This window comes from Microcaecilia unicolor, chromosome 7 (genome assembly GCF_901765095.1).
Source record: "Microcaecilia unicolor chromosome 7, aMicUni1.1, whole genome shotgun sequence".
NCBI lineage: Eukaryota > Metazoa > Chordata > Amphibia > Gymnophiona > Siphonopidae > Microcaecilia > Microcaecilia unicolor.
In genome coordinates, this window is record NC_044037.1 from 71,312,470 (window position 1) to 71,456,648 (window position 144,179).

The following is a 144,179-nucleotide window of genomic DNA, read 5'->3' on the forward strand; positions in this document are numbered from 1 at the left end:
GTAAACATATATGGTAATCGATACAAGTGACCTGTATGAATTCATTGCTGATGCCATGTTAATTTCAAAGTTTGAAGTCTGTCCCAACTTTCCATTTCATCTGGAAGAAGTAAATAAAGGTTATACATGTGGCAATCCCCAAGTGAACAAAGCAGAAGGCTAAACCTTGAATTATTCTAGTCCTGTTTTGCCTATTCTACTGACCCTGAAAGTACTAGTTTAAAAAAAAATTAACATGGAACAATCACCCACCTCCCACAATCTTCAGCTGTGTTAACTGTAGTGAGCAAAGCACTAAATCAAAAAGAGAGATTGCAAAGATGTACAAGACTTCCCTGTTCTTGGAATGCTGCAAACTGCATATACATTTAACAAAGGCAGTTTGGTTGTGTCTTGTACAAGAGGCTGGGCCCCTTTTAAGGAGTGAACTATTGACAGCTTTTTTCAGATTGCTCCTTTACATCAGCAGAAGCAAGTTCTTCCCTCTTGCAGCTTTTCCTCTGACTGTAAAAAAAAAACAAAAACAGGACCTGTGTTTCTTTCATAATTGAAAACCTGCTGACAGCCCAAACCAAGGAAAAGCATGATCCTGTTTCTGCTGGGGCAAATAGGAGCTAGAGCTGAATGTTGGAGGCTAGAGCTGGGGTCTGGAGTAGGGTTACCGTGTTTGTAAGCAAAAAGTAAAAATGGTGACTTTTTTATATTTAAATCTGTTTATTTGAAACAAGACATAACTTACATCAGCTAGAAACATCCACCAATTCAAGCGCACATTATTGCGATAGTTCCAGCACTTTCAGCTGTCTGTACAATAATCATCCTGTTCCATACATTTTTCTGTTTCTCCCCTCCCTCTATCACCCCTTTCCCCCCCAGTCCCTCCCTAACCCTCCCTCCCGCCCTTCCATGCTCTCCGAGACTACTTTACACAATATTTCTCTATCCTCCTTCCTTGACATTGTTATAAATTTAACAGATGTCCCCGTGCTGCTGGCGTTAACGTTTGCCAGAATGGTGCCCATCTCCGTTCAAATTGCTGTCCTCTTTTATTGTCCAACTGCACTATATCAAATCTCTCCATTCTCATTAAAGTTATCATCTGGGTCCTCCATTGTTGTAAAGTTGGAGCTTTCGATTCCATCCATTCCAGCAGAATCACCTTCTTGGCCGCAATGACCGCCCTGTTTGTGAATTCTTTAAGTCCTTTAGGTTTTGGGGCCACAATTTTAACGTGACCGAACAATAATTTGTAATCCAAAATCCAGCGAGTATCCCACATCTGTGATATATTTGTTAACAGTTGTCTCCAAAATTTTGTAATATGTGGGCATGTCCAAAACAGATGTCCCAACGTGGCCCCAACATGATTGCATTTGGGGCATTCCCCAGCCGGGGACAAGCCCATGTGGAATGCTCGTCTGGGGGCTATATGCATTCGGACTGCAAACTTATATTGTAGTTCCCAGCACCAAACAAAGCTTGTCGATTTCTTCAAGTTCAAAACATGGATTTTGAAGATGTCTTGTGATAGGGTCACCCCTAGTTCATCTGACCAGGCCTGAGCTAGCCTTTCATAAGGCAGTTCTGCTGCAGTGTCTCGGATGTGTCTATGGTATAGCGACAAGGAAACTTTTTGTTGAGCAGATAAAGAATATGCTGCGGCCAGTTCTTCCTGTACATCTTCAGCCAAGTTTTGCCATTTCAGGCTATCAATGTAATGCTTCAACTGACTATAATGAAAAAGATCTGTATTTGGAAGAGAATATTTATCTTGTAGTTCCTTGAAGGGCAGCAGGCGTCCCTGTTCATTTATAATCTGGTACACATATTTAATTCCTCGCTGTTGCCATTTCTTGAAGATCTGATACATATCTCCTGCTGGGAAGGCTGGGTTTCTGCTTATAGATAAAAATGGAGTTGCTTCTGCATTGAATCTATGGAGTTTGCAGACCCATCGCCAAACTTTCTTTGCTGTAGGCATTATCATTGATCGTCCAAGTTCATAAGGCAGGGTTCTCCCTGTTTCATGCAGTATACAACTAAAATGTACATTATCAGTCAGAGCTAACTCCAGCGAGGTGGCCGAAAAATCCTGCGTGTTCCTATACCAGTCTGCTATGTGTCTCATCCCACTTGCAATTGTCATTTGCCTAATGCTTAGAAGGCCCAAGCCTCCATACTCAACAGGCACCTGCAATGTCCTCAAGGGGAGTCTAGCCCTTTTCCCATTCCACAGAAACTTTTGCAACTGCCTGTTGAGTTGCCTCTCATCCTTATATTTCAAATACAACGGCAGAACCTGAAAAACATATAACCAGCGAGGTACTATTGCCATATTGTATAAGGCTATTCTGCCCAACAATGACAATGGGTATCCCTGCCATGTAGTCAGTCTATCTTTTGTGTCCCGTAACAGCTTTTGAACGTTACTGTCATAAAGATAAGTTAAGTTCTGAGGGATATATACTCCTAAGTATTTCAAGGGCGTCCCCTCTGGTAGCACTGGTATCTCCCCTCCTCCCCTTTCAGGTGGTATCCCATAAACTGGAAGTGCCTGTGACTTCTGTTTGTTCAGCACAAACCCAGAGAGCCTCCCGTAGGATTCTATCTCCTGTAGTAGTGCCGGTACTGAGGATCTAGCGTTCTTAAGAAGGACTAGTAAATCATCTGCGAATGCTAGTGTTTTAATTGTAGTACCTCCCACGTCCACTCCCATAATATCTGTCCTGAGGCATAGCCTCCTTAACAACGGTTCTAGGGACAATATAAATAAGAGTGGTGAGAGCGGACAGCCTTGGCGTGTCCCCCTACCTATGTGAAATGATGGTGTTTTAATCCCATTAACCAACACTGCAGCTGTTGGATCTGTGTATAATACTTGAAGTGCTCGAACAAACCAGCCCTGGAATCCCATAGTCTGTAGGGTGGCAAACAAATAATCCCAGTGCAGCTTGTCAAAAGCTTTTTCTGCATCTAGGCTGATTGCCAAGGATTGTTGTTCAGATCCCTGGCATTAGGCCATTCCTATTAGAAGTCTTTGGACATTTCCTATGGTTTGCCGCCCTTTAACAAAGCCCACCTGTTCTGTACTTATTACCCTGGGTAGTATCCTAGAAAGGTGGTTTGCCATTATCTTTGATAATATTTTTAAATCTACATTTATTAGGGATATCGGCCTATATGAGTCCGGGAGTTCCTCTGCTCTGCCTGGTTTCTTTATAAGAACTATTAGGGCTTCGTTGGCATAATCCGCCATCTGTCCCCGCTTTACTACCTGCTCGTAATTTAGTATCAATGGCTTAACTAACTTGGCACTTAGCAATTTGTAAAACTCTCCCGACAATCCATCCGGGCCGGGCGCTGAATTTAGTTTTAAGAACTTTATGCATTCCTGTACTTCTCTGCCAGTAATTGGACCATTCAAAGACTCCAGCTCCTGTTGAGTTAGTTCTGGCAAATGAGCCTGTCTCAAGTATTGATTTATTGCTCCTACATCACTCTTACTTGGGGTTGAATATATCCCCGAGAAATGATGTCTAAGAATTTCTGCAATCTTTTCACTCGTGTGATGTAATTTCCCTTGGTCATCCTTCAATGCTGTGATTACCTGGTGGTTCCCCCATGTCTTAACCATCCCCGCTAACATTGGGCCCGTCCTATTCCCGAATCTCTGGAGTCTGTATTTGTTATATAAGAGTCCCCGTGTAGCTCTCTCGTGTAAGAGGGAATTTAGTGCTACTTGCACCGACTGCATGTTGTCTCTATTTGCCCCTGTTGGTGATCTTATAACTTTCCTTTTAGCTATTCGTAACTTTATTTCTAGATCTATAATAGCTTTAGAGATTTTCTTATTTCTACCATTTACATATGCGATCACCTCACCCCTCATCACTGCTTTTGCCGTAGCCCAAAACAATGCGGGGTTATCTCTATGTTGTCCATTGAATTTCTCATATTCATCCCACTTTGCCTGTATGTATTTTACAAATTCCTGATTTTTATATAGGTAGGCCGGGAACTTCCATCCCCTTCCATGCTGTTGGTAGTGTTTTGGCACCTCTAAGTCCAACCAAACCATGGCGTGATCTGATATGTCCACAGCCCCTATTTCCACTGAGGTCACATTCGGAAACAATGAGCGAGCCACTAGGACATAGTCTAACCTGGAATACGTCCCGTGAGCTCTCGACAAATGAGTGAAATCTTTCTGCCCCGGATGCAGAGTTCTCCAAGAATCAACCAGGCTCAAGGCTCGCATGAATGATGATAATGTCCTAGCCCTTGGGCCTCCCCTATGAGCCCTATTTGGATCTGAACAGTCTTCCATAGGTCGCGCTACCAAATTAAAATCTCCCATGACCATAAGCTTCAGAGATCTGTACGGCCTGCATAACTGTATCAAATGATTATAAAAGTTTTTGTCGTATGTATTAGGCCCATAAAGGGCTAGCAGTAGTAGTTCTCTGCCCTGCAGCCATATATGCAATAGTACATATCTACCCTTCGAGTCTACCGTTATTAGTTCTGATTTTGATACTAATCCTTTTCGTATGAGAACAGTTCCCCCCCCCCCCCCCCCTTTTCGACCTTCTGCTGGAGAGGCATATACTTCACCCACCCAGTTCCTTTTTAATTTCTGGTTTTCTACTTGAGACAGGCGGGTTTCTTGGATGCATGCTATATCTGTTTGCTTCCTACGTAGCGCTGTCAACACTTTAGCGCGTTTGATAGGAGAGATAATTCCTCCTACATTCCAGGTATTGAATCTAACTGTTTTAGCCATTAACATCCTTTATTAGGTTCCTGTATGCAAAAGTTCTGTAATGGGGGATCGGGCGCCCAGCCTCGCCCTGATCCTTTCTATTTTGTTTTGCCTGATCTGAGGACATCGGTTTGTATTGTGTACCTAAGGTGTTGTCTGAAGGACAGAGCCTCCCTTGCTCACTTGAGTTCTTTTCCTGGTCTCTTAAATGTAGTCCCTGTCCTCCCTTATCCCTCCCCCTCCATTCTTTTCCCATCCCTTCCCCATCCTTCTCTCTAAGTTCCTTCCCCTCCCTCCCAGAAGTACCCCGAATCTTCCTTTACGCCCCTCTTTACCCTTCTCGTCTCCCCTTAGATCTTGGGTGATCATAGGTCGTTGTGATAACCCCCCCGGTCCTCCCCCAAATCCTTATGCTCCCATCATATGATCTTTGACATTTATAGACATTTGCAATTTCTCATTTTTAAACATGCTAACTTAACAAACAAACACTTTCATGTAACTCAAACTTGAACCTTTAGCTTGTTCCGTTTACAGTCTCGATCCTTTACTCAGAATGGTATTATGTTCCATCACCTCCCAAATCTGGTTTATGGTGGGGATGGCTGTGAACATGTCTGAGTCTAGCTGCCTACCACCATCCACACTCCTGGTCACTGCCTCTTAGACTCCATTTACTGTAATCCACATGGTCTCCTTTCCCAAGGTGTTAGCTCGTGAATCCTATTTTAGTCTTAGTGAGATTCTGCTTTTTGAAAAACTGCTGCTTCTTTAGGTGTTGTGAAAGCATGCCATTTCCCATTATGATGGATCTTTAATGTCGCTGGGTATACCAACATGAATTTATCTTTTTTGGTGTGTAGCACACTGCAAATAGGATTAAATTCTCGGCGACGCTGTTGTAATGCCCAAGAGTAATCCTGAAATATCTTCACAGTATGGCCCTCATATTTAAGATCGTCCTTTCTCTGCCTTGCGCCCCGGAGGATTTCCACTTTATGTAAAAAATTGTGGATCTTCACTATTATCACTCTGGGGCGCTGCGCACCTTCTTGTTTGCGGCCGAGTCTATGGGCCCGTTCCAGGCATAATTTTCCTATGCTGTCCGTCAACGCTAGTTCAGCATTTATCCAGCGCTCCAGAACCGCTGACAAATTTTGGTCCGGAACGGATTCCGGAAAGCCCACAAGTCTGATATTCGATCTACGCGAGCGGTTTTCCAGTTCGTCTATCAGTTGGCCCTGCTCCCTTACCAACTTTTGTAGGGCCTGCACTGATGATGCCATTGTTGTCTCTCGGTCTTCCGTCTCAGCCACTCTGCATTCTAGTTCTCCTGTGCGCCGTACTGTTTCTTCCAGCGTTTTGTCTATTACTGACATTTGTTGTGTCAAAAGCGCAAATTGCGGTTCCGTCGCGCTCTTAACTGCGGCTATTATTTGCTGCAGTTGAGGCTCGCTGAACAATGACGGTTCGGCCCCGGGACTCCGCGCCATCTTGGCTTCGGGAGGCCCGCGCGGCTTCGCTGCTTCTTTTTTTCCTGTTTTGCTTGGCATGCCCGCCTCTGCGCGAATTAAGAAAGGATCCATATACTAGCGAAACGTTAAGCTTGCTGTTTCTTCCTTTCCCGTCTCTCTTCGCATTGTTTAAGTTGGCGAACCGGGAAGGGGCTCAGGAGGAAAGACAACTTGCTGCTGCTCTCCTCTACGCCATCACGTCGACTCTCCCAAAATGGTGACTTTTAGTTAATGAACACACATCAAATGGTGAATGGCTCTGCTTCGCCTCACCCCATGCTTGGAATAAACTTCCTGAACCCATACGCCAAGCCCCCTCCCTACCCATCTTCAAATCCTTACTCAAAGCCCACCTCTTCAATGTTGCTTTCGGCACCTAACCTTTTACCTTTCAGGAAATCTAGACTGCCCCAATTTGACGACCCCTACTTGTCTGACTGTACATTTGTCCTTTAGATTGTAAGCTCTTTGAGCAGGGACTGTCTTTCTATGTTAAATTGTACAGTGCTGCGTAACCCTAGTAGCGCTTTAGAAATGTTAAATAGTAGTAGTAGTAATGGCTTACAGTATAGCAGTAGACAATAATGTACTTTTCAAAAACTTCTGGATTGAGTTTGACCGAGTCTGAACCCAAGCATACTTATCAGAAGAACGGATTATCTCTCAATAACTTTGGCTGGCCTCTGAGATACAGGTGAAAGTCTTTTGCATGAGATATGCTTTAAAGTTGTGCTGCACGAACAAAATTCCTTTGACAGATTCAACCAACAGGGAAACAGAGAGATCAGCAATGCCTTTCTCTCTCTTTAACACCCCCATGTGTCCAAACTGACTAATAATCCAGAAATGGTTTCCCTTATTATGTAGGTAGGTGTGTTGGTCATAGACACATAAAAGAAAAAGAGGATATTTTCCTAAAAAAAAAAAAAAAAAAACCAACCTGGAGGACATGTCCTTTTAAAAGAGGGTGTATGGTAACCGTAGGCTGGAGACTGAGGGCTGATGCTAGAGCAGAGTGCTAGAGGCTGGAGACTGATGCTGGGGTTGGAGCCTGAGCATTGGGGGAAAAGAACTACTACTACTATTACTTATCATAGGAGGCTGGGGACTCTGAGAAGGGAGCTGAAACTGGGGATTGGGAGGAAAGTGCTGGAGGCTGATGCTGGGGACTGAGAGAAGTTTGGGAGCTGATGCTGGATCTGGGAGCCAAAGCTGGGGCTGGTGACTTGCAGGAAGAGGGGGCTGGGAGCCAATGCTGGGGCTAGGGACTGGGAGAAAAAGAGGGAGAAGCAAGGGCATAAGCAGGGGAAGATGTTAGGAAAGAGAGAAATAGGTATGGTGGAAAAAGTAACAATTGCCTAAGAAAGGAATAAAGAGAGCAGGAGGCCAGATCTGAGGACATAGGCATATAGGAGAGCAGGCACTGTGACTTAGGCAGAAATTCTCAAATTGGATGGGAGACGAGAAGATGACAAACTCTAAGATCAGTTGAGTATTGTATGAGTAAGTAGAGACTCATAGCTTGGGTGGGATTGTGAATGAGGACTCGGGGAGTGGGTAGCTTTGAAGAATGATGGCTTGGGGTTAAGGTGAAGGACTAAGAAAGTGAGCAAGGGAAAGAAAGAACAGTGGGGACAATGATTGGGTGAGGGGTATGAATACAGCTGTGAGACTGAATGCAAAAATGAGGAAGGGAGACAGATTGAATGACTTGCAGGGTTGGAAGGCATTTAAAGGGACAGAGGGTTATGAAAAGGGTGAGAGACAAAGAAAGGAGACTGGTCTTTGAAGGAAGTGAGAAGGTAATTGGAGGAAGTAAAAGGGGGATGGCAGTGTGGATAAGGAGGTAAGACATAAGAAAGAGACTGGGGGTGAAAAGCGGTTGAGAGGGAAACAGCTGAAGCTGGTAGGGGAAGAGAAACAGAAGAAGGTAATTGAGGCTGGGGAAAAATAAGGACATAAGAACAGAAGTGTTGCCATACTGGGACAAACCGAAGGTCTATCAAGCCCAGTATCTTGTTTCTAACAATGGCATCCAGGTTACAAGTAAATGGCAAGATCTCAAAACAATAAAATAGATTTTGTGCTGCTTATCCTAGAAATAAGCAGTGGATTTTCCCCTAGTCCATCTTAATAATGACTTATGGACTTTTCTTTTAGAAAGTTATTCAAGCCTTTTTAAAACCCTGCTAAGCTAACTGCTTTTACCATATTCTCTGACAATGAATTCCAGAGTTTAATTACACATTGCATGAAGAAATATTTTCTCCAATTTGTTTTAAACTTACTACTTTATTGCTTTATTACATACCCCCTAGTCCTTGTATTTTTGGAAAGAGTAAACAGGCGATTCACGCCCACCCATTCCATTCATTATTTTTAGACCTCTATCAAATCTGCCCTCAGCCATCTGTTCTCTAAGCTGAAGAGTCCTAGCCATTTTAGCCTTTCCTCATAGGGAAATCGTCCCATCTCCTTTATAATTTTCGAAGCCCTTCTCTGTACCTTTTTTAAATTCCACTGTATCTTTTTTGAGATGTGGTGACCAGAATTGTACACAGTATTTGAAGTGCAGTCGCACCATGGATCAATACAAAGGAATTATAACATGCTCATTTCTGCATTCCATGTCTTTCCAAATAATACCTTATATTCACAGAACAGAGGGTTTCAAAGTATCATCAACGATGACACCTAGATCCTTTTCCTGGTCGGTGACTCCTAATGTGGAAACTCGCATCACATAGCTATAGTTTGGGTTCCTCTATCCCACATGCATCACTTTGCACTTGCTCACATTAAATATCATCTATCATTTGGATGCCCAGTCTCATAGGGTCCGCTTGCAATTTTTCACAATCCTCTTGCGATTAACAACTTTGAATAATTTTGTGTCATCAACAAATTTAATTACCTCACTAGTTATTCCCATCTCTAGATCATTTATAAATATATTAAAAAGCAGTGGTCCCAGCACAGACCCCTGCGGAACCCCTACCCTTCTCCATTGAGAATACTGACCATTTAACCCTACTCTCTGTTTCCAGTTTTCAATCCACACTAAGACATTATCTCCTATCCTATGACTCTCTAATTTCCTCAGGAGTCTTCTATGAGATACTTTGTCAAATGCCTTTTGAAAATCCAGATATACAATATCAACCGGCTCACTTTATCCACAAAGAACTGTAGGTCTATAATTTCCTGGATCACCATGCATACCTCCCACCCACCCTGTTAGACTGTCAATGAAAGGCTTGGATGCTTCACTTATATAAACTGTCAGCTAGCACATTTGCTTATTTCCGATCTGACAAAGAAGGGCAACCTTCGAAAGCTAATCAAGAAATGTATTAAGTTATGTCCAATAAAAAAGGTATCATCTTATTTTATTTTCCATGTTTTATTTTGTTTGATTTCTATTGATTACCTTTAAGAGTGGACTAACACGGCTACCACACCTCTCTACTTAAGCTGGATCACCTCTGGAACCCTTTTAAAAAATTGGTGTTACATTGGTCACCCTCTAATCTTCCGGTATCATGCTTGATTTTAAAGATAAATACATATGGTGAACATGGGGGAATAGGAAGTAGGTGAAAGATGAAAAGGGATAGAAAGCTAGGGAAGGAATGAGAGACTTAAGTGGTGAATGGGAAATATGAACAAGAAAGGGAAAGCTGGTAATTAGGTGAAATGTGAAAATCAGAGAGACTGAAGACTGGAGGAGGGACAAAGAGAAATGAAGTCTAGCTCTATGTAGATATCACATAGTAACAAAGTAGATGATGGCAGATAAAGACCTGCATGGTCCATCTAGTCTGCCCAACAAGATAAACTCATTACATATGGTATGTGATACTTCATATGAATACCTAACCTTGATTTGTCTTTGTCATTTTCAGGGCATAGATCGTAGAAGTCTGCCTGGCACTGTCCTTGTTCTAAAATTTCTGAAGTTGTTGTCAAAGACCTTAAAGGCTCCACTTCAGCCCATCAAGTCTATTCAGCCATGATCATGGCACAGATTGCAGACGTCTGGCCAGCACTGGCCTTGTTCTCCAACTTCTGAAGCTGAATCTGTCCATCCATGATCAGGGCACTATCCCCTGTGCTTTTTAATATTTTTCTGAGTCTCTTAGTTTCTTTGATTCAGTCATTACTATTAATTTATATATATATGCACATGACATTCTCTTAGTCTCCCACCGAGACCCTGATAATTCTGATCTCTTGGCTTTCAGGTGGATTTGATAAGGGGGCGTGGCAATAGGAGGGGCATGGATGGGTCAGGGTGTTTCTGGAATTAGCTTTCAGTATAAGGCTGATGATCCCTGCCTAATTTAGGCGTGAGGATTTATACCAGGTTTCACTTGGTGTAAATCATCATGCCTAAAATTCACAACGGATCCTGGTGCCAAATGTAATTCTATAAATGACATCCAACATGGAGAGCCCTTTATAGAACAGCACTTAGCACTCATTGTTTCGGAGCCATACACAGAATCTAGTCCTGATTAGTACAGCATTAGCACGTGAGCCCTTACCACCTACAACATGGCAGTAAGAGCTCATGTGCTAATTTTTGTTAATATCAGTGCACTAACAGCAACATTAGCTCATAGCCATTAAAATCGGCCGTTTTCCAGGGGCGGGAAAAATGGCCTTTGCATGCAGGAAAAACCCGCATAAGGGTGTGGTAAGGCCAACGTTTCCCACAGCTTAGTAAAAGAACTCTTTAGTTTGTACCTGAGGCAATGGAAGGTTAAGTGACTTGCCCAAGATCACAAGGAGCAGCAGTGGGATGTGAGCCAAGCTTCTGATATGCAGAGGTTCTTAACCAGTGGTGCCCGCAGCCTTTGACAGAGGTCAAATGGGGTGTGGAGGAGGGTCTTGAAATTTATTTATTGAAACTTTCTAGAAAGAGTTATCAGGACAGCTATTTTTAGTATAACTGTACTAGTGTAATTTTAATGACATGTTAGCAGTTAGCACTGTTAGCGGTTAACAGTTAATGACATATGTAGTGGACACATAGTTTAGAAAGGTGGTGTGAGAGTTTCATTCAACAGTTAAAGTAGTGCAGGAATCAAAAAAGATTTAGAACCCCTGTTCTAACCACTAGGCCACTTCTCCACTATTAATCCTTCAAAATTAGAAGCCATGTCGGTGTCAAGAAAGCACCTATTACAGTCAGTGGGTCCTTCAATTTCAGTTTCCTATTCTTTTAAAGGAAGGAAGAAGGGTAGATTTTGGAGATTTGGGAATGAAAAGTTAATTTTGTGTCAAATACTAAGAGGTCCTTTTACTAAGCCACAGTAGCATTTTTAGCTCATGGTAGAAATCAACTGGTGGTAAACGCTGAATGACCATAGGAATATAATGGGCGTTTTGGCATTTACCACCAGCTGATTTATACCGTGAGCTAAAAATTGTACCACAGTTTAGTAAAACACCCCTAAATTAGCTACAATTTTGTTCCTTTTTCTTTGCAAAATTCTGCTTTTGTCCATGTCTTAAAAAAAAAAAAAAAAAAAAGAATATCTATCTCTTGTTTAAATTCTGGGAATAGTATTACTTCACTGGAATTAAAACAAATGTGGCTTATTCAGAATACTGCCACTACACTGTTTTGCTGTGCATGAAAATTGGATCACATCTTGCCGTTATAGGTGGAGCATCATTGGCTTACAGTGAGTTTTAGAATTATGATTTAAAATTTTAACTATGGTGGTGAAAATTTTAGGAACACACCATTATTTCATATTTCCTAGCTCCTTCAGGTCATCTAATTGCAGTAGACTGAGAATTCCATCTCCAAATTAAATCCATTTGGGATTTATATGCTGTATGACGTTCTGTTCTTACATCCTAATGCTTTTGAACTCACTTCCTTAAGATATAAAAAACAATATTACATGCTTTCAATTTATAGCTAAGTTTAAAAAAGCCTGGTCATTTACACAGGTTTGCGGATTTTAATGATAGCTCTTTGTGTTGTATTCCTGTATACCTGCTAACTTAAGTTTTTGGAATTGTAACTTTTTTGTCTTTTATGTGATGTGACCCTTTTGCACATTTCCCCCCCTTTGGTCTGTTTTGTTTGACTTTACCAGTTTCAATCCAAACCTCTTTGTTTGTAAATTATTTGATATACCACTTTGAAACTCAATATCTTAGAGGCTCAACACAGATTTCTAACTTTGCAGTTACTTAAAACCTCAGCCCTATTGCAGCACAGGCTGGATTTGCAAACATCACCTCAGTACTTATCTGGGATGATAGAGGGCACATCTTAAAAGTTTCCAGAACTAAAGCTGGTAAGCTGCTGTGTGTCTGAGGGGAAGAGAATAGCTTACTCTTCCTAAGTCTTGTTGAGTACCCTCACACACTGACTCCACTGTATACAATCTATACCAAACGTCAGAAAGACAATCCTTATAATTCAAGTAGGACAAGAAGAAAAAATATTCATACTGGTCACATATCACGCAGGATAGAAAGGTTCCCATCCCTTATCTTAAGCACTAGGCTACTGTTGGTAGTTGCAACAGTACAGACACTGCAGATGAAGACATAAAATCCCTGCTGTAGATATAGATCATGATGAACTTGTTCATGTACCCACTGCAGCACAAAATAAATCACAGACGTTAATGAAAAAGTTAAGGAGATAAAGTACTGCTATATTTATACTACAAATTCTACATTTAAATCAAGAGGATATACAAAGAGTCTGCCCAAAACTGGAAGAATGAGGAATATTGCCAGAGAAAAAAATCTGCAGAAAAGCAAATGATGTACATTTTAAGATCCTTTATTTTAGAGAAGAGAGAAAAAGTACATAAGCAAAGAGGAGCCTCAGGAAGAACATCAGAAAAAAAGGCTGCTGTCGAGAAAGAAGACACCTGGAAAGGAATACTGGAAAGAACACGGATGCAGAGGTGATCTGGAAACATAAAAGGACAAGATTAAGGGCCTCTTTTACCAAACTGCGGTAAAACGGGGCCCTACAGTGGCGTCAGCCTCTGGGTCTACTGCATGCTCAGGCCTCTTTTTATCGCAGCAGGTAAATGGCTTTTTTTTTTTTTAAAGGGAATGGCTGTGCAGTAAGTTAAACACATGCCACATGGCCATTTCCTGGGGTAGCCTTTACTGCCACCTATTTATGAGGTGTAAGGGCTCCTGCACTAACATGTCCGATTACTGCTGGGTAAGCCCCCGTTGCTAAAAATATTTTTCAAGCACCAGAAATGGCATGTGGTGGGGGCAGGAACTACCGCCAGGCTCCTGCAGTAGCCCGGTGGTAGTGCCGAATTGGTGTGCAGCAAGCCCAAGGTAGGTTTGCCGTGCCTTTGCAAAAGGACCCCTAAGGTAGGATAGGCCAAAAAATAAAGAGGAAGAGGCAAAGCATGAGAAAGAATCAAAGATGGAAAGAGTTTACAGTTGAGCTCCTAGTCTATGTTGAAATGAATGCATATGCTAGGTTCCTGGAGAGGGAAAGACAACCCAAATTGAACTTGACACCTAAGGCAAAAAAGCATAAGAAAGATGAATAAGGCCATAACCTACACAAAGAGACCTATTGATATCATGGAAATAAATAAAATACAGCATTTTGCAGCATAAATTATTACAGAGGGTCCTTTTACCAAGCTGCGGTAAGCACTAGCATGGGTTTACCATGTGGTGCGCTCAGGAGTTCTGTGGTAAGTTCTGGGTTATTGCAAAGGGGGCATGACTGGGAGGGGAGAGTGGGCATTTCTATGATAATGGGTTAGTCAACTACATTGCTGCATGCTGATTAGCACGATTACCGCATGAGCCCTTACTGCCCATAAAATAGGTGTTGGTAAGGGTTCAAGCACTAATCTTGTTTTAATGGTCACGTGTTAATTGTAACATAAGTGCATGGCCATTAATACAAAAATCAGAAAGTTGGCCATTTTACTGCTGCGCTAGAAATGGCCTTAGCCTGTGAGAAAAGTAACATAGTAAGTAACTGCAGATAAAGACCTGAATGGTCCATCCAGTCTACCGAACAGTCACGCTCATTATCAATTCATGATTAAATCAACAATGAACATGATATTATATACTTGATCGTGGTCTTTCTTTGGTGTTTGTGGACATAGACCTAGAAGTCTGCCCAGCTCTGTCCTTATGTTTCAACTACTGGAGATGCCATCAAAGCCCACTTCAGCCTATCCACATCCGTCTTGGCATTTGCGGGACCCAGACAGTAAAAGTCTGCCCAGCACTGTCCTCAGTTCCAGCTATTGAAGTTGCCATTGTAGTCCTGTCCAGCCCACCCTAAACTGGATAGCCATATACAGAGCACAGACCTACAAAATCTGCTCAGTACCAGACTTAGTTCTTTACAGCCAGAGTCGCCATCCAAGTGTCGCTCACACATCTACACACATGAAGACATTTAAGGTTTTTTTGATTTTTTTTTTTTTTAATATGACCCATGTAAGGGCGGCTAAGGCCACTTTTTAGCACAGATCTGTAAAAGGGCCCCAGAGTGTCCAGAGAGGATGAAATGCTGGAAGAAAAGGGAAAGTTCCTTGAAAAAAAAATGTATTGAAGAAAAAAAATCAAATCATTGCATGCAGAGCTTTTACTGTGGGAAACAGACATCTCAAATGATAAGAAAGATTCAAAATCTTAAACTGAAACATTCTACAGTAACAGAAGATGAACTCATATCCTCCAATAACAACTTGAAAGCAATACCTAAAGCACAAAAGCTGCTGAGATAGAAAGAAAACAGAAAAGACAACTATATGAATTATTTAAGCAGAACATAAGACAATTCTACAGGGAACTGGGGAAGAATATTAGTACACCAATTAAAGCTGAACTAGAAAAATACTGGAGAAGTTTATATGAAGATCTTGTAAATCTTCTCTAGCACAGAGAATGCAATAGAAAAGGCAAACATTAAAATTTATGGAATCGCCCGAAGTTACAGCTACAAAATTGGAAACTAGATTGAGAAGGGCTCTAAATTGCAAGGCACTGGCCCTTATACAGTACCCAACTTCTGGCTCAAATTGGACAATGGGATAAGATCAGCCACACTCATTGATGCCATCATCCCTGTTGGTGCCATTGCCTTCTCGGATTCCAGAAGAGTTCCAAGACCCTTCTGGGCAAGTTCTAATGCTCCTTCCCATTTACCTCTTGCTCTCTTTCCCCCCACCCCCAGTTTATTTCAAATCTTAGGTAATTTCAACCTTTAGGGCAGGTTGTTTGACTGATTTAATCCTGCTGTCCAAGAAGAACCTACATTAACAGGTAAGTAATCTCACTTTTCCCTTGGACAAGCAGGTCAGAATCAGTAACATACATTGGTTACTCCCCAAGTTTTAGGTAGAAGGATGGGAGAGATGCTTTAATGGAGATAAATTTGGTAGGTTGGAGCAACTTAAATATTCAAAAATAAATATTCCCAGAGAGCAGTAGCTCTGTAGAATCAAGCCGAGATATCATGAAGCCTCACAGTGGGTGATAATGCACAGCTGGAAATTGCAGAATAAAAGGTAAGGGTTTTGCTTGCAGTATGCTGATTGGACATATTCAAGCATTTCTTTTAATTTCCTTTTTTTTTTTTAATATTCTTTATCAATACAAACTGACTTATTCTATGTTAATGCAGTAAAGCCCTCAAGCTGACATATTCAAGTATGAAATCAATATCTTCTGAATGTGCCCTTAGTCCCAGAGGGTTTTGTTGTAGTATCTTGCACTGAAGGAAATATGCCACCTGAGTAGATATAAATGGTTTATACATTAATAGAGAAACTATTTTGTGGTAATGAAGAATGACTATTTCCATGGGTCCAGCTGCACTGATAGTAATGATAAACAGCTACTACAGTGGAGCACATCCCATATGCATGCTTATTTTAATTTACCCTTCAGATTGAAAGATAATGCTGAGGCTTTTGCACGGATCTTCCTTTGTGCATATATGGTGTTTAGCCCTGCCCAGTGCATCCCAGAATGCACTGGGCAGGGCCTGGGCACTGCCGTTTTGTTCTGGGCAGGCCCTAGGCAGGAGCCATTGCTCCTGCCCTCCACCTTGTTGTAAGATACAGGGAAGGGTGGGGGTGTGTCTGTGCAGGGGAAGGGATTTGGTCCACTGGACCACCAGAGAAAAGTTTTTAAAAGGTTCTTGGGTCACCGGGGGGGGCGGGGGGGGGGGGAGGGTCATGGTCCACCAGGGAAAATTTTAAAAAAGGTTCTGAGGCCACCATAGGGGGGGGGTGTTGTGGTCCATTGTACCACCAGGGAAAATTAAAAGAAAAAAAATCAGGGGGGGCACCAGGAGATGAGAGGTAGGAAGCATAAGCAGGCAGCCTTTATAGCTTCCTTCTTGTGCTTCTCTCCTCTTCGACAGCTCCAGAGCAGTCGTAAAATTTCCTCATTAAATTAGGGCTGCTCTGGAGCTGTGCATCCCGTGGAATACACATTTGATTATGAATGAGCTCATTGTAATACATTACATTAGAGCCATGGAAAACCCCTTTGTGTGTGCATTCCTAGCTACCTAAACATTTGCTTTAGACTGGCTAGAACCAGGCTAAACAAACGTTAATAGCAAGGTAAGCTTTATGCATCTGATCCTAGAATTGTAAGCCTCCCAGATATTATACATGATGTGCGGGATATTAAGTGCTGAATAAACTTGGAAACATGTAGAGGGTACAGACTGGGGTGCCGTTCAGGCTGCCAATTTCTTGCCATGCCTCCACAGCTCTTGTGGGATCTCCTTCTTTTGCCTCCTGGTCTCCAGCTGGGAGATACGCATTTACTGACACAAATACTTCAATGCTCCCAGCATAGCACTTGCTGGTGACATATTTCTGTTACCTGCTTCTGAAGGTATGTTAATGGAACCAATGGCAACCTTTCCACATTGGGCACTTGGCTTTCTACATCACCAGCATCAGGGCTACCGGGGCCCAGCCAAGCAAATGTGAGTCACGGGCTGGCTCTCATCACTCCCTGGGGTGTGCTTTTCCACTGGTCCTTTTGCCTAGTCAGTTGCAGGCAAGCCCTATACTGCTGGCCTGGATGTAGTACGCTGCTGCAGATAATCTTTCCAATAATAATAAAAAAAAAAAGACTTAAATGTTGCCCCCCCCTTCACATTACTATAATTACAAGCTAGCAAGCTACTTGAAAGATTTATGCATCTGTTTCTGCATTTATGGACTCCTTGGCTATGTCCATACATTGTGACATGATGCCAATTGTTTCAGGCTGTACCATTGCTATAACCAGCTGCTCCAGAGGCATCAGCTTTAGTGAACATGTTGGCTCTTCCCGTCTGCTGACAGGAGTGTTCCATTTGACTTTCAAGTGCATTCACTCTGCAGTTCCTCAGACCTCTCCATTCTCATCTCTCCCTACACTGCTCCCCAGGAACTCTATTCACTGGGTAAATCTCTCTCATCTGTACCCTTCTTCTCCACTGTGAACTCCCGACTCTGTTCCTTTTATCTTGCTGCACCATATGCCTGAAATAGACTTCTTGAATCAGCATGTCAAGCTCCATCTCTGGCCATCATCAAATCTAGGCTAAAACCCCACCTTTTTGAGGCTGCTTTTAACTCCTAACCCCTATTCACTTGTTCAGTACCCGTCTGTTTATCTTTCCCACCTTAGTAATTCCCTTACTCCTTATTTGTCCTGTTTGTCTGTCCTGATTAGATTACTAGCTCTTGTCGAGCAGGGACTGTCTTCATGCTCAAGTGTACAGCGCTGTGAATGTCTAGTAGCGCTATAGAAATGATAAGTAGTAGTATTTGTAATGCCACCTTTCTCATGACTATACCACACATATCAGCCAGTGATGACTCATCTGCCTGGCAATGTGCTTCTTCACCCTCAGTTTGCTAATCTCAGTAGCAATCTTCTCCTAGATCTTTTTCATGTCCAGCTGGTGTCCACACCAAAATTACAGCTGTGGTATTCAGCAAAGCACACTAAATCAGCGGGTACTTCTCCTTTGTGAAGTGTGCAGCACAAACATGCTTCTGTTGAGTGCAGGTCCTCATCTGCTTGCTATCACCATCCTCTTCCAAATTTGCATCACAGTGTTCTTGCTGAGCCCTATGCTCTGAAGGCCCTTTTCTGTTTGTCTTACATGCCACCCCATGCACCATTTATGCCTCCCAACAACCCTGGAATATATCTACCACTCTGCTCATTTGCAATCCACTCTCTCCCACATACACACTGTTATTCTTTCTCCCCATGTTTACCAACAACCAGAACAGATACAGAAAACTAATGAAGAAAACAACACAAACCACACTAACACAGAGGACTAATGGCAAAACAAAATTTTAATGTATAAACCCCAAAATGACCAAAAAGTCACCCAAAACTAAACATCATGTCACGGCATTTAGAAGCTCATGGAAAACAATTTTTTTAAATGGCTGCTAAATGCTGTATGCACCAATTTGAACCATACAGTTCCTATGATACAGGCACTGATTTGTCAAAATGTTAGCATCTGACCCTTTTCTGGAGTTTTCACAAACTCAGATATGTGTACATTTTAAAACCTAGTGGTAAATACTTGTATCTACCAACTGGTGTTTTGACATTGGGGGGAAATGGGATTTGATATACTGCCTTTCTGAGGTTTTTGCAAACCACATTCAAAGTTTTTTTTACATATATTCAGGTACTTATTTTGTAGCAGGGGCAATGGAGGGTTAAGTGACTTGCCCAGAGTCATAAGGAGCTGCAGTGGGAATTGAACTCAGTTCCCCAGGATCAAAGTCCACTGCACTAACCACTAGGCTACTCCTCCACTCCATCAGCAATCACCAGTTGGACACATGTATGATACCCCTTCATTTAATGACTGTTTGTCAATATTTGGGCTGTGATCATTTCACTGATTTGTAATTAGTTTATTCCTCACAATTTTTTGATTAGAACATTAAACCAATAGAGGGGAAACAAAGCAAAACACACATGACCAAAAGTTCTCTAAAGAATGCCTATGTGCACTGTGACCCACCACAAAGACAAAATGGTCCCCTTCACAGCTTGCTTGCCTCATATACCCCCTAGGATTCACAGCATTTTCTCAACACTTCCTTGCTTTCTGGCATCCATTGGTAGGCGTATTTTACTGTGATAAGCATTTGTGCCCCTTTGTTTATTTTTTTACATTGTTTTACTTAAATTCAAGCATTTTCAGGGTGCTTTTCCATCATATTGTACCTTGAAGCAGTGGCGTAGCTACGGGGGGGGGGGGGGGGGGGCACAGGGGCCTGGGCCCCTCAAATTGGTTTTGGGGCCCCTGGTTTGGCTGGTGGGGATTTTCCAACCCCCGCCAGCTAAAGCGTTTGTCCTGCTCTGGTCTCACATTGCCTGGTGCCCTGTCATGTTTTCAATCGCTTTGCACGCTCGTTTTAATGAAACTGAGCATGCCCTTAATCTCACAAAAACTTAATCACAGGTTCAACATGGCTGTCACAACTTAAAACCATCTAAAAAGAATTAAAAAAAAAACACACCATAGTTTAAGCAAAATAAAGATATAAACATGAAGGGCAGAAGCTGCTTTTGTGGCTCTTATAAATAAAACTGTTTTAAACATTTTTAAAATGGTGATAAAACATTGGCAAAAACAAGATGGTTGCCACTATCCACACTTCAGACCGACCTACACCCACCTCCTCCGCCCACCCCTTAAAAACGATCACAACTGCTGAACACACCCACCTCCAGCTCCCACCCATGTGCGGCACACATCACACATCGCTGCCCCGCCCCTGCCCCGCCGAGGTCACTAAAGCTCCCCCCTGAGGTCGCCGCCGGCCCCCCCCTCCATCCGGGCCCTCTCCGTTGAACTTACAGCGCTTCACCTCCGAAAGGGCAGTAGACAGCGGCAGATCGCCTCCATTTGGCCTTCCTTCCCTCCCTGCGTCCCGCCCTCGCCGAAGTTATGTCACACGAGGGCGGCACACAGGGAGGGAAGGAAGCCCGAAGGGAGGTGATCTGCCGCTTTTGGAGGTGAGGCGCTGTGAGTTCAATGGAGAGGGCTGGCGGTGACCTCGGGGGGGGGGGGGGGGGAGAAGCGGCAGCGGCGACCTCAGGGGGAGGAGCGGTGGCGAACTCAGAGGGAGGGAGACGCTCTGGAACTGGGAAGGAGGGAAGGGGCCTGAAACTGGGTGGGTTGTAGGAAGGGAGGGAGGGGCCTGGAACTCGGAGGGAGGCCTGGAAATCGGAGGGAGGGGGCCTGGAACAAGGACGGAGGGAGGGGGGGCCTAGAACTCAGAGAGAGGGGGCCTGGAACTAGGAGGGAGGGGGCCTGGAAATCGGAGGGAGGGGGCCTGGAACTCAGAGGGAGGGAGGCCTGGAACTCGGAGGCTCTCTCTCTTTCTCTCACAATTCACTCTCACTCTCTCTCTCTTTCACACAGACACACACACACACACTTTGTCTCTATCTCTCTTTGAACTCACTTTCACACTCACTCTCTCTCTTTCACACAGACACACACACACTCTCTCACACACACACAGAGCGGCACAACGACGCCGGGAATGGATCCCAGGCACGTCGCTCACACACACCACACATACAGTGAACTCATTGAAGTCCAACAATACCGCACCATACCCCATATAGGTTACAGGAAGATGTATGGGGGAGGGGGGGCAGGCTACTCAAAAACGAGCCCTGCTTTGCTGCCTCACACAACTGGCTAAGCAGCAAATGACCCTCCACTGTCACAGGGACTCCTAGCAGCTCTCTCTCTCTCTCTCTCTCACACACACATATACACACTGTCACTCTCTCTGTACCCCCAACTTTTCCCTGCACCCTTTCAAGCACTACACATTATGTTCATCAAATTTTACATTATATGTCAGAAATAAAAAATATTGCCCGTTTTAATGGGCTTAACAGTTTGTTAAAAACATAAATAACTCTATTAAAAATGCTCATTTTGGAAAATAAATTACATATACATGAATGGCATGAGATAAGCTTTCAGATGATGCCTAAATAGCCTACGTTTGAAGAATTTTTAACACAGCATATAAAAATGTAACATTGAACTCTCATTAAAAAAATAATAAAAGAATAATAAAATAGCGTTTAGCATTTTTTAACTTAATCCATGTTTTTATTAACTCCAAAGTCATTTTGGTAACTTTAGTTTTTTTTTTAATTATTTTAAAGGATGCCGATACTGATCTAGTTGTTTATATATGTATGTTATGGTTCAATATGATTATATGTGATTTTGTGAGACTTATTTATGGTTCTATTTGTTTTTAACAGTAATGTTTTGCCCCTGAAGCAACCCTTAGTGGGCAAATCACGGCTGTGTCAGGGTTGGTTTTATATTTCATTCTCCAATAAAATATATTTTATCCTCTATTAACTGTGTCTGCTTCTACGACTACCGTCCTTTTGGGAACACTGGACCGCTTGCTTACTTGTTTCCAGGTTAATGCTACTACATATAGATCTGTTAAAATTCTATTTGCTTACTGACCTCTCCTCAATGTTTCATCTCTGTATATGACTATTTCCATGAGCACTAAAAACCAAATGAAAGCACACATTTTCTAGGCATAGTATGTATGCCCAGGTGGAATGTTTTAGTTCTGAACCTTTGGAATTCTATGCCCAAAGTGGGACAGCGCAGTCCACATTTGTGATCATGTGGTGCTTTTGTGAATGACCATTGAAAAGTGCAGCAATATATTTATTATTTGATTCTTGATACTGCCTTTCTGTCCTAAAGACCAAAGCATTTTACATGTTATTTGCAGGCACCCGGGCTGCTGAGAGGGAGGGGGGCGGGAGTGAGGCAAAATTCCCCAGGGCCTGGCGCCAACATGGCTGGTCTCCTGCTCCTGTGTGCCACAGTGCTGGGTTATCGCGTTAACTATGCTCTGCCGGCCACAGGTCCTTCTTCCAGCCTCATCCCGCATGAAGTACTTCCTGTTTCCGCAAACACATAGGGGAAGAAGGACCTGTGAAGCAGAGATAACGTGGTCCCGGCTCACAGGAGCAGAAGACAAATATTAAGCAAGTAAGCAGGCCCAGGGGGTGGGGGCCTGTTCAGGGCCGGTCTTGGCAAGAACTTTCTCTGTCATTATCACAATTAAGTTTTGTACCTGGGGCAAGTTTTGCCAAGGGTCACAAGCTGCTGCAGCGGAATTGAACTTGGTTCCCCAGGTTCTCAGTCCACTCCACTCCACAAATTTGACTGTACAATGACAGTCATTGTTGTACGAGATTGTAAACTTTGCATTAGCTCATGTCAGTGTATAACTACAGGGAGCGACAATCTTTTTGACATTAGGATCTCAGTTTTGTATTTATCTATAGAAGACAGTTGGCAAGTTCCATATTTCAGCTTTGCACACTTGTAGACCCCTCTGTACCCATAGTGCTTAACGTAGAGGAGCAGGGCTGATGGACAGATGACTCAGCTTTGTTCTTTCCAAACTCAATCACCACAGGTTTTCCTCGGAGAATGTATCCATTAACCAGCAGTAGGGCCTTCTGTGCCACCTCTGCACCTGATATTAAGAAAACATAGCACACCATATGTTAGTAAGAGAATGTCTATTATGTATCTTCTTCTTATATGACAGTACTTACATTTTATATTTTAATGTCAATGTTCTAAAAGCAAAGTTAGGGCATCTTGTGTAAGTGCATGAATACCCTGTGCCCCTAGGTTATATGACTGCAGTTTCATAAGTACCATCAGTATAAACAGTTTTATGAAGTAGTTAGACACCTACAACCTAAAATTAAAAAGGAAACATTTTAAGACACTCATACGTATGTTAAAAGGGTGTAGTCATGATTTTCCGAGTCACTGTTCTAAACTCTCGGTTCTGTAGGTTGATCAACTTGGGGCAGCTTAAGGCCTTTCCCTCCCGTTCAAATACCTCTGTGGGATTAATGTACAGGTGGTAAGCCTCTTTCAAAAGAAAGAAAACTCTGGAATGAGAGGGCATAGGATGAACTTAAGCGGTTATAGACCCAGGAGTAATCTAAGGAAATACTTTTTCACGGAAAGGTGGTGGACATGTGGAATCGACTCCCGGTGGAGGTGGTGGAGACGAGGACTGTGTCTGAATTTAAGAAAGTGTGGGACAGGCACATGGGATCTCTTAGGGAAAGGAGGAGATAGTGATTGCCCTCCCCTCTTTCCAACCAAACACTGTCACCCTAGGCAGATACCTTGTCTGCTTAAATCTGGGTGGTGTACATAACATTATAATAATACAAAGGACAATGGGAAATAGTTAGGAGAGAACTTATCAAGTGATCATGACCAATCAGAATGAAACTATTACACTGGGAACTGGATTAGAAGTAAAAACTCATTTCATATATGCCACTGAATAGTTTAAAAGGCGGTAATCATTTTCACCAATATCCAACAGAGCAAGATTTGAACCAGTGATCTACAGCCAACAGGAATCTGGCCACTGAATTTCATACAACTATTTATGCAAAGCTGGCTTGGACTTAATTGGAAATATCAGAGCAGAGGTTACTCCTGAAGGAGTTCTGTGCAAAATATTTCACACACATTTAAAAATTTAGCAATAGATCTGAAAGTTCTATTTCTCACAATCCACAATATAATTAGTATTTCTGAGATGAATTTAATATACAGAAAAAAAATTATTTCTCAAAGATAAAATATATAAATTTTGGTGCAGATTTCCCTTAGTAATACTGGAAAGTCTATCATAACTAGGGATCCCAGTTTTCAGTGATTTTAGTTTAATAGTCCATAGTATATGTAGAGCTCCCAGCCACAAGCAGGGTTGACATCTTGTAGATTGTAAACAAGGCTCCTACTGGCTAAGTCCGTGAAGCCTCCTCACCACCAGCACCGAGCTCTCTGTTTTCCTCTTTATGTGTTTCTTCTTCTTTCTTGGGCCTGTTTTTGGGATTTGCAACCCAGCCCCCTTTTCTTCAACAGCTCCTCGGCTGTTTTAAACCCAGTCCAATTTCAGCCAGGGTTCTCTCCGCACAGCTCAATCAAGTCGGGCTGTTTCTAACACAGTCCACTTACAGCCAGGCTTCTCTCAGCACAGTTCAATGGAGCTAGGCTGTTTCAAACACAGTCCAAGTACAGCCAGGCTTCTCTCAGCACAGCTCAATAAAGTCAGGCTGTTTCTAACACAGTCCAATTACAGCCTGGCTTCTCTCAGCACAGTTCAATGGAGCTAGGCTGTTTCAAACACAGTCCAAGTACAGCCAGGCTTCTCTCAGCACAGTTCAATAAAGTCAGGCTGTTTCTAACACAGTCCAATTACAGCCTGGCTTCTCTCAGCACAGTTCAATAGAGCCAGGCTTTGCGCGGGCTCAAAGCCTTGGGTCCCACCCTCTGGGTCAGTCTCTATTCTCCTGACCTCCTCCCGCTTTGACCCAGGCCTCTCCCCTATACCTCCAGTGCTGGCTGAGCCATAGCCAAGAGCTCCATGGGTTCGTCTAAGACCAGCTCAGCCTCCTCTTGCTCCATCTCCTCCGGTTCCTTCTCCCCCTCTCCTTCAGTAGCCCAGTCCATTTTCTCCTCCTCCCCCCACCCCTTTTCCAGCTGATTACCCTTTTCTTCATTAACTCTGCTAGGCTGCTTTTCCTTCTCCTGCCACCGGTTCCACCACCTCCTCCACCAGGTGGGAGAATCAGCTTTTCCTTTTCCCTGGCGGCCCTCTTCTGGAGCTCCTTGGTTCTGCACCCTACTTCTCCTCCCCCGGAGCTCTCCTGTGGCCTTCTGGGAGTTGTAGTTTCCCATCTTTATGTCCCTTTTGGGCAAAACCTGAGCATCCCTAGGGTCTTCCCTCCTACCCTCCGGCTCTCTTTTCTCCGGTGGGTAGCTGGGGTCCCTCTTCCTTTCGGCATATTCCTTACATACCCCCTCCCTTAAGCTTTTACTCCCCAATTCTTCCCCCTTTTCTTCCTTATCCTCGCCTACCCGGGATAGGGCATCCACATTTCCCAAACATCTCCCCGGACGATGCTCCACTGTGTATTGGAAGGGTTGTAGTGCTAAATACCACCGCATTAGCCTCCCATTGTTATTTTTCATTAAATTTAGCCACTTCAGTGGGGCATGGTCCGTTACTAGCTTAAATTGCCTCCCTTCGAGATAGACCGTACACTCTTGTATTGCCCACCTAATAGCTAAACACTCCTTCTCTATGGTGGAGTAATGGTTCTCATGAGGGAGGAGTTTACGGCTTAGATATAGCACGGGATGTTCTGCCCCTTCATGTTCCTGAGACAGCACGGCCCCTAGCCCCCTCCCCGACGCATCCGTTTGTAGGATAAAGGGTTTTTCGAGATCTACGGCCTTCAACACCGGTTCATGGCACAGGGCCTGCTGCATCTGCTCTAACGCTCGCAACTCCGCCTCCCCCCACCTCAGCTGGTCCGGGCTCTTACCCCTCAACATGTCCGTTAAGGGAGTAGCCATTACAGAAAAGTGCGGGATGAATCTCCTGTAATACCCCACCATACCCAGGAACCTACGCAATTGTTTTTTTCGATTGGGTCGGGGAAAGTCTTGGATGCTTTTAACTTTATTCAGTAAGGGTCGCACCTCCCCCCGGCCTACATTATACCCCAAATACTTCACCCTATACTGGGCAAAGTAACATTTCTTCGGGTTAAGGGTAAGTCCAGCCTCCCTAAACGATTGCAACACTGCCCCTACCTGTTTCAAATGATTGTTCCAGTCCTCACTGTGTACTACCACATCATCCATATAGGCCGCGGCATATGTCTGATGTGGTCTGAGGACTTGGTCCAGCAATCGTTGGCAGCTCGCCGCCGCCGAATTTAGGCCAAAGGGCAGCCTTTTGAATTGGTACAAGCCTATAGGGGTACTAAAAGTTGTCTTTGCTTGGGCTCCGGGGGAAAGGGGAATCTGCCAGTACCCTTTTGTTAAATCTAAAGTGGTAAGATACTGGGCTGACCCCAACCTGTCTACCAACTCTTCAATATAAGGCATAGGATAGGCGTCAGCTTGAGAGATAGCATTAAACTGACGGAAATCAATACAAAATCTCCACTCCCCTTCAGGTTTTGGCACCAACACCACCGGGCTGGACCAGGGACTATGGGATTCCTCAATTACCCCAAAGTCCAACATTTCCTGCACTTGTTTAATGACTTCCCTCCTTTTCATTGGTGAGAGTCTATAGGGCCTTTGCCTTACTATCTTACCCTGTTCAGTTACAATGTCATGCTCTACTAGGTGGGTACTCCCCGGGCATGCTGTCAAAACATCTTTAAAGCGCTCTAAGAGCCTTCCTATCTCTTTTTGCTGCCCCTGGGGTAACCAGGGGTTAACTCCGGGCTCGCAGGGTTTGAAAATCTCTCTTATTTGAGGCCCTAACTCCTCTCCTTCCTTTTCGTCCCCCCGCGTTTGAAACCCTACCCTCGCTACCCAAGGTTTCATAAGATTAACGTGAAACGTCTGGACCCGACCCCTCTCATTCGCCACCTCATACGTGAGGGGACCGAGTCTCCTCTTCACCACCCAGGGTCCTTTCCATCTAGAGGCGAACCTATGGGGATCTTCCGAGATTAAGATGAGGACCCTATCCCCGGCGGCAAACTCCCTGTTCCGAGTCCCTCTATCGTAATATCCCTTTTGTTGTTCTTGGCTCTGTTCTAGCCGGTCCTGGGCATACTCCTGCATCCTACCCAATCGGCCCCTTAGATCCTGCAAATATTCGCCCACGGAGTGCTCGCTGGTTTCCGGAGGTACCCAGTGTTCCTGTACGATATCTAATATACCCCTGGGTCTTCTGCCAAACATTAACTCATACGGTGAAACTCCTAAGGAGTCTTGCACCTTCTCCCGGTATGCATAGAGCACAAAGGGTAAAAGTTGGTCCCACCCGGTCCTATCCTCCCCCAAGGCTTTTTTTAGCATCCCCTTTAAGGTCCTGTTAAAGCGTTCCACCATCCCATTGGTTTGGGGATGGTAAGCCGCCGTACGTACATGTTTTATCCCAAAGGCCTCCCATACCTTAAGACAAGTATGGGACATAAAGTTGGAACCCCGATCTGTCAAAACTTCTTGGGGAAAACCTACCTCACAAAAAATTTTTATGAGTTCCCAGGCAATACCCTTGGCCGAAATGTTCCTTAAGGGTAGGGCCCATGGATACCTGATGGCCATGTCCATAACTACTAACACATAGAGATACCCTCTCTGTGACCTTGTTACTGGCCCCACAATATCCATGGCTATTCTCCTCACCGGTTGCTCTACCCGTGGCAGCGGCTTTAATGGGGCTTTAGGAGGGAATCTGTCGGATACCTTCTGACATCTGGGGCAGGACTTGCAGTATTTTTCCACCTCCCCATATATGCCCGGCCAATAAAACCTCGCCAATATTTGGGTCAGGGTGGCCTGGGAGCCCTTATGTCCGCTCAGAGGATGGTCGTGGGCCAGCCTTACCACCAGCGGACGAAAAGCTCGGGGTACCACCAGCTGTTTCCCTCCGCCCGAGTGCTCCCAATTTGGCACCCTTCTATATAGGATGTTCCCTTCTATCAGGAACCCCGGAGCTACCTGGCCTTCTCCCTGGCGCGCCCTTTCCCAGGCATACTCTAAGGTAGGGTCCGTGGCCTGCTCCCTATGAAATTGGGGAAACTGCTCCCTCAATTCTTCCGGGGCCACTGGCAGGTAACTCTCCCTCTGTGCCCGCTGAAGAGCCTCCCTTCTACCCTTCTGCTCCTTTTTTTTCACGGGTTTCCTTTTTTTTTCCCGGCCCGGTTCGCCCAATACCTCCCCCTGAAAAGGAAACCCCCCCCCTATTCCCTCTGTTTCTTCGTCAACCTCGCGGTGAGCCTGGGCCCTGGTAGTGACTAACACTTTTCTCTCCCCCATACACTCTATAAATGGAGGCCAATCCCTCCCTAAAATCATCTCATGCGGCAATCTGGGTAGAACGGCCATGGCCAGCTCTAGCTCTCCGGTGGGCCCCTGTAAGTTGACCCGCTGGAGTGCATAACGGGTCCTGGCCCCATGAATACATTGGATAGACACCCCTCCATCATAGGTCTCCCTGCCCGGGGCCCTCCTCTTTCTTATCTGTTGCCACAGCCTCCGGGAGATCATGGATTGGTCGGCCCCAGAGTCTAACATGGCGGTGATGGGTACTCCCTCCACCTTAACTTGAGTTAGGTACCTGGGCCTGACTCCTTTTTCTACCTGAGAGATCCACCCCTCCCGCCACTGGCAATCCTTTTTGAAATGGCCTACCTTACCACACTTAAAACACCCCTTGCTCCCAAAAGGAATAGCCTTTCTACTTGGGCCGGCGTCTAACTCGGTCTTTTTACTCCCTGCGGGGGTCTCCGGCTTAATTAGGGAAACTTTCGGGCCCCCTTTTTCTAACGCCCTAGTCCTGCCTCCCTCCCGCTCTGGCCCCCCCCCCCACTGCTGGGCTTCCAGGTAACATTCCAAACCCGATGTCACCCCCTCTACCGTCTTACATCCCCTCTTTATTAATTCGGCCCTAATTTCGTCGGGCAGACCCTGGAGGAATTGCTCCACTACTAATTCTTGCAGTACCTCGTGCAGGTTGTGTCGCTCGGGCTCCAACCATTTTTTCACTAAATCCATTAGCTTATTTGCTACCGCTTTAGGGGGGGTCCCCTTTTCCCATTTGGTGGCTCTAAACTTACGTCTGTAAGCTTGTGTACTGAGTCCATATCTGTCCTTGATAGCTTCTTTCAACCTTCCATAGTTGGCAGCCTCTTCCGGAGACAAATCCCTAAAGGCTGCCAAAGCCTCCCCGGATAGAGAAGGCACCAATCTCATGGCCCACTGCTCTTGTGGCCACCCAGCCGCCCCAGCCACCCTCTCAAATGCTGTCAAAAAATCGTCCACATTATCCTGCTCGGACAACTTCCCCCAGTTAAGTGCATTCATGGAGACATGTCCTACCGCACCGCCTCCTCCGGGCCCGTGTCCATTTGCTCCGGTTTCCCCCTCACGGGGAACATTAGCCCCTCTCTGGAAAAAGTCTTGTAGCATGTTGAGTACTGGTTGCTGCTGATCCCGGGCCGCCATCAGAGAGTCCTCGACTATCTTAGCCGTCAGCTCCTGCTGTTTTTGGAACTGGAGAGTCATCCACCCGAAGATCTCCTTGGGGTCCATCACGGCACTGGCACTGCCACCTGGGGGAGGGACAAAACAACAGAGAACCACCTCCAAGTGCGATTACCTCATTTAAGTTGGACTCTTTCTCTGATCCCTCTAACAGCTCCCCCCCCCCCCCACCCAGTTAGGCCCGCTTACCGGAACCCAAGATGGGTCTGCGCCTTTCTCAGCGTTGGCCCTCTCGTGGGGCTTCTCGTCCAGTCGGGTCACGGCCTCCTCTAGCGACAGGTCCCGCAGCAAGATCCCACCACTGCCACCACTTGTAAACAAGGCTCCTACTGGCTAAGTCCGTGAAGCCTCCTCACCACCAGCACCGAGCTCTCTGTTTTCCTCTTTATGTGTTTCTTCTTCTTTCTTGGGCCTGTTTTTGGGATTTGCAACCCAGCCCCCTTTTCTTCAACAGCTCCTCGGCTGTTTTAAGCCCAGTCCAATTTCAGCCAGGGTTCTCTCCGCACAGCTCAATCAAGTCGGGCTGTTTCTAACACAGTCCACTTACAGCCAGGCTTCTCTCAGCACAGCTCAATAAAGTCAGGCTGTTTCTAACACAGTCCAATTACAGCCTGGCTTCTCTCAGCACAGTTCAATGGAGCTAGGCTGTTTCAAACACAGTCCAAGTACAGCCAGACTTCTCTCAGCACAGCTCAATAAAGTCAGGCTGTTTCTAACACAGTCCAATTACAGCCTGGCTTCTCTCAGCACAGTTCAATGGAGCTAGGCTGTTTCAAACACAGTCCAAGTACAGCCAGGCTTCTCTCAGCACAGTTCAATGGAGCTAGGCTGTTTCAAACACAGTCCAAGTACAGCCAGGCTTCTCTCAGCACAGCTCAATAAAGTCAGGCTGTTTCTAACACAGTCCAATTACAGCCTGGCTTCTCTCAGCACAGTTCAATAGAGTCAGGCTGTTTCTAACACAGTCCAATTACAGCCTGGCTTCTCTCAGCACAGTTCAATGGAGCTAGGCTGTTTCAAACACAGTCCAAGTACAGCTAGGCTTCTCTCAGCACAGCTCAATAAAGTCAGGCTGTTTCTAACACAGTCCAATTACAGCCTGGCTTCTCTCAGCACAGTTCAATGGAGCTAGGCTGTTTCAAACACAGTCCAAGTACAGCCAGGCTTCTCTCAGCACAGTTCAATAAAGTCAGGCTGTTTCTAACACAGTCCAATTACAGCCTGGCTTCTCTCAGCACAGTTCAATAGAGCCAGGCTTTGCGCGGGCTCAAAGCCTTGGGTCCCACCCTCTGGGTCAGTCTCTATTCTCCTGACCTCCTCCCGCTTTGACCCAGGCCTCTCCCCTATACCTCCAGTGCTGGCTGAGCCATAGCCAAGAGCTCCATGGGTTCGTCTAAGACCAGCTCAGCCTCCTCTTGCTCCATCTCCTCCGGTTCCTTCTCCCCCTCTCCTTCAGTAGCCCAGTCCATTTTCTCCTCCCCCCCCCCACCCCTTTTCCAGCTGATTACCCTTTTCTTCATTAACTCTGCTAGGCTGCTTTTCCTTCTCCTGCCACCGGTTCCACCACCTCCTCCACCAGGTGGGAGAATCAGCTTTTCCTTTTCCCTGGCGGCCCTCTTCTGGAGCTCCTTGGTTCTGCACCCTACTTCTCCTCCCCCGGAGCTCTCCTGTGGCCTTCTGGGAGTTGTAGTTTCCCATCTTTATGTCCCTTTTGGGCAAAACCTGAGCATCCCTAGGGTCTCCCCTCCTACCCTCCGGCTCTCTTTTCTCCGGTGGGTAGCTGGGGTCCCTCTTCCTTTCGGCATATTCCTTACAAGATGCAAAACTCTGCAATAAGCGGTTTGTCCATGTTTGTTGCCACATGCCAGCGCTTTCAAGAAGTCTATGCAGCTGGCATGTGAATTACCAACTTAAAATACACAAAACCCTAAAGCCATAACCATAATAAGAGACTACTTATCTCGCTACGGCATGTGCTTTTGAGTTTTGGTATATGGAAAAAATCCCCCATCCTCCAATACATGATTCCTTCTCTCTGCATCCCCAGCTTGTTCATGCCAGTCTTGCCCCCCCCCCCAAGCTAGCCAGTCACTCCCAACCAGTCCCCTTCCATATAAGAAGATAAGAGTAGCCATACTGGGTCAGACCAATGGTCCATCTAGTCCAGTATTCCGTTTCCAACAGTGGTCAAGCCAGGTTACAAGTACCTGACAGAAACTCAAATCATGGCAACATTCCATGCTACATATCCCAGGGTAAAGCATTCCAGAGCTTAACTACTCGTTGAGTGAAAAAATACTTCATCCTATTTGTTTTAGAAGTATTTCCATGTAACTTCCTTGAGTGTCCCCTAGTCTTTTTACTTTTGGAATGAGTAAAAAATCACTTTACTTCTACTCATTCTACACCACTCAAGATTTTGTAGACCTCAATCATATCTCTCCCTCATCCATCTCTTTTCCAAGCTGAAAAATCCTAACCTCTTTAGCCTTTCCTCATACGAGAGGAGTTCCATCCTATCATTTTGGTCGCTTTTCTTTGAACCTTTTTTAATTCAGCTATATTTTTTTTGAGATATGGCAACCAGAACTGAACACAATACTCAAGGTGCAGTCACACCATGGAGTGATACAGAGGCATTATAGTATTTTTGGTCTTATTCACCATCTCTTTCCTAATAATTCCTAGCATCCCGTTTGATTTTTGGCCACCGCCACCACAAACTGAGTAGAAGATTTCAGCATATTATCTACAACACCTAGATCTTTTTCTTGAGTGCTGACTCCTCAAATGGACCCTAGCATCACATAACTATGATTTGGATTATTCTTTCGAATGTGCACCACCTTGCATTTGTCCACATTAAATTTCATGTGCCATCTGGATGCCCAGTCTTCTAATTTCCTAAAGCCTTCCTGCAATATTTCACAGTCCGTACATGTTTTAACAACCTTGAATAGTTTTGTGTCATCTGCAAATTTAATCACCTCACTTGTCGTTCCGATTTCCATATAATTTATAAATATGTTAATATAGCAGTACTGATCCCTGTGGCACTCCACTGTTCACCTTCCTCCATTGAAAGACATGACCATTCAACCCTACCCTGTTTTCTGCCCATTTACCAGTTCCTAATCCACACCAGAACTTTGCCTCCTATCCCATGACTCTTTATGTTTCAATAGTTTTTATTGATGGCATCAGAAAAATACACAAACAACAAACTGAAACAGCAACAGCAGCACCCAAACACTGCACGTAGCATGAATTCACACTGGCATTATGCTACACAATCCATTACAATTTTTGATTAAGCCCACCCCACTCCCTCCCTCTTTCCATCTATAAAGAGAGCCCATCAAAATCCCTCTCCCCCAACCCCCCCCTTCCTCCCTCATATCTCAATATCTCACCCAAGGCTATACTTCTTATAGCCCCCAGACCTACAATAACTTGTCTATCTCCCCCCCCTCCCCAGAAGCTGGATGAATCCAATACTGCCAACCTAGGCCAGAAGTATGTGCATCACGAGCTGATAAACTCCTATCTCCCCTACAATGTGTTCACTAGAAGACTGTGTCCCCTAGGCCCCAAATTTTGTATATATGGATTTCAAACCTGCAAAAAAAAAAAAAAAAACTTCCTCCACCTAGGAGACCCCTTTACTTCTCTAGCCTCCCAAGAGGCCAAAAGATGCACCTGATTCCTCCAGTGCCAGTACTCCGGGGATTCCGGTGAAGTCCAATATTGTAGTACGACTTCATTAGCCACTAAACTCAATTTACAGCACAACAGGCTAGCCCATCTGGACAACAGGAGATATGCTCCCTGTATATCCAGCAAAAATTGTTTCACTGATCCACTAATTTCATGATCTAAGTGAGATAAAAACCCTCTCACTTTCTCCTAAAGGCATTGAACCCTAGGACAAGCCCAAAAGGCATGGAACAGAGTATGACGAGAATGGCCACATTTAAGACATCTGGAGTACCCCGTACCCCCTACGTGAGCTAATTGGGATCTTGTCATATATGCTCTTAATACCACCCTATAACCACGCTCTTTTAGTCTTGCATCCGTAGCCAACTGGGGTAAGCTTTGGAGCATTGCAGCGACATCCCAGGTCCCCAAAGGCACCCCCGAATCCTCCTCCCATTTATTCCTCACTAAGGAAAAGTCCTGGTCAGAGTCTCCCCCTTCCAAAGCCCTATAAAATTGTGACACTGACAGTCCTCAATTTGCCACCTCCTGAAAGAAATCTCTAATCCTAGCTCCCAACTGATTCCCTAGAGCCAACCCGTTCAGAGTAGAGACATAATATTTAATTTGTATGTACGCAAAACGATTGTTCCAAGAGGGCTTTATCTGAGGTTGTAACTCCTCAAAAGAGATGAGCTCCCCCTCTAATGTTATCAGATGTTCTAACCTACTGATACCCCGCTGTTCCCAGTGTCTGAATGTGGGGTTATCAAATCCCAGGCTAAAGTCACTATTTCCCCTGATGGGAATCTGATCCGAATTGCGTGCATCTCCCCTCAATACTCTCCACGCATCTCGTAAAGGTCCCAACAACACATTTTCCTTCAGGTGACCTGGTAGTTTCGGGTAATCATGAAAAAAAAGGGTCCAGAAAAAGTGACCCAAATTCTTGCTTCTGGCGCCCTTCTTTTTTCCATTATCGGCCGAGCGCGCCCATCTCTCCTCGGCCAATAAACACACCCCAGTCCCGCCTTCACCATGCCTCCGACAAGCCCCCGTTAACTTTGTTCATTCCAGCGACAGATTGCAGTTGGAGGCGCCCAAAATCAGCTTTCAAATATACCGATTTGGGTGCCCACAGGAGAAAGGCGCCCATCTCCAGATTTGGGTCGAAATATGGGCGTCTTTCTCTTTCGAAAATAAGCTGGATAGTAGCGGTTCTACAGATAAAACAAAAAGGGGGAGAGGGGGCACACCACTTGTGTACCACTACAAATTGGAAGAGATGGAGTCTGGATCCCAATGATTAATAGATCTGCTCGGGGCCCCATGTATAGCATATGTATGGACCTGTGATACCACCTCTGCATACAGACATAGGAAAGAATTTGAGAAAGAAAAGGCCATCTTGCTTTTATCAAAAGCCTTCTCCTCATCCAGGCATGACCACAAGCAAACACATAACATTAAGCACAGATTGTCTGCCTTTAATAAATTTATTAATTTTATATACTACTTAATACAACTAGGTTTTAAAGTGGTTTGAAATAAAAAAGAAAAGGTTTCTGATTCAATAACCAAATCTAAAGAAATAAAATCAAATCAATATGAAGAATCTTAAGGCTAACCCCCCTGTTTACTAAGCCGTGCTAGCTGCTGCCGCGCGGCAATGCCGACACAGCCCGTTCAAAGTGAATAGGCTGTGTTGGCATTAGTAAGCAGCTTAGTAAACAGGGAGGTAAAATAGGAAATACAAAACACAACTGAAAGTAATTAACAAACACTTAACAAACACTTAGCCCAACACTTTTCTCAAGAGCCAGGCATTTAATGCCTTGTGAAAGGCAGAATAGCCAGAAATAATACCCAGCTTAGCTAGCATTAAATTCCAAAGTACAGAACCCACATAACTGAAGAACCTATTTCTGGTCGTAGTTAATAATCAATCAGCCTGCTCTTGCCTTCCATTGTCTGCAGTCCTATTTCATTCTTTCTTTATTTATTAGGATTTATTTACTGCCTTTTTGAAGGAATTCACTCAAGGCAGTGTACAGTATATAACTTTCCATTTCTATTTGTACTCTATTTCAGTCCCACCTCACTAAATCCAAAGAACATGCCCAGATTATTAAAATACTATTAATACTTAATACAATTCATGTAACAAATCAAAATTCCTAATAATATAAAATACAATTCAGAAAAAAAGCATGAGAATAAGTGTATTGTTTGGTTCTAAGTTACACCCTGCCAGAAGGCATCTTGTTTTGAATACAGATTATTAGATTTATTAGTTGTTTTTTTCCCCAAAATCTGAGCCTAAGGTGAGTTACAGTCAGGTACACAAATTATTTTCCTGCTCAAATAAGCTTACGATCTAAATTCTATGTAAGACAATAGAGAGTGAAGTGACTTGCTCAAAAACACAAGGAGAATCAGCGGGAACAGCTGCATTTGAATCTTGGCTTCCCTGATTTTCAACCTATTGCTCCAACCATTAGGCCTGCCCCTCACTGAGCTTCTGAGGTAATTTAATTATTTATTTGTTTGTTACATTTGTATCCCACATTTTCCCACCTATTTGTAGGCTCAATGTGGCTTACATAGTACCGGAGAGGCCTTTGCAGATTCCGGTGTGAACAAATACAGGGTGATGTTATGGTAAGATCAAGTTCATGTGGCACAGCCACATTAGGGAATTGGAGAACGGAAGAGTTGTGTTATGTCCATTACGTGCTTTAGTTTGGTTGTGTTGCAGAGATTAGGCATTTAAGTTGGATCGGTAGGGTATGCCTTTTTAAACAGGTTGGTTTTTAGTGATTTCCGGAAGTTTAGGTGGTCGTACGTCGTTTTCAAGGCTTTTGGTAATGTGTTGCACAGTTGTGTGCTTATGTAGGAAAAACTAGATGCATAAATTGTTTTGTATTTAAGTCCTTTGCAGCTTGGGTAGTGCAGATTTAGATAAGATTGTGTTGATTCGGATGTATTTCTAATTGGTAAGTTGATCAAGTCTGTCATGTAACTCGGGGCTTCTCCATAGATGATTTTGTGAACCAGGATGCAGATTTTGAAGGCGATGTGTTCTTTGATTGGGAGCCAGTGTAGTTTTTCGCAGAGGGGTTTTGCGCTTTCAAATCGCGTTTTACCAAATATAAGCCTAGCTGCCGTGTTTTGAGCGGTCTGAAGTTTCTTTAAGGTTTGTTCTTTACATCCCGCATAAATTCCATTGCAGTAATCTAAGTGGCTTAGTACCATTGATTGTATCAGGTTGTATCAGGTAATGTGAGAAGACTTCAGCAGCACAGCAATGTGAGAGTGGTGGCAAGCTGTTTGGACTAGGCTTTAGGAAGGCAATGCAGAAAAGAGAAATACAAAGACCTCAGCATTTGTTCCTCTCACCGATTCAAGCAGGCATCCAAAATCCACAGGCCATAGCTTCTGCAAGGGAGTAGGGGTAGGGTGGAAATCTGTGCAAATTCTGCATTGTACGTAATTTCCTTAGAAATAAAGGAGCACAGCTCCTGCTGAGGGTCACAAAATGACTGCTGTTCAGGGAAATCAAGCCATGTAAATTAACTTGGTTCTAAGATTAAATATTTGCAAATATATCTAAACAAACATTTATTGAGGATATTCCTAAACTAGATTAGTTTGTGGCCTTCATAACTATAGCTTTATCCTTTGCAATTCCTTTTCAATTGCAGACCCACAAAGTGTTTGCCTTGTGCATTGTACCTCTGGACCCTGTCCCTCAGACACTCACTGGGAAAGGTGATAAAAGCCTGGCCTCTCATGCGACCAGTCAGCAGGCGGAACTGGATCTGGGGCTCATCTGCCTGCTGGAACCGGGCAAACAAAGAAATCAGTTCTCTTACTGTTGTACGTGGGTGAAGGTTTTTCAAATACAACACCTAAAAATGAAAACAAAGCTATGTTAAGTCTGCAATGCACCAACATCAAAGTCATGAATTAAACATGCTACAGCTCCCAAGTGGAGGTTTAAGAAAAGTCCAGTCTGCTGTGAAAATCATAGCTAGAGCTCAGTGACTATTTGTAATTGAGGTAAGCTACTTTCCTTCTGCTAATCTGCAAGTTCTCTCATCAATTAAAACAGATTGGCTCCGTGCTGTAATTTTACACTGCTGTGCCATTTAAAAATGCAGGCTGACAGTCCTACATCCTGGCACTGTTTCAAATTTCTTACATCTTAAACTGGAAGAAAATGTTGTAATGAGTGAGCTGCTGGATTTGTGAACAACTGTTTTAGGTGTAGACTAGTCAGTGTGGATTCATCTCTCAGTCTAAAGACCAAACAGTACCTTGGTCTTTACCTTGTCCTCGAGGCAACAATACGTCGGGTTTCCAAGATACTTCTAATGAATATGCATGAGAAACATTTGCATATATTGGAGGTAGCAGGCATTCAAATTTCTCCGTTATAAAACTGTATGGGTATATACACACAAGTATGCATACCAACAAGAAAACATGTACATTTATGCGTGCAGACATTCCCAGGGGAGTAGCTTGGGCAGAGCTTTAATACATATGCAAATTTTATAAAACACAAGTGAACGCAGGGACTTCACAAGAGAAAGTTTGGAGCCCAGTGTTCCAGAAGCTTGGGTCTGCAGCTTTTTCTGAAGTTAGCCCTACATATGGGAAGGGGGAGGAAAGACTACGTAAAACAGGGGAGTTCAATAAATGGCTTGAAGTTTGGCGTAAAGAAAGTGGTTTTCGACACATAGGAAGATGGGGCAGTACGTGGAAAAATAACAGGCTGCTCCAATTATAAAAGCATATTGTATTACTGGAGGAAAAACAGTTGCTGTGGAAGCTCCAGAATTGAATTTAACTCAATTCCTTGAAACATCTTTGGAACCTATAACGGAGCGCACGACTCTTCTTGTATCCTTTGCATTCGAATCCGATAAGAATCATATATTTAGACTTTACTTCAGATTTATTTCATCTCAATTTTTCGGATCAAAGATACAAGTGTTCCCGGATATCAGCAAATCTACTCAGAGAAAGAGGAGAGAGTTTCTGGGGCTGCGGCCTCGGATACTATCATTAGGAGGAACATTCAGACTTAAATTTGCATGTAGATGCCTTATTTCCTTGCAGACGGCTTACTATGTCTTTTTTGAATCAGAAAAATTGAAGCAGTTTATAATTGCAAAAGAAAGGGGTGGTGAAGTAGTTTTGGGAACTCCCGCAGGACGCTGAAACCGCTGGTGGGGAAGTTGAATTCTACCCTCTCATTGTTTTGTAGAGCATTAAGATCTCTTACATTTCTTTATTTCATTTGCTTTGTATCTTGATCAATTATATGTGGACTAAGTAAATAATGTATATTTCCTATGTCTCCTTATATGTAAAGGATGAGAGACAATTTCTTTACTATATAATTCATTTTTTTTTGTTTTGTTACATTTGTATCCCGCGCTTTCCCACTCATGGCAGGCTCAATGCGGCTTACATGGGGCAATGGAGGGTTAAGTGACTTGCCCAGAGTCACAAGGAGCTGCCTGTGCCTGAAGTGGGAATCGAACTCAGTTCCTCAGTTCCCCAGGACCAAACTCCACCACCCTAACCACTAGGCCACTCCGCCAGCATTTGCTTTGTTGTGAATGTTATATTTGAAATTTATAAACAAATAAAAGAAAAATAACAGGCTGTACTATAATGATGACAGGAAAAAGGAGCCTTGGGGAGATATTCAGACAGTATGTTTCTTGACATTTGAATTAGAGGGTGGGGGTGGTAATAGGAAGCAAGGAAATTCAGAAAGTCACCTCCAGCAAAAACATTACAGCAGTGGGGAAGGTATTGTTAATATAGAAAACAATCAGCACAAATGCTCGTAGTCTAAGTTAAAAAAAAAAGTTCAAGATTTGCAAGCCATGATGTTTGAGGAAGACTTGGATATTGTTGGTATTACAGAGACATGGTTCAATGATTCTCATGAATGGGATGTGACCATACCAGGCTATAATCTTTTTAGGAAGGATAGGGAGGGCCGAAGAGGAGGAGGAGTGGCTTTGTATGTGAAAAATAATATCAGAGCGGTTGAAATACAGGGAACCTGGAGAAAGGAAGAAGCGATATGGATCGTTCTGGAAAGAGAAGATGGAACCTGTATCCACATGGGTGTTACCTACAGATCTCCAGCACAAATGGAGAAGTCGGACAAAGATCTGATTGAACATATCCGTAAGCTTGGAATGAAAGGGGAATTTCAACTCGCTTGATGTGGATTGGAAAGTCCCGTTGGCAGAATCAGAAAGAAACAGAGAGATCATGGATGCCTGTCAAAGTGCTTTGTTGCTCAGACAAATAGTGACCGAACCCAAGAGGGAAGGGTCGACACTTGATCAGGTGCTCACAAATGAATGCGGTGTTTCCAACGTCTGGATGGGTGCCCACCTAGGCAATAGTGAGCATCACACAATATTGTTTGATATAAGAGCGAAAGCCAAGTGCAGACGCAAAAAACTCAAAGTACTGGATTTCACACATGTTGATTTTGGTAAAATGGGGGAACACGTGAAGAAGGAGCTGACAGCAGGGGTAGACACTGAAGAAGTGGAAGTGCAGTGGTCCAAGTTGAAATCTGCTGTAAATATGGCAATAGATCTTTACACAAGGAAAGTAAACAAAACCAAGAAAAACAGGGAGCCTATATGGTTCTCCAAACAAGTGGCTGAAAAAATAAGGGCAAAAGAGGCTGCGTTCAAGAAATACAAAAGAACGCAACAAGAGGATCATTGAAAAGATTACTGGAATAAACTCGAAGAAGTGAAGAGGGAAATACAGCTAGTGAAAGCGCAGGTGGAAAAAAAATGTCTAAAGATGTAAAGAGAGGTGACAAGACTTTTTCAGATATATTGGGGAAACAAGTTTAAAGGCTTCAATTTTAGCCTTTTCTCTTACAGCCACTACCTCATTATACCTTCTTAGCAGTTATTCAAGTGCTTTACTACAAGTTGTTGATCTTTTGCTACTTCTACCAGCAGCTGTATATTATCTACAGAAAAAAATGCTAATCAATATTACACACTTGAATTACATCTTTCAGTAGTCTAATACTCTAAAGGGCATGGGTGATACTGAACCCTGTGGCCCTCCACATTTTAGTATCCTTGAAGAAGAGAATCTGCTTGCTGTCCCATTTTATACATACTGGTTAATAGACTGCATCAAGAATACACAGAGAATCTGATAGTGTGAAATACTTATTGAAGATACATAAGGTGCTTCCTCATGAAAAGAATTCCTTCTAATACTTAAGAATGTCAACTATTTAAGAGATTTTACAGCAATATAAAATAAAAATGTGCTTTACATTATGATAATCAACTAAAAAATGAATACTTATACTCCATTCTGAACGAACTTTTGGGCAATCCACTTTTTTTTTTGTTTGTTAATGCCCTCAACATACTTCAAGTTATTAAAACAGCCACTCCTGCTCAAAACTGGAACTAAATCAGCTAAAAAGAAGTGGTTTAGACAGATTGTAAAATAATATGATCAGCATCTTTCAAATGATCGCAACTTGCTTTAAGGTCACAGCTCTTGAGAGGATGATTTGGTGCATTCATTTCCAAACATGAGACAAAAAAGGAATACCTGCGGGAGGTGACAACTTGGCTAATGTCATAAAAAGAAAGAAGCAAAACTGGCCTAAGAACTCAGGAGTCCACCTTCCTCCTAGTCCAATGATATAACCACTTCACCTTTAGCCCTTGTTAAAGAGAATAGCTGTACCATATTAGCCATAGATGCAGTGGCATAGCCAGACACGCAGTTTTGGGTGGGTCTGAGACCAAAATGAGTGATCACAACATTTTTCCTCCACACCTTCTCCCTGTCCCCCACCCAGCAACCCCCAACTCAAGGATCCCCTAGCCCGTAATCTGAAGAAGTCCTCCAGTGGCCAGGACCCTCCCCTATGCTCTGCAGTCGACAGCTCTTTCCATGGACGGCCGCTGCTAATGCTGCTCCTCCCCCCCCCCACGCTCTGTTTTTGTGCACGCATGGAGGGAGGGGCAGTGAGTCTGCAATCTATGAACAGTGCTGCTGACTGTAATGAGTAAGAGAGTGTTCTGCCCATTGAAGGAGGTCTTCTTCAGCTGGGGGAGCTTAAGGATCCCTGCCAGCCACAGCAACGATGCTGCAATTTTGAGAGGGCCTCAGCTCCACATGTGGTAGGCCTAGGCCCACTCGTGGCTATGTCACAGATGTTTTAGTAGATTTACCTTAGTGGTTTTCATGTCTCCTTTGTTTGCATTTGTGGTTGAAATAATTCACAACAGGCTCCTTTTACAAAGCCGCAATAGTAATTCAGGCATGGCAAATGCGACAAAGCTCATAGGAAATGAATGTGCTTCGTCACATTTGCTGCGCCGGAATCACTAGCGCAGCTTTGTAAAAGGAGCCCAAAGTAAATACAAGACCTTGAAAAATACTTATTTTTGTTTTCACTGTTGTGTTTGACCACATTGTTTAGCAGTACATAAATGTTGTGCTTATCCAGGGCCGTGCTAACCCGGTAAGCGAGGTAAGCATGGCAGGGGGGCGCTTCCCTCTGGGGGGCGCCGCCGCACCATGCTCACCTCGCTCGCCCTCCCCCAACATCCCTTTTCTTTTTTTTTCTTTTTAAATTTACCTCCGTGGTGGCGGTTCCGGCAGCGCAGTGTCAGGGAAGGAGGCGGCGCTCCCGACGTCTCTAGCCTTCCCTTCGCTGTGTTCCGCCTTCTTCTGACATGACGTCAGAAGAAGGCGGAACACAGCGAAGGGAAGGCTAGACGTCGGGAGCGCCGCCTCTTTCCCTGACGCTGCGCTGCCGGAACCACCGCCACGGAGGTAAATTTAAAAAGAAAAAAAAAGAAAAGGGATGTTGGGGGGAGAGAAGAGGGTGGGCAGTTGAACAATGGGAGCGGGAGGGCAGGGGAGAAACGACAGCAAGGATGCGAAGGGGGGGGCATGGATGCGAAGGGGGGGGGGAGAAGAGGGCGGGCCAGGCTGGGACATGGGAGAGAGAGGAGCATGGATGCGAGGGGGGGTCATGGAAGGGAGAGAGGGGAATTGCTGGAAAAGGATGAATGGAGGGGGCAGGGGACAGAGGAGCATGGATGGGCATGGATTGGGAGGGCAGGGCTCAGGGAGAGAGGGGAATTGCTGGAAAGGGATGAATAGAGGGGCAGGGGACAGAGGAGCATGGATGGGCATGGATTGGGAGGGCAGGGCTCAGGGAGAGAGGGGAATTGCTGGAAAGGGATGAATGGAGGGGGCAGGGGACAGAGGAGCATGGATGGGCATGGATTGGGAGGGCAGGGCTCAGGGAGAGAGGGGAATTGCTGGAAAGGGATGAATGGAGGGGGCAGGGGACAGAGGAGCATGGATGGGCATGGATTGGGAGGGCAGGGCTCAGGGAGAGAGGGGAATTGCTGGATAGGGATGAATGGAGGGGGCAGGTGACAGAGGAGCATGGATGGGCATGGATTGGGAGGGCAGGGCTCAGGGAGAGAGGGGAATTGCTGGAAAGGGATGAATGGAGGGGGCAGGGGACAGAGGAGCATGGATGGGCATGGATTGGGAGGGCAAGGCTCAGGGAGAGAGGGGAATTGCTGGAAAAGGATGAATGGAGGGGGCAGGGGACAGAGGAGCATGGATGGGCATGGATTGGGAGGCCAGGGCTCAGGGAGAGAGGGGAATTGCTGGAAAGGGATGAATGGAGGGGGCAGGGGACAGAGGAGCATGGATGGGCATGGATTGGGAGGGCAGGGCTCAGGGAGAGAGGGGAATTGCTGGATAGGGATGAATGGAGGGGACAGATGGGCATGGATGGATATGGATTGCAGGGCAGGGCTCAGGGAGAGAGGGGAATTGCTGGATAGGGATGAATGGAGGGGGCAGGTGACAGAGGAGCATGGATGGGCATGGATTGGGAGGGCAGGGCTCAGGGAGAGAGGGGAATTGCTGGAAAGGGATGAATGGAGGGGGCAGGGGACAGAGGAGCATGGATGAGCATGGATTGGGAGGGCAGGGAGAGGGGAATTGCTGGATAGGGATGAATGGAGGGGACAGATGGGCATGGATGGATATGGATTGCAGGGCAGGGCTCAGGGAGAGAGGGGAATTGCTGGATAGGGATGAATGGAGGGGGCAGGTGACAGAGGAGCATGGATGGGCATGGATTGGGAGGGCAGGGCTCAGGGAGAGAGGGGAATTGCTGGAAAAGGATGAATGGAGGGGGCAGGGGACAGTGAGAGAGGAGAAATTGCTGGACATAGTGGGGAGGGAAGAGAGGTGAAGGAGATGAAATGAGGGAAAAGGAAGAGAGGAGAAAAACTGTACATGGATGAAGAAAATAGGCAGAAGCTGAGGACCAGAAATGAAGAAGGAGGAAAGGAAAGAAATAAATGGAAAGGAAGCCCTGGAAACGGAGTTAAGAGGACAGATAGCAGCAGAATCAGATACTGGGCCAGCATGATCAGAAAAAGAAAGTCACCAGACAACAAAGGTAGAAAAAAAATCATTTTATTTTCATTTTAGTGTTTGGAATATGTCCACTTTGAGAATTTACATCTGCTATCTTATTTTGCAATGTATAGCAATTTGTTTCTAAGAATATTGCTGACAATTCCTGTCAGTGTGGCAAGTGGTGAGCGATCATTTTCACGGGGGGAGAGGGGGGGGGGGGGCGCCGCCGCCGCCGCCAACTGATAGTCTGCAGGGGGGGCGCCAACTGATAGGCTGCAGGGGGGCGCCAGAGACCCTAGGCACGGCCCTGTGCTTATCACATCATTTAGAAGTAACATCAGGTTCAGTTGTTCATGTTTTATGCTAGCCATGGGCAGAGGAATGGTATGGGAAGATGTTTCATCTCTAGTACATAACCAGTTTGTTGACTTGGCTAAGCCCTTCATTATATCTAAACCATCAAAAGAAAAGTTTTGTCTAGTGAGTTATCCTCTATCACAGCAAAATATCCGAGGGAAATTTTGGTTCTTTAACTATATTAAATAAATATAACTGAATTATCTTACTGTTGACAGGAAAGTTGTACCTTGCTTGGATCTCTGCAGCTGTAAGACGAAAACTTGGGGATTTTTCGTATCTCATCTTCAGAAAGCCGATTATTTTGTATTTCAGCTTCTGTAATAAACTCCACAGTTTCTGTTACTGTCACAGGTCCAACAATGCTGCCATGGGGCACAGACTCAGTCTTCCTCTCAGGTAGGCTGATACCATCAGGAACCGTCTGCTCTTCCTGACCATGTGGTGGGTTTAGCGTGGCAGTATCACTTACTGTTCCACAGCATGCTACTGAAGAGTCTGGGACAGTGGGACCAGATTTAGCGACATTAGATTCTAAAGACCCTGGTTCCTCATTCGGCGGCTTTTCAAAAATCTCTTTATATGTAGTGTCCAGAAGGTTTCTAGGATCGTCATCTTTCTCTGCTGCTTTCTGAACTTCATCTGCATTACGAGGCAATAAATTATAACTTTTAAAAACACGCATGATTTTATTTGTTCAACATTTATAATGCACCAACGGGAAGGAGAAAACACCAATTTTGTCAGAGTACAACAGTAAAGTTCAAGCAGAGGTCAGTGGTCACCTTAAAACAAATCATAACAGCTGGAAAATAATTTTTAACTATGCAAACTGTAACGATGCAGGTATACAATACTGTCACAAAAAATAGCATTACATATCTTTTGAGAAATGGAAATTGAAAAACTCAAAAAAGTCTAACTGGAGGAAAACTGAATTGCTTGAAAATTTTTTCTAGGAGTAATAATCTCCGCTTTCTTCATTTTCCTAAACAATTTGCAGTTTCCCCTCGGGATATGTTAAGGAAATATTGGGGGTTGCTGAAGAAAGTATTCCACCTTTTTTGCAAGTGTATTATTTGCCTACTAAACTTGTAGATAACCAGCAACCCCAAGATAAGCAAATGTTGGATGTATCCACGTTGTTAGAATCCTCAGATACTTATTTAGTTACTGCATCAACTTTGGTAGCTACTGTGATGTTGGCACCAGATAAAATGTGGTTAATGAGAATGTTCTTGAAAAATAAGGAAAAGACTTTTATGGGACTGAGAATTCAAATTTTCCCGGACGTTTCTAGAGATACCCAGAAAAGACGTCAGCAATTTCTTCTAATGAAACCAGATGTTCTTCAGTTGGGGGCTACTTTTTTCTTACATTATGCTTGTAAATGTGTGATCAGATACCGATCGGTCAAATATGTTTTCTATGAACCCTCCCATCTTACAGCTTTTTTATCATCTAAACGGATCACTAGGGGGGGGGGGGGGGATCTACCTAGTGATTGGCTCTTGTCTTGTAATAGGAATTCTGAGGCATGCTACGTTACATTTGCCTTTATAAATTTCCTCAATTATTCTCCATTGTTTGGAATCTCGGATCTCATTTGTGGACAAGTATCAATAACAGATGAAAAAAATTGTTTTATTTAAATATTGGCATATGTTTATTGTTATCATACTTTCTGTACAAGTATCATTTTTGCATGATTAATTATTATAATATTGATAAATAAAAAAAGAAAAGTCTAACTATGCACCATAATTCGTAATTCTACATTATTGGGAGATCTGTTTTAGCTTTTATTTTGTGAGCAGAAGATCCTTGGTGAACATAACCTTATGAGGTACTACAGGCAGCTGCCTAGGTGGAAAGTTGATCCATTTTACCTTTTAAAATTTGCCCCTGAAGAAGGTAGTAGCCAAAACATGTTGGGCTAATGGACTAATGAAAAGTTATTTGGATTCCTTCAGTGGCAACGCCATTATTTTTCCTACCACCACTATGAGAGTTACTGGCCTGTAGTTTCCCACTTCTTCCCTGTCCCCATTTTAATGAAGAGGGACCACATCCACTTGTCTTCGATCCCGCGGAACCTCTCCCATCCCTAAAGATCTAGTAAACAAATCCTTGGTCCTTTCCAGGATTTCTTTGAGTTCCCTCAGTATACTGGGATGAATCCCATCTGGCCCCATAGCTTTGTCCACTTTCAGATTTTCAAGTTGTTTATAAACAATTTCTTCTGTGAACAGTGCAATATCCCTCTACAGCCGACTGCAGTACTTCTCAGGATGCTAGGAATTATTAGGAAAGGGATGGTGAATAAAACCGAAAATATTATAATGCCTTTGTATCACTCCATGATGCGTCCACACCCTGAGTATTTCGTTCAGTTCTGGTCACCGTATCTCAAAAAAAGATATAGTGGAATTAGAAAAGATTCAAAGAAGAGCGACTAAAATGATAAAGGGGATGGAACTGCTCTCGTATGTGAAAAGGCTAAAGAGGTTCGGGCTCTTCAGCTTGGAAAAGAGACGGATGAGGAGAGATATGATTGAGGTCTACAAAATCCTGAGTGGAGTAGAACAAGTAGAAGTAGATCGATTTTTTACTTGTTCCAAAAGACTAGGGGACACTCGAAGAAGTTACATGGAAATACTTTTAGAACAAATAGGAGGAAATATTTTTTCACTCAACGAACAGTTAAGCTCTGGAACTCTTTGCTAGAGGAGCTGGTAACAGCGGTTAGTGTACCTGGGTTTAAAAAAGGTTTGGACAAATTCATGGAGGAAAAGTCCATAGTCTGCTATGGAGACAGACATGGGAAGCAACTGCTTGCCCTGGGATTTGTACTATGGAATGTTGCCACAATTTGGGTTTCTGCCAGGAACTTGTGACCTGGCTTGGCCACTGTTTGGAAAGCAGGATACTGGGCTAGATGGACCATTAGTCTGACCCCAGTATGGCTACTCTTATGTTCTCCAGGATTTTCTTTCATGAACACCAAAGAGAAGTATTAGTTTAAAACGTTCGCTTTATCCTCATCACTCTCCACAGAGCTATTCTAAGCAGTGCCGTAGCGAGGGCGGCTGACACCCGGGGCGGGGCAGCGCTGCGCACCCCCCCCAGGTGCAGCACAGCGCACCCCCCCAGAGAAAAATTCTTACCTAGCATAGGAAATGAGACAGGCGGGAGGGCCAGTCCGCCCTAAGCGCACGTCGCTGGGAGCTGCATCGGCTCCGCTGGTTCCCTGCTCTCTCTGCCCCGGAACAGGAAGTAACCTGTTCCGGGGCAGAGGGAGCAGGGAACCAGCGGAGCCGACACCCCCCAGCGGCGTGCACCCGGGGCGAACCGCCCCACCGCCCCCTTCCTACGCCATTGATTCTAAGCATCTTTCAATCTTTCAATTCCATTCCTAACTTTTCTCCTTTCCCCAATATATCTGGTATTTCACACCCGACTTAAGGCGATGTATGGGAGGGGGAGTGCTTTATGCTGGTGGGGATGTGGTGCACAGGGGACTTTCATGCACATCTGGTGGGAATGTCCTAGAGCTCAAATGCTTTGGGATCAAGTCATGCAGGTAACCTCAGATATTATGGGCATATCCCTTGCTAAATCCCTGAAGGGTTGTCTACTTAAGATTGGACCATATAATGTACCCTTACATAAGAGGAAATTGATCCGTCTGTTTGTAACTGCTGGCCGATTGCTCGTGGCCTGCTCTTTGAAAGTGTCCACCCTCCCGGGTAGGGCCATCCTACTATCCAAAGTGCAACCTGTCTACTTGAGGTCTAAACTGACAGCACTTAAAAGAAACACTCTTAAATCTTTCCACCAAATCTGGGATAGATATATCACCTGGCAGGCAACAACAGTGTAGACCCCGACCTCGGGCAACCAACCTCAGTAACATTATATTGTTTACGTGTTTCTATGTGCCAATCAACCTCTAATGGGGAGGGAACTAGGGAGGGAGGGGGATGGTCTATAAAAATTTTTCAGTTTTGCTACTGCTATTGTATTAGACACATGAGGAAGAATCACGGTATGCTATTTGCTGTTGTACTGAAATTTTTCTACGGTTTTAATATGCTGGGTTTGGTACATGATAAATACTTCAATAAAAAGATTATATATATATATATATATATATATATATATATATATATATATATATATAAAAAGGCACCTACTTGGTTTCCCAACCCATTATAAAATTACTCTCTGTCTGCAATGTTGTTACAACCATGAACATTTTTTCTTTAGTATTGTTTTTGTACCCCTGGGGGGAGACTAAATAAATATCTACTGCAACAATCTCAGAACAGGCAATTCCAAACTGAATGCTGGAAGACAGAGTTTTATGAAATACAAAAATGAATACACATGAAAATATATACATATCAGGATTTAATTTGCACAACAGCATAATTACTTGGTGTATGCATCAATTAAACCAAACTTCTAATAGCTGCCTGGCACTCAAAGACTGAAATTTCCTGTCCTTGATTCTGGTCCATACTATTCAAACATATGTTGACAGTCCTAGCTCCCATATGATGTGTAGGTCTTGTACCTTGGTAATACAGAGACCTAAGGAAGGAGTGACGGTCTGTTCCCTGGAAGAGTGCATTTTCTATTTCCATCTCCCGTCGGTTCAGCTGTTTGCTCCCTGCAAATCTCTGTGGAAGTGCCAAGATACGCTGGCGCTCCAAGATCTTCTCCTCAATGGCTTTCAACCTCTCCTGCACTGCCTCAGGGGCTGCCCCAAATCCAGACCCCTAAAACCACAGCCAGGAAAGTAATTAAACATGCTTGTAAAGTATCAGTGCATATCCTAAATTACCTACTAATGCCCTGCCCACCCTCTTGTCCCGATAGCTTAATCTTAAATGCTTGCATATTTTTCACAAAATAACCTTAAGGGAGATAGAGGCACAAAAAGTTGCTCCCTGTCCACTCTTTCCCCCATGCAGTGGTTGCAGCGCAGTGAGCAGAGCAAGGGCACTAAGGGTATGTGGCACAGGGTGAAATTCCACCTCGGTACATTTCTGCACAGTGACAGTGTATACACCCAAGCCTGACTTAGCCCTCCCATCCTCCACTCCAGCACAGTTCTTTCTCATTATCTCTTCCTTCTCTCCACTGGAGCATTTTCTCTTCCCTTCTGCCCTAATGCCACCTCCCAGCATCTCCATCAAAGCTCATGTTCTTATTTTCAGTCCTAAGTTCCTCCGGTCAAGGGCATTTATCCACAGAAATGCCCTTGACCGGAGGAACTTAGGACTGAAAATAAGAACATGAGCAAATAACACACACTGCTTAGCAACACACACAGTGATGACAGGGTAAGTGAACCTTGGTCTACCACTTCTGCCAACCCCAGAACAAAAAAAAATCCCTACCTTGGTAACTGAGCCCTGCTGTTTCCAGAGCAGGATCTCTGAATCTGTCAACCCAAGCTCTCTGAAAGATGCAGTTTCTTTATCATTCTGCTGCAGAATCTGGAACTGAGATAAAGTCAAGGTGCCTGCTGCCTCAGCTCCAAAGGGCTTGTACACCGTGGCTGGGGCAAAGCATCGTCTCTTAGAAACGCATCTGCAACCAAAGCAATGCTCAACGATTTTTTTTGTACTAAGGTTCTAACAGGAAAACAAAAAAAAAGGAGGAAACTCTTACGTACAACAAAAGCAATGGCCAAAAAAGTGAGGACAGCTCAAGGAGGATGTCAGACTTCCTGGCATTCTCCTTGAGCTGCCCTCACATTTTTGGCCATTGCTGTACTAAGGTTCTAAACATATCATTAGGGAAGGGATGCCCGATTCTTTTTAGTTTCCACATTGTTTTAAAGGTTTTTGTGATGACTGCTTGGAATTAGACGTCGAATAACATGTAGGAATCTATATACCAAGTATCTTTGGTTGGGACTCCAGTGGATAAGTTATATTATCAGTTGTGAAATTTTGACAGTTGATGACATGATGAGGGTTAGATAATAACAGAAATTTTGTTTTCTCTCTATTCAATTTTAGTTTAAAAGGTGGAGGCCCAATTCTCCATCAGGTCTAAACCAGATTTGATGATAGACAGCATTTCTTCAATAGAATCTTTGAAAGGGATGTAGATTGTTACATCATCCGCATAACTAAAATTATTATAACCATGGCCATCCAGCACCTTTGCTAAGAGGGACATCATAATATTGAATAACTACTACTACTACTACTACTGCTTATCATTTCTATAGCGCTACTAGACGCACGCAGCGCTGTACACTTGAACATGAAGAGACAGTCGCTGCTCGACAGAGCTTACAATCTAATTAGGACAGAAACAGGACAAACAAGAGATAAGGGACTATTAAGATGAGCGAAAGGGGGGATCCCTGTGGGACTCCATTGGGGGAAGAAGGAATTAGGAGATCTGACTTGATAAAATCTAGATTTTAAAACTCCTCAGAACCAATTTAGGACAGACCCTCCTATACCTACATTACCCAAGTAATAAATTATGGTCCATCACATCAAATGCACTTGACATATTAAATTGCATAAGGATGATTTTCCTGCCTAGGATAATTTCTTTGAAGTTAGCAATTAATGTGGATATGACTGTTTTCATGCTGAAATTGGGTCTGAAGCCAGACTGTGCATGGTGAAGGGAAAAGGAGGACAGATAAACCATAAATTGGTGAGCGACTACACCCTCAATCACCTTTAACGGCTAGAGGCCACTGGCCTGTAATTTGTTACATCGTTTATTTTTGTCAAGGGATTTTTAGGGATGGGGGTTAACGTTATAGACCCTTTTTCTGTGGGGAAATGACCTATGGCTACCAAAAGAGAGATATGTGATTTTATTCTATTTTAAGTTTTTGTGTATTGTCTTTTTGGTAAACAGCTGTTTTTTTTATTCAAAACTATGAGAATACAACACTCTTCCCTGCCCCCCCCCCCCCCTCCTTCCCACTACCCTATGGTCCATTCTCCTGGCAAGGTAATGTGGCACTTTCTCACAAAGCCTCATCATGGGATGTTTTCAGTCCGGTATCTGGTGCCACTACCACAGGGTTCAAATTTCCCTGTGCCCACTGCTTGAATGGTTACCATATCCTCTCATGTTTAGTCAACCCCGTCTCTGTAATGTGTTTCATTTATTCTTAATATACACATGCCAAATTTTTAAGTAGTAAACATCCATACCTGGCAGTTTAGGTTGCTTCCACAGCCTCACAATCTCACATCTTACAGTCACTGCACATCCACAGAACCTCCAATTCCCCCCCAAACCCCTGTCAATTCACCTTGAAGCAGAGAGTGAATAGGATTCGCACCCCAAATGTTTTCTCAAAGAACTATGCAAACTCATTCCAGGAACCCTTAATATAAAGCTGCTAACTAGATCTAGATTCCCAGGACAGGGTTGATCCAGTCCTGAGTTTACCCCAGTGCATGCTGGGACTTGTAGTCTTGCTTTTCTTAGGGAATGCAATGGGGAAACCAGAACTACAAGTCCCAGCATTCAATGGGATAAACCCAGGACTGGATCAACCCTGTCCTGCGAATTTGGATCCAGCTGGCAGCCTTACCTTAAAAACCACATACTTTCACAAAATACGTTTATAAGTTCTGCTGTTTCCCCTTAACTGCTTTGTTTTTGTATGAAGGGCAGTAAGCAAGTCGTGGAATAAACAAGCATGCACAAAGCACTGTAAAACGGGGATATTCAAAAACAATATACCCCTGTCCCAAAGACCTTACAATTTAAGCAGGTACCTGAGGCAATGTGATATAAACTGACTTCCAAGGTCACAAGAAGCATAAGTGGCAGGAGTGGGATTTGAACCCTGTCCTCCAAAGGTCTCAACCCACTGTGCCAACTATTAGTGTTCTTCCTCTCCTGCTCCTTTATGCTTCCAGCTGAACTGCAGCCAAGGCCTGGAGTCTGGTACCATGAACCTTCATCCACAACTATGTGAAAAATTTCCCCTATTTTATATTCAACTCCCACCCCCCAAACACCTAGGTTTGGTTACTGAAAACCAGTCCTCAGCTGGGTCCATAAAGCAGAGCTCCTTTCAGAACCATGCAATCAGAGGATCTGACGTCAATGAGATTATCAAGACTGTCTTCTCCACACACCCCACCCCCAAAGCATCCCCATTCCCATCTTACCAAGGGATTAGAAGACCCAATACTTTGAAATGGTAGGGCACCACATCTACTAAAGCTGTTAGGCTACCCATTTCCTCATTATTTGGGAGCAATGTGCCACTGAAAATACTATAACTCATGAGTAACTACTGAAATTTAGGACAATTCATCTTAAAAAAAAAAAAAAGACATCTATAAACCAATGGTTCACAACCCAGTTGTTGAGACACCCATAGCCAGTCGGGTTTTTTTAGGACACCCACAATGAATATGTATGTGAGAGATTTTCATATAATAGAGACAAATGTATCTCGTGCACAGTCATTGTGGACATCCTGAAAACCTGACTTTTGGAATGTTTCCCCAAGGACTGGGTTGAGAAGCTCTACTGTAAACCAATGGTAGACAAGGTACTAGGTACAAATGAGCAAAGAAAGATGCATTATAGAATTTAGTCACAATGGACCAGATTCTATACATCATGCCTAAAATATTGGCACCAAAATGAAATACTCCTAGGCACATTTTATAAGTATGTCTAACTTTAGGTGTACTTTACATAATAAAGTTAAATTTCCGTGCAGTTTATAGAATAAGCCGAGTACCCTTCTGCACGACTAAATTTAGTTGCAGGCAGTTACAACAAGTAAAACTTGGTTCCTTTAGCCTAAAGTGCTAGTACTTACTGTTCAAAAGAGACCGTGGTATCTAGTTGATTGTGAAGGAGGGTCTTCAGCTGTCGCTCCCCTTCCGTTTCTAAGTCCTCCAAGATAAGGTCATCACTGGATAGGCTACTAACCCTGTAGTTTCACAGCACAACCCACAAAGAAAATGGGTATATTTAATTAAACTTTCACACTATTTTGTCATAACAGTATAACTCCTTTAATCAATTCAGGTCTAGTACAGCTGTATGGCTGCACCATGCCCAAACCGGGCACATGGACCTCAATTCTGAAAAATTGAGACATATTAATAGCCATATAGATGATGTTATTTGACCAACAGCACTTGCTAGGCCAGCTCAAAGGAAACAGATGCCTGTCTTATGCAAGTATAATTTTTTGCATCCTTCCAAATTTCACAGAAGAGATGACCATAAACACAGCCCTACAAGCATATAATCAGCAAATGATAACAGATAGCAGACAATTATCCAGCCTTTCCTCTCCCCTTATTTATCTAATTACACAAAATGGGGGAAAATGTATGGGGAAAATGTATATTTTCAGCAGCTCTGTTGTCAGCTAAGCCAAAAAAGCAATATAGGAGGATATTGATCCAAGATGGCACCTGAAGCGGAAATGCGTTTAGAGGCTCTTGAATTTTTGTCCGGAGGAGTTTGTCGCTAAGAGTTTTTCCCCTTGTCTGAGGATGGGGAAAAGAAAGGGGAAAGCTAAGACATTTACCTCCTCGAGTCTGGCTGGGGTTCCCCCTTCGCACCAAACAACAATGGAGAATTTCGGGCTGAAAACGCTGGGAAAGCAGACGCTTGCCTCGATGGGTTCCGTGTCTTTTGATGTGGACCGCAGCGTAGAGGGAGTGTCTTTGAGCCCTCCCTCAATCACAGCTCCTCAGCGACCTGGAAGCAGTACTGGGGCGGCTGGCTCACAACAAACGGGGACGCCCGGAATAGGTCAGCTCTCGTTTGTAGAGAGAGGGGGTCCCACTTGCCCTTCATTCCCGGGGAGAATATCAGCAGAGGAAATGCAGAAGGTTCAGCTTTCCTCTACTCCCGTTCAGGGCTCTGCAACCACGCCCGAAGGTTTGAACTTAACTCTTTCTACATTATCTTGCTCCCTTTAGGGAGAAATTACAGATCTTAAGAAATTGAATCAGAATCTGTCTGATAATGCTCATGATCAAAGAAAAAAAAACTGAGGAATTAGAAAGAGAAGTGGTACAACTGAAAAGTGTTACCTCTACGCTTTGTGATAAACACAGTGTCTGCCCTTACTTGAGGAGGCCGCCAGAGGGCGCTCTCCCACTGAAAACCGGGAAAATGCCCATTCTGGTCACTAGAGGGAGCTCCAGGGATTTAGCTGAGTATTGACTTGCATGGGCCAGTAGAGGGAGCTCCAGGGAGATAGCTGGGGGAGGGAGAAGAGACTTCTAGACCCAGATCTTTCTGGAACCAGAGGGGCGAGGTCCCAAGAGGTGGGGAGGGTTATTGGACACCTCATAAATAGCTTCCTCTCAGTAGAGGAGGGAGTTTTGCCTGAAGGAGAAGATAGGGGGACCTGCAACGCCCGGAAGCCTGAGGAGATGTCCTAGAGGGAGAGAAGTAGGCTGAAAACCCTGGGGTAAGAAGTCCCCAAAGTACGGATGGTGGAACTGTGCGTGAGAAGCTAAGGCAGGCTGAAAATCCTGGGGTAAGAAGTCCCCAAAGTACTGATGTTGGAACTGTGTGTGAGAAGCGGAGGCAGGCTGAAAGTCCTGGGGTGAGGGAAGACCCCAAAGTATTGATGTTGGAACTGTGAATGGTTTAAAATGAACAAACAGCCGTGGGGTGGAGGATAGGACCATAAGGTTAATGAGTAAAGAAGGTCCTATCCAGGGGTGGTGGCTGTTATACCCTGAGACCCAGGTGTCCCACAGTAAAGGGGCTCAGGAGTGAATTTGTAGTAAACGAATAACAGTTGGAAAGAAAGGTTCCCACAAGACTGAAGCATGGTTCTAATAAATTGAATTTACATTTACTCAGCTAATTTGCATATTTCTGAAAGCAGAGGAATCCGTGCTATCTTCCAGAGAAGGGTGACCAGGGGGCCCCACCAGAAGAACTGGTAAGGGGGTCGGTTACCAGGAGATGCAGTGGAGAGGCAGGTCCAGGACTGGAGGTTAATGAAGATGTCACCCTGAGGGAAAGGGGAGCCCCAAACATAGAGGCCAGAGTCACAGAGGAGTCTTGTTTCAAGGTTGTTCCCTGAAGCAAAGGGCTGGTCAGGCTAGGCAGGAGCCACTAGAGGGCCTCTGTAGAACTGAAAGCACCCCTGCGGGCTTACAGTTTATAAAAGAGAGATACTCAGACTCGTAAAATGGAATATCTGGAAAATCAAGGACGGATAAATAATCTGAGATTTTTGAATTTTCCAAAATCACCTTTAATACCTGCATTAGATAAGCTTAAGAAGTACTTTGGGGAAATATTGCGGATTCCAGCTGAGGGATATCTGTCCATAGTTAGGCCCGAATATATAACAGGGATTTCAAGACCTTCTAATGAACAACCACAGGGTGATATGAACTGACTTTCTGGAAAGTTCCTTAGATGTTGTAACGGAAAAGAACTACTCTTAGTGACTTTTGCCTTAGAGCCAGACAGAAATAGCATTTTGCGTTCTTATTTTTGTCACATTAATGAGCTATTTTTGGCGGCTAAAATTCAAATTTTTCCTGATTTAGCAAGAGATACACAAAAAAGGAGAGAATTCTTGGAATATAAACCAAGAGTTCTCAACTTAGGTTTGTTTGAGTTAAAATTTCCTTGCAGGTGTCTTGTGTCTCTTGAAAAGATTAATTATGTTTTCTTTAATCCCCCCAAATTGCTAGAATTTATTACCTCTAAAGAAAGGGCAAAGGTTTCCTTGGAAGCATCAACTGGATAATTACGCTGTATTCGGTTGCGAGTTTTAGTCAGCTCCCTACCGCTTCTATGATAATATACTGTAAGATTTTTTCTTTTTTTCCTAGTACTTGGATCAATATATAGCGGACTAAATTAAGGGGAATTTTCTAGAATAATTTTGAATTTTCATGTAAAAGTTTTCATATATTTCTAACATTTATGTTATGATATAAATGTAAAAAATTAATAAAAGAGATTAAACATAAAAAAGCAATATAACCTGCTGCTTGTATGCATGCTTGGAAAAGCAGTCCTTTATTTATATGTATAAGTAAATTTTTAAGGGACTTGACAAGTGTAAAGGCCTTTTCACACATGTAACAGGGCTTTTAAAAAGCACATGTGGTTACACCACCCCTATGTAGACATATTCTGGGGCGAGGCATGGGTCATGATTTACATGCATACTTCATATAATATATAGACTAACATTGACATCTGATATCAAGCTGGCATAATCAAGCTACTAATCTAGCAAGGATTTCTGCCAGTTTACTCCTAGCATTTTATAAAGATACATAGGCCTGTGTATCTTTATAAAACAGGCTAGAAATAGGTGTCTACAAAGACTTCACATGTAGCCAACCAGTTAAAAAATGTATCCTCCATAGAAGTAAAAATATGCCCAAACCAGGTATCTAGTTAGCTGCGTTAGGTGCTAACACACGCCTAATACAGCTTAAAATGGGGTACCGTGAGACACGCTCAGACATCCTATGGTAAATGTTAAATGTGTGCATGCTAAAAAAAAATTTTTTTTTGAGGGTGTGTCATGGGACACAGTGGAGGGGCATAATCAAACGCGAACGCCTATCTCCATGGGTGTTTATCTCCGAGAATGGGTCCATGAAGGGGCGGGCCGAACCGTATTTTCAAAAAAATGGACGTTTTTGAGCTGGGCGTTTGTTTTTTTTTTTTTTTAGCGATAATGGAAACTAAAAACGCCCAGCTCAAAAACATCCTAATCCGAGCCATTTGGTTGTGGGAGGGGCCAGGATTGGTAGTACACTGGCCCCCCTGATGAACCCAAAGGACCCAAAGCAAAGTAAGTATGGGGCTTTCATAATCCAATCCTGGAAACTTGACTGGCACTGGGATCACCAGGAAAGGTTTTGAACAGCAACACACTGCTTTCAAGAGACAGCTTAAATTCTACTGCTATATAGCATATATACATGGCCCCCATTAACTATTGTGTATATAGATTTTGTTCTGGGTCAAAATGTCAGACAGTAACCGCTTATCTCTCTCTTTTATATATATATATATATATTTATGTATGCTAATCGTGCAATTGTAACAAACTGCAGAAGTGCTGCACTATGATTGGGTCTAATGTATTTATTCCTCCATCTAGAAGCAGTGAAAGATAGCATATACATTCCTGAAAAGCAGGGGCTCGTTCGAAATCCTTATTCAGGCAGAACCCTTCTTTCTTTTACCCAGCAGTCCAATCATTTCATGTGGCCTAAACAAGTTAACCAGTCTCTGGTAATGAGATCAGTTCCACTCTGCTCTATCTGACAAGCAGGAAATGGCTGAAGATTTCATCCCAACAAGGATCTCAAACAACCTATTACATACTCTTCGGACAGGGATTCTCACCTCCGCATTGCTCTGGTTCTCTATGACAAACACACCAGTACTGTCAGATCTGAAATAGAAAAATCATCATATAGGAACCTTAAAATCATATTTTACAAACAAACTTACCATACCCTGTAAGAATATAGAAACGTACATTGTAATTACACGACAGAAAATGGTTTAGTACATTGGAGCCGACTCTGTGTGTGCTTGAGCACCCCCAATATTGAGAAAATTCCTTGTATGTGACCAGGGAGGGGTTATTTTCATTGGGCTTAGCACCCCCAATAATGGCTCCTCTGGTTTAGTATGTTAAGAACTGTATGGCAACTTAAGAGTATAGTTTATGAAAAAATAGTTATTTGGATTGACACTATTCCTTGGAACAGATGACAGATAAGAGAAACAAAAGACGTTGAGATGTAAGAGAAATGATACCTAACAATAAAATGAACCTTTTTACCCTCAGGCTGTTTCACCTTTTTCTTTGAGCCTTCCCAATAGCTTAAGGTCTGCAAGCTGCTGACCCCCTTTCAGCCTACATCCCACCCCCAGGGCAGCAGCAATTTCCTTTCAGCATACCCCCCCCCCCCCATCTTCTTCCCTCCCACCTCCCCACCCCATGTTCTTTGCCTGCTGTAGTCTCTTATCAGCAGTGGAACAGCAGCTCTTGGTACACACTGAAACTTACAAGCCAGCCACTGCAGCAGTAGATCCCATTGGCCCAAACCCAGCTGCAATAATAGTTCTTCTGCCTTCTTCCTGAGTCCAAGAAGAAAAAAAACTATACTGCTTCCCCTCAGCACAGTACACACAGCAGCAGCTGCTGACACAATGCAAACCACCAAACACACTTCCCTCTGTCCCCCAGCTCCAGCTGGTAGGGCACAACATGGTTCTGGGTAAGAGGGAGATTGTTAGGGGGCGCTCGGTGTTACAGCTAGACATCATTTGTGACAGAGTAGGCCAACACATAAACCTATAACAAGAGAGCTGGCTTAAAGGATGAACTAATAAGGCACTGGTCCAGGATGTTGAAGCGTAAGCTAAAAGCCTGCCTCACCACACATCTGTCATATTGGCAGGACCTTGTTCCTTCACTCCTGCCATAATGTTCTATGACAACATTGCCGCCAGTACTATGGAAAAGTTTAACCTCGAGAAGAGACACTTTCTGTATCCCTGTAAGCAACAGTAAATGCCTGTCCTAATTTTTAAAATGTGCCACGGTGTAGAATGGCACAGAGGTGAAAGCGAAGGAACAAACTCCCATTGCTATACCCAGGATTAATTTGTGGGAGGGAGGGGGGCTAAGTGATTATGCTGGAAGATGTTGGGGGAGTGAGAAAGGAGAGGACAGGGAAGGGTGAACCAAGGGCATATGCAGGTATGCATAGAAAGGTGGACACAGGGTTGAATGCTGGTGTAAAGAGGAGACGCAGCATCAACGAACACTGGAGAAGGAAACAAGCAGGCAGATACTAGGGGGAAAATGAGAAAGACGCATGCAGAAGAAGGTAGGGACAATAGATGTCGTGGAAGGGGGAAATATGGGGATGCAAAACAGCAAGGCCAGACTTAGGCAGAGACTTTGTGACTTGGCTAGAGACAAAAAGAAATACAAAAAAAAAAAAAGAGGAAAAGTCTCTGCAGAAAGTCAAGACAAAGGAGTGGTAATGAGCCAGAGAGGGACACATACCACAGAATTCCAGTGTACTTTATTCAAATTTCAAACACATAATCAGGCTTGACAGTATTGAAGTTGTAATGACCCAATGGGGCCATATTTTGGCTAAATGCCTACCTCAAGGGTTCAAAATTGGTAACACACAGCCAGTAAGATGAAATGATATCAGCACTGGTTAATCACATCAAACATTGCTTGTGTTATGGAAGAACTGGGCCACTCTTGTAGAGCTGCTGGTCCTACTCTTTGTCTTTTCTTTGGGGAGGGGTTGTGTTTCCTCTTCAGTGATCACTGGTGCCTCCTCAGTCTAGTCCTCCTACCGAGGAAACAGCTTGCCTTGGGGTGGGGGGGGGGGGGGGGGGGGAGGGAGGCAACTGCTTACAAGCACTCATTCCACACATTCACAAATTATTGAATAAAGTACTTTCTGTGGAACTTCGGTGTCTCTCTCTGGGCCTTCACCGCTTGTGGAAACCAGAATATGATTGGCTGGATACTGGGCAAATGGAGACTAAGAAATTGAACAGGGTTTAGGAGGAAAGAAACTAGGTGACTGAACAAATGGTATAAGTAGGGCTGTGATACTAAGTGCAACGATGGGGAGAGAAGATGTTTTGAAGAACCTGGAGGGTTTGGGGAAAGTTTTAAGGGACTATAAAGGGCTATAAAGAGAATGAGAGAGAAAGGAAAGGGACAAGTCTTTCAAGGAGGTGAGAGGGTGGGAATTAGGTAGGTAAAGGGGACATTGGAGCTCAGATAAAAAGTAATACATAAGAAAGGGACTAGAGGCGGAGAAGGGATAAGCAACAGGGAAGGAACTGAGGCTGGCAACAGCATGAGAGGCAAAGGAAGGTAGATAAGGCCAGAGAAAGGATGAGTAGAGAGGGTGGAAATGGAATATTAGAAAGTGGAGGCCAAGGAGGAAATCAGACACCTGGGAAATGGAAGGAATAAGGAACATAGCAGTACAGCTTGTTCTTTTTCCAAATAGGGGTTCCTTCTGATGTAGGGCCCTGAGATCTGTGTAGCTCATAATGCAAGACTGGCCCTAAGATGGCAGTCACAAAATTAAAGTTGGCTCAGGATGTATAAAATCTACTAAAAATACATATAAAAATCATATACAGTGTAAACAAATTTCTGAAACTAGGAAGTGTATTTTCAAAGCACTTAGGAGTGGCCTAGTGGTTAGGGTGGTGGACTTTGGTCCTGGGGAACTGAGGAAGTGAGTTCAATTCCCACTTCAGGCACAGGCAGCTCCCTTGTGACTCTGGGCAAGTCACTTAACCCTCCATTGCCCCATGTAAGCCGCATTGAGCCTGCCATGAGTGGGAAAGCGATTTGGATGTTTTGAGAAGAAATCCATCCAAATAGTGTTTTATGACACTTTTTGGAGGTTTTTCTCTTTCGAAAATGAGCCTCATAGTAACCTATGGCACTTTCTAAGTTTAAGTGCTTTGAAAATGACCCCCTAGGTCTCCCTAGAAGGGGCAGAGACAAATATATGATATTAGCATACCCATCACCATCAGACAAAAAGAAGTGAGATAAGTCAAGGAGCAAACTCCATTCCCCCCACACCAGATCAGGAAGGAACTAGACTAGAGACAGCTTTTATACGGGACAGGCCAAGAAAAAGAAGCTCCACTCCTCTAGGTAGACCACGAGGGAGGATTCAGCTGCTTGGGAACAGACAGAAGCCACCCTACAAGATGGCAATCAATGAGAACAATCTCAGTCACCGCTCTTCTCCCACCACGCCTCACTCAGAAACAGCTGATTGGCAGCAGACAACCAGGAAGTAGAACCCATAAGATGTTTATTTTCAAATTCAAAATTAAGACCATCTGCCCCCTGCTGTCCCACCACATTATGAGTAAAACAGCAAGAATAAAACTTGTTTGCTGATTCCCAGAGGCACACCTCTCCTGGCTAGTTCCCAATCATTACTAATGGTATCTTGGCACTGTGTACATTCTGCTTGAGGCATCCGGGTGTTGTACTGTTTCTAGTAACATCACATCACAGTTGATCATAAGAGTTTTAAGACTTTTTTTACTGCTGCTTTTGTAAATCCTGCTGATAGCCTTGGACAAATGAAGTATTAGAACAAATAAAAAAAAGTGTGCAGGGACATTTTTGAGATGACTTTTCTTGATGTATGTAGTGTGGTGGCCCAGAAAATGATCATATTGATTTAAATTTATTAACACATCATGGTGCCATGAGAACCATGTAAATCAGAGCAATAGACTAAGCTGCTGGCATCTCCACAGGAACTGTCTCAGCGAGATGCATCCATCTTGTTTCAATTTGCCTATGGTCACTGCTGCATCAGGGTTGTGAAAAACATCTAGCTAAGATTTAAAGCTCCATTTCACCAACCCATCCTGACCATATCCTTTTTAATTTATCGTGAAATAAAACAAGATTTATGGCCATGTACATTAAAACCCATGTTAGATGAGGCCATCCTTCAGCCATAAATATTTTTATGCACTAGTGATATTTTTTCCAAAACTTATTAGAAGTAGAAAATAACTTATCACATTTTATATATGGAAGAAGTAGCTTCAGTCATATTGATTGGGAAGGAACTGCATTGTTCCTTAGGAAGGGAAACTTATCTATCAATTGTGTCCTGCATATAATATGCTGTCAGGTCTGCATCAAAAGACATAAGGTGTATTTAGAAACTCACCTCTCATTTCATATGTACTAGAGAATGACAAAGGGGACAATGTTTATCCCCATCCCGAGTGCAAAAAACAGAAGAAACCAGTCTTCGCAAAAAATAGCAAAAACAAAACAGCGAAGAGGACCAACAAAAAAACAAAAAAGAAATAAAAAAATATAATAAAAAAACAAAAAAAGACGAGACGCTACTCTGATTCCCGCTTGATTTTGGTTTGAATACTGTTTAACGCTATCACATTAGAAAGAGATATACACATTCCCTCCCTATTTGGATAGTATATAAGATCAGCATACAGTGAGAAGACTCCTGATGCAGGCCTGTATGGCCGAAACACAGCTGTGTCGAGTCTCCTTGCTATCCATTGATAAATAAAGTTTATTTTTGAATTTCCACAACCAAGTGTTGACGCCTTACATTTTTTATATATTTTTTTTTATTTTTTTGTCGTTTTTTTATTATATTTTTTTATTTCTTTTTTGTTGGTCCTCTTCGCTGTTTTGTTTGTTGTTATCCCCATCCCGACCCTGTCCCCGTGGGTTCTGTCTCAGTCCCCACAGGATGTCTCCATCTCCAACCTGTCCCCAAAGGCCCTGCTTCCATCCCTGCCCATCTCAATGGGCTCTGTCCTTATCTGCAGAAGCCTCGAACATTTATGATTTTATATTTAAATTTTTTTATTGAAGTATAAAAAGGAACAATAAGCGGTGCAACTGTTTATAAATCACAAATAGAAAACAATAACAACAAGCAATAATAATAACCCCCATCACCACCACCCTCTACCCTTCTAACCCCAACAATAGCTGACTTCTACTTCCCCAAGGAATCCTAATCCACCCTGTTAAAACATCCAGAGGTACAAAATACAACCCGCAACCTGTTCTGTATGCCCCAGTGGGGGATAAATATGCCCTATCAAGCACTATTATGATTTTTTAAACTGTGGATGAATAAGAAGTCATCAACAATCTCAGGATTCAGTCTAGCTCTCCTGTCTTCCACAGTCCTTTCTGCAATAGAAGATGTCTTCCCTGAAGATGTGCTGGTAATAGGAATGCACAGGATCCCCCATGCAAATTTTGTCAATTTTGGCCAGCATGTCTGCTTGTTTTTCCAAAAAAATCAAAATATCATTGTCTGCATCATTCAAACATAAAGAACGGCCCAGTTCATTAACAGGCTTCAAAAGTAGAGAATGACACAGGGACAAAGTTTGTCCCCATCCTCATGGGCTCTGTCCCCATCCTCGTAGTTACCGCAGGTCCCCGTGTCATTCTCTAATATGTACACCTAAGAAGAGAAAAGGGACCAAGGTACAATACAGACATTTAAATACTATTAATGTGCACAAAAAAAGTCTTTCAGAATAAAGGAACCTATAAAACTACAGGACATGATACGAATCTATGAAGCTGCAGACTCAGGAAAAACACTGGGAAATATTTTTGTCATTGAAAGGGTAGTGGATGCATGGAATGCCCTCCCAGAGGAAGTGGTGGAAATAAACTACAACAGAATTCAAAAAGACAGGATAAAAACAAAAAGAATCCCTTAATTGCAAGAGGATGGACTAATGCACTGGGATAACTTGCATGGAGTGGCACTTCAGCCCCAGATTTCAGTGGGTTGACAGTAGTATATTCCAAGAAGGCATGGGATAACCTGCATAAAGAGGCATTTACAACCCTAATAGGCCATTTGAGCTTTACCCATTGTCATCTACTAGTTAAGTATGGCTACCTCAAGGCACTGTAGCCCTTAAACAAACCTATGCTTTTGTCTTAAGGCCAGTTTTGATGCTGGGGCTCATACAATGAAAATGTCCCCAGACCACAGTGTCTGTAAGTGGGTTTGTTCTGCACACACCACGACAGCAATGAACCTTGTGAAATGTGGAGTATGATCTGTCTCTCAGATTCCACTCATAGTTGTATTTGCATTGTGTCAAAGAAAGCTTCCTTCTAGAGTTCCATAATATGTAACTTGTATAAGCGACTTATTAAGTTGTGCACCCAATACAATGGGGAATATTTCTGTATCCTTCTGTCACATTTTCATGGTCTCTGCCTGCAAATATTTAGGTACTTGAGGATCTTTTCTCTCTATCCACACAATTCAAAGAATAATTGCTTAGCAATGACCTCTTATTATCACCACCGTATCTATCTTTTTTTTTTTCCGGATGAATGGGAATGCCTTAAGTGATCAAACCCCCCTTTCATGCTCCTCAATTTTCTTTGGACTGTAATCCCAATGCTTTTCATGGACCTACAATGTTGTAATGTTTACAAAGTTTGGAATGATTGAGACAGGGCCACCTTATTTTGCCTTTCTGTACAGAAATATTCTGCCATCACAACTTCAGTCAACTACAAGAGGAATAACCACCTCTCTCTTACAGAATCTACAGATGTCTGGAATGAAGCTGGTGTTGTAGCTGAAATGCCACTGTTTGGACTTACAGTATTCAATCCATTTAGATCCAAAAGCTCCACTTTCTCCATAAATAAACACGTTCTTAGTTTCCAGTGCTATTGTCCTGAGCTCCTGTTACTTCCCTAGATAATCTGGCAGCAGCTTCAGTCTAGTGCCAGCCGCAGCCCACAGGAAGAGAGAACAAGCAACTTGCCAATTCCGACTATATTCCAGCCATCCACTAAAACTATCATTACAATTTAAGGGATCCTTTTACTAAGGTGCGCTGAAAAATGTCCTGTGGTAGTGTAGACGCATGTTTTGGGCGCGTGCAGAATTATTTTTAAGCGCACCTACAAAAAATGTCTTTTTTTTGTGCCGAAAACGGACGTGCGTCAAAATGAAAATTGCCGCGCGTCCATTCTGGGTCTGAGACCTTACCGCAAACCATTGACCTAGCGGTAAGGTCTCACATATTAAACGGGCGGTAACCTCCATTTTAGCACCAAAATTTGTGTCAAATTGGCACCTACCTTTTGGCACACTATACAGAATGAGAGTGGGTTTAAGTCTTAACCCTAGCCAGGCTCTTACTCTCCCTTTTACCTCCATTTCCACCTTCTCTTACCTCCTTCAAAGATATGTCCCCTTAGTTTGTCTCTTACCCTCTTCGTATCCTTCTATCCTTTTCAACTGCCTGTCAATTTCTTCCCCTTGCACCTTCTTTCTGTACTCAGTCTCACAGCTCTACTAATAGCCCTCAAACAAACACCTAATCCCTGTTGTTCTCCCAATATCTGGTCATTTTCTTAAGACTTCACTATTTCCCCAAGCTTAACATCTTTTGGACTCCCACTCAAATGTTGAAGTCTCCAAAATAGTCCATTCTTTATTTGTAACTAGGAAAAAAGGCCCGTTTCTGACAGAAATGAAACGGGTGCTAGCAAGGTTTTCCTCAGAGTGTGTATGTTTTACAGAGTGTGTGTGAGAGTGAGTGTGTGATACAGAAAGAGTGAATGTGTGAGTGTGTGTGAGAGAGCGAGAGTGAATGTGTGAGTGTGTGTGACAGAGTGAGACTGTGTGCGAGAGTGTGTGTGTGTGTGTGTGTGTGTGTGTGAGAGAGAATGAGAGTGTGTGCCAGGGGTCCCCTCCCTCCCAGTTTCAGGGTCCGCCCCCCCTGCAAGTTCCAGTGTCCGCTCTCCCTCCCTCCTACCCACCCAGTTCCAGGGTCGTTTCCCCCCCCTCCCTCCCAGTTTCAGGGTCCCCCCTCCCTCCATCCCAGTTTCTGGGTCCGTCTGGCCCCCCTCCAAGTTCCAGGGTCGGGCCCCCTCCAAGTTCCAGGGGTCGCCCCCCCCACCCATCCAGTTCCAGGGTCGTTGCCCCCCCTCCCTCCCTGTTCCAGGGTAGTTGCCCCCTCTCTTTCCCTCCCCTCCAGCCACCCACCTGCAACGTGGTGAAGCTGCCTCCGTGGCTGAAGTGAAGGGTTTTTTTTTTCTTCATGTTCATTGCTCTGTACCCATCTCTGTCGGCCCCGCCCTTGTGCCTCTGATCGGTCCGCCGCCCTCGACGTCAAAACGTGATGATGTCGTGGGCAGCGGACCTATCAGAGGCGCGAGGGCGGGGCCAAGAGAGATGGTGACAGAGCAACGAACCTAACGATCCCTTCACTTGACGCCACGGAGTCAGCTTCACCATGTTGAAGGTGCCTTTTCTTATAGTAGAGATTTTTTTTTGTGTAGAATTCCCATCAACAAAATCACCTTCTGTGCTCTAGAACTGACACCGCCGAAGCTGTCTACCCCTCCCCCAGCAGCAGTCTCACTCCCTACCTTGAATTGATCCCTAAGTTTGATGTACTCCCTCCCTTTCTCCCTAGAAGGTTTCATCTCCAGTTTTCTCTGCTCCCCCCCCCCCCCCACCAAGCATTCTCTCTCTCCCTATATCCAGCAAGCCACCCACCCAGGTCTTTCTCCATCCCTCCTACTGCACACACATTCCATCCCTCTCTGTCAATGCTCTTCCCCAATAAGACATCAAGAACGGTTTCTCACACCTCCTCCTAACACACACATGCACTAACTCTGTTTTTGAATATCTTACTCCCATAGCTTTCTCAGAATGCCTCCACACATCCTCATAGATCTCTCATGCCCTCCCCCCAGCATGCACCCACCATGGCTCTCTGTCAATTTCTTCCCCCCCCCCCCCCCCGCCATTAGGCACACATCCCATCATGGTTCTCTCAACCTTCCCAGCACTTATAGCATCACAACTTGCACATATCCACCTCCACTCCACTCCACTCCACACACACTGTCCCAACAGATCTTTGTGAATTCTAATACACCTACCCAGTCCTCTCAGAACATAGTACACTCACATCCACCTCTTTCTCTACCCCTATATTTCACCTGCGACACTGCCAACCTGCCCCTTACTCTCCTCCCCCTATACCTTCAGAATGCATACCCTCTGTTGGGAACCCCCTCCTCAGGTTGCCCCTTTCATCTCCTATTGCGCCTCACTCCCCCCTCCATAGCATGCATCCTCCACCCGTGGCATACCTGACTTGTTTCATTCATTTCCTAATGGCCACCTTCCCTCCCTAATGCTCAACACAAGTGGAAGAGCAGGAGAGCTGCTACATGTTGGGCAGTGTCCCAATCTTCCACTTTGCTGGACCTTGTTGCTGAATTTGAACCTTGCAGGATATCATAGAGAATTATGAACTGACGGTCAGTTTGCAAGAGGCGCGGGACATGGGATGACCCAACATGCAGCTGTTCTATTCCTACTTCTCTGATCTTGTTGAGCCCTGAGGAAGACAGGCGCCAAGAGGTAATGAACAGGACAACCCAGGGATTGTCAAGGAAGGAAGGAGGGAGGGAGGGAGGGGGTGGTTGGTTGAGTTTTTGAAAGGTTTAACCATGCGCAGAATTCTGCATTTTTCACTTGCACAGAATTCCTCCAGGAGTAACCTATGTCTGAATCCCAGCTGTTCTGCATCCCCCCCCCCCAATCTGTAATATCTGCCCACCTACCTCCTTCTCCGATATTAATTGCTCTCTCTCCGCTCCTTATCCCAGCATTGGTCCTTCTGCTCCCCCCCCCCCCCCCCCCCCTTACGGGATGTTTGCCCTTTCCTGGTTTCTCACACCTTCAACCTCTGCTCCTTCGTAGCACCCCTACCCCCATAACCTTCTAGTCCCAGCATCTACCTTACTATAGATGCAGAGATCGCAGGGTTGATCCAGTCCTTGACTGGGTTGTACTCACACTCCGAGCACCCCTCCTCACACGAATTCAGAGATCGGGGGACTGGTCTCTCCTCCCCTCTATCTTCCACTTTCCTCCTTAAGTTGTCCGCGATACGGCACCTCTTCATCAACACTTCCCTCCCCCGTCAAACTCATATCTGAGATCGCCCGCTAATAATCTCACAGCTTTCCTTCTCCGGTGCCCCCCGTCCCGTACCTCCTTGATATACACAACAATTTTTCTCTCTCTCTCCATCCTGCGGCGGGCCTTACTGGAAACTGGAAGTTGCGTCAGAGGAGAGCGTAGCATGTTCGAAACTGGAGTCAGTTCGGTTGCCGAAGCAAACAGCATTGATGATGTAGTAGTGCTTCGTAAAAAAAAAAAAAAAGTATGCAACGATACTCATATAGCTACTTTACAAATATCTATGGGAGAAGTTTTATGAAGATGTGTTTTGTACTGGCCATAATCCGAAGACAATGAACCGTGTCATGAGGAATCTGCATTTTTTTTTTAAAGCAGAAAAAGATACAAACCGTTATCCATTACGACAAAGTACGTTTTATGACTGGTTGAAGCAGGTAGCGCTCCCGTAGAGAAAGAAATGAGATGGGCGGCCTGGGCATGTTGTGCGAGTTAAATGTAAGTGTTCGCACACATCAATCTAAAGTACGCAATCGACATTGGTTAGCAATAGCATCAATATGAGCAGCAGGTGGAGTGGACCAAGGAGGTTTGAGAACCGGAGACGGCATGACGTAAAAAAGTTGAAAACGCCACTTAGGTTAATCTGTTTTTCCTCTTCCACGCGCTGCACGTTCTGCGTACACTAAACAAACAAATCTATGAGCTGTTGCATCCACATTGTCATTCTAAACATGATCGCCTGTGCAGCATACGGATGTGCACAGAGGAAGTATAAGAGTAATCAATGTGTTATTTGGAGGGGCTGGTTATAGGGACAACCTAGCATGTATTACATTCGTGCAGAGATTTTTTCCTCCTGGTAAAGAGCCACTAAAGCAGACATCATGTTCTCCATGGACAAGCAGGATGAGTCAGCCACACACTGGTGACGTCATCCGAGGAGCCGGAAACGGATTTGCTCTCCCAGAGCTCAAAGGAACCTTTTGAGCAGGTCCCTCTGAGCATGTGCAGTGTGCACTATATATGTCCCTGCTTGAGCATCTTGCCTCAGTTTAACTTATCCGCCCTGCAAAGGGTCAGATTTTATTGCTCTCTCTCTACAACATGGCAGACCCTGCACAAAAGAAATCAGTTTTTTTTTTAAAATGCCCAGGCTGCAAGAAGAAAATGAGCACAGCAGACAAACATGAGGTATGTGTCCCTTGTTTGGGCACAGCCCACCTCATGGCTGCCTGCCCCCTCTGTCCCCAACGACTTGCCAGTCTACATGCTCTCACAGACTTCCTGGTTGAGCAAACAAAGCAGCTTCCACAAAAACAAAGGAAGAAAGGTAAAAGGGCTCCTCTCCTCAGACCAGGAGCACCCTTCCACTTCGCTAGAAGCATCCATGCTTCCCGCCCCCACTCCTAGCGGGACTGCCATGCAGCCCTCCCCAACTCCCACTTGGACAGAGCCCAGCACATCCACAGCAGAGAAAAAACAAACACCTTCCTCCTTGCTTTCTGAGGCTGCCCTGCAGACTACAGCAAGATCTCTGCCTTCCCAGCACCTCAGCCTGCCTCCGATGTCTGAACCAGCCCCAGCATCAGAGCTCCTTACCTCTGTCTGGGCTGCCATTCCTCCCCCCATGTCAGGCACAGCTGAAAACAGCCTTCTGCTCAGGCTGCAAAAGGGCACAGCTTCAGACTCCCAGTCTCTGGCTTCTTCTTTCCCTGCACAGGCTGTAACTCAAGATGCCGCCCCCTTAAAGGGCCAGCACACCAAAAACAGAGACACCACCAAGCATAGGAGCCAACTTTTCAAAATGATTGGGGGTGCTGAATTTTTTTTAACAGGTGGTGCATTCCCCCGCCCAGTGGCATAGCTAGGGTAGTTGACACCCGGGCCAGTCATTTTTTAACAACCCCCTCCAAAATCTAGTACTAGGCATACCGAGAATACAAAACACTCAGGACCTATAGAGCAATTCTACCATACCATAAGCAGTAATTTCTACCAGTCACACAAAGAAAAGGAAAGCATCTTAAACACTACAGTGAGTACTAGAACATCAATTCACCTACTGTAAAATGAAACCAGGCAGAATAATACAGATAGTCGATCCTGCACAGTCAATGCCAACTGAAAGCCATGTCTTTTTCACAAACACAGATACACCCTAATCCACTATAGAATAAGTAATAATAAACTTTCTATTTAGACAAAAATTAAACTGAACCCCCAAGATGCCAGATTCTGCATACAATGCAACACCACAGAAACAGAAAATGTCCCCTAGTACTGTGCAAAATATAAAGACAGCAGATGTAAATTTGAAAAAAACTAACAAGTACCAATCACCACTTTACAAATTAACAAATAGAAATAAAACAAATATAGAAAATAAAATAATACCATTTTATTGGACTAATACATTTAGCTTTCAGAGGCCAAAACATCCTTCCTCAGGTCAATACAGTATAGTGCTGTTACAGTATCCTATCCTGACCTGAGGAAGGGGGTTTTGTTCTCCGAAAGTTAGCCAAAATGTATTAAAATTAGGCTAGTAAAAAGATTACCTTGTTTACATGTTCTATTATAAACCTTTATTAACACAGCTACAATACTACTTTATCTTAAAGTAAAAAAATAAAAATATATATTTTATTTACAGTTTGTTGTCTCTGGTTTCTGCTTTCCTCATCTTCTTTTCACTGTCTTCCTTCCATCCAGCATCTGTCTTTGTTCTCTCTCTGCCATCCAGTGTCTGCCCTCTCTCCATGCCCCTTCCATCTACATCTGCCCTCTATCTCTGCCCCTTTCATCCACCATCTGCCTGTCTTCCCTCTCTCTCTCCCCCCCCTTCCATTCACTGTCTGCCCTTTCTATCCCTTCCATCCACTGTCTGCCCTTTCTCTCTGTCCCTTCAATCCACCATTTGCCCTCCCTCTCCCATCCATCCAGGGTCTGCCCTCCCTCTCACCCCCCCCTTCCATCCAGGATCTGTCCCCTCTCTCTGGCCCTTTTTTTCAGCCCCCAGTTCCAGCCCCACTATCCCACCAGTCCCCAGTTTCAACCCCAGCCCTTTTCTCTCACCAGTCCCGAGCTTCAGCCCCAGCCACTTCTCCCTGTCTCCTTTTCCGCCCCCAGTCCCCACAGTTTCAGCCCCTGCCCCTTTTCAGCCCCCAGTCCCAGTACTAGCCCCCTTATCCCACCTACCCTCCTTTTCAGCCCCCAGTTCCAGCCCCCTTCATCCACATGCCTTGCATTAGGGCCCCCCTTTTCAGCCCGACACATTCTCCCACCTGACCCAGGCATGCCCCATTTTCCCTCATGATCCCTTCTCAGACCCCAGTTCCAGCCCCCTTCTCCCATCTGAGAACCCCCACAACACCCCTCCCCACCCAGTCCCATTCTCCCATCTGAGAGCCCCCTCCCCACTCCAGTCCTTCTCCCATCTGAGAACCCCCTCCCCACCCCAGTCCCCTTCTCCCATCTGAAAACCCCTTCCCCTCTCCATCTGAGAACCCCCTCCCCATCTGAGAACCCCCACAACACCCCTCCCCACCCCAGTCTCCCATCTGAGAACCCCCTCCCCACTCCAGTCCTTCCCATCTGAGAAGCCCCACAACACCCCTCTCTCATCTGAGAACCCCCTCCCCACCCCGACCTGACTCTCCTGCCACCACCCTACCTTAAAAAAAACAATTTGTGAAGCGTTGTTGCAAGCAGCGCCTCGCATCTGCCCTGCTTTTAAAAGAAGTAAATCTCTTCTCCTCGTTGGGCCTCTACTATCTCTGAACTGTGCTTTTCATCCTGATTGTTGGTAACATCTTATTTCAGCAGTGCTATTATCTTACCATCTTTCACTATGCATGGCAGAATCACCAGCGGCGCAGCTTGGACCAACCCACTTTGTCATCACTTCCTACCTGTTCAAGCTCAAAAGTGCGGCAAGAATGAAGCACACTACCTCAGGCATGCTGGTCGAAGGGGCATGGCCTGCCCCTTTGGGGGCAAATTTGTCAGATGGTGGCACTATCAGAAACTGGCAGTGATGTAGTTCAGAGGTAGGCTAGTCAGGATCAAAAGTATATATATATATTCTGAGGGTTGCCAGAAGTGAATTAATGGTATATATGCATTTGTGTGAAAGTATAGATACGTCCCTATTTATGTCCTTTATGTATTCCAAACTAAGTTTTTAGGGGGAGGGACAGTCTTTTTTAGGGGGAATGTTTTTTTTTGTCAAATAGATCCCAAATATCTGCTTTGATGACTACTGCTACTCCAGTTATATCCATTGATTTATCTCATAGAGGCAAAAAAAAAGGTTTGAATGAACTGATCTGCAGGCGGTTTAATGTGACAAGCAGATCTGAAACAGGGGTATTTTGTAATTTTGAAATACAGCACATGAAATGTCGGATGTGTTTTTCTTGTTATCTGATCAGTAACTCCTGATACCCTGGCTGCCAACATCCTTCTAAAAGGAGCTGAAACAGACAGCTGCAAGTTGATTACGAGTACAAACACTTTCCAAAAGAGCTAATCGCCAGACAAGCGAGCAGTAGACTGTGTTTGTTCTGGGATTATTTTTTTTCTAATCATAATTTTAAGAAGAAAAGCAGAAGATGGATACTCCTAAAGGTTTGTGCCAGTGCTTGTGGGGACTTGATGCCACTGTCTTATGATCTTAGATAAACAATTAACTTAAAGTTCATAATACTTAATGCAGAATGGGCAGGGTATGATTTGAAATATCTAATGTAGATAGTTCAGTTTTATAGATATATACAGCACCACTGAATATACAGGTATTGTATTGGTCACTATTCAGCCTGTGATGGTCAGCTGACTGCTGTGTGCTGAATTAGTCCCAGATAGTAAATGCTAGGTCAGGTCCAGGCACCGGCATTGAAAATCTGGTGCTAATTATAGCTGTGCTGGCCACTGGATCTTGTGTGGTCCCAGCCGATTACTGGCTGGGATCTACATAAAGGATGCAGTTGCCTCTGCCCCACTAATTTTCCCCCCTGCCACCTCTGATGTGAAGAAGGGCCAACCAGCTAGAGGTCTTGGCAAACATTTTTTATGAGATCAGGGATTGTGTGGGCATCGCTTCTGCCCTTTGGACTCTACTAGACCACCAGTACTCTACTAGGAAGGTTGGGAGGGGGTGGGTTAGTTGGCCCAATTCATTATATACAGGTATACATAAGTACCTGTATATAATATGTAAACTGCTTTGAATGTAGTTGCAAAAACCACAGAAAGGCGGTATATCAAGTCTCTTTCCCTTTCCTTCTTTGTGGCAGGAGTGCGAGCGAGGGGGGATCTGGATTACGGGGGGGAGGTAGGGGGCATCTGTAAATGTGATGCTGCAACCTGGAAGTTAATCAGGTACCAGCCAATATTCAGACCAGTGCCCAGTTAACTTGAAGGCTAAAGACAGGACAGCCTTTTTGCTGTCCTAACTTTAGCTGCTTGCTTATTCTGTTAGCGGTCTGAATATGGTCAGTAACCGGTGAAGTCCCAGCTTCTCCGAGGCCCCACTCAAGCTTCACCCACAGACCACTCCAGAACTAACTGGATGGTGATATTCAGTGGCTGAATATCAGCACTTAGGTAGTCACTAAAGCCTTTCCTGCTCAGTTAAATCACATTGAATAGCTGGAGGGGAGTGTCCGTAAGTAGATGTTCCATATATGCCAGTTTTGTGGGTGGCATAGACTATCATGTGTATAATTTGTGTATATAGTGAGTGGATACCACTGCTTTCAGCTTACATCTATAGATTATACATATAGGCAACATTGGCCTTTTGTTCATCATATTGCTCTGGTTGTGTAATAGATTGCATGTCCAGAACTATATGTACAATAGGAGCAGTTATCTAAAAAAAAAAAAAAAAAGATGAAGAAGAAGCAGTTATACATGTGGCACTGGTGCCAAACTTACAAGTGCTTTTAAATATCAGGCCTAAAAAAACATTTAAATGTTACAGCTTAAACCTTTCACTGCTAAAAATGATTTGTCAGTGGAAAATACAGTAAAATAGAAACATAGCAAAAGGGTTACGGTCACGGCACCCCTAGGCTATACATTTCCTCTCTGGTCTCCCCCTGCCCTGCCCCCACCTCCAACAGCATTGAGTCCTACCTTTGCTGGTGGGAATACCCAAACCCCCCCTAGCTGAAGAGGTCCACTGCCCAAGGTTCAAGCTCCATGCTGCTTGCGGAAGCAAATCGGTAGCATGCTTCAGCCACCAACAGCTGCATTCTCAAACATGCCCTCCTTCTCTTCCCCCCTTCCAACCAGTGTCTGCCCTCTTTCCCACTTTCATCCAGCCTCTGTCCCAGTGGCGTAGCCAAGGATGGGCCCAGGCCCACCCACTTTGGGGTTAGGCCCACCCAGTAGCAGCACACCTATGATGCGGCTGGCATGGATCCCCAAGCCCCACCAGCCAAAAACTCCCAACTACTCTCCCTCCTGCATACCTTGTAAATAGAAGATCTTCGCCTGCAGTGAGCAGCGACTGATACATACTGTTTGCACTGGCCCCACAGCCTTCCCTCTGATGTACTCCCGCCTATGCGGAAACAGGAAGTTGCATCAGTGGGAAGGTTGTGGGGCCAACATAAGCAGTGTGTATTAGTTGCTGCTCGCTGCCAGTGAAAATCTGCTATTTAAAAGGTATGTGGGGGAGGGAGGATGTTTGAGAGACCATATGGCATGCAGGTGAGAGGGGGACAGACCAAATCGCTTGTGGGACAAGATGGTGTTCTTGTGCCCACCCATCTTGGGCCCAGGCCCACCCAAAATTGGGCATCTGGCTACGCCTCTGCTCTGTCCTCCCTCTCCCACTTTTATCCAGCTTCTGCCCTCCTCTCCCCCTTTCATCCAGCATCTGCCTCTCTCTGTCCCTCCTCCCCCCCCCCCCCCCCCACTCATCCATCCTTGCCACTGCTGCTGCTTTTCTAGATGAGCAGCAGCAGTAACGTGAGGCCAGTCTCTCCATACACGTGGCTGCCGGCCGTGCCCTGGAACAGAAAGTGATGTTCGAGGGGAGCAGGATCATCAGCCATGTATATGAAGAATTCACTGCTGTGTGGCTGCAGCTTGTTTTGCCACTGCTGCTGCTCATCTAGAGAAGCGGCAGCAGGGATGGGTGGGGGTGTGGGAACAGAGAGAAGGCAGCTGCTGTATTGGGGGGGAGCATTAGCGGTTTGGATGGTGGTGGGAGAGAGGTTGGGATTTGCCATGGTACCTTTGTGAATTTGCTGTGTCGCACCATGGTGCCATGGCACACAGTTTGGGAACCACTGGGTTAAGGCACAGTTGCTATTCATCAAGGTACCCACCAGAGAGCACTGGTGGACAACGTCATGTTCCTACAGGTGCAAAGAAACCCAGAAACTGGCTCAATCACTCTCTACTATTAATAGCAGTCAATGGAAATAGAATAAAATTATTAATAGAAAAGTGTTGATTGATCTTGTACCCAGCATACCCAGGAACAAAAGTGAGGTTCATTCCTGTCATGATATTTTACCCCATGAGATACTACTGTATATATTCCTTTAATAAGCAACTCTGTTGATTTATTTTCTTTATAACACAAATAAATTAGACATGTAATATGTTATAAGCCCATCCTAATGCTGAGTTCCTTAAAATTACCTTTACACATTGCTTATTGAGAGAAAAGACAGAGAAAAAGTAGTAAGGGGAGAGGGCATGCCTTCTTGCATGTTCTGGATTTGGGTGAGTCTGCGGATTTTATTTATTTAGGGGGGTCTTTTACTAAAGATTAGCTCGAGTTATCTGCAGCAGGGCCCATAAGAATAAAATGGGCCCTGCTGCAGATAACTCGAGCTAATCTTTTTTTATTTTATTTTCAATTAGTTTTATTGGTTTTTATAACAAAATGACAATATATAAATAACCAATTGTGACAAAATTAACAAGTTATAAACATGTACTCAGGTTGACAAAATACAATGGAGAATTTAGCTCAAAAGTAATCAAATATGATACAACTAGTAAAAAAGGCCCGTTTCTGACACAAATGAACCTGTCCCTTGCTTCACCAGCAGAGGACAGGACTTCCATGAGCAGAACTATGTGAAACCTGTAACAGATACTGTACCAGTTATTGTTTCTGTTTTCAGTAATGTTATCTTATTTAGCAGACAACCTGTGTGAATGGTTGCCTCTAGCCATTTGCCTCCTGCTGGATCCTGTGGGATTATCCAGCACTTCTAACCAATCTGATTATGCTGAGGCTTCAAGTCATTTTGACAAATTATTACTCAAACCTTTATTTACATGTTGGTTTTTTTCAAACTGTGTGGACAGTCATAAAAGTAGCCACAGGCCAGTAGATTATCATTCTTTGTACTTCCCACCCCTAGTGCACCGTCCTTTCCGGCACTTCAAAAACTTATTTATCTTTGTAGCGTGGGAGCGTACCTGCGGTAATCAGGCAGTGCAGTATGCGGCACTGCCTGGTTACCGCCGGGTTAATGCGGGAGCCCTGAAATGGTCGCACGGTTGGCGAGGCTTTGACATCCTTGCCTGCCATTTAATGGGTGCAGTGCATGTTTGAAGGGTCCCCCCCCCCGGGTCCATGGCTATGCCACTGCTGCTGGATACTCTTATGGACAAGTAATATCTTTATGTGCACCTAAAATGAATTTCTGCATCATATGTGACACTACATATTTTAAACTCAATTATTTCAAGCACTTAACCAACATTAAACCACATACACAAATATGGAAGCAATTCAACTGTATTTAAAGATCCCTCAAGAGGCAGAAGTTTATATCTGATCAGGCAGAAGTCTGCTATAAAGACAACCACATCAACACATCGGATCCTGCAAAATGTTCTAAAACCCCATCTAATGATATGACCAACAAATTATTTTAAGGTTTTGATGTCACCTCAGTAAGACCAACATACACAATCCTTCCACTGTAAAACACTATGCACAAACTTGTGCAAAAACACACTCGGAATCTTATTATACTTGTAGAAATTCCTCCTGACACAAGCTATAACAATATTAACTGCCAGGACTTGAAGAACAGCAACCTTATCTGTGAAAAGGCAGCACTGTAAATGTTATACCAGACCAACATCAATGTACCAACTAGTCAGAACACAGAACTACTACAGATCTCTACATAGAAACTACACACTAGCAGAATACTACACCTTGGTCACAAATGCAAATTGCAGACAGACCCTCAATAAATATGAAAAATGGTACTAAAGATCAATAACAGAGATATGAAGGCAAAAAACAACTGGAAACCTCGGTAAGTCAGACTGCATTTCAGCAATACTAAAGACATACAGTAGATATCAGAGATGCACATTTCCCAAAGCTAACATGTTCCAATTAATAAATTCAGAATAATATACTTTTGTTGTCTGAGCATTTTTTTCCCCATTTGCTGTGGCCCAATGTTCTATTTACTGGTTTTTCTCTATATTTTCCTAACTCTGTTTCCCGGATCTCCTGACCACTTGACATTTCTTCTCCCTCATCCATCTTCCCTCTGCATCTCTATCCATCCTGTCCAGCACATTCACTTTGTGACTCTGTTCCTGTCCTCCCCATATGTTCAGCTTCTGCTCTCTCAGTGACCCTATCCTCCCATATTCAGCATCTCTCCTCTATATCCCTATCTTGCCCTCTTTAGCATCCCCCTCAGTGTCCCTATCCCGCCAACTGGGTCCAGCATCTCCCATCTGTGTTCCTACTCCTCTGCTCCCTCCATCTTTTCTCGGTGTCCCTGTTCATCCTCTTATCCAGCTTTTCTCCTCTCTTCCCTTCCTCCCATACCCCTGAGCCAACATCTCTCCCTCTTTCCCCTGCACTCTTGGCATCTCTCCTATTTGTCTAGCATCTCTCCCCTTCCTCCTGGTCTGGTCTCTCTTTTTCCTTCCCTCCTCTCTCCACCCCACAATCCAGCATCCCTTCCTCCCTTCAGGTCCAGCATCTCTCCCCTTCTCCCTCCAAATTCAGCATTACTTCCCCTCTCTTCCCCAAGAATCTCCACCTCTCTCCCCCCACACTGGGTTCAGTATCCACCCCCCTCTTTTCTCTCCCAAATCCAGCATCTCTTTTCTTCTTTCCCTCTCAGGTCCAATATCTCTCCCCCTCTCTTCTCCCTTCCCTAGTTCAGCATCTCCCCCTACTACTACTACTACTACTATTTAGCATTTCTATAGCGCTACAAGGCATACGCAGCACTGCACAAACATAGAAGAAAGACAGTCCCTGCTCAAAGAGCTTACAATCAAATAGACAAAAAATAAATAAAGTAAGCAAATCAAATCAATTAATGTGAACGGGAAGGAAGAGAGGAGGGTAGGTGGAGACGAGTGGTTACAAGTGGTTATGAGTCAAAAGCAATGTTAAAGAGGTGGGCTTTCAGTCTAGATTTAAAGGTGACCAAGGATGGGGCAAGACGTAGGGGCTCAGGAAGTTTATTCCAGGCGTAGGGTGCAGCGAGACAGAAGGCGCGAAGTCTGGAGTTGGCAGTAGTGGAGAAGGGAACAGATAAGAAGGATTTATCTATGGAGCGGAGTGCACGGGAAGGGGTGTAGGGAAGGACGAGTGTGGAGAGATATTGGGGAGCAGCAGAGTGAGTACATTTATAGGTTAGTAGAAGAAGTTTGAACAGGATGCGAAAACGGATAGGGAGCCAGTGAAGAGTCTTGAGGAGAGGGGTAGTATGAGTAAAGCGACCCTGGCGGAAGATGAGACGGGCAGCAGAGTTTTGAACCGACTGGAGAGGGGAGAGGTGACTAAGTGGGAGGCCAGCACATCCCACATCCCAGCTCAGTCTCTCTCCACACTGCTCCCTCAGCACTCCCCATGATCCTCCAAACTTGTAGTGGGTCATTGGCAGCACAGCAAGAAGACAGATTCCTTCTTGCTGGTCCTGGCTATCGAATGAAAGCTTTTAAAGAATTATCATTATTAGTTCAGGGAGTGTAGCAGTATGGATTTAGGTATGCTACTAAACTATTTAGATCTGAACGGCCAATTCAGGTGACTAGCATTGAAATTCAGCATTAGCTTCCTAAATATCTACTGTATCTGAATGTACACCACTTCGAAAGCTTCCAGGTTTGTAGGTGGTATATAAATAATAATAACTTTTTCTTTGTGACTTAGCCCCACCCTAGATTTGTCCAGAAATTGATTTGCTAAATTTTGCCACCTAATAGAATTTAGGGCACTAAAATTAGCTGGTTAGTAGGGGTATAGCTACAATTGAGTGAGGCTGGCAAAAGCCACCACTAGTGGGAGCCACTCCTCTCCTGGCTCCCTGCTCTCCATCCGTATGGTCTGGCATCTTGCTCTTTCACACCCCTTCTCTCCTACCCCTACACAGATCAGGTATCTCTCCCTTCCCTTCAGGGATCATAGTAACATAGTAGATGACGGCAGAAAAAGACCTGCATGGTCCATCCAGTCTGCCCAACAAGATATACTCATATGAGTATACCTTACCATGATTTGTACCTGCCTTTTTCAGGGCACAGACCGTACAAATCTGCCCAGCAGTATTTCCCGCCTCTCAACCACCAGTCCCGCCTCCCATCACCGGCTCTGGCACAGACCTTATAAGTCTGCCCTCCACTATCCTCGCCTCCCAACCACCAACCCCTCTTCCCCCACCTGCTCCGCCAACCGATTTCGGCTAAGCTTCTGAATATCCATTCCTACTGCACAGGATTCCTTTATGCATATCCCACGCATGTTTGAATTCCGTTACCGTTTTCATCTCCACCACCTCCCGCGGGAGGGCATTCCAAGCATCCACCACCCTCTCTGTGAAAAAATACTTCCTGACATCTTTCCTGAGTCTGCCCCCCTTCAATCTCATTTCATGTCCTCGCGTTCTTCCGCCTTCCCATCTCTGGAAAGATGTCAGGAGATGTTTGTTTGCGGATTAATACCTTTCAAGTATTTGAACGTCTGTATCATATCACCCCTGTTCCTCCTTTCCTCCAGGGTATACATGTTCAGGTCAGCAAGTCTCTGCTCATACATCTTGGAACGCAAATCCCATACCATTCTCGTAGCTTTTCTTTGCACCGCTTCCATTTTTTTAACATCCTTCGCAAGGTACGGCCTCCAAAACTGAACACAATACTCCAGGTGGGGCCTCACTAACGACTTGTACAGGGGCATCAACACTTCCTTTCTTCTGCTGATCACACCTCTCTCTATACAGCCTAGCAACCTTCTCACTACGGCCACCGCCTAGTCACACTGTTTCGTCGCCTTCAGATCCTCGGATACTATCACACCAAGATCCCTCTCCCCCTCAGTACCTATCAGACTCTCCCCGCCTAACACATAAGTCTCTCGTGGGTTTCTACTCCCTAAATGCATCACTTTGCATTTCTTCGCATTGAATTTTAATTGCCAAACCTTAGACCATTCTTCTAGCTTCCTCAGATCCTTTTTCATGCTTTCCACTCCCTCCCAGGTGTCCACTCTGTTGCAAATCTTAGTATCATCCGGAAATAGGCAAACTTTACCTTCTAATCCTTCGGCAATGTCACTCACAAATATATTGAACAGAATCGGCCCCAGTACCGATCCCTCTTGCAATTATCCCTCAGGTATTTTTAATAAATACCTAGCTGAGATATTTAAAGTTCTCAATAAGATTTATTTCTTTAAAGAAGCAGGTGGAGAAAGAGGGTATTGGAACTGAAGCATTTGCTGAACTGTCACAGGTTTTGACTGACACTTTGGATGTTACAGCTATCTTGTACAGTTCTGGATCTTGGTATTTGTCCCGGGATGCCCTTTTGATTTCTTTCATCTTTGAATCTAAAAGAATTCTATAATGAGACTTTTCTTTCGGGAATGGAATTCACTGTTTCAGAGTCAAAAGATGTGCTTATTTCTTGACCTTCGTAGGCAGACTCAGAGCAGATGTTTCCTGACTTTGAAGATGCACTTAGAGGTTATGGCTTTAGAAAGAGAGTTTTTCCTGTGATATCCAACTAAATGTCTGATAAAAGAAATGAGGTTAGGTATATTTATTTATTTAGTTAAAACATTTCTTAAACCATACTATCCAATTGTGCTAGGTGGTGTACATCTGGAACATACACAGGGAAAGACACAAAAACATCAGGATACACACTAATACAACAAAGAATCATTAAGGGCCTCTTTTACCAAACTGCACTAGTGATTCCTGGCGTGGCAGTGCCGACAAAGCCCATTCACTTGAATGGGCTTCATCAGCATTGCTGCATGGGAATCGCTGGCACAGTTTGGTTTAAAAAAAAAAAAAAAAGCCCTAAATGAATTCCTCATCACCTTCAAGATTTTCTGGGTACGACGTTTACTTTATAAGGAGAGGTGTGTTTGTCAGGGGTGTGGAGGTTTAGTAGGATTGTGGGGTAGGATTTTGTACCTGAAGCAAGGTTACAAGGAGCATGAGGGGGATTTGAATCTTGCCTTTCCTATTCTCAGCTCAGTGTTCTAACCACTAGGCTACTCCTCCTCTGTGTGGGCTTGTTTTGCTGTACAAGAATGTGTTGTGTATTTAGATTTATATGCAGTAATCAAAAGAAAGTTAATATGGGTGTTGTCAGCAGGCACCTCTCCGTGCTGTCCGCTCTTGACCCAACCAACACCTCTCAGTGCTGTCTGCTCTCCTCTCGACACCTCTCCGTGCTGTCCTTTTCACCCACACAATTGGGGCTAATCCACCACCTTAGGAGAACTGCTTCTGCCCACTTGAAACAAGTGATTATCCACAGTACTATTTTTATCCTGCAGAGTACTTTATTCCCCAACGGTATCAGCGAAAAAACAGTCTGCCCGCTGTACTCCAGCTGCTAGTCTCTGTGCACCTTGTTTCACTTCTCACACACACAAAAATCCATAACAGTTCAGTTTTAGAATTAGCTAATGACTTGGGATAAACCTGTGGTTCAGTCGATTCCTCTTCTCCTTTCTCTTACTGCCTAGGAGGTAGAGGCATTTTCACCACCCTCGCTTGCCAGACACCAGCACTCTGACAACCTCCCACAAAATGTTCAGACTGACCTCCTTCAGGTACTTAATCCCCACAGTTCCATGAAGTCAGACCGCCACTAGACACTGTCACTCAGCGGCCCCCAAAGCTCTGGCTTCCCTCTCTGTGATTTCTTTCTTTTCACACCTTCCTTTGTCCTGAGCAAAAGAACTCCATTTGCTCTTCACCACCTCCTTTCCTTTCACTTTCTTCCCTCAGTTCAATTCCCTCCCACTCCATGGAGTCTTCCCCCACCCTCTCTCCCAGGTGCTGCTCCTCCACCTGATTATCCTCCATCTCCCAATCACCTCCTGACTCTACTACCTGCTGGGAGTTGTGGTGCTGTTTCTCTTGTTCCCTCCTCCCTTGCAAGTGCTGCTGGGCTCTGTAGTTCTCTTCCCTTCTCACAAGTCCCCTACCCCCTTTTCCCATCAGAGGGTGCTTCTCCTTTCCTCGCTTACTGCCCCTGTCAGCTCTTCTCTGCCTTCCCTCTACCTCCTCCTTACAGTGTACACCAGTGATTCCCAAAGCCTGTGCTGGAGGAACCCCAACCAGTCAGGTTTTCCAGATATCCACAATGAATATGCATGAGATGTGTTTGCATACCATGCAGGCAGTGTATGCAACTCAATCTCATGCTTATTTGTTCTGGATGTCCTCAAAACCTGACTGGCTGGGGTTCCTGCAGGACAGATTCGGAAGTCACTGGTGTACACAGATAGAGAACATTTACACCGTCTTCAGAGCAGATATAAATTTGTGTTAATGTGCATTTTCTGGGTGCATATTTTATGAAGGCATCGATATGCCTTTGTTGCCTTTGACTTTTCACACAGGAGTCAAATTACCCCTAAGGAGGTAATTCTATAAGGAGCCACAGAGATTTAGGTGGCAAATACATGCCTAAATGCTTAATTACAGCTTGAGTGTTCCTGATTGTAGCTGTCATCAACATTGTCAAAACGGTCTTGTTTTTTTATGTGTACATTTTAGATTTATTATTTATAACCTGCCCTTATCCAAGGCGAGGTGCAATATACACACATAAAAATATATATATATAAACATGAAAAGCAAAACATAACTAAAAAAATTCAGATTCTAACCTACTACATCTTTCATAAGCAGGCATATCCAAAATTCAGCCTTATACTTTACCAGCAAGAGCAGAAGAAGCCAGACACATCAAGAGTGCCTTCCGTTGATGCTTAAATGCCAACAAATGAGTCTCGTGTTTCAATCCAGCTGGCAATCAGTTCCATTCAAAAGGCCCGGCAATCAAAAAGGATCCTCTTCTTGTCACATCTAAATGGAATTGATTCATAGCGAGCACTACTATATATGACATATGATTATTTATGTTTTATTATTATATACTTAGGCCCCGATATTAGCTGGGCTGTCTCCCGCGGTCAGCGCTGAACCTGGATATTCAATGCCGGGATGTTTCTGGTGACCGACATTGAATATTTGGCCAGTTCCAACTTAACCAGCCAACCTGATTTTCAGCAGTAGCCGGTGAAATGGAGCCGGCCAAAGTTATTCCACCTATTGTAGCAGCCAAATGTGTCCGCCAAACTTAGCCGGCTCCGCGTTGAAAATTGCTAGATAGCCAGTTATATTGTGCGATATAACCGGCTATCTTTAAGCCGCTATCCAGCACTGAATATCACCGTATAGCCGGTTACGTATCATTTTGGCAGTCAAATCGTTTTAAAGATTGGGTGGTTAGAATTTTTCATAATGCAGAATATAATTTTATAAGTAAATAAATAGTGTTGAATGTACTGGTTTATCTGACACACTGCATCTTTTGTACGCTATCACTGGAGGATCCAAAAAACATCATGCAAAGGTACTATGTCCCAATAATAGTAAACAGCTTGTGCTACCAGTGATGACGTGGAGGGGCATTTTCGAACGGGGCTGGCCATCTCTAAGGGCGCCCATCTCCGAGGACGGCGCCGCGAAGGGGTGGGGCCGACCCTATTTTTGAAATGAGATGGGCGTCCATCTTTCGTTTTGATAATACTGTTGGGTGCGCCCAAATCTCGACCTAAATGCTGAGATCGTCGGCTGCAGAGATGGGCGCCCTCGGTTTTCGGCCACAATGGAAACCGAGGGCGCCCATCTCAAAAACGAACAACTCCAAGGCATTTGGTCATGGGAGGGGCCAGGATTCATACTGCACTGGTCCCCCTGACATGCCAGGACACCAACCGGGCACCCTAGGGGGCACTGCAGTGGACTTCACAAATTGCTCCCAGGTACATAGCTCCCTTACCTTTGGTGCTGAGCCCCCCCAAAACCCCCTCCCCACAACTATACAGCACTACCATAGCCCTAAGGGGTGAAGGGGGGCACCCACATGTGGGTACAGTGGGTTTCTGGTGGGTTTTGAAGGGCTCCCATTTTCCACCACAAGTGTAACAGGTAGGGGGGGATGGGCCTGGGTCCGCCTGCCTGAGGTGTACTGCACTCACTAAAACTGCTCCAGGGACCTGCATACTGCTGCAATGGACCGGAGTATGACATTTGAGGTGGCATAGAGGCTGGCAAAAAAGTTTTTAAAGTTCTTTTTTTTAGGGTGGGAGGGGGTTAGTGACCACTGAGGAAGTCAGGGGAGGTCATCTCCGATTCCCTCCGGTGGTCATATGGGCAGTTCGGGCACTTTTTTGGGACTTGGACCTAAAAAAAAGGGACCAAATAAAGCAGACCAAATTCTCACCAGGGACACCCTTCTTTTTTCCATTATCAGCCGAGGACGCCCATCTCTCCTTGGCCGATAAACACGCCCCAGTCCCGCCTTCGCTACGCCTCCAACACCCCCCCGTGAACTTTGTTCGTCCCCGCGACGGACTGCAGTTGGGGGCGCCCAAAATCGGCTTTTGATTATACCGATTTGGGCGCCCGCGGGAGAAGGACGCTCATCTCCTTTCGAAAATAAGCTGGTTAGTGGTGTGAACTAAGGTACATTCTGGCTGAGTCTCTTGTAGAAGATGTCTACATGCCAGAAACGATTGGAACAAAAGGCACAAAAAATGAGCTGCTATCATTGACTAACTACATACCTTCTTGACAAAAATTGCTTAGGGGCACTTTTACTAAACCATGGTAGGCTTGTTGTGGACCTATCGCGAGCTAAAAGAGCACGATCGTGGGATGCACTGAAGTGTCCTGCAGTAGTGTTCTGCTTAGCATATGCTAATCCCACAATGGTAATAATTTTTTTTTCTAGTGTGGGAGGCGTGCCTGTGCTAATCAGGTATCAGGGTCACATTACTGTGCACTACCTGATTAGCGCAGGTGTAGCATGGGAGCCCTTACAACCACCTACATAGGTGGTGGTATGGCCTCCCATTAGTAATTGCCACACGCTAATGGGAAAGCTAGTGCATGGCCATTAAAAAAAAGGCTGCATATCCATTTTTCAGCCATGCTAGAAAGTGGCTGGAGTGCGTGGCAAACCTTCACACTACTCGCAGCGTCGGCCATTTTCTAGCGTGCCTTAGTAAAAGGACCCTTTAGTTTGCAATTTCCATTTCAATGTAAATGGATGGCAACTATCAAACTTTAAATAAGTGTTATGATCAGTAGATTTCTTGCACAGAGTGGTTGAAAGTTGATCTCCTTCTATATAAATTAACGCACCCAAAAAGGATAGTCATTATGAATCAAATGTATGTGTAAATTGCAAATGATCTTTTAGAGAATTCAACCAATAAGCAACGTGGAGGGGCATAATCGAATGTCGCCAGCCAAATAGATCGCCGGCGATCTATGTTGGCGGCGGCGCTACAGCTGGCCGGAACAGTATTATCAAAAAAGATGGCCGGCCATCTTTTTTTCGGTAATACGGTTTAGCCCGGCCAAATGCCTTGGAGTTCGCCGGATTTGAGATGACCAGGTTTGTTTTTCAGTGATAATGGAAAGTTATGTCGGCCATCTCAAACCCCGGCCAAATTCAAGGCATTTGGCCTTGGGAGGAGCCAGCATTTTTAGTGCACTGGCCCCCCTGACATGCCAGGACACCAACCAGCCACCCTAGAGGTCACTGCGGTGGACTTCAGAAAAGCTCCCACGTTCATAGCTCCCTTACTTGTGGAGCTGAGCCCCCCAAACCCACTACCCACAAATGTACTGCACCCACTAAAATTGCTCCAGGGACCTGCATAAAGCCTCTAGGACTTATTGCTGCTGTATAGCTTTGGCACACCAGTTCATACCTGAAGACTAATCTCTCTGAAAAAGTCCTTTCTTGAAATAACCACTTTTACTCACAGTTAACTGCAGATCAGAGGTTGTGCCCCACTGGCAAAGAGTCCCCTGGTACTAAGATTAGCAGTAGGTCAGAGCTGGCACAATGGTGTACAATGCCCTCTTTCAGCACCATTCAAGGTAAGAACTACGTTCTCTAATGTGGGTAACACAGGAAAGGGAACTAAACTGGCTTACAAAAATGGCCACTACCGCATGGACTACAACAGGAAACAAAACAGGGCACACTCTGACCCAGTTAGCAAGGGGGAAAAGCACCATGGGAGTAGAGCCCAGTACCCTACACCCACCACAATGCATTGCTAATGTAACTCTGCAGGGCACCTAACAGAAAAGGTGTCACACTCACCCGAGAGCCACATCGCAACCAGGGAAAGGCTGTCGGAGGATAGAACACATTCTGCTGTCATGGAGGTGGGTACGGCATTTGAGGCTGGCATACAGGCTGTCAAAAAAGGTTTTTAGTTTTTTTTAGTATGGAAAGGGGTTGGTGACCACTGGGGGAGTATGGGGAGGTCATCCCCCATTCCCTCCAGTGGTCATCTGGTCAGTTGGGGCACCTTTTTGAGGCTTGGTCGTAAAAATAAAAGGACCAGGTAAACCCGGCGAAATACTGCTTAACGCCGCTTTTTTTTTCATTATCGGCGAAAGCTGGCCATCTGGTAGTCACACCCATGCCTGCCCATGCCTTCACTAATCTACCAACACGCCCCCTTGAACATTGGCCGGCGAAGCGACGGGAAAGCGGCGATGCTGTCTAAAATGCCGCTTTCGATTATACCAATTTCGCCACTTTTAAGAAATCGCTGGCCATCTCCCAATTTGTGTTGGAAGATAGCCGGTGATCTCTTTCGATTATAAGCTGGATAGGTACCTATATGCCTTTATCAAATAGGCTCCGACAGCAATCCCTTGTAGACCACAAATTTACACCTGCTAAATGTATGGATTTATATGATACATGCACACAGATGTTTTATAAAATATGTGCATACACTGCAGTTGTGCCCTGTCTGCTCAAACCCCGCCCTCAGGAATGCTTATGTGCAAATTGCGTGAAAGTAGGTGTAGCCTTTTGGTGCAACTATGTTTTACACATGCATAACCTTGCACAGTTTTAGAAGAGTTATGTTCTGCACATAAAACATGGCTTTACACACAGAAAACATTTTCTAAAATTACCCCCTTTTAGGCAAATGTCAAAGCTTCCTTTTTCTATTTACACATTAAGGAAGAGCCAATGAAAACTGCCATCCTTCCAAGAAGGTAAAAATACTCATGCTGGTTGACAGTGCAGGTACTTCTACCTGTTGTGAAAAGAGGGAGAGGGAGAGTGAAGCTGGTCAACAACATACAGAGATTTAATTTTGGAATTACATAAATATAATTAAAAAGAGTAAGACCGTTCTTCCCTAGAAATGTCTTCCGTAATTTGGTACAATCAATGGTACTCAGCCACTTAGACTACTGCAACGCAATCTATGCTGGCTGCAAAGAACAAATTGTCAAGAAACTTCAGATAGCCCAGAACACGGCAGCCAGACTCATATTCGGAAAATCAGAATATGAAAATGCTATACCCCTACGAGAAAAGCTACATTGGCTCCCTCTCAAAGAACGTATCACATTCAAAATATGCACCCTAGTTCACAAAATCATTCACGGAGACGCTCCAGCATACATGTCAGACCTGATAGACTTACCATCCTGCACATTCCTTGATCTTCATTTTCCCAACTGCAAAGGTATAAAATACAAACTAATGCACGCATCAACCTTTTCCTACTTGAGTACACAATTCTGGAATGCATTACCACACTACTTAAGAACAATCTATGAACTAACCAACTTCCGCAAACTACTGAAGACCCATCTCTTCAATAAGGCATACTACACAGATCAACAAATGGGAATCCTTCAATAAGGCATACCGCACAGACCAACAATTGTGAATCCTCTATATAGATCCAGAATTACCGTATATTATTTGCTTGTTATTCTAATATCATGCTTTTTCATAATCATGTTACCAAGATCCTTCTGTAATTACTAAAAGCTATTTCTTATATACCTCCACTACTCATGATAATTGTAAGCCTCATTGAGCCTGCAAAGAGGTGGGAAAATGTGGGATACAAATGCAATAAATAAATAAATAATGCAAATAGCTTGGCAAAAACAATTTGTACTTACTACAACTACTACTACTACTACTACAAATCATTTCTATAGCGCTACCAGTCGTACGCAGCGCTTCACAATTGAACATGAAGAAAAGACAGTCCCTACTCAAAAGAGCTTACAATCTAAATCCCACTACCTCACAGTACTAGTGTAATTATTATTGATTTTGTACCATTTTAATTCACCAAGTTTTGCAGTGAAGCAGGAGGAAAAGACCTCAGAAACCCTGCTATCTAATGCATTCAACACTTAAAGCTGGGGTTGTGTTCAAAAATCATTGGTCTAAAAAAACCTATTGTATTGTGACATGCAAACATATGCAAAAAATACAATGAATAGCGACAAACACACTTATAGTTAAAACATTGGAAAAACCAGCAGGGCCACCATTTCACCACAGCTTCATCAGGGTATTGATCAATCTAACTGCTGTAACCTCAATTTTCAATACAGCCTCAGCGTTCAGCACAAGACACTGTCCTGCTTATAATCGAACGAGAAAAACACCCAAGTTCCGACCTAAATCGGGAGATGGACGTTTATCTCACAAAAATGAATAACGCGGTATAATCGAAAGCCGAACTTGGACGTTTTCAACTGCACTCCATCGCGGAAGCGTAGAAAGTTGACGGGGGCGTGTCGGAGGCGTGGTGAAGGCGGGACTGGGGCATGGTTATCACCCGAACAGAGATGGGCACCTTTCGCCGATAATGGAAAAAAAGTATGCGTTTGTAGCTAGAATTTAGGGCACTTTTCCTGGACCCTGTTTTTTCACGAATAAGGCCCCAAAAAGTGCCCTAAATGACCAGATTACCCCCAAAGGGAATCGGGGATGACCTCCCCTGACTTCCCCAGTGGTCACTAACCCCCTCCCACCACAAAAAATGATGTTTCACAACTTTTTATTTTCACCCTCAAATGTCATACCCATCTCCCTGGCAGCAGTATGCAGGTCCCTGGAGCAGTTGTTAGGGGGTGCAGATGAATCCAGGCCCATCCCCCCCTACCTGTTACAATTGTGCTGCTTAATGCTTAGTCGTCCAACCCCCCCCCCCCAAACCCACTGTACCCACATGTAGGTGCCCCCCTTCACCCCTTAGGGCTATAGTAATGGTGTAGACTTGTGGGCAGTGGGTTTTGAGGGGGATTTGGGGGGGCTCAACACACAAGGGAAGGGTGCTATGCACCTGGGAGCTCTTTTACCTTTTTTTTTTTTTTTTGTAAAAGTGCCCCCTAGGGTGCCCGGTTGGTGTCCTGGCATGTGAGGGGGACCAGTGCACTATGAATCCTGGCCCCTCCCACGAACAAATGCCTTGGATTTATTCGTTTTTGAGCTGGGCGCTTTCATTTTCTATTATCGCTGAAAAACAAAAACGCCCAGCTCACAAATTGTCGAATAAAACATGGACGTCTATTTTTTTTTGAAAATACGGTTCACTCCGCCCCTTCACGGACCCGTTCTTGGAGATAAACGCCCATGGAGATAGACGTTTTCGTTCGATTATGCCCCTCTGTGTCTCTTATATCACACAGTTGCCTTCACTACCATGCCTTCCATCTCTTGCTCCTTCTGCAATTCAGTAATCAATTTAAAGACAACAACATGAGTACCACAAACCAGTACTTTCAGTTTTTGATGCCAAGTGGAATGGAGGAGTAGCCTAGTGGTTAGTGCAGTGGCCTGGGTACTTGGGTTCGATTCCCACTACAGCTCCTTATGATTCTGGGTAAACCACTTAATCCTCCATTTCCCCAGTTACAAAATAAGTACCTGAATATTATATGTAAACTGCTTTGATTGTACCCACAGAAAGGTGGTATATCAAGTCCCCCCACCCCCAATCCTGGGTTCATGGTACACTCAGTTCAACAAGAGCATTAACTGACCAAAGAGGGAACAATGGAGGTGACCAAATCTGCTGGTCATGAAGAATTGTACATATCCATCCGTGAATATAATTTTCATCAAATCATTGGATGAGGTCATTTGCTTCTGCAGGAAATTCTTGTATCAGCTGAAATTCTGTTCAATTGCATATTTATCTGCAAGTCTGCATTACTGTTTCTGTAGATGCTTTGTCCCAGCTGAAAACAATAGCCATTATGAGTTTTTTTTTTCTGGGAATTCTTCCCCCAGAAGCATTTATGGCCACCTGCTTGAAATTGGAAATAATAGTAGAAAGTTTCAGTGTGAGACCACAAGCAGCAGAAGGATTTGGCTTATGTCATCAGGGCCAAATAAAGCATGAATAGAATACAATTGGGTAAAGCTGGTGGGAACTGTTTTGAAATATATAGGTAATGGGGAAGCCACTGCTTGCCCCAGGATAGGTAGCATGGAATGTTGCTATTATTTGGGGTTTTGCCAGATACTTGTGACCTGGATTGGCTACTGTTGGAAGAAGGATACTGGGCTAGATGGACCATTTGCCTGACCCAGTATGACTGTTCTTATCCAGTATGAAGCCTCACTTAGCTTTCAAACATTGGTAACCATTATAAAGAATAGGACTTTATTGGATCCAACACCTGATTCTTAACCAGAAAAAGGTTTCCGTATCAAGAGCCAGTGCAAACTCTGGAGGAATAGTCAAACCTGCTAACGTAGATAGTTCCATATGGTCTTTGCAGACTCACTTTTTTATGTACACTGTTTTTTGATTGGTTTTTCAATGAGGAACAGTATATCAAGTCCTAGTAAATGATAAATGATTCTTGGCAGGCTCACTTGACTTTTCTTGAGAGACTCATGTCATTGGAAGTTAAGGCCATACTGTAGGATCCATAGTTACAACTATTGCTTGGATGATTTGTGCTGGTTTCTCATTGCTGTTTGCAGCATTTCGCTTCATGGCCACCTTCACTCTGGCAACTTCTGATTGGTTTGCAGTGGCAGCATGCATTGGATGATCTGCAAACTTTCATGTCTGTTGTCTGCCATTGATGACAATTGTTGCTGCTGAACAGTTGTAACTCTATCCTTGTATCTCCAGTATTAAGCCTTTTCTTTCATTGTCTTCCAAATTTTCTTGCTTCACAGAGATAGCAGTAGCTTCTAGCAACCAACATCTCTTTCCTCTTTTCGAATTCTACCAAATTGCAAAACTACATTTCTTCATTTTACAATAATCTGCAGAAAATGACACATTCTAACAATGGTCATAAGCTTATGCTTGCACCTTTTATACTTTAGTCACAGCTTACCATGTCATATGATTTAAACACATATCTTTTGTTATTATCATTCATGTTTGCTCAACCACTTTAAATACCAAAGAACTGCTAATGTTCTTTGATGTAGGCCTACTGAATACTATTCTCTTCAGATGAAAGACTTCATAGTATGTCTTTTCTTTTATCTTAATACTATACCCTTTATGTTTATGTTGTCTGTGCTATGCCACACAAAAGGCAGGAGACTTCATAGGATGTTTATTCCTTTATCTCTAGCATTAGACCACTTATCCTATAGATGAATTAGCAATTAGATTGATGCCTTGGACTGATTGTCCGCTAGCTGAAATGTAGAATTGGACTAATTGCCATTAGATCAATTGTCTACTGGATGAACTCTGATTAAACAAATTGTACCAAACCTGGTGTTTAAATATTCATGGCATGGCCAACCCCTTCATTTCAAAGGCAAAGTGATCTGGCATGTAGAGTAAATATTCATGTGTAAAGCAGCCTACACGTTTCTATTACCATATTCCATGAGGTGCTCCTTTCTCACACTGCATTACCTATCTATCTCTCTAGGCCCAGAACACTTTCATGTCACAGAAAACCATTCCGCACAAGCCTTCTTACTTTTGTAGCTGCTCCAATCATTGTTCAAATCTATCAACTGAGTGGGAGAAAATGAATTTCTTGTTTTTTTAATATAAGCCCATGAGGTAAAGCATAAATAAATAATAAAAAATACAAAGGATGTTGAAATGGCTGCGCTATGAGTCATGCAATTTTACAATCTTTAGTGATTAGCACAAAATTGTTTTTCATGCTCTGTTTCAGTTATTTCCATACTTGTTTTTCTATTTTATTACCAAGCATGCAGTATTTGTAGCATTAATGTGTGAAAAAGACCTTGGTGATTACTGCATTGTGTAATGAGCAGATACCAGTTTATTCATACTGGTACAGGGGTATATTCAGTAATGGACCCCTAAATGAAGTTTAAAATAAATTGGATAGCTATTTGGTATTTATTTACATGTTAATTAAAAGCATATGTTCATAAACTCAATGCATTGCACAATAAAATCACAAAACAATATAATATAGAATGCAAAATAACTTCACTCCCAAATATCAAAGCAGCCCAATTTATATCAACTGAAAGCTGCAGCAAAAAGTCTCCTATACCACGAACACCAATTTTCACTTTGCCCACTGAGCTCAATCACTGGCAAAAAGACCCCCCAAAACTGTCTTTATCAGTCTGCCACCAATATTTACTTAGATTTTAAAAACTCTAAGTACAAAACTAATCTTGAGCTTTGTAAATCTTGTTTCTTATTAACATTAAAAAATATAAATTCAACATCTGGCTCATTGCATATCTCTCGTTGTCATTGGTAATTCAAATCTCCCATTATGATTATGTTACTAAGGTCCCTGTTTACTAAGGCATGCTAGCGTTTTTTAGCAGGTGCTAAATGCTAGAGACACCCATAAGAATATATGGATGTCTTTAGCATTTAGCGCTCACTAAAAATGCTAGCGTGCCCATAGCATAGCTTAGTAAACAGGGCCCTCAATTTGTTAGCCTTTTAAATCTCTGTTAACATTTCATTGTCTCTTTATCCTCTCCAGGTAAATGGTAATATATCCCTTCACTATACTCTTATCCATCATTCTTGAAATTTCTCTATGTAAAGATTCTACATTGCTTTCTGTTTCCCGTAGGACTTTTATTCTATTTGACTCTTTGACATCCTTAACATTCAATACTACCCCTCCACCAATTTGATCCCCCCCCCCCCCCATTATTTGTTCTCTGATATCACAGTGTCCTACTGGTTGTCTTTCCACCAGGTTTCTGAGATGTCTTTTATGTCTACATCTTCATGTAGGGGTCAATTCTGTATAGATCACCAAAATGTGAGTGACATGGTAAGCGCTAACCCCAGAATTCTATAAAAGTCGCTAAAAATTGTATGTGCAAATTTGGGCATGTGCCCAATTTGCGCACACAATTTAATTGAATAACCTAATTAGCACTGATAATTGGCTTATGAACAAGCAATTATTGGCACTAATTAGATTTAATTGGAATGTACATGCAAGTTCAAAAATGGGGCATGGCAATGGGAGGTTTATGGGCGGAATGTGTAGTTATAGAATAAGGGGGTAATGTGACTAATTTAGGTGCAAAGAAGTGCACCATGTTTCAGTTGGGGCAAATGGCCACACCTAAAAGTTAGGTGTGATTCCCAGGCATAAGCACTGTTCTATAAACAGCGTCTAACTTTAAGTGTGGCTTATAGAATAGTGCTTTTTTTCAGCGCCATATATAGAATTCACTCCTAAGCGCTACTCTGTAATGGCATGTGTGTGGCCTGATTCCATTATAAGAATTCTAGCGTAAGTCCACCTTCATGCACCAATATTTCATGTATAGCAGGCAATGTTGCACCTAAATGATGTCTTTTACGCATGTAACTTAACAGTACTCTATAAGCTTCACACGTAGCTGTGTGACCCACCCATAGCCCACCCACCCAAGCACTCCCCCTTGCAGTTATGCAGTATTGCACTTAAGTGCTACCTTAGGGAGTCTTTTACTAAGCTGCAGTAAGTCCAACGCGAGCTTACTGCTCGCTAATGTGGAACTACCACTGGGCTACTTTAGCAGCCCAGCAGTAGTTCCCACCCCCAGCGTGCTCCATTTATGGCACTACAATATTTTTTAGTTTTGTAGCGCCGGTGTTTACCCAGAAGTAATCAGGCAGTGCTGTATGCTGTCTGGTTACCGCCAGATTAACGTGGGAGCCCTTACCGCCATCTCAATGAGTGGCGGTATGTGCTCCCCCCGAAAAGACCGTGCAGCAAGTGGTTCACTTACCCGCTGCAGTAAAAGGGAGCCTCAGTGCACATCAAAAACAGGTTCTGATGCCAGCACAGGCTCCCTTTTACCACAGCTTATTAGAAGGGGCCCTTAGAGAAGAGTGCCTGGGTGCAGTTAAGCACATGACTGCAAATATAGGTACAATGTGACATGTAACAACATCCATCACGCATAAACTGGGCATGCAAATTTGTGCAACAGATAATGAGGCTCATTTTCAACATCTGCGATGTTTTTGTCTGAAGTGCGTGAAAACCACAAGGGGTTGGGGGTGGGTTTTATGTGTTCCCAAAATTTGGACATTTTTCCGGAAAAATGTCCAAGGCTAAAAGACAGTTTGGACTAGACCTTTTTCAATCATGCCTAACTCACAAAAAGGCCCTAAATGACCAGATGACCACTGGGGGGATTAAGGCATGATCCCCTTGCTCCCCCTGTAGTCACTGACCCTCTCCTATCTCCCAAAGCTGTGAAACAACAGTACATACCAGTCTCTATGACTGCTTCAGATGTTATGGCCAGGTCTATTACAGCAGCAAACAGGTCTCTGGAGTAGCCTAGTGGCCAGTGCAATGGACTGTAGAGACGGGAACCCAGGCCCAAATCCCATTCTAATTGGTACACTTGTGGTGGAAAGTGTGAGCCCTCCAAAACCCAGCATGCAATATAAGGAGGTAATGGTGAGATGTGAACTTGGGACCTTTTATGTGAATTCCACTACAGTGCCACTAGGGTGCCCCACTGCTCTGCTGGGATGTCTGTGTGCCTCCCCCCCCCCCCCCCCCCCCCCCCCCCAATACATCCCACTGGCTTGTTTTTGTGCATTTTTCCTGTGGATTTTTTGTTTGTCAAAAATGATCCTAAAAGATAGATACTAAACACAAAAACATCTAGCAAATGGCCATTTTTGAAACAAAAATTTGAATGTTTTTCTGGTTTGAAAATGGCAAAGTTTGCTACTGGATTTTTGGATGTTTTTCACAAAACATTCAAAATTGGATTTAGATATCATATCAAAAATGCCCCTCCACAGAATTAGGGGGTTAATGCCAAACTTTTCAGTTCTCCAATCTTATTGTTAAGACTTTTAGCAAAATCAAATATAAACTTATTAAAGTAGGCTTTTGCAGTCACAATCTAGCAGTTGATGGAGGTAATTTGGAATTATTTATCTCTGTTCTTTAAGTACCCCTAAAATACTTTAGCCTTTACCATTCTCTTTCCATCGGGATATTCTAATTTCAGCATTTGCCAGTATCTTTTGAAAATACTATACTCTGAACCATGCTCTCATGAGTGACTGTCAGGTTCCCCCAAGATCTAATTTAAAAGTTGCTCTATTTAAACTAGATGTTGGGGAAAGTTATCTTCCAAAAATATTGGCAAATGAGATTCTGAACTACCCTGCACCTGGATCTCTGGTCAAGAGAAGGGGATGAAAATTCTCTTTTCTGAATCTAAACTGTGTCAAGGAAATACTGAAAAACTTGATAAGCAAAACAGTCCTCATGGTGTGCTTATCCTCAGTCAGTACATAAGTAATACCACACTGGGAAAAGACAAAGGGTCCATCAAGCCCAGCATCCTGTCCACAACAGCGGCCAATCCAGGCCAAGGGCACCTGGCAAACTTCCCAAACGTTAAACATTCTATACATGTTATTCCTGGAATTGTGGATTTTTCCCAAGTCCATTTAGTAGTGGTTTATGGACTTGTCCTTTAGGAAACCATCTAACCCCTTTTTAAACTCTGCCAGGCTAACCGCCTTCACCACGTTCTCTGGCAACGAATTCCAGAGTTTAATTATGCATTGGGTGAAGAAACATTTTCTCTGATTTGTTTTAAATTTACTACACTGTAGTTTCATTGCATGCCCCCTAGTCCTAGTATTTTTAGAAAGCGTGAACAGACGCTTCACATCCACCTGTTCCACTCCACTCATTATTTTATATACCTCTATCTTGTTTCCCCTCAGCCGTCTCTTCTCCAAGCTGAAAAGCCCTAGCCTCCTTAGTCTTTCTTCATAGGGAAGTCGTCCTATCCCTGCTATCATTTTAGTCACCCTTTGCTGCACCTTTTCCAATTCTACTATATCTTTCTTGAGATGCGGCGACCAGAATTGAACACAATACTCAAGGTGCGGTCGCACCATGGAGCGATACAACGGCATTATAACATCCTCACACCTGTTTTCCATACCTTTCCTAATAATACCCAGCATTCTATTCGCTTTCCTAGCCGCAGCAGCACACATTGATTTAATTAGTTACTAAATAGAAATGTGCTCACAGTAGCAAATAATGCAGCATAATTACATTATATATAAACTACTACTACTACTTAACATTTCTAGAGCGCTACTAAGGTTACGCAGCGCTGTACAGTTTAACAAAGAAGGACAGTCCCTGCTCGAAGGAACTTACAAAGCCACAAAAACAAGACAAACACGAGGTACAAATTAAACTGATTAAAAGCAAATATACAAATAAATCATCTGCAACCCATAATAAAACTAAGCTAGACTAAAATCTTTAAAAAATCAGGGTGCACAGATCAACTTGCAGCTTTAGCATCGACCTCATTGTCCCAACCAGCTTGCAAACAAACAAACATGAATATAATCAGCTTCTCTAACACAAACCAGAATACACTGGCAGAATTTCACAGTAAGCCTGTTTCCGAATCCCATCTGGTTGTGAGGCTCAATTAGCTCATAGAAAGAGAGAGGTTCAGACAGAGAAGCCAACTGCCCTATACCCTTCTGTTAAATCTGGTAGCTAAGCTCTGCTGTCTCCAGTCTCTGGGTGTTAAATAAATTTGTTCTTCATAACCTTGAGATTCTTCCTGTTTTCACCTGTGGTACTGAGCGACACAAGGATCATCTACTGTATGATAACCTTGCTCCAGGCCCTTGTTTGCATATTTATTTTTTTATGGCTACTATCCAGATGTGATGGCAGCTTTAATTGGACATGCAGGGACTCTTTAGTGTATTTGAGCTTCTTCATGACAGAGGAATCCTCAGAATTCTTGATGTCTTCTATTCAGCATTGTGAGATCAAAACAGAAAAAAAGGGGGGAGGGGGCAAATCTATAAAAGTCACCAAAATTTAGGTGATCGATTTACATGGGCTGTGAGCCTATTCTTTCCATTAAGGGAAGTGGTAGAGTCCATTTCATCCCTTGGATTTATGTAAAATATGTTTTGCCAGTACTGCAGGAGGTGAAAGAAGACCCTGTAGGCAAAAGACTTCATAAGTTTCACGTGTTTTTTGTACAGTAGAAGCTTCAAGCTTCTCTTTAATTGTTAGCACAGTATGCAGACATTTGAAAGTCAGGATTTTATGAGGCTTGTCCTAGCAGATTGGTGAACCAGCTAGGTATGCTCACGTATACTGACAAGAAAACCATACAAAATTAAACTGAAAGGTGCAAACAGGCAGTGTTTGCAAAATTAAGCATTCAGCTGTTATTTTCTAAACCAGATATATCTGGATGCAGTGTTCCTTCTAACCTTTTATCCACCTGTTATCACTCCTGGTAATTGAACTGCACAGGGTCCCACAGTTTTTTTGAGTCCTTCAGGGTTCAAGTTACAAGGTTGCTAGGGGGGGTTGAAGACCTTGTACAGGTTAGTGGGGGGACTGGCTGGATACCCAACTTTTCTCAGATTTTGGACAAAATTTTACTCCATCTTGAAGGGGTGAAATACAGAAATACAGAGTAGATGGCAGTTATTGCAAAGAGAAAAGAAATTATTATATATGGGGATTTGACATTGTCATGTTAACAGTACCCTCCAGGCTCTGCACCACAATATCTTGATCTATCTATGTGTGTAACCAAGTTCCAGGGTTGCCAGGTGGAAATTTTTTTTCCAGCCCAATCCAGCCCAAAAAACAGCCCAAAACCCGCCCAAACACAAACCCCGCCCCTGACACCCCCACCCCCGTGTCATCACCCCGCCCCCGCCGTCACTGGCCCCGCCTCCCATGTCATCGGCCCCGCCCCACGTCATCGGCCCCGCCTCCCCGTCATCGGCCCCGCCTCCCACGTCATCGACCCCGCCTCCCACGTCACTAACCCCGCCCAAAATGTCACTAACCCCGCCCAAAAAACGTCACTAACCCCGCCCCCCCGCTGCCGAAAAAACCGCCCTGAAGCCCAAAAACAGCCCAAAAAACCGCAACCCGCCGCGGGCAAAAATTTCCCGCAGCGGGTCGCGGAAAACCGCCCAATTGGGCGGTAAAACCGCCCACCTGGCAACACTGCCAAGTTCTTGAGCTAGGACTGAGCTCACCTAGTAGTCAGAAACATCACAGCATGTCTTTTCTTCTAATAATAAAGCTATTAAAAAAAAAAAAAAAAAGAGTATCCTGGGGAAAGGGAAGGGAAATGGGACTTGATATACCGCCTTTCTGAGGTTTTTGCAACTACATTCAAAGCGGTTTACATATATTCAGGTACTTATTTTGTACCAGGGGCAATGGAGGGTTAAGTGACTTGCCCACAGTCACAAGGAGCTGCAGTGGGAATTGAACTCAGTTCCCCAGGATCAAAGTCCACTGCACTAACTACTAGGCTACTCCTCCACTTGGAAGGACCGTAGCTGAGGTTCAGTAAGCAGTTGTGTTTAATGGGAATCTGAGAAAATGTTTCTTCACTCAACGTGTAATTAAACTCTGGAATTTGTTGCCAGAGAATGTAGTAAAAGCAGTTAGCTTAGTGGGGTTTAAAAAAGGTTTGGCTGGCTTCCTAAAGGAAAAGTCCATAGACCATTATTAAAATGGACTTGGATAAAATCCATTGCTTATTTCTAGGATACGCAGCATAAAATGTATTGTACTTTTTTGGGGATCTTGCCAGGATTGGCCACTGTTAGAAACAGGATGCTGGGCTTGATGTACCTTCGATCTGTCCCGGTATGGCAATACTTATGTACTTATGTATGCACTTCATCTCACCTCCTGTGGAGCCACTGGTACCTCCATGTTCAGCTGGAACGGCACAGGAAGCTGGGTTTCTAGTCTTCTTATTCCTTAATCTAGCTCCTGTAGGCACTCTGTAACATAGGAGGGGGCACCACTGGTACCTGTGACCTGATGTTTCCACTGTTGTTGCCACTAGCATCCTCTAATCAATACTTGAGCCTCCCTCCTCTCTAACAGGCAGGAGAAGAGCCTTCAGTCTTGTGGTTTGAAATGCCTGGTGCCCTATAGCCTTGCAAGGACATGTGAGACATCGCTAATGGCAATATCTAGTGGCCAGAATGAGGATTCATATTAATGAGGACTGTCATTGCAATGGCTGGAATGAATTGAGAGAGGGATAAAGAAATGGTGGAGGCGGGGAGTTGTAAACGGAGGCTGTGTCATAGCTTAATAGAAACTGGCTCCAAAAGAGAAATGCAGTAGGCCACTCAATACAGTTAGTTTCTTGTCCAGATCGATAAAGATCAGTTTTAATGAAGAAATTATGCAGTAGGGTTTTCAACTGAATCCAATTTGCACGACAGGGTTTATCCAATTCTGGTTTTATCGTATTGCACGCAGCACTTGATCTCATCTCATGGTTTCCAGTATCATCTCTATGCTGATGACACCCAGCTGTATCTCTCCACAGCAGACATCACCGTGGAGACCCAGGCAAAGATATCAGCCTGTTTATCCGACATTGCTGCCTGGATGTCCAACCGCCACCTGAAACTGAACATGTCCAAGACCGAGCTCATCGTCTTTCCACCAAAACCCACTTCTCCTCTTCCTCCACTTTCTATCTCAGTTGATAACACCCTCATCCTCCCCATCTCATCTGCCTGTCATCTTCGACTCCTCCCTCTCCTTCTCTGCGAATATCCAGCAGATAGCCAAGACCTTCCTCTTCAACATCAGCAAAATTCGCCCTTTCCTCTCTGAACACACCACCCGAACTCTCGTCCACGCTCTCATTACCTCTCGCCTTGACTACTGCAACTTACTCCTCACCGGCCTCCCACTTAGCCACCTATCCCCCCTTCAATCTGTTCAGAACTCTGCTGCACGTCTTATATTCCGCCAGAACCAATATACTCATATCACCCCTCTCCTCAGGTCACTTCACTGGCTTCCAATCAGATACCGCATTCAGTTCAAGCTTCTCCTTCTTACCTACAAATGCACTCAGTCTGCTGCCCCTCACTACCTCTCTACCCTCATCTCCCCTTACGTTCCCGCCCGAAACCTCCATTCACAGGACAAATCCCTCCTCTCATTACCCTTCTCCACCACCGCCAACTCCAGGCTCTGCTCATTCTGCCTCGCCTCACCCTATGCTTGGAACAACCTTCCCGAGCCCTTACGCCAAGCCCCCTCCCTGCTCATCTTCATTGATGGTGCTGTAAAACTTTAATCAAAGCATGGCTCGACTAGACACGGGCCCAGTGCTTTTTTTGTGCCGGTACCGGCACCTTTTTTTCTCAGGCTGACAGAACTCTCTCGCAGAAGTCGGAGTCTCCTGCTGAGCAGCTCCGCTGTGGCGGCGGGTGAAGTTTGTCATGTCACCAACCCCTTACCCTATCAGCTTTGGCAGGCAGGCCCAGCAACGGCACGCACCCGACAGCAACAAAGAGGTCACCTGACGGGCCTGTGTTTTGGCCACCTGACCTGCATCAGAAGTCTGATTCCACTGAAGTTGTATGCTCCAAGCACCATTAACATTATAGATTGAAAACCGTTGGTGATGCCGTTATAGGGTCACTTGTCGCTTATTGAGCTTCAGTTGAACACTTTAATCCAAGGTAAAAATGGTGTTCGATTGAAGTTCAACGAGTGACAAGATGAGTGACCCTATACCAGGCTCGCCACTGGCTTTAAATCTATAATGTTAATGGTGCGTGGAGCATACAACTTCAGTAGTATCGGACTCCAGATGCAGGATAGGTGGCCGAAACACAGGCCCGTGTTGAGTCACGCTATGCTTTGATTAAAGTTATACAGCACCATCACTGACTGCGTGTGTTTTTCGCCTGAGAAAATAGACCTCATCTATTGATCCAGGTTACAATTCAGCAATATAATTTTTTTCACCCCAAGAGCCCAGTCACTCATCCATTCATTTCATACTATGTAGCTTAAATGGCAAACTTTAGCCCTCAGCTCTGATCTTTGTGCATCACAAACAGGTATGATCCTCAGGATTACCACAATGAATAGGTATCAGATATATTTAAATACAGTTGATGTAAAGCACATCAGTTTACGTATTTTGTTACCATGTAAACCAGATCTGTTTTGGTTCCATGACGACTGGGGTTACAAGGCACTGCCCAGTTCTTAGTGTCTCTCTCCCTCACCACTCTATCGCTATATTTCCATCCCATACACATTCACAATCATTTTTCACATCAACAGTTGCAGCAGCGCTTGCAAAATGTTGCTGACAATTCTGAGTGAGGAGGTTCAAGTGAGTCTCCTCTGGTAGATTTTATGTACGATTGCGTTAAGCTTAAGTGTTTTGACCTCTTTCCCATCATGTCCCTTCTTGTCTCAGCTTGTCTCTCCTTTTCATTCCTGCTAATGGATTTGACTTTTACTGTCTTGCAGGCAAAGCTTCCTGTGGGGAGACTGAGTCACATCCAGGGACAGTTTAACCTGGCAGCCTGTAAGGAAAACTGACCGCCCACAGGGTAAAGTGATGCCTTAAAGACAAAGCCCAGCAGATGCACCTGCATTCAGCTCTGCATGGAACTTTTCTGTCAATGGTTATTTCATTCATGTATTCTCAGCAGTTCCTGAAGAGGTATCAGATTTTTTTTTCTTTGCTGAAGCATCGTTTTAAAGAGAGGCAGAAAAGCTGTACCTCATTCACAAAAGGTCTCCTTATTCAGGGATTATTTTTCAAAAATAAAAAAAATATAATAAATATAAAAAGGTACTGAAGGAGGAAGTGATAATGGAGTAATGGTGATGGGGGCGATATTGTGTGCCTATGTTGACTTTTCTCCCCAGACCTCTCTTCCTCTACCCTCACCCCTACCTAAATATTTAAAATGGTGGGGGCTTCCTTCCTAGCTTCTACTTCTGACAGGATAGACTCTACTAGCTTCCATGTGCCATCTCTTTTCTTCAGGGACCTGGTAGGATGAGTTCTGATAGTTTCTATGGGCTACCACGTTTTCTTCAGGGACTGGTGGAATGAGCTTCACCAGCCTCCATGAGTTTCCTTTCTTTGGTAACTGGTGAGAAAAGCTCTACCAGGTGCCCCTTCCCTGCACCACAAGCATTTTAAAAACTCCCAGGCCAACACTTCCTAGCTTATGATTTTCTGATACATACAATCAGCTGCCAGGAAGTGTCAGCCTACAGGTTTGGTGTTTGGGGGCCCTGGGTCCCCATGCAACAGGGGCCCCCAAACTTGCCCAAAGTTGAAAAAAGCATAGCTTGCTGGCAGGCTTTGGGGGCCTCCTCTGAAAATTCTGTGCTCGGTTGCACTATATCTACTGTAACCAGCCCTGCCAACCCAAGAGTTTTCAAAATTGTTGCAGTGCCATAAGCATATGGCACCCCTAGATTGCCCTGTGTCTTTCGAGCCTTAAACTGTGACAACCTCATGAAAAGCAATTTTGTTAACATGTGAAAACCTGTTCTTTTTTTTTAATTGGTGCATGGTGAGGTATAAAACAATGGCAGGCCACTCCTGTATCATGCCAAGAAAACCAAGAAGGGAGGGGGTCCTTTATTGTGTGCTCATCAGGAGTTGGTTCAACTCAAGGGCACATCTGGATGAGGATGATGAGGTATGAGTAGGCAGGGAAGGGATGTGATGCTTTTTTGTATTTTGCTGCTTTTATAAGGTTTATGCTTGAATATTTTCTAATTCATGTTTTGCAGGTGTATTATTGAGTACTCTATTTTTCTAAGGCTCTATGAGCTGTTTTCATTACTGGCATCAGCTAAGTGCAATAAATGAAATAAAATTAAATTAAATGGAAAGTAAATTTGCTGCAGTTCAAAAAGACTCTGGATCAGTGCCTTGCTTGGCTCAGGAAGACAAAAAAAAAAATCACCACTACTACTTCTCCCTCCTTCCATCGCTTTAGAAATCCTATTAGAGCCTTTTCTGCACCCTGCTTTTGGATACAGGTCAAACAACAGTGTGATGTGATGTAACAAGTGGTTTAAGCAGGGCAAAAGAACAGCTGTAAGCGTAGAGGGAGGGGATAAGACTTTTAAACTTCTTACTGAAAAAGATTCTTCTCTATCATATACCACACCACATAAAAATGTAAAGTTGATTTATTTATTTTAAAATAACAGACTGCGTTCCCAAGAGCCACAGCAGATTATGAGGCCCTTTTAGTAAGCCGTGGCAAAAAATAGCCTGCGGCAGTGCGAGCGCGCCAGGCCAGTTTTTACCGCATCCTAGAAAAAGGGCCTTTTTTAAGGTGCCGGAAAATGGCCCTGCGGCAAAAACCATACAGCCACCCATTGACTTAGCGGTAAGGTCTCATGCGCTATCTGGGTGATAGGCATGCAGCGTGCTCCCACTGCCGTTTACCGTCAGGTAAGCGCCACACGCTAAAAAATAGAAAATATTTTCTACTGTGTGTTTTTAGCACATGCCAAATTCAGAATTAGCACCCACGGCACACAGTAGTTGGGCGGTAATGTTGATTTGGCGCGTGCTGGACATGCATAGGCCCTTACATGCCTTTGTAAAAGGACCCCTGTGTGCAGGGCAATAACAAAAGTTTTAAAAATGCAACACATAAATATATAAGAAACATAACACTAACAACAATAAATAAAATTATCACTGGACAAAACTACAACTGGACCAGTACACCAGCTCCCTTCGATTCCCTGTCGAGTTTTAACATCTCCCCAACTACCAGCCAACCAGCATTGTTCCCAGTCCACCCAAACCCCTAGCCCTTATAAGTTACTAAGGGGCTCTTAGCAGGGCCGTGCCTAGGGTCTCTGGTGCCCCCTTGCAGACTATCAGTTGGCGCCCCCCCCCCCCCCCCCCCCCGTGTGGCACAAGATGGCAAGGCTTACAAGCCTTTCTTGCGAAATACTTGATCGCAAATAATTTTTTATGATTTTTAACCGTGAAAATGATCGCTCACCACTTGCCACACTGACAGGAATTGTCAGCAATATTCTTAGAAAACAAATTGCTATACATTGCAAAATAAGATAGCAGATGTAAATTCTCAAAGTGGACATATTCCAAACACAAATGAAAATAAAATGATTTTTTCTACCTTGTTGTCTGGTCACTTTGTTTTTCTATCCATATTGGTCCGAGTCTCTGATTCTGCTGCTCTCTATCTGTTCTCTTAACTCCGTTTCCAGGGCTTCCTTTCCATTTATTTCTTTACTTTCCTCCTTTCTTCTTCATTTCTTGCCCTACATCCATAAGTAAAAGCTGTGTCCTCCTCTGTGGAATTGACTGGAGGAGGTATAACATGAATCCAGCTTTTGCCTATTTTCTCCATCCATGTGCAGTTTTTCTCTCCCTTTCCCTCATCTCCATCCATGTGCAGTTTTTCTCCTCTCTTCCCTTTTCCTCATCTCCATCTATCCATGTGCATCTTCTTCTTTTTTCTTTCCTCACCTCCATCCATGTCCACAACTTCTCCTCTCTCATCCCCTCCATCTATGTTCAGCATTTCTCCTCGCTCGTCCCTCTCCTGTATCCATATAAAGCAATAATTCTCTCTCCCCTCTCCTCCATCCAAGACCAGCATTTCTCCTCTCTCCCCGCCAACTCCTCCATCCATCCATGTCCAGAGAATCTCTCTTCCCTGCCCTCCCCTCTCATCCATGTCCAGTGATTCTCCTCTCTCCACTGCCCTCCCCTCTCATCCATGTCCAGCAATTCTCCTCTCTCCCCTGCCCTCCCCTCTCATCCATGTCCAGCAATTCTCTCTTCCCTGCCCTCCTCTCCCCTCCCCTCCATGTCCAGCATGGAGAGGAGAGGGGAGGGCAGGGGAGGGAGGCGACATGCTGGACATGGAGGGGAGGGCAGGGGAGAGAGGAGAATCGCGAATTCGGGTAAAAGATTTTGGAGCGCGAGAGCAGGAACAGAAGGGAACGGGCAAGTGAGCCGGACCTCAGGAAAAAGGTGCCAGTACAAAAAAAGCACTGTATGTATCCCTCATTGATAAGTCTCTGACTCTAAAGTTTAGCAATTTCATTAAAGCAAAATGTATTTTCACATATCACAAACTCTTCCTAGCCAAGCAGAATGTTTTATATTTATTTGTTTATTGCATTTGTATCCCATATTTTCCCACCTCTTTGCAGGCTCAATGTGGCTTACAATACATCATACATGGTGGAGATATATAAGAAATAAACATTTAGTAATTACACACAAAACATTTAGTAATTACACACAAAACATTTAGTAATTACACACAAAAAAAGCAATCAGATGTTCACTTACCAGCTCTTCAACACAGCTAAACTTCCTCTTTGAATCTACTGTTTGAACCATCAGCCAATGAAATGGCTTTTAGCTGTAGATATCCCAGGTTACCTGATAATTATGCACACATCATTGCAGGCATGCCCTCCTCTCAGTGTACATGCTCAGAAAAAAAAAAAACCTTTGAACCACTTACAGATTTTAACAAACAATTACACTATTTATTTTTTATTTCTCCCCAGTCTCACTTGCACACCTCCCTCCAAACCTGTTCTCTTTAATTTGAATGTTCTTCAAGCTCACCCTGAATGAGGAGTTCTTCCCACACCAAAGACGTATATAGCACTGGTTGTTCTCTTTGAAGCAACTTTAGCAGAGCATGTCTGCCTCAGTTAGCACTGCTGGGCTGCCTTCACTTCCTGACACAGAGAGGGAAGGGCAGGGGAGAGAGGAGAATCACAACTTCAGGTAAAAAATTTTGCAAGTGAGCGGACCTGGGCGGCGCCCTCCAGAGGTCGGCACCCCCCTGCGGTGCTTACCCCGCTTACCGTGTTGGCACGGCCCTGGCTCTTAGTAACATTCAGCCCTTACTCCTGGATTCTATTTAGCATGCAGGCAAAAAGGGCCTGGTTATGGGTGGGGAAATGGGCATATCATGGTCGTTCTGAAATTTACATGCATAGTAATAGAATATGGCCCAGCGCGCCTAAATCTGCACACCGGGATTTGCACCATGTTTTCGCTGGTGTAAATGGAGGTACGTAGTTATGGTCACTGAAATATCAACAAAGTGTATTCTATAATCGGCGCCAAAACCTAGGAGCTAATTATAAAATAAGCTTAGTCAGCACTGATTTCAGCGCCAGTTTTTTAGACACCATCTGTAGAATCTCCTCCTTAATGTGCAGTTACCCCCAGATTCTATAGATGGCGTCCAAAGTTGAGCCTCAAAATTTGGGCATGCACCCAAGTTGCATGTGCAACTTAATTTATTAACGAGCCTTTAACTAGAAATAATTGAGCACTGACAACCAATTATTGTAGTTAATTAGCATGAATTAGAATTTGCATACGCAACTCAATGTGCATTATTCTATAAGGCTCAGTGCCTAACTCTCATAGCACATATCTGAAAAGGGGGTGTGGCTAGGTGGCGAGTCAAGGGCATTCCGAAAAGGTTTTGTGTGGAATTACAAAATTTGACTTAAGTGAGCCTAAGTTGGGATCCATCATTTACACCTGCTTTCAGCAGGCATAAGTCCAGCGCCCAAGCACTATTCTATATAAGGCGTTTTCCTTCTAGAATAGCACTTAGCACTGAATTTTTCAGCGCCCAAGTTTTGTCACCATTTATAGAATTTCCCCCTTAGAGCGAACCAACAGGCTACTGCAGAAGCATGTTAAAGTGTGTTGCGGTATTTTGCTTGTTAGAGTGCACTAACCCACACACTACTGATTTTTTAGATATATTTTTGGGAGGGGTGTGTCATGGCAGAGAGTGGGCATTCAATAAGTGGTCCCTTGTTAATTTTTGCAGGTACTACGTGCTAATGGGAACATTAGTGCATAACTTGCAAATAAAAAAAAAAGCGATAAAAAAGTGCCACATTAAAACTGGGCATAGCGCACAAAAAAGTCCCAGATTAAAATGCATTAAACCCATATTTTACTGCACTTTAGTGAACAGGCCCCTAAATAAGGAATTGTCATGCATTTTTTTTCTAAATATCAAATAACTCATCTCCAACCTAATGTTCAATGGCAGTCTATACCTCAAGATGGGCCACAACCAAAATACGTGTCCTGTACAGAAATTTTTCTGCTCTCTTAGGATTCCATGGCTGGTTGTGGTTGTTGCAGTTGTCCAGGCCTTGCTGTGTCTGAGTTAATGGAACTGACATTTCAGCCATTGTGCTACAGCTTTCTTCAGGCCTTGAAGACCACCAGGAAATACAATAGCACCCCTTGAAATGACTGCAGCTCTTGCCCTGGGACATTCCAGCTTGTTTTTATTTATTTTTTGATTTTGACATTTATACCTCACATTATCCCGAACATACTTGAGTTCAATGTGGCTTACAAAACAACAGGCAAGGTTTTATAATACCATAACCAAAATATCAAGTTAAGAGCAGAGTAGCACAAATAAGATACAAATAAGAACTAAACAATAAACTATTGATGGTCAGTTACAATCTAACACACTCCATCAATGGGTATAAACCTCTCAAAAATGAAAGTTTTCAGTCTTTGTAATCAGGTTGGAGTTACAAAAGGATTTAGTATCAAAACACTGTTGGGAATACTGATAAATAAACTTAGAGATTTATTTTGCAAAGGCCATCGGGCTATAATCCTTCAATTCGATCTCTCAGCTGCCTTTGACGTAGTAGATCACCAACTCTTATTAAGACCGGTGAATGATATGTGGCATCTCTGATAGAGTTCTGAACAGGTTCCATGGTTTCCTGACTGAAAAGACTTACAGTATGAAGCTTAATTATCTGCCCAGATGTGATGGTATGGATGCCGTCATGTGTGTTTTAATAATTAAGCAATTTTTTAAAAATCATTTCTATAGCACTACTAGATGTACACAGCACTATACACATTATATGCAGATACTTTCTATGACCTAGAGGACTGACAATTAAGTTTTTGTACCTGGGGCAATAGAGGGTTAAATGACTAGCCCAAGATCACATAGAGCTGCAGTGGGAATTTAACTCAGGTTGCCAGACTCAAAGCCTGCTGCACTAACCATTAGGCCACTCCAAGATAAGTACATACTGGGACAGACCAAAGGTCCATTAAGCCCGGTATCCTGTTTCCAACAGTGGCCAATCCAGGTCACAAGTACCTGGCAAGATACCAAAACAGTACAATACATTTTATGTTGCTTATTCCAGAAATAAACAGTGGATTTTCCCCAAGTCCATTTTAATAATGGCTTATGGACTATTCTTCTAGGAAGCTATTATCCAAACCTTTTTTAAACCTCAGTAGGCTAACTGCATTTACTACATTCTCCAGCAACGAATTCCAGAGTTTAATTACACGTTTAGTGAAGAAATATTTTCTCCGATTTGTTTTAAATTTACTTTGTAGCTTCATTGCATGACCCCTAGTCCTAGTATTTTTGGAAAGAGTAAGCAAGCAATTCACGTCTACCCGCTCCACTCCACTCCACTCAGTATTTTATATACGTCTATCATATCTCCCCTCAGCCGTCTTTTTTCCAAGCTGAAGAGCCCAAGCCGTTTCAGCTTTTCCTCATAGGGAAGTTGTTCCATCCCCTTTATCATTTTCATCACCCTTCTGTGTACCTTTTTTAATTCCACTATATCTTTTTTTGAAATGCGGCGACCAGAATTGTACACAGTATTCAAGGTGCGGTTGCACCATGGAGTGAAACAAAGGCATTATAACATCCACTCCAATGGTTCTTGTAGAAGTAGACCTTTGTCGCGAACCCCACCAGTGGCAACGCTGCGGGAGTCGGCGGGCAGCGTGTTCCAGCCTCGCCTTGGATGGCCGGCCATTCTCGCGGGTCTTCCGCCGGTGGCCAGCTATCGGCACCTGACAAGGATGACTGGCTATTACCTTTGACCACGGGGACCGGGCATGCCGTGTCTGCACCCCGGATCGCCGGCCATTCCGGCACGCTTCTCCCCGATGGCCGGCTTTCCACTTTCGGAGCGGAACTTCTGCAACATGGCGCCAGTGGAGGATAGCCGGCGTCTCTTCCGGTTGCAGGGCCAGGCTGACGAGACGTTGACTGGCATCGTCCACGATTGGTTGTCAGAGGCCAGGTTCCTGTAAGCAGCAGCTGGGGGTCCCGCGCTAATGAGGAGACCTATTTAAGGAACGCTGCTCCTCTAGCCAGTGCTTCGGCTTCTCGTTTCAGAGAGCTCCGCTTCGTGGGAGATTCCTGCTCTCTTGCCTGTTGGACTGTATCCTGCACTTGCCGGTTGGTCTGCATCCTGCTAGTGCCTCGACCTCTGCCAAGCTACTGACTCTCCTTGACCGCTGCCTGCCTCGACCTCTGCCAAGCTACTGACTCTCCTGGCCGCTGCCTGCTGTGACCGCTGCCAAGCTCCTGTCTCTCTGTGCCCGCTGCCATTTCCGCCGGGGGTGTCTGCCATCCGCCTCCCCGGGAGTCCTGTCCATTCTCTGTCAGGTCGGCCTGTCCGCCCCCTTTTCCCGAAGCCCTGTAGACCGCCTGCACCTGGAGGCTCAACTTCCAGGGAACGGCGGCCTTCCCAGGCGAAGATCGGGGGTGGGTCGGCTGTCCTCTGGAGAACGGTGGCTGACCATTCCGCTGCCCTCCGGACGGACCCAAGGGCTCACACCAGGGTGTCTCCTCAGAACTCTGCAGAACAAGACAACCTTATTGTAAATGCTGAATTTTAGATACTTTGAGGCAAATGGAATAGCAACTAATGAGGAGACAAAGGCAAAGCCCACTGCCAGGGCCACTGTTCCCATTAATTTAGTTTATTTGATGTCATCATTTGATATACTGCCCTTCAGTTTTTGCCAAAGGTAAAGCCCCCAGGGGGTAATTCTATTAAAAAGACAGAAACATTTAGGCACCAAGAATGCCTGTAAATGACCAGAATACCAGCATATTCCCCAGGATTCTATATATCGCGCGGAGATTTCCGCACAGAAATTGAAGTGTATTCCATAACAATACGTATAATTTAATTAGTTAACAAGCTAATCAGTGCTGATAATTGGATGTTAACCACTTAAAATGGACTTGGGGAAAATCAACTGCTTATTTCTAGGATACAAAACATAAACTCGTAGAGTTTTTCAGCAGGAGTACTGTGTTTGCTGTGACAAATGGAGAAATGTATCTAGGTATAATATCAGGGGAAGTCTCATATAGTCACCGGGGCGGTTTCATCTACCATCAATCATGGTGTGCCTCTATTTGATGACAGATGTAATCATTGACAGACCCCCTCCTGCCTCAATTTTAAGTTTTTCTTTTGTTTACTTTTGTAGAAATGTTATTTCTTTTTTTATCTCGAACTAATCTCAATGTCTCTTATCTTATACGTTATAACTTTTCTCTACAACCTCCATCAACTTCCGTCTGAAATCATGAATCAGGCTGTATCTGAAGTGCCGTGGGTATGCTCATCCTTATAAAACATCCAACATATAGGAAACTTGACTTATCTGTTTGTCCAGGTGCTAGGATAAGCAGCATAAAATGTATTCTACTGTTTTGGGATCTTGCAAGGTACTTGTGACCTGGATTGACCATTGATGGAAACAAGCTGCTGGGCTTGATGGATCTTCGGTCTGTCTCAGTATGGCAATACTTATGTACTTATGTAATTAGAATTCACGCACATGGTGGACATGGTTATGGGCGGGTCGTGGGCGTTTCTAAAATCTGTGTGTGTTGTTATAGAATACACCCGCTCCATGCCTAATTTAGGTGTCCGGATTTACAACAGGTTTTATTTGGTGTAATTGACCATGATTAAATTTAGTCGTGTGGACCGGCACTCAGCATTTTCTATAAGCTGTGTGGAAAGTTAGGCTTATTCTATAAAGTATGCCTAAATTAAAGCGTACTTTATAGAATATGCATAAGTGAATTTCATTTTGGCGCCACATTTTTAGGCGTGATATATAAAATCTAGTCCATTACGTGTATATGAACACAGAGCACATAAATGCCAATATTCTGGCTACACGCTAGATGCTGCGTAGTTTGAAGGTGGGTGTACACAACAGTGGAGTCTGGGCAGAATATGGATGGGATGCAGTTACACGTGTAAATTCTAGAATACTATAACGTATGCATTTTAAAATCTAGCTATGAACATTTACACCAGCTGTACGGCTGATGTAAGTGGTTGCACCTAACACATATATACTTGGTTACACTAGTACTCTATAATGGAATGTAGGCATTTAGAACTAGATTCAGTAAATGGCGCCCAAATTTGGACATTTATTTTTATTTTATTTATTTGTTACATTTGTATCCCACATTTTCCCACCTATTTGTAGGGTCAATGTGGCTTACATAGTACAGTAGAGGCGTTTGCAGACTCCGGTGTGAACAAATACAAAGTGATGTTGTGGTAAGATAAAGTTCATGTGGCACAGCCACATTAGGGCATCGTATAACGGAGTTATGTCCATTACATACTTTAGTTTTGTTGTGTTGCAGATATCAGGCATTTATGTTGAATCGGCAGGGTATGCCTTTTTAAACAGTTTGGTTTTTAGTGTTTTCCGGAAGTTTAGGTGATCGTACATAGTTTTCAAGGCTTTTGGTAATGCGTTCCACGGTTGTGTGCTAATGTAGGAAAAACTGGATGCATGGGTTGATGATTTGTATTTGAGTCCTTTGCAGCTTGGGTAGTGCAGATTTAGGTACGTTCGTGTTGCCGGATGTGTTTCTAGTTGGTAGGTCGATCAAGTCTGTCATGTATCCCGGGGCATCACCGTAGATAATTTTGTGAACCAGAGTGCAGATTTTGAAAGCAATGCGTTCTTTGATTGGGAGCCATTGAAAAAAATGCGCACTGAGCGCTAGTCTGTAAATAATGCTCTGAGTTGGGCGCCGTTTATAGGATAGCACGTGGCACTAGGATCTGTGCCCAAGATTTATACCAACTGAAACCTGGTGTAATCCCTCATGCATAAATTAGGTGTGAATCCCCCAAACTCTATAATACTGCGTGCATCTTTAGTGAAGCGCCCCTGACTCACCCAAGTCCCTCCACTTATCATGCCCCTTTACAGTTGTTTGCTAAAAGATTTGCGCACGCATCTTTATAGAATAGCGGTTAGCAAGATGCGCATTCAAATCCTAAGTGGGTTGTTAGGGCCCAATTAATGCTAATTATAGGTTCATTACTCAATTGAATTGCATGCACAAATTTGCATGCACTATGTGGGTGCCATACAGTGGGGGAAATAAGTATTTGATCCCTTGCTGATTTTGTAAGTTTGCCCACTGACAAAGACATGAGCAGCCCATAATTGAAGGGTAGGTTATTGGTAACAGTGAGAGATAGCACATCACAAATTAAATCCGGAAAATCACATTGTGGAAAGTATATGAATTTATTTGCATTCTGCAGAGGGAAATAAGTATTTAATCCCTCTGGCAAACAAGACCTAATACTTGGTGGCAAAACCCTTGTTGGCAAGCACAGCAGTCAGACGTCTTCTGTAGTTGATGATGAGGTTTGCACACATGTCAGGAGGAATTTTGGTCCACTCCTCTTTGCAGATCATCTCTAAATCATTAAGAGTTCTGGGCTGTCGCTTGGCAACTCGCAGCTTCAGCTCCCTCCATAAGTTTTCAATGGGATTAAGGTCTGGTGACTGGCTAGGCCACTCCATGACCCTAATGTGCTTCTTCCTGAGCCACTCCTTTGTTGCCTTGGCTGTATGTTTTGGGTCATTGTCGTGCTGGAAGACCCAGCCACGACCCATTTTTAAGGCCCTGGCGGAGGGAAGGAGGTTGTCACTCAGAATTGTACGGTACATGGCCCCATCCATTCTCCCATTGATGCGGTGAAGTAGTCCTGTGCCCTTAGCAGAGAAACACCCCCAAAACATAACATTTCCACCTCCATGCTTGACAGTGGGGACGGTGTTCTTTGGGTCATAGGCAGCATTTCTCTTCCTCCAAACACGGCGAGTTGAGTTCATGCCAAAGAGCTCAATTTTTGTCTCATCTGACCACAGCACCTTCTCCCAATCACTCTCGGCATCATCCAGGTGTTCACTGGCAAACTTCAGACGGGCCGTCACATGTGCCTTCCGGAGCAGGGGGACCTTGCGGGCACTGCAGGATTGCAATCCGTTATGTCGTAATGTGTTACCAATGGTTTTCGTGGTGACAGTGGTCCCAGCTGCCTTGAGATCATTGACAAGTTCCCCCCTTGTAGTTGTAGGCTGATTTCTAACCTTCCTCATGATCAAGGATACCCCACGAGGTGAGATTTTGCGTGGAGCCCCAGATCTTTGTCGATTGACAGTCATTTTGTACTTCTTCCATTTTCTTACTATGGCACCAACAGTTGTCTCCTTCTCGCCCAGCGTCTTACTGATGGTTTTGTAGCCCATTCCAGCCTTGTGCAGGTGTATGATCTTGTCCCTGACATCCTTAGACAGCTCCTTGCTCTTGGCCATTTTGTAGAGGTTAGAGTCTGACTGATTCACTGAGTCTGTGGACAGTTGTCTTTCATACAGGTGACCATTGCCGACAGCTGTCTGTCATGCAGGTAACGAGTTGATTTGGAGCATCTACCTGGTCTGTAGGGGCCTCTTACTGGTTGGTGGGGGATCAAATACTTATTTCCCTCTGCAGAATGCAAATAAATTCATATACTTTCCACAATGTGATTTTCCGGATTAAATTTGTGATGTGCTATCTCTCACTGTTACCAATAACCTACCCTTCAATTATGGGCTGCTCATGTCTTTGTCAGTGGGCAAACTTACAAAATCAGCAAGGGATCAAATACTTATTTCCCCCACTGTATATAGAATCCAGGGGTTACTGTCTGTGAAGAAACAGTGGGCCCCTTTTAACAAGCTGCGGCAAAAGGGGGCCAGCGCTGTCATTGGCTGAGGCCCTCTTTTACCGCAGCTTTCCTACAGGAAATTGCTGGGCATGGCCATTTCAGGGGGAGCTCTTACTGGCACCTGTTGAGGTGGCGGTAAGGGCCCCCACGTCAACACAGCGGTAAGCGGGCAGTGTACACATTGGTGCCTGTTTCCTGCCTTAAAATAAAGCCTTCAAGTAAAAAAAAAATTGAAAAGCTTATATTTAAAGACACAGAAAACAGATGCCAATGTATGCTTCACGTTTGGGTTTGCCTGGTGCATGTGCACAGGAGCTGCGCTTACCGCGCTAACTCTGTTCATGCACCAAGCATGTCCCTCCTTCTTGCTTTCACATTATAATTTGCACACCATTTCCTTTGAACATTGGCAAACTAATTTTGGGAGTTTTGAGCGTCAGGGTATCGGTGCACAACAACGATGTAGGCCAGAACTATTGGGTAAACTCTGCTAACAGCCTGACAGCTTTATAGTATGAGCAGTTTTATGGAACCAGTCTGAAAAACGAAGGCATCTGGAAGCAAAACTGTTCAATCAGATTCCGTTTTTGGACAGCCTTGGAAAATTGCTTAAAGTGAAGAAACAGCTATATTAATTCATTTTGACCCAGCATCAGAGACAGAGGGATACATTTCGTACCAAGGCGTGAAAGATATAATTGACCTTGGGGCAGAGAGGAAGTCATCCTCTTCAACAGCCTCAGTGAATGGTATGCTGTTTGCTGAAGCACTAAGCATAAAACATAAAAAACAATTCAAAGCAGACACATAGATAATGAAAAGTAGGCCATAGGTGAATTTCGCACAATCGCTTACATCACTTTGGGATCTATGGATATGCCAAGCTAGAATCAGTGATGACTAATAAAATGCAGACCATGACAGTGTTAAAATAACTGCATTAAAGACACCAAAACCTTGATAAGGCTGCTGAGTTCAGCAGCTCATGTTTACTCATGCTAAGAAGCAGAAAGTGAAAAGTGTGGCTAGTATGAAAAGTTACCTGATCACCCACATTCAAACAGGCTTCTGTTTTCCTCAACACCTCTTGTAAAACCTATAATCCTCCCAAAATATACAATAGATCATGTTTGGCTTTTAAAGACTTCCCACCCCGGCAGATAAGGATGCCACAAGTTGAAGATCCCTATTCTTTCTCCTCTTGGCAAACGGGGGACCCACATGGGTCAAAAGACAGATAAGAGTCCCCACAGGCCCAACTCAATTCATCTCTGCTAGATTCAAAATCTGTAATAGAAGAGGCTAACGTGGACATAGTGGCAGCCATGGAGACATGATATATGATGAGTCATGACTGGGATATAGTTACAGTGGGCTATAATCTATTCAGGAAGTTCAGAGCAGGAAATAAGGGAAGCAGAGTGGTGCTATATATATAAAAAATATATTAAAGAAACAGAACTGCAGGGTTTACCACATCCTTATGTAAACCCCTCCCCCTGCTCTGAAGAGCTTGGTCTTCAGCTAATAGGTGACACAGACCTCCCTTTACCTGTAGTCTTGCCAAAGGAGTGATCACCCACTCCAGAGCAGAGGAAGTCAGGTTACAGTATACTAACCTCGTCCCACCTCTGTCTCGGGGATGGGAGGAAAAGAAACTAAATTTTGGATTTTGGCTGATTAGAAAGAAGCAAACTCCAATTTCTGATGCAAAAATTGGTTTATTTAACTACTAGGTAATCAGAAGAAGTGCCACCCTTGTAAATTTCTGATGCACTTTCTATTGAGATGCTACAATGTGTTCATCTAAATAGGATAAGACTCAGTTAACTTTTGATTTCTTTGATTTCAACACAGATTAAATCATTTTTAAACAAAACAGAAAACTATCAGATAAGTATATTCTTATATCTCTATTTCTCTAAATTAACCATTTAACCTTGTCTAATGTATTTCCATTTGGTTAACAATAGAATTTGATGCTTTGTGTTTTAATCTTTCTCTCCAGGTTCCTTCCAGAACAGGAATTCACGGGTAAGTATGTAAATGTTTTTCCTTTAAATTCTCAAATTTATTTAAAATTACTCTTTTCATGGTCACTTAGCTGCTTATCAATTTAGGCGGGGCAATGACTTTCTGGCGTCGGGGGCCCATATCTTCTGTTTCCAGGATCTCAGCAGTTTTCCTCTCCTCCTCTGAAGTCTTCTTCCTAAACCTTTCACTTTAACAAAAGTAATTGGGAGCAAAACCCTTCTCTTCCTAACAGTTCTCCGCAACCTCAATGGGACTTAAAACAGGTCTCAAATACTGTGGGCAGCTTTTCTAATTAAATAAAATTAAATAAAACTCCCTTCTAAACACCTGTGCTGTACTGAAACACCCTAACCTGTAGCGCTGCGCTGCACTGCTTTGCTGGTCACTCTCTCCACTCTAGGTTCTTTTCTCATTCAGGCAATGAACATTCTATTTCACTCTCTCTTGGTACATTGGATATCATATATCCTAATGAACCATTTTACTCCATTTCAAATTTAAAATGAATGTTTTTCTCCCTACTCACAATCAGCCTTATTCATTTCCCCCCTTCTGCTCACTCCAACAACCCAATCCCCCTTTGGCTTTTATTCTCTGTAAATTTTCAATTCCCTTTACTTCTTCTCAAACAGACTCCTCCTGCACTTTCCTTTATCATCACACTTTTACCTTGCTCACTCTCACACCTCAGTTCTGAAAATCCTATTTTACCCTCAATTTATTCACAGTTATTCACCCACACTCAGAGCCCATTCAGACATCAACCTTCCTCATCAAAGCAGCAGGCTCCTCTCAACTGCCACAACCCCCCCCCCCCCCGTTTCCTAGGAAACCCCTCTTAAAATTCCAAGTTACTTTGCTGACCAGTGGAATGTTCACCAGCACAAGTAAATCCCCATTTTACTACTGTTTTTCCCATAAACTATAATGGGAAATGATTAAACATTAAAATTTAAACCCAACCTTATCACCAAAATGACCCAACTTTACAATTTTTATCCACCCCTATGCTACCCAATTTATTTATTTTTCTTAACCCTATGTTACACTTAATCTTTCACTCTCCACTGCAACTTTTCCTACGGCCTATTGTCCCTCCACTCCTTAAAAAACCCTCACTTGACCCTACATGTCCCTCCAACTATTGCCTCATCTCCCTTTCCTCTCCAAATTACTTGAGCGTGTCGTTCACCGCCTTCGTCTTGACTTTCTCTCTTCTCAACCTATTCTTGACCCACTTCAATCTGGTTTTCACCCTCTTCACTCTACTGAAACTGCACTTACCAAAGTCTCTAATGATCTGCTTCTGGCTAAATATAGAGGTCTCTATTCCATCCTCATCCTTCTTGACCTATCTGCTGCTTTCGACACTGTTGACCACACTTTACTCCTTGATACGTTATCCTTGCTTGGATTCCAGGGTCCTGTTCTTTCCTGGTTCTTACCTCTGACTCCGTACTTTCAGTGTTCACTATGGTGGATCCTCTTCAACTTCCCTCCCGCTTTCTGTAGGTGGGCCTCAAGGCTCTGTCCTTGGACCACTCCTTTTCTCCATCTATACCTCTTCCCTTGGTGCCCTGATCTCTTCCCATGGCTTTCTCTACCACCTTTACGCTGATGACTCTCAGATCTACATCTGCACCCCTGAAATCTCAACTTTAATCCAGGACAAAATCTCTGCCTGCTTGTCTGACATTGCTGCCTGGATGTCTCAACGCCATCTTAAATTAAACATGTCTAAAACCGAATTTCTCGTTTTCCCCCTAAACCCTCCTCACTTATTCCTCCATTCTCTATCTCCGTCAATGGCTCTCATATCCTCCCTGTCTCCTTGGCTCGTAACCTTGGAGTCATCTTCAATTCCTCTCTCTCCTTCTCTGCCCATATTCAACAAATTGCCAAAACCTGTCGCTTCTTTATCTACATCATTAGCAAAATTCGCCCCTTCCTTTCTGAACACGCCACCAGAGCTCTTATCCACACCCTTGTTACTTCTCGCATAGACTATTGCAATTTACTTCTCACTGGTCTTCGCCTCAGCCATCTCGCTCGTCTCCAGTCTGTCCAGAATTCTGCAGCACAACTTATTTTCTGCCAGAATCGTTATGCCCACACTAGCCCACTCCTCAAGTCACTTCACTGGCTCCCTGTCCGCTTCCGTATTCAGTTCAAACTCCACTTGCTGACCTTTAAATGCATCCACTCTTTGACCCCTCACTACCTCTCATCTCTCATTTCTCCCTACATTCCTTCCTGTGAACGCCGCTCTCTGAACAAATCTGTCTTATCGTCCCCCTTTTCCTCCACCGCTAACTCCAGACTTTGTTCCTTTTGTCTTGCAGCACCTTATGCCTGGAACCGACTTCCTGAGCCCATATGTCTAGCTCCATCTCTACCTGTTTTTAAATCTATGCTGAAAATCCACCTTTTCACTACTGCCTTTGGCTCCTAACCCTACTCATTTGCACTCCTTCTCTCCTGTTCCTCTTTACCAGTAATTCCCTTGCCTGTAAATATCTTATCTGTCTGTTTTACCTAGATTGTAAGCTCTTTGAGCAGGGACTGTCTCTGTGTGTCTCATGTTCAGTGCTGCGTACGCCTGGTAGCGCTATACAAATGTTAGTAGTAGTAGTAGTAGGGTATGGAACATTTATATATAGTGGTGTGATATACTTTTGCGACAATAGTTTGAGAGGAAATGAGATAAATTGGCTGTATCCTCATATAGATAGTATTTACAAGCCTATTGAGGTATGAATTTCAAACAATATTAGACAGAATTCTGGTTCAAAATCAGCTTCAAAGTCAAAATGCAGATATAGGAGGAATCTTAACCTGTTAAGACTGATAATTCTGTGTCCCATAGGTTTTTTTTACCCATTCCCTGTTATTACTTTAATGCTAGATAGAAACATTTGGTAAATAAGTCTTTGATGGTTAAAGATTGGCTAGAACAAGAACATCCGGGTCTTGTATTTGTGACTGAGGCATAGTTTCAGTCAAGAGATGCTCCTATTTTAAGAGAGCTTTTGCCATATGGTTATAAAATTGCACATATATTCTGGGAAAGTAAAAAGAGAGATGGGGTTGCTGTTATCTATAAAAAAACTTTAATGCACAAATTGTTGAGTCCTATCAATTCCCATGTTTAGAATTATTATTATGTAATATTAGTGATATTTCACAATCAGGGTATTTATACTGTACAATTTGCTACTATTCCCCAGGAAAATGGAAGGAAGCTAAAGGAGATTTTTTAAATATTTTGATGAACCAAGGTATAAAGTCTGGTGGACAACTAATTTTGGGGGATATTAATATCCACTTAGAGGATGTTAATGTTAAGATGGTTAGATAATTTATGTGTTTTTTAGAGAGTATTGATATGAAGATTACCTCATTGCAGATTACACGTCAAATAGGTCATCAGTTAGATTTTATAGCTTGGGGCACAGGTCATGAACGTTTGTGAAAACTAGAAGATAGAGGCTGGGCTCCTCTTATATGGTCAGACCATTTTATTCTACATTTTGTTTTATATAGGCAATATGCAGTTATAATTTGGTATTTAGGGCCCTGTTTACTAATCCGTGCTGTAGGCATGCAAACGTTTTAGCGTGTGCTAACAATAGACTTATCCATTATATTCCTATGGGTGTCTCTATCATTATTATGTGTTAAAAAGATTGTTTGCCAACAGCGCAGCTTAGCAAACAGCAGGGGCGTAGCCAGACACCCAATTTTGGGTGGGCCTGGGCCCAAGATGGGTGGGCAGAAGAACCCCACCCCATCCCATAGGTGATTTGGTCTCTCCTCTCGCCTGCATGCCATATGGTCTCTCAAATACCCCCCCCCCCCCCTCTCCTGCACACCTCTTACATTTCAGATTTTCACCAGCAGTGAGGAGCAACTAATACATACTACTCATGTAGGCCCCACATCCTTCTCACTGATGCAGCTTCCTGTTTCTGCATAGGCGGGAATATGTCAGAGGGGAGGCTGTGGGGCCGGTGTAAGCAGTACGTATCAGTCGCTGCTTCCTGCAGGCGAAGATCTGCTATTTATAAGGTATGCAGGATGGACAGTTGTTGGGAGTTTTCAGCTTGGGAATCTCTGCTGGCCACATCATAGGTGTGCTGCTACTGGTGGGCCTGAGCTCAAAGTGGGTGGGCCTGGGCCCACCCAAGCCTACCCTTGGCTATGCCACTGGTAAACAGAGGCATTAGGGGTGTGTGTAATAAAGTTGAGAAAGAGGTGTTTTGGTCACTAGTGGAGGATAGACTGAAGAATATGAACCATCCTTTCTTACTGAGCAGTGTAATAATTTTATAGAAATGATACTGGATGACTTGGCACCTAAGAAACTAAGGGGTCCTTTTACTAATGTGTGCTGAAAAATGGCTTGCGGAGGTGTAGGCATGGGTTTTGGGCGCGCGCCAATCCATTTTTAAGCATGCCTGTAAAAAAAACCTTTTTAAACTTTTTGCCGAAAATGGATGTGCGGCAAAATCAAAATTTCTGCGTGTCCATTTTGGGTCTGCGACTTTACCGCCAGCCATTAACCTAGCGGTAAAATCTCATGCAGTAACCAGGCCCTGTTTACTAAGCTGCATTATAGGCACGTTAGCATTTTTAACACGCGGTAACAATGTATGTGTGCTAACCGTGCATGTGCCTACAGTATCCCTATAGGTGCCTAGAAGGTCAGCACATACGCTAATTGTAGGCACGTTAAAAATGCTAACGCACCTAGTCCTAAGGGCCCTGTTTACTAATATGCGCTGTAAGTGCACTATTGTTATTAGTGCATGCTAAAAATTAGCATGCACTAATGCTAGAGACATCCATAGGAATATATGGGTGACTTTAATGTTAGCGCATGCTAAATTTTAGTACACGCTAAAAACGCTAGCGCACCTTAGTAAACAGGGCCCTAAGAAAGGTTAGAGATAGAGAATAAGAGCAATGTTTTAATGAGTCATTATTAAAGCTTAAACAAGCCTGTAGAAAATTGGTGACAGTGCGGAGAAAAACCCAAAATGCATCAGTGAGGGAAGAATGCGGACAACTGGCTTACTATTTTGATGCTAAAATTAAGGACATCAGATCGGTTGTAGAATGTAATTTGGTTGATCAACAGACGTATGAGGAAATTCTCTTTAGTGGTGATTTTTTGAGACAGTTGAAGAGGGAAGTTGTGATAACTAGAAGTTGGACAAGGTTTCATTCTGTGGATGAAGGGGATTTAAAAAATCTTTTATTGAAATACTCTAGATCTCAGTGTTCTCTTGATAGCTGTCCAGTTTATTTGTTAAGATGCCAGTCTAAAAGTTATTTGCAGTTAGGGTTTAAATGGATTACGGAATCTCAGAATACTGGTTGTTTTCTTAAACAATATGGTAAAATCATACTTGCTCCTATTCCAGAAAATGTAAAGAATGACTTAGGATGTAAATGTAAATTATAGACCTGTGGCATCTATACGCTTGCATGTTAAAGTTTTAGAAGGTATTATTACAACTCAGTTTACAGATTATTTGATGGTTATCAATAGAAATCAAACAAAATAAAACATGGAAAAGAAAATAAGATGATACCTTTTTTATTGGACACAACTTAATACATTTCTTGATTAGCTTTCGAAGGTTGCCCTTCTTCGTTAGATTGGAAAAAAGCAAATGTGGTAGCAGATAGTATATATAAGTGAGACATCCAAGCATTACTTTGACAGTCTGGCAGGGTGGGAGGAAGGGGGTGGGTAGGAGGTATACATGGGGACATCAAAGCATTTCATTGATATTCTAACAGGATGGGTGTGGATAGGTGAGAGGAGGGTGATAAACAGAGAAATACAACCTTATGGTTTATAATGGGCTAGAAAACCCAGATCCTTGTTAAATCCTGTCTGTAGGGTGTCAAAATATTCAATCATTCTGACTTCAAAGATCTTACATTCCTGTATTGTTTTAAAGTTACCTTTCAGAATTCTTACTGTGAAATCACTGGTGCAGTGTTCTGCTCCTGTAAAGTGTTGTCCCACAGGGGTGGGAACCCGACTGGCACCGGCTATCTTCATGTGGTGTCTGTGCAGGTTAAATCTTGTCTTAAGCATCTGGCCTGATTATTTGAAACAGCATAATTTGTTACATCAATATCAATCAGGGTTTAGAAAACTTTTAGTGCTGAGATGATGCTAGGTACTTTAGTTAATACCTTTAGAAAATCAGGGGCCCTTTAACAGATTGGCGGTAAGCCCAACGCAGTCGCCAGCGGTAGTCCTGCCCCGAGGAAATAGCTTGTGCAGTGGTAACCCAGCAGTAATTGGGAATCACCACACGGTTACTGCCGAAGCCCTCATCGCCACCTCAGTGGGTGATATTAAGGGCTCCCTGTCACATGGCCATGCGGTAAGAATTCTCTTACCACATGGCCATGTGTGCCTGGGGTCTTTTTACCCACTGCCGTAAAAAGGGCCCTGGCGCATGGGAAAAACAGTCCTCAGTGCTAGCGCAGGGCCCTTTTTCCTGCAGCTTGGTAAAAGGACCCCTGAATGAGTTATGGTCAGCAAATTTTATTGATGTAATTTGACCTCTCTAGTGCATTCGATGTTGTAGATCATAAAGTATTATTGGATGTATTCAATGCATTTGGAATTAGGGGTCAGGTATTAGATTGGATTAGAGGTTTCTTAACTCAATAGATCTTACTTTGTGAAGATGAACGGAATTCTATCAGATGAATGGGTAGTACATACTGGTGTTCCTCAAGGTTTCCCCCTTTCTCCAATTTTGTTTAATGTTTTGATGTCATCTTTGAGTTTTTACATGGAGAAAGAGGGCATTAATTGTTTTACCTATGCTGATGATATTACGTTATATTTTTATTTTTATAAAGATAAAGATGATGTTAATATGATGATTGAACAAGGATTATCCATGGTTGAGAAATGGGAAACTTGTTTACGCCTTAAATTATATCATGATAAAACCAGATTTTTTATTTGATCTGCACTTAGAATTGATGCATCAAATACATGATTGCACCTTAATGGTGTTTATTTGAAGGTTGAAACTGAATTGAAAGCTTTGGAGATCCTGATAGATCAGCATTTAATGTTAGAAAAATCCTTGGTAAAAAAAAGACTTTGGGAGTATTAAGAAATTAAGGCAAAACAATATTGCTTTAATGTTGATAATGTTAGACTTCTGGTTCAATCCCTCATATTTTCTCAAACTGATTACTGCAATGTACTCTACTTGGGTTGTTTGAACTATTTGAACAAGACATTGCATACAATACAAAATGTAGCGGCTAGATTGGTTTTATCTAAATCCAAATTTGAGAGAGTGACTCCACTGTGTATTTCTTTGTGTTGGCTTCCTACTGAAGCATGAGGGATTTTTAAAATTCACATAAAGATTTATTTGTTTATAAATGGAAAAATGCCTGATTATATAAATCAATGGATCTTATTACCAAAAATTAGAAGTAGAAGAATAAAAGGAAGTTATTGGGATTTGGATTTCCCATTGCCTAAAGGCATTAGATTTAAAACATTGCACAATTTGACTTTAGTATATCTGTCAACAAAATATTGGAATGATTTGCCAATTGACATTAGGTCTATGCCTTCTTATGCCTTATTTCGGAAAGCCTTAAAATCTTATTTGTTAGAAAATTTGTATTAGGTAAGGTTTAAATAACAGCCGTCTATTATTGCTTCCTTTTTTCTTTCTATTTTTGTAATGTTTTTATTATCTGTCATACTTGCTTGACATCTTATTGTAAGTCATCACATTGAACTCATAGGGGAATAACTGCGACTTATAAGAAAAAAAAAAAAATTAAATAAAATATATACAGATCTCCTTCACAGACAGGAGAAATAGAGATTTAAATGACAACATTCACAAAATTGCTGTGAAAATTAAGTTCTGTTGCTAGGCGATTTCAACCTGCCACACATTGATTGAGACATCATAAACGCAGTGTTATCTTGAAGTAGGGAGATCCTGGATTCTTTGCAGGAAAAGCTGTTCCAGCAGCTTAAAATGGAGCCCATGCAGGAGGGAGCGATACTGGACCATGTATCTTGGAGAGGAAAGGTAGGAGGGAAATGGGGCGGTAGTTGGAGGGACAGGTAGGGTCAAGTGATGGTTTTTTGAGGAGGGGTGTGACTACAGCATGCTTGAAGGTGTCAGGGACAGTTGCAGTGGAGAGAGAGAGAGGTTGAGGATATGACAGATGGAGGGGGGTGACAGTAGGAGAGATGGTGTTAAGTAAGTTGGTGGGGATGGGGTCAGAGGAACAGGTGGTGCATTTCGAGGAGGAAAGAAGATGGGTGGTTTCCTCTTCGGTGATCTCAGGAAACAAGGAGAAGGAGGCCTGGGTTGGTTGGTTGTGGGAGTGGGTTATAGGGTGAAGAGGAAGAGATGGTTTGGTGGTGAATTCGAGGTTGATCTTCTGCACCTTGTCGCAGAAGTAGTCAGCCAGTGATTGAGGAGAGAGTGAGGGGGGGGGGGGTCGGAGCGGAGGGCACTTTGAGGAGGGAGTTAAGGGTGGCGAAGAGACGACGAGGGTTAGAGCTGAGGGAATTAGTCAGTTGGGTGTAATAGTCCTGTTTGGCGATGAATAGGGAGGACTGGAAGGAGGATAGCATGAATTTGTAGTGAATGAAATCAGTATGGGTGCGAGATTTCCTCCAGAGGCGTTCAGCCGATTGGGCACAGGAGCGAAGGTAACGGGTGCAAGGGGTCAGCCAGGGGTCTGGCGGGCAGTGGAGGGCACCTCTGGCTGTCCGTGGGGGAGGAAAGCAGCATCCTCCCTCCCACTACTGCTGCTTCTTAGCCTCCTGCAGTGGCCTTCCCAGCTCCTCACAATGGGCTTGAAGTGAGCATTGTTAAACTATATACAAGTATCGGCAATACACATGGCTTTCATACACTTAGCTTGTATTCATGTATGAAAGCCCTGAAATGCTGCGGATGGCTGTTCTGGGTATGCGCAGCTTTGCGAGTGGATGCTCTGCATATGCCTTGGCAGCCTTCCCTTCGAGCTGCATGGTAAAAGTCTGTGCAGCTCATTTGCTTGCGCTTTCTTCTAAGAATCGCTTGCTTTCCACCTTGGGTATTTCTCTGTCCCTGGAGGGCTCACAATCTAAGGGGTATGTTTACTGAGGTGCATTAGTGTTTCTAATGCACATTTAAATTTAAGGTGTGTTAAACGCTAATGCGCCTATACATTTCTATTGACGTATTAGCGTTTTATGTGTGTAAACCATATATGTATGCTAAAAGTGTTACACTGCCCCTTAGTAAACATAGGTGTTGTACCTGAGGCAATGGAGGGTTAAGTGACTTGCCTAAGATCACAAGGAGCAATGGTGGGATTTGAACCAGCTACCTCTAGATGTCAAGACCAGTGCTCGGACCACTAGGCCACTCCTCCACTCCCTAAGCTACTCCTTCACTAGCTAGCTGCTAACCAGGGATATTCAGCGGGGAAAAACCGGTTATCCCCCTGCTGATTATCAGCGCAGAGCCAGTTAAACACTTTAACCGGTTAGCAGCCATTCTGATGGTTAAATAGCACTGAATATCAAGGGGCAAGTGCAGTGGCATGGGAAAGGGGGGGCGGTGGGGCAGTCCGCCCCGGGTGCACGCCGCTGGGGGGTGTCAGCTCCGCTGGTTCCCTGCTCCCTCTGGTTACTTCCTGTTCCGGGGCAGAGAGAGCAGGGAACCAGCAGAGCCGACGCAGCTCCCAGCGACATGCACTGGGGGCGAATCGTCCCTCCCGCCAGTCCCTCGCCGCTTTCCAATGTAAGTACGCCCTCGAGGGGGGGTGCGCTCCGTAGGGGGGAGGGTGCGCACCCGGGGGGGGGTGCGCAGCGGCGACCCGTCCCGGGTGTCATCTTCCCTCGCTACGGCACTGGGCAAGTGTTTCAGACCGAGATTCCCTTGATCACTACATGCAGACTTAGAAGACAGCAGCAGCCTGGTCTGAGTTGAAGGAACATTTTATCAGACCGAACACTCCACTTCCTGCAACTGCAGTTGTTGAATGCTTTTTTATTTGTGCTAATTTGATAATGACTCAGAAGCGCACTCACATGAATGACAGTCATTTTCAAAATTTAGTCGTACTAAAAGCAAAGTAGATTGAATTGCAAAGCAATAACATTGTTGGGCTAAACAATTTAACAATAGTTGTATTCACTGTAGTTGCAAAACTATTATATTAGGAAATAACTTCTTTACTTTCACTTTGTTTTTCATTGTACTTTTACTAAAGTATTAAAACAAGCATTTATTTTTACTTTTACTTAAGTGCGTTGACCTAGTACTTTGACAACACTACTTGCAGCCTGAATTATTACTCACTATGGCACTCATTTTGATAAAAATGTAAATGTGATTAATTCACGATTAAAATTTTAATTGCACTGTTACAGGTGGGACATAGCCAGCAGTCCATTGTTGAGGCCACACATTTCCTCTTACCTCCCCACAATAGATATCATACCTTTGCTGGTTGGGATGCAGAAGCCCTGCAAATTGAAGAAATCCTATGCAAAAGCAGTCCCCTTCCTCCTTGTGCTGCCTAAGGAGTGAGGTAGTCAGCAGGGTGCCTCCAGATGCTGATGCTGCACTCCCCAAGCATGCTCAGTTCACCCACGAATTGAGCATGCTTGTGAAGTGCAAGTGTTGGTGGCTGGAGGCACCCTGTTGATTTCCTCGCTCCTGAGGCAGTACGAGGAGGAAGGGGGTGATTCAGGCCTCAGCTACTCCACCAGCCATTGAACAGGCTGTGCAGCTTTGCAGGGAGCCTGAGCCCATTCTCTCCCTCTATCATATGTGACCTTGTGCCTTCACCCATTCTCTCTTATTTGCCCCCTGTGCCTTCACCTATTCTCTCTCTCATGTGCCCCCCTGTACCTTCACCCATTCTCTTTCTCATGTGTTCCCTGTGCTTTCACCCATTCTCTCTCTCTCTCTCTCTCTCTCTCTCTCTCTCTCACACACACACACACACACACACATGTGCCCCCTGTGCCTTCACTCATTCTCTCTCTCTTATGTGCCCCCTTGTGCCTTCTCCCATGCTCTTTCTCTCATGTGCCCCCCTGTGCCTTCACCCATTCTCTGTCTCTCTCTAGTGTGCCATGCTGTGCCTCTCCTCCCCTCCCGCGGTTCTCTCTGCCCTCCCCCACCCGCTCACATGGTTGGTCCGGCATCTCTCCCTCCCCTCCCAGACTACCAAGGTCTCTCTATCTCTCTCTCCCCTCCCAGTTTACCTTTTTTTTTTTTTTTCAGAAAATCTTCACCCTGCAGTAGCAGCGGTATTGAAACGCTTCCTTGGCTTGGCCTGCATCAGGCCTTTCCTTCTGCACCATCCCACTTCCTTCTGAAAACAGTGCATCAGAAGGTGTGAGACCGGTCAGAGAGAAAGGCCTGGTGCAGGCAGAGGCAGCATTTCAATACTGCTGCTGCTGCAGGGTCGAAGATTTACTGGAAAAAAAAATGGTAAACCAAAGAGGAGGGGAAAGAGAGCTGCCAGCGGTCTGGGAGGGAAGGGAGAGATGCCGGACCGACCATGCTTGCATGTGTGTGGGTGGGCAGGGGGGAGAAGGCAGTTAATCATTAATCATGGTTAATAATTAATGCATTCGTTGCAGCTTTAATCACAATTAATGTGCAGCCCCAGGAATAATAATTGTACAATCTGCATTCAATAATTGTGCGTCCTTTTGAATGCAGAGAGGGGAGTCTTCTTACTCACTCTGGGCCTTACATGGTTAAGGATTATCATATCTCTTTTCTTTCTGTCCTGTATGATTTTTTTCCCCTCTTTTTGGCTTGCGTTGCTAAATCCTCCATGTGCTTTAGTAAACCTCCTCTGACAGATTCAGGCATTACTAACCACTTGAGTGTCAAACAGATCATTTCTCTTTTCTGCACTTATGTACAATGCCACAGTAATGCTTTAATCTTAGAAAGAAGAGAATGGGCTGCCACTGCAGCATGCTGGTTTCGAACCATTACAATTAAGTACATTATACTAGCTTAGTCAGCTATGATCATATTGTGGAAAACTGGTTTTGGAACACATTCTCCAGAGTGAGCAATCAAAAGTAGGCAAAATCTTCAGATTGTGTATGAAATTAGCTAGGTCAGGAGAAGGAATGGCCTAATGGTTAGAGCAGTGGGCTGAAAACCAGGAAATCATCGTTCAAATCCCACTGATGCTCCTTGTCACTTTGGGCAAGTCAAATTAACTTTATTGACCCAGGAACTCACTTGGGGGTCCTTTTACTAAGGTGCGCTGAAAAATGGCTTGCGGTAATGTAGGCACAGGTTTTGGGTGCGCGCCGATCCATTTTTCAGCTGAAAGTGGACATGAGGCAAAATCAAAATTACTGCGCATCCATTTTGTGTCTGCGACCTTACCGCCAGCCATTGACCTAGCGGTAAAGTCTCCCGCGGTAACTGGGTGGTAATGACCTACGCGCGTGAAATGCAAAATGCTAATGCTAATAATAATAATAATTACCTTCAAATTCCACCTGTGCTGTCAATCAATAACTAGAAACAATTCCCTCAGCAACTTATTCCAAACACACACCCTCTGTCCACTCACAACTCAGAGCCCTCCCCTGAGAGACTCTGAAGAGCTCTATCATAATGGGGGATTACACATGGAACTGTGTGCCCTGCCCATGTTCTGCTCAGACTCCGCCCATGAATTGTATTTCTGGAATAGCACGTAGTTGGAATATTAGCATATATACTGGTATTCTGATCATTTATGCATTAACCCCCATACAGTTGCTTCTTTACAGATAAGTGCTTTTGAATATCGCACCATATAATAATTTTAAAAGTGCTATGCCAGTTTGAATGGATTTCAGACTTCCTAATAAGTTGTTTTATTTTGTGTTGGATCTTTGGAAATTCACTTGGCAATGATGGAAAAAAAACATCAAAAAAGCAAATTTTATTAGATGTTTCAGATCCCCCCCCCCCCCCCCCAGGCAAGATTAGTACGACACGCCCCTTGAGTCATGGCAATTAACAGGACAATTAGGGCAGGGATCCTTCATGGCCAAGGCAGACATCGAGCCGGCCTGACGACTGCTGCCTGTGCACCAGGACGATGTCGGGGTGGTAAGTGGGGTTTAAATCGATTAGAATAGTGCATGCCCATGTCCCCTGGAGCAGAGTCAGTCGGTATTCCCCTAGTCAAACACACAACTGGAGAACATATGCGCGACGGCAAATTTGTGCACTGAGCGGTATGCCCACGATATAGTGTTTAGACTCCCCAGTGAAAAACACAGGAGGCATAAACTCTAATAGCTGGTGCCTTGGAGTAGAGGAGAAAGGCAATCAATGGTTGCAACCAAGCAAAGCATCCAGGGCAGGGACTTATGTATAGGGAAAAGGTAACAAGGCAAGACATGCAGTCATTAGTAGATAAACTTAGCGGTCAGGGCGATCATCATGGGCAAGACATTCAGGCATAGGTTAGACGCCCCAGCGCAGAGTTGTTCGAAAGCCTTCCCATTATGGTGGGGCGACTAAGGCCACGGAGAACAACCTCCGGCCATGGGACAGGTTCCTAGACCCACGTAGAAAGACCCCTGTACATGGAACATGTTCCCGAGCAACTACGATGATTCAGTAGCAAGGACATACGCCCCTTGAACTAACAATAACGTGTACAGACCCGCAGTTTTGGACCGATGCAGACAGCGGCATCAGTTTAGGAGTTATGTCCTGAGAGGTCTCATCACGAGAAACATCTCATACTTGTTTCTTCCTGGCAATGGTCATGGGGTCCATTTCAAAGGCGAGGAGGAGCACCTCGAGTATCCCGTACTGATAGCCGCATCTCAGGAGATATATAGTAGAATTGGTAAGTGCAACGAAGGGCGACAAAAAGGATAGCGGCAATGGGACGACTTCCCTAGCAAAAAAAAAAAAAAAAAATTTTATACACACCGCGCATAATTACACTCTGGAACTCATCGCCAAAAACTCGTTGAAGGCGAGTAGCTTGGCAGAATTTTAAAAGGGTTAGACATTTTACTATATGGATGGGGGAAAATCCACAGTGCCAGGAATAACATTACGAAATGTTTGCACGTCTGGGGAGCTTGTCAGGCACTACTGGCGGATTGGCCGCAGTCGTGGACAGGATGTTTGGCTCGATGGCCCCGTGGTCTTTCCCAGTGTGGCATTACTTATGTACTTATGATTGTCTACCAACCTCTATTTTATATTGCAGGGTGAGTTTGTGGACACTCGGTAACACATGACGGGATTGGCGGGCGTCGTGGACAGGATGCTGGGCTCGATGGCACAGTGCGGCATTACGTGCTTATGATTATCTACCAACCACTAATTTGATTGCAGGGCAAGATGTGTGACACTGGGTAACACATGGAGGGATTGGACGCCGTCATGGACGGGATGCGGGGCTCGATGGCCAAGTGGTCTTTCCCAGTGTGGCATTACTTATGTACTTCTGAATGTCTACAACCACTATTTTATATTGCAGGGTGAGATGTTGGGCACTCGGTAACACATGGGCGGCTCTCGGACCGTAAGGCTTACACTTGGGCATAAACACTAAAGGCGAAGGCTTAAGAGTGCACAAGACGCCAGGCCCAGGAAGAAAGTGAATCGGCAAATCGCCACTTGGACTGCGGCCGTGGGATAGACGGCAGGCGACGCACGATTGGACAGAAGAGATCTGCCCAGGGTTCTTTCGAAGAGATGGGACCATCTTGTCTCGGCCTATTCAATAACATGTTGCAGAACGTGTTAGACCATGTTGTTCGGCATAACAGGCCGCAGCTGATGGTGGGGGGCCCGGGGCAAGCTTTGCTACCCCGGGCTGGTGGCGGGGGTACCCAAGCCTGATGGTATAAGGTAGGCAGCTGGGATAGCTGCGCTTACGGTCGAGCCCCCTTGCTGTACGGCGGGGAGCGCTGGTTACGATTGGTCAGTCTTGCTACGACGGCGGACTGGGTTGAAAAATGAGCCTGAGGCTGGATCGGCTTGGGTTTACCTAGGGTTAAGATGTTTTGTATATAAATAAAGCTGCGGCCGAGTTATGCCATGTTAAGAAAATACCATGTGTCGTGTTATTATTGTGTTATTATTGTAAACATCAGATAACCTTTAGGCCCGAGGGGTCTCGGTTGCCTATGTTAAAGCAAGGCGCAGTGCCCCAACGGGTGCACAGAGCCGCCAGTAACATGGCGCCGTGCCCCGACGGGCCTGCGCATAAGTGCCAGCGGGGTGCGGGCGAGGCGTGGCGGGCATGTTCCCGCCGACCAAGGGCACCCCACTGGTAAAGGGGGAAGGGCTAAGCGGGGTTTAAAAACCCCTTGGGAGGAGCCCGGACGACCTCTTCAGGCGTCCGGGCACCAGCATGCACCCAGCCCCCCCTCCCCAGTTTATTGTGAATTGTACCTGTATATATCTTGTCGCAGCATTAGCGGGGTACCCAAGCCTGATGGTATAAGCTAGGCAGCTGGGATAGCTGCGCTTACGGTCGAGCCCCCTTGCTGTACGGCGGGGAGCGCTGGTTACGATTGGTCAGCCTTGCTATGACGGCGGACTGGGTTGGAAAATGAGCCTGAGGCTGGATCGGCTTGGGTTTACCTAGGGTTAAGATGTTTTGTATATAAATAAAGCTGCGGCCGAGTTATGCCATGTTAAGAAAATACCATGTGTTGTGTTATTATTGTGTTATTATTGTAAACATCAGATAACCTTTAGGCCCGAGGGGTCTCGGTTGCCTATGTTAACAGTTCAGCTCTAGAGTGCAGTCAGCTTGTCAGCTGCACTTCAGTATAGCTTTACAGCTCAATAGGTCCAAACTCTAACTCTTCTCTCCCAAATCACCCCAGGGATCAGAGCAGTGTTCTTCCCTCACTGCCAGTCAACATCTCCCTGACATCCACCCCATACAACAAAGATTGGTCAGTTCAAGATTGTGGCTGCACACAGAGAAATATGTGCTCTGCTGTGGATATAGGGCTTACCCCCTTCTCCAGTCCAGACTCAGGGCTGTGAACCTCCAGCAGTAGCACTCCCTTCACAGGCTAAATTTCCTCCCTTCTTATCACAGGATTTTAGCTCCAATTCAAAAGGACTCCAGCTTCTGAGCAAGAGCAGAAACTTCCATTAGTTCCTCCACTCTCCCCTCACCAATTCCTCCCTCCCCTTTTTGAGCACCTTCCTCCCAATCCATGGAGTCCACCTCCACCCCACCCCACCCTCCAGGTGTTCCTCATTCTCTTGATAATCCTCCATTTCCCAATCCGTCCCCTTCATCTCTACCTCCTGGGAATTGTAGTTCTCTCTCCTTTGTTCCCCCCTTCCCTGCAAGTACTTCTGGGATCTGTATTGCCTTCCTTGTCTTCGTAGTGTAGTAACTCCTTCCTTCACTAGAGGGTGCCCCCCTTCCCGGGCATTCTGGGTTTTGTAATTCAATGTCCCTGCCGGACCAACCCCTTCTCTGCTGGATTTCTGGGTTTTTTGCTGCCTCTGCCTAACAGACTCCTTACAATCTGCTTTGAATTTTCCCAGTGGATATGGGTAAAATCAGATTTATTTTCCCCCAGATTAATTCAAAGGAGGTTGAAATCTGCCTGGTTTGATTTTAACCTTGAATTATTCACCTGTTTCTACTCCAAAGTCCTACATCTTGTTCCATAGCCTCTCCCATAGACTGACACTGAAGATCTTGCAATGACTACAGAAGGAACATGCTTGACTGCACTCTTCAAGTCTAATGAAGCAACTGTGAAGTACCACAGAGGTTAAGTGCAGGCCATTAATGACTGTAGTTGGAACAGACCAGCAGCTAAAGAAAATGATTTGCGGTCGTATTCAATTTCCACAAGACAAGTGCATATATAAACATCAGTAACTACAACACCATTTTAAGAAGCAGTAATTGGAAAAGTAGAGAAGTCAATGGATATAACAACATAGAAAGTGAATTATATTCTCATCCCTAAAGATAACTCATTCCAGAACAGAATTCAGACACCCTGGTAGGGCTGTGTGTGTGTAGGAAAGAGAGGGGGGGGGGGGAGGATAGTTTGTACTGCAGGTTCTTGTGCTATGGAGAAGGAAAAGAAGAGGGAATGTGTCAAGTTGTGAAAGGAAATTGGAAAATGTTCCATGAGAAGGCCATGTCATAAATTCCTAATGAATTGCCCAAGGTTTAATGATATTTGAACAGGCAAGTCTGAAAAATGGCAACTTTTTACATGTGTTTTTTCTTTTCATTTTTCTGAGACATAGGAGAGAAGAAGGTACACACATATTTGGGAAATTCTGTGGAACTCAATGACACTAGAAATACAGTTCCCCATTTATATAGAAAATCACTTCTTTAATCAAAAAGCCCAAATTGCTGCAATTCAGTGATGAGAGTTTCCCAGATTAGGGAGCCAAGGTAATGATTGCTGCCATTGGAGAGGTGGGAAAAAATGCAAAACCTGTAGGACTTATGCCAAAATTTTGGAAACTGGATTTTCCTCAGCCCCTAGTCCAGGACTGTGCCAAGATCTCCAAACCAAGGGTTCATTGCTACAGCATGCTGAGTCTGTGACTAGAAACCTAGCCACCATATCTCTGCCTGGTAAGAACCACACCCCATACAGTGTGTGGCTTGCCATAGACGATGCCACTGTGTGAGTATTGTATGAATGTCAAAATTGTTATTTTTACCAGCGTTGATACTCATAGTGCTCTAATGTGAGGGATGCTATAGGCGTGTATTCAAAAGAGTTGACAGTAAATGAGCCCCATTTCTGATCTGCATCCCATGCATTGGACTCTTCTCATTTGCCCTCCCCTTGCTCCTTCCTTCCTTCTCACCCAGTACTTCCCTCACCCATAACTGTCTTGTCTGTCTGTATTATTTAGATTGTAAGCTCTTTTGAGCAGGGACTGTCTCTTTGTGTCAGGTGTTCAGCGCTGCTTGCGTTTGGTAGCGCTATACAAATACTAATAATAATAATGATGGAAAAAGCTGTGTGTGGAGGTGGGGGCCTGCAGAACTTATACACAAAGTGCTACACCCCCTAAGGCAGTAGCTCCCACAGTGAACCGAGAGGAAGTAGTCCAGGAAGATCACCTGTATCTCTTTGGTCATTTAGCTCAGTGAAGTTTATTGCTCTTCCTGTGCAGGAGGCTGAACTGATAATCCCAATAATCCAGAGGCTGAAGGTGATAGCATTGGCTGGGGATGACTCTGTGGATTGCTAAACCCCATGCCTCACTTTCTTCCCTTTCAGACCCACTAGATCCAGTGTAGCAACCCATTGTTTTACGGCATCCATGGAAAATGACAACCAGGCCTTCTGTTTAATTTAGCCTTCCTAATTTACCTCCCACACTATACTTCAGCTGCAACCTCAAATTGCAGTTACCATGAGTCTGTACAAGAGTATTCGGAGGGGGTGGGGTCTCTTCTTTCCATGACCTATTCCCTTCATACTGGGGAATGGGGGGGGGGGGGAGTCTGATAGCACATCACTGAAAGATGTCTCAGTTAGCTCAGGAAGAGATGGCTCCAGCCAGATGGTAGGTGGTGAAATGCTCCAATGCCTATGACCAGGGCCGGCCCTAGGGTTTCTAGCGCCCTCCTGCAGTCTATTAGTCGGCGCCCCTACCCATCCAGAGGCGGGATCACTATGGCTCCGCCCCACAGTAGACACACCCCTTTTACCAGCCATGGCATCATTGAAAATATTACACCAGTATAGAAGAAAAATAACTTAGCACACAGACCAGGAATTAGGAGAACAGACAGTCTTGCCAACTCTGAAAAACAATGTGTTATCAAAATTTCAGAATCTAACAAACAGATCCCTATTCAGACACTTGGCCTTGCAGTCACACATGTAGAACAGAGATAGCCCCTCTTCAAATTCTTCAAAAATTAACCTGAAATCCTAAGACGTTAGACTCTGCATTCAGCACAATAGCCTTCCCATCGAGCACAGCTTAGGATCTAGCTAGGACAGACTTAATCAGCATAAACTAATGTATTCTAAAATCTGAGTTGGACAGACTAACAGGAGTTACTGAAGTGGGAATGAGAGATAGGTGATGGTTAGGAATTGAAAGCAGGCATCTAGCCCTCCTGTCCTGTGAATTGCTGTGTTGGGGGTGGTGGGGTGGGGGGTGGAAAAGGGTGGGTCAGGTGCAGCACTAAACAGCAGTCTCTGACAAAACAAGGGTCCAGGCTCTGCTGTGCTGTCTCTGTCTGAGCCCTCTCTGGGCAGAAGTTAGCTGAGCTCCCACAAGTTATTTCAGAGCCAGATTCAGTTGGAGCAGTGACATCCTCTGACAAACACAAGGAGGATATTTCTCTGCTTGGGGGGGGGGAGGGGACCCGACAGAGAGCTGACAGCTTTGGAGCTAGACTGAGATGAACAGCAGAGATTTGATTGAAAAACAAAAGCCTCAGCAGAGCTTGATTGCTTGCAAAGTAAGTGACGCCCCTAAAAGGCAAGCGCCCTCCTGCACTGCATAGCCTGCTTACTGCATTTGACCGGCCCTGCCTATAACCTACCAAAACTAATTAGATGTGGCCTGAAAACCAGACCACTCTGCATCCTCAGCAGGAGTAAGCACCTGGAGTACTAGCCAGTCAGCAGGATTACAATAAATTGAGTCTGCAGATTTGGATTTGGGAGAGTCAGGGACAAAGTGCCATCTTTGCCAGAGATAGATTTCTCAACCATACCATTGCCAGAAGACAGGAAACATTGATATTGGGTGAGCCCAGGAAAACCACTGGCAGGGATTCAACTAACCCAATTATTGCAGGCCAACTTAAATATATTGCTAGGTTGGCAAATGAATGTTTAGAAAAGTTAATGTTCCTTAAAATGTGATTTTCTGTAAATTCAGGTGTTCTTAGCAAGGTAGTATACCCATATAATGCACAGACCATGCTAGAAGGTAGCAAACTACAGAAAGACTCCCTCGAAGCAATACATGTTTTCCATGAGATTTCAGAAAAGTTGGTTTGAGCACCTCCTTGTTTATCTGAGTATTTCTTGTGAAAAGGGAAATGTACACCTAGACCTTGAAGGGATATTCCTCTACCCCTTCCCCCCTCGGGGAGCACCTCTCTCTTGGAGAAATGTACATGGGCTGATAGAGTTGACTGGAACAACATAAATGTTCTGTGGGCTCTAACGTGTGATACCACTTGTGGACTGCCCAGAGCCAAGGAATCCTCCATTCCATCAGCAAAAACATTTTTTCCTAATTAGGGGGCCCTTTTACTAAGATGCAATACAAAATGGGCTTAATGTGTCCTAATGTGGGACTTTCCCGAGTGCTAAGCCCATTTCATAGCGCATCTTAGTAAAAGGGCCCCCTAATTAGGAAAAAAAGCTGCTGAAGACTTACTTATTTGCTAAAACTTACTCCCTCAACTACTCTGCTGATTGATATACCCTTCATGATCCCCTCCCTACTTAGTTTCTGTTGTTAGTTGCTGCTCCCTCTGTCTACCCTTTGTCCTCCCTGCACTATTTTCTCATATTGTAAAAAATAAATACCATGTGGTTAGCATGTGCAAAAAGGAAAATTACAGTAAAACACTTTAATGCATCTTGCGGTAAGCCTTTTTTCCTTCATTAAGGGCTAAGTTTTATATATGGCACCAAAAATATAGGCACCAAAAAGAGCACTATTCTATAAGCTGTGCTTAAAGTTAGGTGCAGTTTACAGACTAGCACTTATGCTGGGAATCATGCCTAACTTTAGGCGTGGCCATTAGCACCAACTGAAATGTGGTGTTAATGTATGCGCTTTAGGCGTATCTCCATTATTCTATAACAAAGCGTGTAGATTTTAAGAACGCCCCCGTTATACTCATGACCCACCCCACACCTAAATTTATGTGCATAAATGCCAAGTAATTGTAATTATAGCCAATAATTGCTTTTAGCTCATTGTTCAATTAAATTGTACGCATAAATTTTGGTGACTTTTATAGAATTAGGTGGTAAGCACACATTAGCACTTAACATGGTTTAGAAAAAGGGCCCTAGGTGGCACACATGATTGTGAAGCTTTATAATATTATTTTGTGACTGAAGTCTCAGTTTCAGACATTCACACATTTTAATGAGAATAAATCAATGGGTCAAAACAGTGGGTTTTTTAAGCCTATAACTTGTATTATTTCTTGAAGCGTATTTCTCTAGTTTGGCCAGAAGGTGGTGCATGTTTATGTTTAAAGCTGTTACAGAGAACTGACATTTCTTATAAAAGGAAGTGTCTGCAGTGATGTGGCCAGCTATTTTCAAATGTTGTTGTTCTGGGCTCTGATTAACCTGAGAGAGAGAGAGAGAGATCTCTATGCTGAAGTCCTGTGAAAGTTATATTTGACTTGTGAGCAGCTATGTATCCTGATCTTCCCAGGTACTATTTAGATAGTAAACAAATGTTTAGTTAGTGTTACAGTTGATGCATATTTCAGTTACCTGTTATTGTTTTGCTGAGTGCACCTTTTCTGTTCATTGTTCTAATTTTTCGGACAATAAAAATTCCTTTTAGTTTATTGCCCCTGCTTGTTTGCACTGATTAAGAATCCTGGTGGTTTGTCTGTTGGGTCTGTGAGTACTTTCTGGGAACTGTGGGACCATAGGGAATGTGGCCTCCAGTAACCTAGAAATCACTGGGGATAATTTGAGAGCGGGAGACTCGTTCAGAGGCAGTTGTGAGTCAGTGGGAGGAGGGTGCTAGTGTAGAGCACAAGTGGCAGGTGCAGGCGGACCTGAGCTGTGCTGGGGATAGACCAACTAATGTGGCCATGGGGTAGCCCCAGGCAGGAGGGTAGGTGTTTCGTGACAATCATGCCATAACAAACTATAAAATTCATTCGACTCAGAGATACATAGATTTGTAATCATGTAGCTCACTGTTGGAAAAAGCTTGGATGTCCTGGATGCATTGCCTTAGAGAAACAACTCAAACTTTTTACCTTGTATCTTGCTTGACCTGGCCGAGTTGCTCCTTCAGAGGCAGATATTAGAAAGAACACAAAAATGGAAGTGAGACATCCAGGTTTGTACATCTCAAACTCCACTAGTATCTTAGAACAGAATCTCCTAGCATACAGCCTGTTCTGAAATACATGATGAAATGGGCATTGATGCTCCAGTTACATGTAGCTGGGGCATCCATTTTAGAATAATAAATGTCTAAAATATCAGTGGGTCAACATAACACATTGTGCTAACACATACAATTTATGTTACAGAACTTAAACTTTTATGTCAGCCATTTTGGAAACATAAACATTTATTTTTTTCCCCAAAGCTATCACAGAGTCTAGTTTCCTTTGACAGTTGCATTTTTTTTTTTAATTCTACTATGACAAATAGGGGCCTTTTTACTAAAGCTTAGAGCATGCTAATGGACATCAGCATGCACTAAATGCTGCATGTCCTATTTTATATCCATAGACCATGTGGCACTTAGTGCATGCTCATACCCATTAGCACGTGCTAAGCTTTAGTAAAAGGGCCCCTTAGTGATTAAACCTTAGAGCTTTCTTTCTTTTTTTTTTTTTAATTCATTTATATATTATACAGCTCAAACAGAGATGATATAGCAATTGGAAATAATAGCTTAAACCAATTATCCCTATTAACATTAAGTTGAAATAAATTGACACCTTCAACCTTTATAATTAGGAAATACAGATCCAAGAAAATGAAAATAGCATAATACTATTAAGTACATAAGTAATGCCACACTGGGAAAAGACCAAGGGTCCATCGAGCCCAGCATCCTGTCCATGACAGTGGCCAATCCAGGCCAAGGGTACCTGGCGAGCTTCCCAAACATACAAACATTCTATACATGTTATTCCTGGAATTGTGGATTTTTCCCAAGTCCATTTAGTAGTGGTTTATGGACTTGTCCTTTAGGAAACCGTCTAACCCCTTTTTAAACTCTGCTAAGCTAACCGCCTTCACCACGTTCTCCGGCAACGAATTCCAGAGTTTAATTATGCGTTGGGTGAAGAAAAATTTTATTTGATTTGTTTTAAATTTACTACACTGTAGTTTCATCGCATGCCCCCTAGTACTAGTATTTTTGGAAAGTGTGAGCAGACACTTCACATCCACCTGTTCCACTCCACTCATTATTTTATATACCTCTATCATGTCTCCCCTCAGCCGTCTCTTCTCTAAGCTGAAAAGCCCTAGCCTCCTTAGTCTTTCTTCATAGGGAAGTCGTCCTATCCCCGCTATCATTTTAGTCGCCCTTCGCTGCACCTTTTCCAATTCTACTATATCTTTCTTGAGATGTGGCGACCAGAATTGAACACAATACTCAAGGTGCGGTCGCACCATAAAGTGATACAACGGCACATCCTCTGTTTTCCATACCTTTCCTAATAATACCCAACATTCTATTCGCTTTCCTAGCCACAGCAGCACACGTTGATTTAATTAGTTACTAAATAGAAATGTGCTCACAGTAGCAAATAATGTAGCACTGTTACATGTACAGGTTCCGAGCAGTGGAGAAGCATGCCTTGCTATCCTGTGAAATCTGCTGACAGTGACACCTAATGGTTAGATATATTATCACACTTTGGGGCCCTTTTACTAAAATATGTTAAAATTTGCAGTTATTGCGGCTTAACATGGGATTTTACCATGCAATAGCTGCAAATTTTACATAGCACCTTTTGGGGGCATTGCCTCTATTTTTATTACAGGTTGTGAATTAACATTCCCATTAGCACATGGTACCAGCTGAGAGTTAACTCTTGGCCACTTACCACTTGCTATTTAAGTGGTCTTGCATTATTTATTTATTTATTGATTGGGATTTATTAACCACATTTATAAAGAGATTTACCCAAGGTGGTGTACAGCAGGTACAGTTTAACATCATTAGCCAGTTAGCGCACGATAAGTGTAACACACTAGCTGCTAATGCTTCCCTGTCCAGCCTCTGCCCATGCCACACCCTCTGAGAGAAAAATAAATTCTGAAAAATGCAATAACCCATTAATGCTGTCACATGATAGCCTGTTTGTGCACATTAGCAGTAAGTAATAAGGGCTTAATGCCCTTTAGTAAAAGGGCCCCTTTGTTTCATGTTATTGTTCTTCCAATCCATCAGAATGTTTAGATACTGCTCCATTCCAACCATTTATCTCCTCCTCCTCCTTTCAGGTCAGAAACACAATCAGACATAACACAGATACTCACATATAAACATACAGAAGGGCACTGTTTCCTCTAAGCTGAAGGGGTAATGTCCAAGCATTGCTATCAGTTGGGGGTGGAGCTTCATTGTGCTTTCAATCTGTAGGGACAGGCAGGTCCCCTGGGGTCTGCAGAACTTGCCTGTCGCTCACTATTGAAAATGTGATAGTGAAACAGCACCCCCTACTGGCAGCACTGTAGATGGTGGACTCCCGCTCAGCTTAGAGAAGGCAGTGCACAGAGGTTGGAAAGAATTACATGAGCCATGCTCTGCATACTTCCCCCCACTTCATTCTTTATTTTTCTTGTTGCTTTTCTACTATTGCTAGTACTTATTCTGTAGTGCTTCTGGACATATACAACACTTCTCTAATATTTCATATCAATCCTCTTTTCTTCATCTCACTTCTGTATTTTATTTCCCACATTCCTGTCTTTTTCAGCTTTTGGGGGACCTTCTTTTTATTCACCTCCCCCTCCCACAGCACGACCTTAAAGCACGAGACAGCAAATAAGGTATTAATAATCTTGAAAGAAACAATGGAAGACCATTATGATGAATCTTGTGAACAAAAGTCAGAATTTTTAAAGTGATTCTATGTATAACTAACTGGAAGCCAATGTGCTTCTTTAAGTAGCGGTGGTCACTTGATCACAAGTTTAATTGCAATCTTTTGAATAAGTTACAATTGTCTAAGATCATATACTCAGAGGCCAAAAATAAAGCTTTGCAGTAGTATGGTGAACTCATCACTAGAGCATGGAGTAGTTTTAGTGTGGCTTGATCTAATAAGGAATGAAACAGGTGCAGCCAAAAGAACATCATTGAAGTACAGAGGAGATATGTAATTGAAAAGTTAAGCCTGAGTTTATAGTTACATTCAAGATTTTACCAGACTGCACTAGGGGTATTCTGCTAAATAGGTTGGGAGAGATGATACTGAGTTACCATGACTACTCAAAAGAAGTGCACTTATCAGGATTTAACTTTAGCTTATTAAAGATCATCCAGTCAGTTGGCCTCTAGTGTGAAACTGGAAGAGGCACTGGAGCAAACTGACAAATTAATTATAGTAAATCTCCAGGACCAGATGACATTCACCCTAGAGTTTCAAAGGAACTCAAGCACAAAATTGCAGACCTCCTACTGGTCATCTGTAACCTATTAATCAAATCTGCCTCTGTACCTGAAAACCGGAGTGTAGCTAGTGTAATGACAATTTTTAAAAAGGGTTCCAGGGATGATTCAAAACCTAACATTTGTGCCAGGTAAAATAAGGGAAACTACTGTAAAGCACAAAATTGCTGGTCATTTGGATAAACATAGCTTAATAGGGCAGAGCTGGCATGGCTTTAGAAAAAGCAGTTTTGCCTTATTAATTTATTAGAATTCTTTGAAGGCATGAATAAGTATATGGATAAAGGCAAGCCAGTTGATGTGGAGGGGCATAATCGAACGCGAACGCCCATCTCCAGGGGTGTCTATGTCCGAAAATGGGTACGTGAAGAAGCGGGACAGACCGTATTTTCGAAAAAAATGGGCGCCCATCTTTTGTTTCGAAAATACGGTTTGAATGGACCAAATGCCCATGGATTTGGTCCTTTCTGAGCTGGGCAGTTTTTTGGGTTTTTTTTTACGATAATGGAAACTAAAAACGCCCAGCTCAGAAACGTCCTAATCCAAGCCATTTGGTCATGGGAGGGACAAATGTACAACACTGCCATAGCTCTTAGGGGTGAAGGGGGCAACTACATGTGGGTACAGTGGGTTTCAGAGGCCTCCCATTTACCACCACAAGTGGTACATGTGTTGGGGGATGGGCCTGGGTCTGCCTGCCTGAAGTGCACTGCAGTACCCACTAAAAGTGCTCCAGGGACAGGACTTTGCCAAGGTTATACAGCAGCAACAGCACCTGAAGACTAATCTCGCTGAAAACGTCCTTTATTTGAATAAGCACCTTTACTCACAGTTAACTGCAGATCGCAGGTTGTGCCCCACTGGCAACGAGTCTCGCTAATACTGAGATTAGTAGTAGGTCCCAGCTGGCAGAATGGTGTACAATGCCCTCTTTCAGCAACATTCAAGGTAAGACCTAAGTGCTGTAACGTGGCTAACACATGAAAGGGATCTAAAAGTGTCTTACACAAATGGCCACTACCTCATGGACTACCAGAAACAAAACAGGGCACACTCTGACCCAGTAAGCAGGGGGAAAAGCACCATGGGAGTAGAGCCTACCAACATCGTGAGCATTTCACACAAGCTAGTGGAATCACGGAGCCCAATACCCTACACCCACCACAATGCATTGCTGATGTGACTCTGCAGAACAGAAAAGGTGTTTGTAAAGTAGGTTTCTTTTGGTGGGAGGGGGTTAGTGACCACTGGGGGAGTCAGGGCAGGTGATCCCCGATTCCCTCCAGTGGTCATCTGGTCGGTTGGGGCACTTTTTTGGGACTTGTTTGTGAAAAAAAAGGGTCAAAAAAAGTGACCCAAAATCGCGGTATAAACGCCTTCTTTTTTCGATTATCAGCTAAAGACGCCCATCTCTGCTCAGCCAATAACCACGCCCCAGTCCCGCCTTCACCATGCCTCCGACACACCCCCATCAACTTTATTTATTCCCGCGACGGAGTGCAGTTGAAGACGCCCAAAATCGGCTTTCGATTATACCGATTTGGGCACCCGCAAGAGAAAGACGTCCATCTCCCAATTTAGGTCGGAATATTGGCGTTTTTCTCTTTCGATTATAAGGTGGATAGATTACATGGATTTTCCAAAGGCAGTTGATGAGCTCATGATGAAGGATGTTTCTGGGAATTCAAATATGATAGCAAGGAAAGTGATGTTTTCCTCTAAATTAGTAATGATTAAAGACAGGAAGCAGGGAGCAGAACTAAATGTGAGTTGAAAGGGCATCAGGTTGTCATGGTGCCTAGAAAAGGGACCCTGACACCTGGGATTTTGCATTCTCCAAAACTGTGCTTACAGTCCTGCCTGCCTCTGCTGCAGAAAGTCTTTCATGCCGTGCATGCTGTGCTGAGCTCTCAGTGAATTTGGTCCAGACTTGTTGATCTTCTGGTTTCAAATCTCATGAAATTTCAAAAAGCAAGATCAGAAGCTCTTCCTGCACCATGTGGCTCACATTCACTGAGAGCTCAGCGGTGGCATGATGCCAATAGAAGGAAAGTTAATTTTTGTGGTGGAGACAGGCAGGCAGGATTAGCAGTACTGAACAACAAAGCGACGGGGGGGGGGGGGGGGGGGGGGGGGGGGAGGTGTGTGTGTGGGGGGGGGATCTAGCTCTGTCTAGCAGGTACATCAGCTGGCTTCAGCTCATTAGGTGGCTGGGAGCAACTGGGGAGTAAAGGGATTAAAGACTGGCTAAGGATATGAGGGATGAGTACGAGAGAGAAACTGTTCCTGCTGTTATTGCATTGATTGGGAGGGAGTGCTATTGTCATTTGATATGGCATTTCACTTCTCTAGTTAGAATAGGCGTATGGTATGTCTACATTAAGGACTTTCTGTATTGTATATTATATTATGCTATATTGATGTACAATATTTCATTTTTTTAAAAAACTGCTTTGGATCACTCTGATGTATATGGCACCCCGACATAACAGCCCTGACAAAATAGCCCTGACAAAACAGCCTTGTAACAAAATAGCCCTTGATAAGATGGCCCCTCTCACAAAATAACCCTAGACAAAATAGCCCC

The 144,179-nt window shown here is 44.0% G+C and overlaps 1 protein-coding gene across 1 annotated transcript; it reads right to left on the reverse strand.

The window, feature by feature from the left end:
- Nucleotides 1–20,745: 20,745 nt before the first annotated feature.
- RBM41 (RNA binding motif protein 41) lies at nt 20,746–69,265 on the reverse strand. Its single transcript, XM_030210031.1, has 8 exons — nt 69,163–69,265; nt 57,377–57,425; nt 52,830–52,943; nt 49,396–49,588; nt 48,567–48,771; nt 44,217–44,629; nt 36,903–37,050; nt 20,746–22,859 (listed from the first exon to the last, which is right to left on the reverse strand). The coding sequence occupies exons 2-8, from the start codon at nt 57,382–57,384 to the stop codon at nt 22,690–22,692; spliced, it is 1,251 nt and encodes a 416-aa protein (XP_030065891.1). The 5' UTR covers nt 57,385–57,425; nt 69,163–69,265; the 3' UTR covers nt 20,746–22,689.
- Between the last annotated feature and the right edge of the window lie 74,914 nt (nt 69,266–144,179).

Coding starts and splice junctions, on each gene's coding strand:
- RBM41 (XM_030210031.1), bottom strand. Junction 49,589..52,829: donor ACCACGGTCTCTTTTGAACA/GTAAGTACTAGC, acceptor CTTTGGTTGCAG/ATGCGTTTCTAAGAGACGAT. Junction 44,630..48,566: donor TAGGTCTCTGTATTACCAAG/GTACAAGACCTA, acceptor CTCGTAATGCAG/ATGAAGTTCAGAAAGCAGCA.